This window comes from Zootoca vivipara, chromosome 1, assembly GCF_963506605.1.
Source record: "Zootoca vivipara chromosome 1, rZooViv1.1, whole genome shotgun sequence".
NCBI classification, from domain to species: Eukaryota; Metazoa; Chordata; class Lepidosauria; order Squamata; family Lacertidae; genus Zootoca; species Zootoca vivipara.
This window is the reverse complement of record NC_083276.1, coordinates 13,321,234-13,437,084: the sequence shown is the minus strand read 5'-3', so window position 1 is coordinate 13,437,084 and position 115,851 is coordinate 13,321,234. Positions and strand designations below refer to the sequence as shown.

General features: G+C 44.7%; 2 protein-coding genes across 2 annotated transcripts; one reads left to right on the top strand and one right to left on the bottom strand.

The window, feature by feature from the left end:
• The first annotated feature begins 30,560 nt into the window (after window positions 1–30,560).
• TDRD9 (tudor domain containing 9) lies at window positions 30,561–112,110 on the top strand. Its single transcript, XM_035105043.2, has 36 exons — window positions 30,561–30,761; window positions 49,783–49,883; window positions 54,456–54,556; window positions 56,301–56,522; window positions 57,022–57,144; window positions 58,109–58,189; window positions 60,671–60,838; window positions 67,504–67,607; window positions 73,159–73,229; window positions 74,622–74,676; window positions 76,118–76,202; window positions 77,018–77,075; window positions 81,252–81,356; window positions 81,904–82,001; window positions 83,796–83,927; window positions 85,331–85,490; window positions 86,669–86,732; window positions 87,328–87,391; window positions 88,752–88,796; window positions 89,668–89,721; window positions 93,339–93,455; window positions 94,025–94,132; window positions 94,330–94,430; window positions 95,796–95,969; window positions 97,553–97,664; window positions 98,405–98,617; window positions 99,569–99,658; window positions 100,362–100,622; window positions 101,468–101,623; window positions 102,459–102,529; window positions 105,774–105,883; window positions 106,053–106,149; window positions 107,684–107,822; window positions 108,104–108,222; window positions 109,815–109,887; window positions 110,732–112,110. Exons 1-36 carry the CDS (start codon window positions 30,607–30,609, stop codon window positions 110,831–110,833), a joined length of 4,089 nt encoding a protein of 1,362 aa, XP_034960934.1. The 5' UTR covers window positions 30,561–30,606; the 3' UTR covers window positions 110,834–112,110.
• On the bottom strand, window positions 35,388–37,157 carry RD3L (RD3 like). Its single transcript, XM_035105074.2, has 2 exons — window positions 36,858–37,157; window positions 35,388–35,685 (listed from the first exon to the last, which is right to left on the bottom strand). The coding sequence occupies exons 1-2, from the start codon at window positions 37,154–37,156 to the stop codon at window positions 35,388–35,390; spliced, it is 597 nt and encodes a 198-aa protein (XP_034960965.1). The 5' UTR covers window position 37,157.
• Window positions 112,111–115,851: the final 3,741 nt, after the last annotated feature.

The window sequence follows — 115,851 nt, the reverse complement described above, 5'->3', positions numbered from 1 at the left end:
ATGTAGAGAGACATCTTTCTACTCCCCTCTCTCCCCCAGTTTGTGGATGTTGCAATAAAACGTAGCACATTCGCAAACCTACCGGTAAGCAGGGTCCAGCACAGTTTCACTTGCTTCATATCCTCCTTTTTGCCTGCCTGCAATGGGTCCCTTGAACTCTGCTCATGCCTCTTGCTTGCCTGGAAGGATAGAAGGGCATGCTACATGTGTAGAATTTAGTCCACTGCACAAAGGTAGTGTATACATATATTGTTGCACCCACTTTTGCCTCTGGCCCTGCCTCCCCGCCCCCTGCATGTTACCCAGAAGGGGAAAAGTTTTCCCACCCCTGCCACTCACCTCAGTGCCTCCTGTTTTAGATCAATCATAGCCCCTTGTAAGGATAGTCAAAGCCTGAAATCCGGTAGAGAAAATTTATCCACATACATTTATGATTTGGGATTGCTTCTTCTGTGCTCCCTGCAAATCAGTTGCTTCATAATCAATCTAGAATCCTAAAATGCACACACACACACACAGAAAAAACTCAGTTCAATGGGTCTCGCTCTTGTTTTGACTTCATTTAAGATTCTTGCATGGAAGCAACCCCATTGAGATCTGCAGGGCTTTATTCTGAATAAACATAATTAGAATCAGATACATACTTCCTCTGTAGTTCTTATTTCTCCCAACCCTGATATATCAAAGGCTTGTCTGTGTTTCCGCTGTGGTTTCCTCCTTCCGTTCCATAGCATAATTTGCTTATTTTCATAGACCTTGATTTTGGCAGTGGTTGATAGAAAGCCTAAACTTTAGAAGTAGATTATGTGGTGGTGCAGCGGAAACCGCATATGAGCAGCTGAGTGATAGAGCCCCAGCTGGCTGGGAGTTTGGCAGCATATGAAACCTTTGAGGAGCCCTCATAATGCTCAAGGACATTGTTTAAGATGTTGTTTAGGGAGGGGGATTTCTTGTGTCCCACACTGCAGGTTACACATTTATTCTTTAGGAGAAATAAATCTCAGTTTCTGGTTATAAGTATATAGAATGAACCAGAACACATGCCCCAAAGTAGAAGAGGTCCAGGCGCCAAATCTAGCTCCCGAAAACGCCTCATATTTGCTGCAGAAAAGATCATTATCTGAGGACCCTCTCAGACAATATTATGCATATTGTCAGCTTTCTTCCAAGCTGCAACAAACAAAGGCTTTTTAATGCATCTGCTGTGATGTGAGCAGCAAGAGAGGAGTTGATAGAGAGCCCTTTGGCCCTTCTTATGGTATGGCATGGTTTATTTGCACACCACTTTTGGGCCCAAATACCACTTTGGGTCACTTCAGCTGCTCACTCATAAGCCAAGATTCAGGAAAACTGAACGGTCAGGCCCTCCTGTGGTGGTCTTCTCCCACTGTGTGACATCACAAATACGCACCGGGCCCCCCCAAAGTTGCGCTCACAGGTGTGGCCCAAAGGAAAGCAGACTCCACTCCGGATTTGTGTAGGGTTTACTCCTGAGCCTTTTCTTCTCCCCAAGATGCAGAAACCACCTTTTTGACCCTCTATTGGTTTCATCCTTGGGCTCCTTGATCACTGCAGATGGTGACAGCTGTCACAAAATTAAAAGACACCTGCTTCTTGGGAGAAAAGCAATGACAAACCTAGACAGCATCTTAAAAAGCAGAGACATCACCTTGCCGACAAAGTTCCGTATAGTTAAAGCTATGGTTTTCCCAGTAGTGATGTATGGAAGTGAGAGCTGGACCATAAAGAAGGCTGATCGCCGAAGAATTGATGCTTTTGAATTATGGTGCTGGAGGAGACTCTTGAGAGTCCCATGGACTGCAAGAAGATCAAACCTATCCATTCTTAAGGAAATCAGCCCTGAGTGCTCACTGGAAGGACAGATCCTGAAGCTGAGGCTCCAATACTTTGGCCACCTAATGAGAAGAGAAGAATCCCTGGAAAAGACCCTGATGTTGGGAAAGATGGAGGGCACTAGAAGAAGGGGACGACAGAGGACAAGATGGTTGGACAGTGTTCTCGAAGCTACGAACATGAGTTTGACCAAACTGCGGGAGGCAGTGCAAGACAGGAGTGCCTGGCGTGCTATGGTCCATGGGGTCACGAAGAGTCGGACACGACTAAACGACTAAACAACAACAACATTGGTTTCATCCACTTAATCCACCAGAAGCCTATCTTCACATGCAGGGGAAGTCCCTCACTCTCTGAGGGTTTGCGACCCACTGGCTATCCTCACCTGGTTTAGATGGCAAGTCGAAGCCATTTCCCAGGGTGTGGCATTCTGACAGCTCCTCATTATTACTATTTATAATCGCTAGGCAGTGCTCAAAATATTTTAGCGGGTGGGGAAATATCTTGTGCTAGGTATCTCCTGCTGCTTTTCCTGGTGAAATAGAGCGTGGTTAAAAATATTTTTTTTATTAAAAGCACACACACACATTTTCCTTGTGCTTTCTCTCTCTTCTGCTGCTTTTCCTGGCGAGCTAGAGAATGGTGGTTTAAAAATAGGGTTGCTGGAGCAAAGAAATTCTTCCTTTTCCTCCTCACCCCGCCTTATTCCCTATGGGCAGCAGACAAAAGCCATTTTTTGCAAAGGGCTCTCCCAGCGCTGTCAGGCTCTTGCGCTGACTCGAGGCATGCATGGAATGCTGAGAGCGGAGACCACGCCCCCTTCCCCGGGTTTCCTGTCGCCGCGTTTCCCCGCACTACGAAAAGCAGCAGGGAGGGCCCACAGCCAGCCCTTCCGCCCGGCGCTCCCTGAAGGCGAGGTTATTGGGAGGTGGCGACAGTGCCGTGCAGGCTGCCTGGAGGACAATTAAAAAAAAAAAAGCTTTTATAGGGCTCAAGTACGCGGCGTTTACCTAAGGTCGGTCTTTAACACGGGGGAGGGTGAGAAGTGGTTGCTGGTATCCTTTTTTGCAGAGGGGGTCTTTTGATTCACAAACACTAAATTGCAAATAAATAAAGAAATAAAATAAAGATTTGAAAATAAAACCAGGCTTGTTTAGGGAAGTTTTTAATGTCTGATGTTTTATTGTATGTTTAATATTTTGTTGGAAGCCGCCCACAGTGGCTGGAGAAACCCAGCCACATGGGCAGGATATAAATAAATAAATTATTATTACTATTATTAATTATTATTATTTCATATTTTAAATCATAATAACCAATCTGAAATGTTTTTCTGTGACAATAAACAGACATCCTACACTACAGGGCAACTTTAAATGGATTGATAGCTCAGTCTGTAAGAGCATAGTGCTGATAACACCAAGGTTGCGGGTTCGATCCCCATATGGGACAGCTGCGTATTTCAGGGGGTTGGACTAGATGATCCTCAGGGTCCCTTCCAATTCTACAATTCTGTGGTTCTGTGACACACTTAGGCTGCATACACTTCATACATTTAAAGCAGGTGGCTTCTCTCAAAGAATCCCAGGAACATAGGAGCCAACTCCTAGGGACCCAGTAAAATATCTGAGGAGACCGGTCCCTCCAAAGTTGATGGGCATTGCCATTCAAATGGTGTGCCTTGTGATCAGTCTTGTGGGGTCAAACATACCTGCTGCCCCCATATTTTTTTCAAGTTGGCACCCCTGCACCTCCCGGAGCTACAGTTCCCAAAACAATTAACAAAATGCAATTCCCGGGATTCTTTGGAGGAAAGAATGTGCTTGAAACATATGTTGTACTGTTCTGGCTCCCATTTTCATACTGCATGTATCTTCCAGCAGTTTGAATCCCTTCTTTGCATTGCTGGAGTTTTAAGAGGTAAAGCTTTTCCCAACATAAAATCACAAAATTGCAGAATTGGAAGGCACCCCAAGAGCAATCTAGTCCAGCCCCCCTGCAATGCAGGAATCTCAACTAAATCCATGATGGCCACCCAACCTCTGCTTCAAAACTTCCAATGAAGGAATGTCCACAACCTCCCAAGGGAGTCCATTCCACTGTCAAACAACCCTTACTGTCAGATAGTTCTTCCTCATGTTTCGTCGGGATCTTCTTTCTTGTAACTTGAAGCCTTTGATTTGTGTCCTACCCTCCAGAGGAGCAGAAAACAAGCTTGCTCCATCTTCCATGTGATAGCCCTTGAGATATTTGAACTACCTTAGGTGAGGGGCAACACCTCACCAGGGTCTTCCCACCCCACCCAAGCCCTTTTGATCCCTAAGTCTTCATTCACCCCCAGGGGATCAATATCAACCACTTTTGAAGACCCTGGTGTGGACAGAAGTGAGTTGAAGGACCAATGGACTGACTGTTTTAATGCATATTCCTAACTTCCCCTTGGGACGCGGGTGGCACTGTGGGTTAAACCACTGAGCCTAGGGCTTGCCGATCAGAAGGTCGGCAGTTCAAATCCCCGTGACTGGGTAAGCTCCCGTTGCTCGGTCCAGCTCCTGCCAACCTAGCACTTCGAAAGCATGTCAAAGTGCAAGTAGATAAATAGGTACCACTACAGCGGGAAGGTAAACTGCGTTTCCGTGTGCTGCTCTGGTTCGCCAGAAGTGGCTTCGTCATGCTGGCCACATGACCTGGAAGCTGTATGCTGGCTCCCTCGGCCAATAACGCGAGATGAGCGCCGCAGCCCCAGAGTCGGTCACGACTGGATCTAATGGTAAGGGGTTCCTTTACCTTTACCTAGCTTCCCCTATGGTTTGTTTGTCTGCTGAAAATCCCCCTCACCCTGTAGGCTGCATTCTTCCCCAAACAGGAAACTATATTATGTAATATGTGTTTGAGTATCACCACTCAAATGAAACATGTTTTTTTTTTTAAAAAAAAAAAGCAGCCAGCAGCTAGTCACACCCAAAACCCTGGGCGCACCTAAAAGTCATTATTTGGAACCCATCCAATATGTTATGTGTGCCAACCGAAATGTTATGGTCCTGGTGCACCTAGAATATACGCCTGGGAAATGATAAGATAGGGTGCTAAACAGAAGTTTAGATTTATTGGAAAGTTAAAGTGCCAATGGAATTAAGTGCATTACTGAGTCTTCAGAAAACATACCTTATCTGGTTCCTTCCAGATTTTGGGTCTGCAACTCCCAACAGCAGAAACTGCGGTGTCTTTATGATGTATGGTTTATTTATACATATATTACAACCTGAGCCTGGATGGAGGGAGTTCAGAACATTGTCTTTCCAATAAGGTCTCTGGCTTCTCCTATAGGTGCAGCAGGCTTGGCTCTCAGAACAGAGAAATCAGCCATGCTCTCTGTCTCTTTGTTATAGCCTGTCACATCCAGGCCACATAGTTCTCCTTGCCCCTCTCCTTCTTCCTTCTCACTGCTAACCCTGTGAATTGTCACCCTGGTACTGAATGCCCTGATGCTCGTATTTTATTAGATTAAGGACCAGCCATCATCAGGAAATTGGCCTTTGCTGTTTCCAACCCGAGTCCCTACTGGATATGGGAGATCATTGCTTGCAGTTCAACTCCCCAAACCTTGGTTAATTCTAACTTTTATCAGATCCAGGAATTTAGGGTGCACCGCACCCCACAAACTCATAAAAGGAAGCGTTTTGTTTTCTATTCCATAGCTTTCTAGCAAGAGAACAAAAAAAGACATTAAAGTAAGGCACAGAAGGAGATGACATGTTTCATAGAAGAGATCACCAATGTCTTAAAACAGGCATTGTTTTCAACCATTTTAAATGCCATTATCCTTTAAAAAGTGCAGTCCTGTCCACATAAATTGGCCGATTGGACAAATGGACCATTGTCCTCATCAACCTGTCCACAGAAATGTCCATATGAATGCACATTTAATCAGTGTTCATGCAGTGCCTTAGAAAAAAGGATGAGAAGACTTTTGACATTTCAGCTATTAGTATGTCTGTCATTCGCAATCCAAATACGGGAAGAAACCAGAGATGCCTCAGTTGTGTGTGGGGTGTGTGTGTGTGCAGCCTCAATATGCTGTCCATCCTGGGATAGTGATTGTTGATACACCTGTATTCTTCCTCCTCTCCCCCCCCCGGCCGCCTCGACTCATCCATTGAAGCCAGCAATAGTAAGTTCTGGTTCTTGGGATCTCCCTTAAAAATTGTGTTGCAAAAGCTGTATCTTGAGTAAGCCCAAAGAGATGGGTGGCACCCACAAGTATCATAATAGTTTCTGTGTCACTGCCGTTAGGTCATGCATTCTGACGTAGAAAAGCAACAGGGCACAAAGCCAGACGTCCGATGAAGTGTGGAATGAGTCGGTGGAAGCTGGCCGATTGGACAAATGGACCAGTGTCCTCATCAACCTCCGTTTGCTCTCGCTTGCCTGCCTCGTTTATCTACAACCAGTCCAAGGCCGTCACTTCCTGTCCGCTTCCTCTGCCATGGGTCATTTAAAGTGTATGGCTCCCCCCCCATTTAATCACAAGAACTGTAGTTTGCTTCTCACAATTCCCAGCACCCTTAACAAACCACAGTTCTCAGGGTTCTTTGGAGAGAGCCATTCAAATGTATGGTGTGGGCGTGTTGCCTCTCGGAAAACTCAGCAGGGAGGGCAGAATTATAATTAGTTGGCTTTGCCTGTCATTGGTTCTGGCTGCACCTGCTGATGGTCTCCCTGCTTTCCATCCTACCAGCCCCAATGGGCACCAGCCACCGCTGGCAGGAGTAGGACTCACCATGCCTATAGGGTAGGGAGAAACTGGCCGAAGTTTGTGCTTACTAATCCTCCTTACTAAGTCTTACTTGATGAGTCTCCGTGGGAAGGAAGAATGAAGGAGCCATGTTGTCTAGCAGGGCAGGGAGAAAATAAGAACATAAGTTGAGCCATGCTGGATCAGGCCGAAGGCCCATCTAGTCCAGAGGCCAACCAGATGCCTATGAGAAACTTGCAAGTGGAACCAAAACAAAGGAGCATCCTCGCCTCCTGCAGTTTCCAGCAACTAGTCTTCGGAAGCATTGCTGCCTGTGGAGGCAGAGCATGATGGCTAATAGTTGGTGAGAGAAAAATTGTCTTCAGCTGCTGCTTGTGTTTTGCCAAAAGAGCCCAGGGAGATATATGGGCAATATATGGGGTGGGGCTGGAGTTATTAAGGGTTTGTTCTGTTTTTGTTAATGTTTTTATTAAGTTTTTATTAAGTACTTGTCTGTGGTTTTACTCTGTATTTTTATGCTGCAATGAGAACTTCGGATGAAGCTCAGTATACTACTACCACTACTATATAGTTCATAATGACTCAACATATGCAGGTCTATTGTGTCCTCCTGGAAGAAAGCGTGCAAATATAAAATACTGAAGTGTAGCTGGACAACCGTTTCCCCCCTACCTTACAACATACCGGTATATTTCCGTAGACCAGGCATCCCCAAACTTTGGCCCTCCAGATGTTTTGGACTACAATTCCCATCTTCCCCGACCACTGGTCCTGTTAGCTAGGGATCATGGGAGTTGTAGGCCAAAACATCTGGAGGGCCGCAGTTTGGGGATGCCGGCCGTAGACCAATGCAGCAACCACAACTCTTTCTTATAACTACTGCCCTACTTTAAATATCCTGGATTAATTGGTGATGGGATGTACTGTAGTTCTTATGAATACCATCAATTGTGTGCGTAGGCCTGGGCACACGATGTTGAACAAAGGGAATGCCTATGTTAGATTTGCAGACTCGTAAGATCCTTAGCCTGCAAATGTTCAACATGCGCAGTAGTAGGTGATCTGTGTGCCAAAGAGTTATCAAGGAGTGTTACATAAACACATTTTCCCTTGTTCCTCCCCTTTTATGTGAAATAATGGGAGTGAAAAGGCACACCACAACCCTCAATAGTTAACAAGTGAATGAAGAGAGAGAGCAAACTCTGCAAACTGAATGCAAAATCTTGCCCCTGTTAAGGTTAATTGGCAAACTCTTGCTGATTTTAAAAGGAGGCAAGATTTCAGCCTAGGCTGCAAGCCAAAAACACTGTTGCAATTGAAAAGAATTTTCCAAAACAAGCCTAACTGAGTTAGGAATCTAGAAAAAAAGGTACTCATTCAATATAAATCTCAGCAGGTGCACGGAATACAAATAGGCTAATCCCACTTTAGAACAGATGAATTAATCAGTTAAGCACCACATAAAATAATTGGACTCCATCCAGGGGACTGTGCACTTACGGACAATAAAAGCCAGCCAACCATCCAAGACTATCTTCCACTGCATGGGTGTAGAAGAGAAACAAGCATTATGCACATGTCGTTCTGCAAGGTGGAATTCAGGGCTTGGGAGCCACACAAAATTCTTTAAGGTGCAGCAGGGAACAGAGAAGAGCAGCGGGTCTTGATTTTATATCCTTTCAAATGTCTGTTTTTATTGCTTCCATTTGCCTGGCTACTCTTCAATCCCCTTCCTCCCTTTCTTGGTCTATTCGTTCCTCTGCTGCACTTTTCCATCAAGCCAAATCTGTCTCTTAAGTTGCCCAGCTGCAGCCTTTCCCCTCCCACCCCTGTCTTTTGAAACCTTCACAACATTTGACTCCTTCTGGGCCGAGTTTTCAAGCAAACATTTCAACCAGGGGTGGCTAACCTGTGATCTAGACATTGATGGTTTGCAGCTCCCACCATACCTGCCAAGTTGCTGTTGGAGAAATAAGGGACCGGGCCGGAAGTAGCAGACCGGAAGTAGCGCTGCCGCCATTTTGGAACTGGGCGGAGCATGCTCAGAAGTGACTTTTGATGCTGCTTTGCCCAGTTCCAAAATGGCCGCCGCACCAGAATAAACCGGGAAAAAACAAAAAAAAATCCGTTTTTTTCCAGCTAGGAACAGCTGGAAAAACGAGGATTTCCCGGGGAATACGGGAGACTTGGCAGCTATGGCTCCCACATCCTCCCTAATTATTGACAATGATGGCTGGACTGGTGGAAGTCCCACAACATCTGAAGACCACAGGTGTGCCACTTCTGCACTAGAAGGCAGCTTCCTGTAATTGCCGAAACCAGACAAACAGAGAAAAATATTTAATCAAAATTGGCACATAGGCCCTCTTTCCATAGATGTGTTTATCCTTGTTTTCTATTTTTGTCTTCTGGGCCCTAAATGAACAACTGCTTAAAGTACCAGCTTGTGTTCAAGAAGGATATGACTGGTTAGCCTAAAAGAATATGTAATTTAGAGAGCACCACTTGACTTTAATTTAGATAAACTCCTTCTGCTAGATTATACAGCTGGACTGGACTGATTGGAAGCTTGCTAAAGAGATTGCATACCATTCTGCTTTTCTTTAAATCAGTGGAGTTGGAGTTTTAAAGGAAATAAACACATTTCCATGTTCTACTGCGCAGAAGACAGTGCTTGCATATGGCTGGAATTTAGTTCAACAAAAGGAGCTTGGAGGTGGGGGAAGTACTGGAAATAATTATTTGAAAATGTAACTTCTGTACAGCTGTGAAATACAAATCCTAGAAGATATTTGCAAGGGAAAGGGCTATATAGGGCCCATTATCAGATGATCTGCTTTGCACGCAAAAAGTCCAGGGTTCCCAGGTAGGGCTAGGAAAGACAGCTTATTGAAATCCCGGAAAGCCACTGCTTGTCACTGTAGGCCACAGTTGGGGAACTTTGGGTTCTCCAGACATTGCTAAACTACAACTCCCACCAGCCACAGCAAGTATGGCAATGCCTGGAGATGCTGGGAGCTGTAGTTCAGCATCAGCTGTAAGGCCAAAAATGCCCCACCTCTGCTGTACACAGCGTACAACATATGAAGTTACAAGGTTAGATCATTGGCTTGTCAACCTAGGATAGCCATCCCTATGTGGCAGCAGTTCTCAAAAGCAGAGACCTTTCCTTTCCTAGCTGTATTGGCCATGATCCTTTAATAGGAGGCGCCAAGGATCGTGCTGGGGCTTTTTACGTGCAGAATGTATGCTTTGGAGCTGGTTAAAAGGAAGGTGTGCTGGTGTACTTCCAAAAACCGATTGCCGAATTTTGGGACAACGTCCTCTTGGGTGCTGCTGATGCTTCTTCTCTAGTAGAGGAGCAGGGCTCCTCGTCCATCAAATCTCAGAGAGTGAGAAGGAATGATATTGACACTGTATGAGGTATGCTAATCCTAGTCTGTGAAGAGCTTTAAAGATTAAAACCAACACAAGGTTGTCGATGCTCTTATCCCCCAGCTCTAGGCCTGGACAGGAAATCCTTACGTTTTGAGACATCTTAAAATAGTCATACAGATTACGAGGGGATGAACAACAATGACAAGATCCACACACTACGGTTGCCATGCCCTGTTGTAATTGGAAAATGAAACTTATTACATGCTGATTCAGAGGAAGCCCTGGATTGATCAAGCAATTGCTGACTCGTCATTAACTCGCACCCCAATGGTTAGGGATGGGCGCTGCCTCCTTTGTGTCTAACTTTAGCTTATGCTGACCATCTTGTATCCACTTGATTGTGGCTTCCAGTTCCAAATACTACTAGTCCAGCAGTGAAACAGCAGCTTTTGACAGTTTGGTCACAGAAATCTATCTATAGGTTATCCGAATACAGTCATACCTTGGGTTACAGACACTTCGTGTTGCACGTTTTTGGGTTGCACACCACTCTGAACCTTGAAGTACCGGAACGGGTTACTTCTGGGTTTCAGCACATGCGCAGAAGCGCTAAATTGCAACCTGCGCCTGCGCAGACATGGCGCTGCGGGTTGCGAACGTGCCTCCCGCACGGATCACGTTTGCAACCCGAGCGTCCACTGTACTTGCAATATTCTACAAAGTGCCAGGTCATCTCTTCCTGCAGATTAGATGTTTTTGGGCTGCAAGTTTTATCATTCCTCTTGACCACTGGCCCTTCTGGGTAGGGCAGGCGAAAGCTGGATCCATTTGGAAAGCCACAGGTTCTCCATCCCTGATATTAAACAAATACTATTCAACCATTAATACCAATGACAAAGTGGAACCCCACATAACCCAGCACACCAGCTGCCATGTGGCAGAGTGATTATCCCCAAAGCTATGCGGGGGTTAACAGCACACTGAACAGGAGAGGGGCTTCATCAGTGCTCATTAGACAGCCTTTTCACAATCTGTTTACATAATGGCTTTACATCCTGCAGGAATGAGGAGTTCTTAACAGCCACACAAAATGCTCCCAGAAGCTTAGGAAAGAAAATTAAGACTACCTTATCCACTTGACTTTAGCAGAGAGGGGAACTCAGCAGATTGGAACGCTCCCAGTTAGAACAGTCCAAAGACATTTTAACAAAATGCTGAAAGATCAGGAGTTTTTTTCTTGTATAATTCACCAGGAAAAAAAAAGTGCATTGGCTCAGCGTCTTACACAACCACAGTAGCAGCACTTCAAGGGCTAAATGAAGGGAGGGGGGGAGGGGAACCACATAAGCAAATAAACAATTTAATTTTCTTCCACGCACTATAATTACGCAATGCTTGAACCTGAGGTTTGTTAAATATATTTCTTTCACATGAAGATTTACCTGGTGCCATTAAGTGCCAAACAGCTGAAGGTCAAACCTGTTTGTGAAGCCAAACGTGCATAATAACTTTATTACTCATGGAGACCTTAGGGAATGATTAACAGAATACCAAAGCCATGTTTTCTACCAATCCTCCACTCAGCAACATTTTCCAAGCTGAATATTTTGTTTCAGCGAACAAGGAGCATCTGTTCTGAGACAATATGCTCATGGAACGAGGGCAAACCTTGGGCTTGCTGGGACTCTCAAATGTTGCTAGACATTGTTATGTTACCTTAAGCCAGCAACTCCCAAATAGCAGGTAAAGTCTCCCTGGTGGGTGCGGGGAGCTTTATGAACTTGTTGGCTATGGCTGGATGTCACAATAAAGGACAGTTTATTATTATGGGAATTCCTAGCTTTCCCGGGCTCCTATACTCCCCTCTCTTCCCCTGTCATGACTATGTGATAATAGTGAATCAGAGAATTGTAGTGTTGAATGAGCGCCACAACCCCAGAGTCGTCCGCGACTGGACCTAATGGGCAGGGGTCCCTTTACCTTTTAAGGGACCCTGAGGATCATCTATTGGTCCAACCCCCTGCAGCTGCCCCATACAGGGATCGAACCTGCCGCCCTCACGTTATCAGCACTACGCTCTAACCAACTGAGCTATCCAGGAATAACTTAATATTAAATTAAAAGTGGGGAGCTTCAAGCAAGGTGGCTGACTGTGGCCCTGCAGGCCTATGTGGCCTCCAAGATTCTTACCAGGCCATATTATTATTATTATTATTATTATTATTATTATTATTATTATTATTTCAATTTATATACTGCTCTTTATCAAAAGATCCCAGGGCGGTGTACAATGTTGAAAACACATTACAGAACATCAGTGATAAAAACGTAATAACAAGCATACTGACAGACAGCCTAATAATAAAATAGTCATCATAATAACAGCCCTCTCCTCCACACTTTCCCAGGCCATAGATTATTTAATAGCCATTGGCCTGGGTAAAGAGGAATGCTTTTGCCTGGCACCTAAAGAAATGGAACGATGGTGCCAGGTGAGCCTCTCTGGGGAGAGCATTCCGCAATTGGGGAACCACTACAGAAAAGGCCCATTCTCCTGTTGCCACCTTCTGAACTTATCTGGGATGGAGGGACATAGAGAAAGGCCTCAGATGACGAACTGAGGGTCTGGGTTGGTTCCTCTCACTTCCACACCCCGAGGGTCTTCTAGTCCAACCCCTTGCACCCCACCTTTCACCCAATGTGGGGCTCAAACCCACAGCCCTGAGATTAAAAACCTCATGCTCTACCAACTGAGCTATAAAGTCTAGCCTACACTGCCTACTTTTCCCTCTGTCCCCGCCCACCACTGGAATGTGGTCCCAGAGAGTTGTCTACAAGGCAATGCAAGCCTCAGGGGCTGAAAAAAATTCCTGCTGCTGCTCCAAGTTCTGTTTTATTTTTCTTTCATTGTTAATTCCTACTTTAGCAAGTAGATGCTAAAATACAGGTAAGTCAGAGGAAGTTTGGCTGAGGGTATTCCCAAAATCTGGAAGAAGCCCTGGTCCTAATCTTGAAGTTTCTGCACCTTCTCCACATGAGGATTCTGAACCTAGTGCTTTAAAGCTAAGCTTTGAGGGTGGACTGAACTCCCTCGGGAGGCTGTGGACTCTCCTTCCTTGGAGGTTTTTAAGCAGAGGTTGGATTAAAGCAGTGTTTCTCAACCTTTTTTGGGCCAAGGCACACTTGTTCCATGAAAAAAATCACGAGGCACACCACCATTAAAAAAGTTTAAAAATTTAACTCTGTGCCGCCCTATATTGACTATATAATTATGACTGTAAGAAACACTTGCCAATTGCTGTGTTGGTTGCAATCTCCTGTAATAAGGCTTCACAAGCCGCTGATTTCTCTGCCAGCACAATCCTTTGCTCAGCAAGTTTCAGGTTGAGCTCATCCAGCCAGCTTCTTTAAGTTTGTCTAAAACCACCCTCCCGTGGTGGTGGCTGTTGAGAGCTGCGCTCGCCCTGCGTCGTGACCCGGCTGGCTTCCTTTCCGGCGGGTTAGTGTTGTTTATTGGCGGCCGCCAGGCACGTGACAATGCAAATCGCCCTTCTCGTCGCCGCACGTCGCGGCACACCAGCCAGCGTCTCGCGGCACACTAGTGTGCCGCGGAACAGCGGTTGAGAAACGCTGGATTAAAGCATCCAGCTTGGATGCTTTAGGTGAGATTCCTGCATTGCAGGGGTTAGGGCGAGATGGCTCTTGAGGTCTCTTCCGACTCTACGATTCTATGATTAAAGCTAATGTGGCAGAACAGAAGGTAGTTTGCCATAAATGAGGCAAAGGCACAAAGCAGAATGACCACAACTAGAAATGCTTGACACACAATTTAAGGAAGTTGCTGGCCCAAGATCTGATGGTGGCAGGTGGCTTTCTCTCAAGTGGCCGTACAGTACTACCTCCAGAATCAGAGGCAGCATTCATCTGAATACCAATTTGCTAGGAAACAAGTATGGAAGAGGGCTATTGGCTTCATATTCTGTTTGCCAGGCTTCCCATAGGAATCTGGAGCGCCACTGTTCAAAATAAGATGCTGAATGAGATACACCTTTAGTCTGATCCAGCAAGACCTATGACTTGTGTTCTTAACTTTGCAGATCTTCAAGACTTGGTTCCCCAAAGTGTTTTTATGGTGATTTTTTTATTGTTTTGTTCTCCTTTTTTAGCTGTTATATTGACTATGTTCATCTGGTTTTATGGTATTTTCTAAGCTGCCACTGTCCATAAAATATTTAAATAATTAGATGCAAAGGTTGTAGTGGCATTTTTAAGCTGGGAGTGCTGTTCTTTTTGGCTCTGTTGGAACACAAGGATGCGGCCTCCCTGCAATTAAAATTTCAGATGTATTCAGGGCTACGGGACACACTCAAGTACAGTGGTACCTCGGTTTACAAACACAATTGGTTCCGGAAGTCTGTACTTAACCTGAAGCATACTTAACCTGAAGTGAACTTTCCCATTGAAAGTAATGGAAAGTGGATTAATCCATTCCAGATGGATCCACGGAGTACTTAAACTGAAAATACTCAAACCATGGCGTACTTAAACCAAGGTATGACTGTAGTATAAGTTGTAGCACTTGTAGACACAAATTGAGGAGTAAATCCAATAAAGGTATGAACAGATTTAATAGCCCAACACATGTGAATCCCTCAAGTCACTAGAGTAATGTTGCTATCATTGTGTGGCTCTTTCAGAAATTTATTTGGAACTGCTTACCTCTCTGAATGTGGGTTTGCCTCTCTGAATTATCCTACTTTTACCCAAATCAGGAAACAGCCCTTTCTCTGAGCAGGCAGTAGCTAAAAAGAGTTTAGCAGCAGCAAACTAGAATCTACAGTGAAATAAACAAAGCCCAGTTATGTAACATGGGGCCGAATAATGACTACCTACATGTAGAATTCATTTGTGTCAAAAATGATAGATGGAAAGCAAACAGGGAAGGCCAATCCACTTTAGTGACTAGAAGTTAGAAAGGTCTCAATTTGCCACAATTAGAATTCCTGAATTTCTAGTTCTCAGAAGCTGCTCGTAAAGCCTCACTGCCTTTGTTTTTTTTTTAAACTTCCTGTTAATTGCTAGAGCTTTCTGCTATACGATGAAGAGGTTTCATGAGGATTAACTGCTAATATTTAATTTCTCCCATCTGCCAACTTTGTAATCAGCAAATCAAAGCTCAGGGGAAATCTCCAATCTTGCTAGCTTCCGTTTGAACAGATTTTCAAACTTCCAGGACTACAACAATGCAGCTGTTACAGGCAGGCTTCCTCTTATTTGTTCAATTTCACTTCAGGCACCAGCTGATATGAGATCATACAGAGGTGACATCTGGGTCTGACATTCAATAGTTGTTGCTATGTGACTAAACTAGCACCGCAGAATTCCAGCAAACAGGAATGGAAACAATCCAGAATTCATTGTTATATCCCAGTTTACATGGCACAGAGTCAAACTTGGATTCTGCCAGTATTTAATCAGATCCAAGGAACCACTGATGTTTTGGTTTTCTCCTTTAAATAGCATCCTTCCTCGCATTTCATTGCAAAACACCATTGAAACTAAGGAAAGTCTGCCTCATGAAATGGAATAATAAAAAAAATTCCTTCAGTAGCACCTTAAAGACCAACTAAGTTTTTATTTTGGTATGAGCTTTCGTGTGCATGCACACTTCTTCAGATACAGTGAAATGGAAGTTTCCAGGCACTTATGTAGAGAAGGGGTGGGGAGGGGTGGGGATGGGGAGGGGGGATCACTCAGAAGGGTGGTGGAAATGGGTGATTGACTGACTGATAGCTGTTGATGACCGCAAACGACTGCAAATGGTTTTGCATGAAAAAGCAAGGGTTGAGATGGCTGAAGATCGCTTATCATGTATAATGAGATAAGAATCCGATATCTCTGTTCAAACCAGGTCCCTCCATGGTTTTGAGCTTGGTGATAAGTTGCAATTCAGCAACTTCTCTTTCCAGTCTATTTCTGAAATTCTTTTGTAGTAAGACAGCTACTTTGAGATCTTGTATAGAATGTCCTGGGAGATTGAAGTGTTCTCCTACTGGTTTTTCTGTCTTCTGGTTCCTGATGTCAGATTTATGTCCATTTATCCTTTGGCGTAGGGTTTGGCCTGTTTGTCCAATATAGAGAGCTGAAGGGCACTGTTGGCATTTGATGGCATACACAATGTTAGAGGATGAGCAATTAAATAGTCCTGAGATGGTATGTTGGATGTTGTTGGGGCCAGTAATGGTGTTGTCTGTGTGTATGTGGCAGCAAAGTTGGCATCTGGGTTTATTGCAGGCTCTGGTACCAGTGTCCATGTTAAGTCTGGTGGTTGTATTATTGTGGGTGAGGAGTTGTTTAAGATTGGGTGGCTGTCTGTAGGCAATGAAAGGTCTTCCTCCCAGAGCTTGAGAAAGGGAGCTGTCATTGTCCAGGAGAGGCTGTAGATCTCTGATGATGCGTTGTACTGTTTTAGCTTGGGAGCTGTATGTGATGACTAGTGGTGTTCTGTTATTTTCTTTTTTGGGTCTGTCTTGCAGCAGGTTCTCTCTAGGTATCTGTCTGGCTCTGTTGATCTGTTGTTTAACTTCATCAGGTGGATATTTTAGTTCTAAAAAGGTTTGCTGTAGATCTCTTAGGTGAGATTCTCTGTCTGTAGAGTTGGAACAGATGCGGTTGTAACGTAAGGCCTGGCTGTATACGATGGATTGTTTGGTATGTTTGGGATGGTAGCTAGAAGCATGTAGATATGTTTGTCGGTCAGTTGGTTTTCTGTATAAGGTGGTGTCTATATGTCCATCCTGTATTTTTATAGTAGTGTCCAAAAAATGTATTTCTTGCATAGATTGGTTCATTGTTAGGTTGATGGTGGGGTGAAAGTCATTGAATGTCTGGTGGAAGGTTTCCAGGGTCTGTTGTCCATGTGTCCAGATAATAAAAATATCGTCAATGTATCGCAGGTACAGGAGAGGTTTGAGTGGGTAGGAGTTAAGGAAACGTTGTTCTAAATCTGCCATGAAGATGTTGGCATACTGTGGGGCCATGCGGGTGCCCATGGCTGTGCCGCTGATCTGGAGGAACAGGTCATCACCAAATTTGAAGTGGTTGTGGGTAAGGACAAAGTGGCAGAGTTTGGTAGCAAAGTCCGCTGTGGTTTTATCTGAAATGGTGTTCCTTATGGCTTGTAAACCATCATTGTGTGGGATGTTGGTATATAGAGATTCCACATCCATAGTGGCTAGTATAGTATTGTTAGGAAGATTGTTCAAAGATTGTATTTTCCTCAGAAAATCTGTGGTGTCACGTACGTAGCTGGGAGCACTGATAGCATATGGTTTCAGAACAGAGTCCATATAGCCGGAAACACCCACTGTAATGGTGCCAATACCTGAGATGATGGGGCGTCCTGGGTTTCCTGGTTTGTGTATTTTGGGTAGAAGATAGAAAGTTCCTGGCCGAGGTTCCGCTGGTGTGTTTGTGAGGATCTGTTCTTGGATGTGTAGGGGTAGCTCCTTAATAATCTTGTTCAGTTCTTTTTTGTATGCTTGTGTGGGGTCTGAGTCCAATTTCATGTAAAAGGCAGTATTGGAAAGTTGTCTGTGGGCCTCCTGGATGTAATCAGTTTTGTTCATGATGACGACAGCTCCACCCTTGTCTGCCTCTTTAATTATAATGTCTGGGTTGTTCCTGAGATTTTCTATGGCTCTCCTTTCAGCATGGTTTAGATTTTGTAGTAAGCGATGGTGTTTTCTGGTCACATCCGTTTGGATTCTGTGGCGGAAGCATTCGATGTACAGATCTAGTGTGGTATTGCGTCCATCAGGAGGGGTCCATGTGGAGTCCCTTTTTGTGTAACTTCTTTTCGGTGGTAGTTGGTGGTCAATGTTCTGTTCATTGATGCGTTTGGAGGGTGATGGTTGTTCCCCAGTAAGTTGAGAGGTGTTGTGTTGTGGGGATGTAGTTTGTTCTACTTTGTCTTGTTCTTGTGTGTGATGAAAATACTCCTTCAGGCGTAAACGGCGGAAAAATGCTTCCAGGTCCCCACAGAACTGAATCATGTGTTGGGATTTGGCAGGGCAGAATGATAGTCCCCGTGAAAGGACGGATTCCTCAGCTGGGCTGAGTGTTTGCTGTGAAAGATTGACAATGTTGTTGATCTTGTTTTGATTGGTGGCCTGTAGGTTGGAAAGGTTGCAGAGTTTTTTATTTTTCTGGTTCTTCAGTAACTCCAGTTGAGAGTGGTAAATGGTTTGTTTTTCCTTGTGGAACTTCTGCCAGGCCGGGTGATTCCTGATGGAGTTCTCCAGTGCAGAGAGTTCCTCCTTTATTAACTTCTGTTTGGAATACAGAACGCCGATAAGATGTTTCAGCAGTTTCTTAGATAAAGTGTGGCATAGTTTTCTAGCATATTCTGTGGGATACGTTGATTGAAGAGGGTTCTTAATTCTAAGACCCTTAGGTACAATGTCCAGGTTTTTGCATTTAGATAGAAAGAGGATGTCAGTTTGTACCTGGGCAAGTTTCTTGGTGAGGTTGATGGACTTCCATTTCATGAAATGGAGGAAGAGTCAACTTGAGTACAAGGCCTTGGATTAATCTGAAATGGTCCCTCAGATAATACATACATTTTATGGAAAGTGTTCCAATAACATCTGTTCACCAAGATTTATGGAATTTAGCAGATTCCATAGTGGCAGCAATATTTTGTTTCATGGGACAGCTGAAGCCACGGTTCAATAATAGATCTCCAATTATTCTAGTTGCCTTTTATCATAGATGTATTATGGTAATAGATACCCAAGCACGTGCTACAGTAGCAATAACAAGTTGCAATGAACCCCTGGCTGAGCCAGTTAAAATAAATTATCATTAAAGGCAATAGAGCATGCTTAGTTTTCAAGCATTTAAAAATGCACACAGGTCAGGAGAGCATGAGGTTTCTGCATGCATCCAAGCGCTTAATTAGGCATGGGAGGTCTAAGGGGGAAGTTAAAATAAATTTGACCTTTGTTGCAACCTGATAGGTATGTTGTTTTTTTTCAAATTGAGAATCCCAACTGGCCTCAGCCTCACCTCTGACCTGCAATATTAACAGTGGACTACATTGCAGGGCTGCTGTAAGCTATTCTCTCAGCACGGCCCCTCCACACTGCAAAAGGGATAAAACAAGCTAACTATACGACATGCTTAGAATCATAGTTAGGACAAGGGTCATCTAGTCCAACCCCCTGCAATGAATGAGGTTTGAACCCACAACTCTTGAGATTAAGAGTCCGATGCCCTAACAACTGGTTATCCCAAGCTTGTTGTATACTAATCTCAGCCCAACCTCCAAGTTGGAAATAAAAACAATGCTTAACACTGCAGGGTTGTTGTACACTCTCAGCTTCGGCCCAATTCCCAAGGTGCAATAAGGATTTAATACCACTAACTGAAGACCCTCACCTGCAGTCTTAACCACAGTCTAGGGCTGGCATAAGCCATTCTCTCCCAGCCACAACCCCTATGGGGACAATGAACTACATTTGCTTTGGAATTTGTATTAGCAGGGTGGTGGTTGTTTTTAAATCACAGTACTGTAAATATGCACCAAGTAGTAGTAGCAGCAAACATTTTCTGCTCTCTTTGGCAGATTTGTGAGGTGAGATAAACCCAGTAGTGCCCAATCGCAGTTGCATTAAAATCGTCACTCCAGTCCATTCATGTTCAAATTCAAAATTCTGATGTTTTCCTCAAACAACCAGTCCATGCGCTGTCCTCATTCGGCTGTTTTTGGTGATTTGTTCTCTGCAGATCTCAGGGATCCCTGAGAACACGCTATTTCCGATGCTCTTCTGACCTGGATGTTGGTCCCCGCGGCGAGAAAAAAATTGTGCCACGGGGGGGAAAGCATGGAATCCCCACGCAGGTCCACAGAACGGCTGTGGGCCGGTTCCAGGAAGCTCATGGGCCGGAACTGGCCCATGGGCCTTACGTTGCCGACCTCTGATCAAGAGTATAAAGTAATAGTCTAACGAATGGAACAGAAGAATGTGTGAAACCATTTCAACAAATGGCAAATTCACATTTAGGATAGTACAGATTTGGACCAGCATACCTTAAAAACCACTTGCCACTCTGTACACTAGTAGTAGGGAACCTGTCAGACTCCCAACAGCTCCAGCCAGATGACAGTTCTAGTCCACAGCAGCAGGAGGGCAACAGGTTCTCCACTCACGTCCTAAGACATTCAGAGGCTTTTCTCCAGGTTCCCCTATCTTCTGAGGTATTGCAAAAGCAATGGAACCCTAGTTGTGGAATGCTCTCCCCGGTGAGATTTACCTGGCACCTACACTGACGACATTTCAGCACCAAGCAATTAGTCTTTTATTTTCTCAGACCCTTTAATTTAATTTGTTTTCTCTTGGCTGGCAGTTTCTTATGCCATTTTTACAGATTCTGCTTTTTAAGTGTTTTTGTCGGCTGCCAGCCTTCTTATATTCTGAAATTCTGTAAGCTACCCTGGGAATCTGACTGAAGGCTGTGGTTTAAACCCATATAATAGATGCCAAGTGTATTATTACGGTATGTGTTGTGTCAACATACTAATGCCCTAATCTGCCATTGTGTTGTACTGCAGAGTTGAAATGCAGCATATAATAAGTAGAAATAAATAAAAGTCACACATAATAAGAGATTTTGATCATGTTTGGAAGTGGCACGTGATTAAGGTAATACAAGTTGCACTAATAATAGACAGCACATTTATTCAGCAACACGTTTATTCAGTCCATGGCAGAGTACCACTGTGCTAACGCTGTACACAATTAATTTTCCATGGTGGCAGCTTGCATCATCTACGGTCAGGATGGCGGTTCAATTTCATACTGAAGAACATTTAATGGTGGCCAGAAGAGGATTCTGAAACAACACACACAAACAAACTCAGTTGCGTAGTTATCAGGAAGCCATTTGCATTCAACTTCTACACTGCCCATGTTTAGCCACTTTATAAGGACCGAAAAATATTGCAGATCAACTAGTGGAACACATTCTACCGTCCCTATCAACTTGGTGTGAACACATATGAAACCTGGCAAGACCTTTAGAAAATGTGTTAGTGAGTTTTCTCCAACAACTTCCCCCCTTTGCTAGTTATGTTTATGAGAAACCAGTACTTTTAATGACTATACAGTATTGGTAAAAGGATACACAAGTTCAACTTTTTTAAAAATCAAAACACACAGTACGCTAAAATCTAGGTAGGCAGCAGCACAATCCTATGCATGACTACTGCATACAAGGAGGCTTACATTCTACCAAGTGTCTTTAATATTAGTCTGAGAGCCCCTTTGCTGTGCTGATGCAATCTCCATCCTAGTGACAACAAGCAAACACTAAGTAGAGCAGTTGCAACACTTCTCAGAGAAGAAATGGGACGCTTCAGTTCAGTGGCTTCTAGCAAGGAGACACTGCTGATGCCCACAGCAGTTGGGCAGCTGTTGCACAAGCTGTTGCCCTCTGCACCACTCAAGAGCACAGATATACCTGAGGTTAGTAAGGGCCATCAGTTTTGTTGATCTGGCACAGACTATTTATTTATTTTAATACCAATTAGGTTCTACCGTGTTTCCCCTTTTTTAAGACACCGTCTTATAACTTTTTTTCCTCAAAAAAACACACGGTGTCTTATTTTCAGGGGATGTCTTAATTTTTTAATTATGTTTTTATGGTACCTTAAGGCCTCCTTGGCCGGGCCGGGCCGAGGGCTCGGGGTGCTGCTGGGTGCTCTGCATGGTGCTGCTGGGCGCTCTGCGCAGCAGCAGCAGGTTCCAGGCACCGAGGTGACAGGTCGCTGGCTCTTTGCTCTGCCCAGCGCTGCCGGGCGCTCGGCGCTGCGGAGCGCTCCGCTCTGCAGCCGCCGATTCCGGCGGCGGGGCGGCAGACCTCCTCGGCTGGGGCAGGAAGAGGCCAGGCTGTTGGCTCGGCGCTCCGCCCGCTGCAGGACGCTCCGAGCGCTCGGCGCTGCGGAGCGCTCCGCCCTGCAGCCGCCGATTCCAATGGCGGGGCGGCAGGTCTCCTCAGCCGGGCCAGGAAGAGGCCAGGCCGCTGGCTCGGCGCTCCGCCAGCTGCAGGGCGCTCCGCGCACTCGGCGCTGCGGAGCGCTCCGCTCTGCAGCCGCCGATTCTGACGGCGGGGCGGCAGACCTCCTCGGCTGGGGCAGGAAGAGGCCAGGCTGTTGGCTCGGCGCTCTGCCCGCTGCAGGACGCTCCGAGCGCTCGGCGCTGCGGAGCGCTCCGCCCTGCAGCCGCCGATTCCAATGGCGGGGCGGCAGGTCTCCTCGGCCGGGCCAGGAAGAGGCCAGGCCGCTGGCTCGGCGCTCCGCCAGCTGCAGGGCGCTCCGCGCACTCGGCGCTGCGGAGCGCTCCGCTCTGCAGCCGCCGATTCTGACGGCGGGGCGGCAGACCACCTCGGCTGGGGCAGGAAGAGGCCAGGCTGTTGGCTCGGCACTCCGCCCGCTGCAGGACGCTCCGAGCGCTCGGCGCTGCGGAGCGCTCCGCCCTGCAGCCGCCGATTCCAATGGCGGGGCGGCAGGTCTCGGCCGGGCCAGGAAGAGGCCAGGCCGCTGGCTCGGCACTCCGCCCGCTGCAGGACGCTCCGAGCGCTCGGCGCTGCGGAGCGCTCCGCCCTGCAGCCGCCGATTCCAATGGCGGGGCGGCAGGTCTCGGCCGGGCCAGGAAGAGGCCAGGCCGCTGGCTCGGCGCTCCGCCAGCTGCAGGGCGCTCCGCGCACTCGGCGCTGCGGAGCGCTCCGCTCTGCAGCCGCCGATTCTGACAGCGGGGCAGCAGACCTCCTCGGCTGGGGCAGGAAGAGGCCAGGCTGTTGGCTCGGCGCTCCGCCCGCTGCAAGGCTCTCCGAGCGCTCGGCGCTGCGGAGCGCTCCGCCCTGCAGCCGCCGATTCCGGCGGCGGGGCTGCAGGTCTCCTCAGCTGGGCAAAAAAAAGAGAAAGAGGCTAGGCCGCTGGCTCGGTGCTCCGCTCTGCAGCCGCGGCAGGCCGATCCTATGCGGAGCGAACCTTTATCTGCCCGCGCTTCAGCATGCGGGACCCGGGAGACGCTGCAGCGGGGAGAAACTAACTAAAACAACAACAGGGGGACGAAGAGCGTGCGGGGTGGCAGCAGTAGCGGAGGTGGCGATAGCGAGGCTGGCCACCCTCAGGAGCTCTATCCAGGGCCGTCTTAGGTACTGTAAAGGTAAAGGGACCCCTGACCATTAGGTCCAGTCGTGACCGAATTTGGGGTTGCAGCACTCATCTCGCGTTATTGGCCGAGGGAGCCGGCGTACAGCTTCCAGGTCATGTGGCCAGCATGACAAAGCCACTTTTGGCGAACCAGAGCAGCACATGGAAATGCCATTTACCTTCCCACTTGGAGCGGTACCTATTTATCTACTTGCACTTTGACGTGCTTTCAAACTGCTAGGTTGGCAGGAGCTGAGACCGAGCAACGAGAGCTCACCCCGTCGCGGGGATTCGAACTGCCAACCTTCTGATCGGCAAGCCCTAGGCTCTGTGGTTTAACCCACAGCGCCACTCGCGTCCCGCAATATACAGTAGTTGGTTATAAATGATTCTTATTCAGAACATTTCAGAAGTGGCAGCAGCATTTTCAAGGTTTTGTGCACACCCTCAGCATCAATGATTGGGAACTATTTTACAAACTTTTTGAGCTATTTCAAGCTCTGTCTTGACTAATTAAACTTTTCACAAAAGAAAAGCTGTCAGTACTTACTCTTACTGTCTTCCAGTGACTTTTTTTTACCTAAGGAAAAGAAGAAATTAATTTGAAAACTATTAATTAACAGTTCTTGTCAAATTTAGGCACAATGAAAAAGCCAAATTTAAGCCATGTTTTAAACATGACTACTACATCAAAATTCAAGACTACCCAGTTTACCAGTTTCTAATCATTCTTAAGTGAGGAAAATTCTACACCTGAAGTTTTTATTAAGGCTGAAGTCCTATTCAGTGGCCTGAGAATAAATATCCATGTGTTTGGGATACTCTTCACAGTAAACATGCATAGGATTGAGATGCACAACATTTACACAACTTATTGGAAAGAGATAGTAAGAAAATACTGCTGTGCAAATTGGTAAATATGGACCATACAATAAGGGACTATTCAAACTATTTTGTAATGGCACATGTAGTTGAATAAATAATGAAATTAATACAAGACAGAAGTGTGGGAATCTGTTAATCTTTTACAAGAAGAACCCAAGATTTACCCTGGGCCTATCATAGTGTAAAAAGGGAAAGATACCCCTGACCGTTAGTTTCAGTCGCAGATGACTCTGGGGTTGCGCGCTCATATTGCTCTATAGGCTGGGGGAGCAGGCATTTGTCCGCAGACAGCTTGCGGGTCATGTGGCCAGCATCACTAAGCTGCTTCTGGCGAACTAGAGCAGCGCATGGAAACACCATTTACCTTCCCGCCGGAGCGGTACCCATTTATCTACTTGCACTTTGATGTGCTTTCAAACTGTTAGGTGGGCTCAACAGGAGCTCACCCCATTGTGGGGATTTGAACCACCAACCTTCTGATCGGCAAGCCCTAGGCTCTGTGGTTTAGACCACAGCACCACACGTCATCTCAGTGTACCACAGACCAAATGGAATGGGCACCTTTCATTGAAGTTGTTTTGATTAAATCAAGCTTAAAAAAAGAAATCTCACTGCAAATTTTGGAATAGAATTTCTTATTTGAAGTTAGGCCCTAGTTAAGGATGACACCTCTCAGAATACTGATAATTTTGCTATTAATATGATAGTTTATACAAGTCGTAGCTTGCTGTTTTGCATTCAAATGAATGAAAGCTGCTGCTGTATAAAATTGTTTACATATAACCATAAACCTAATCCATTTTATGTTTTGATTCAGTAGCTCACTATCATTATAGTTCTGTTGGGATAATATCCTCCCCAAGCCAATTTTAGCAGACACCTATAATTGCAACTTTGAAAGAGAAAGGCACAAAACTTACCTCCATAGGAGATTTTGTAATAGACGATGCCGGTTAAGACGATACCAACCCATAGTTCTTGGTAAACTTGAGTGTGGTAAATCTTTTGCAGGTCCCACCATCTTGACAAAGCACTCTTAAACATCTGTAAGTTTGAACAGAATGGTAGTATTATGAAGTTAGCAAATGTCTAACATTAAGGATATAGTTGTTGTTTTTGAAAAAAGGGAGTGGGGAACCTGTGGCCTGTGGCCATCCATATGTTGCTACCAACTCCTGCCATTCCTCACCATTGGTCATGCTGGCTAGGACTAATGGGAGTTAGGCTCCAACAATACCTGGAGGGGCACAGGTTCCCCATCCCTGAGTTACAGGCATAAGTCTCATTACAGGTACAGTGGTACCTTGGGTTACAAACGCTTCGGGTTATAAACTCTGCTAACCCAGAAGTAGGACGTGGGTGGCGCTGTGGTCTAAACCACAGAGTCTAGGGCTTGCCGATCAGAAGGTCGGTGGTTCGAATCCTTGTGACGGGGTTAGCTTCCATTGCTCGGTCCCAGCTCCTGCCCACCTAGCAGTTCAAAAGCATGTCAAAGTGCAAGTAGACAAATAGGTACCACTCCAGCGGGAAGGTAAACGGCATTTCCGTGCGCTGCTCTGGTTCGCCAGAAGCGGCTAAGTCATGCTGTCCCCATGACCCGGGAGCTGTACGCCGGCTCCCTCGGCCAGTAAAGCGAGATGAGCACCACAACCCCAGAGTCATTTGCGACTGGACCTAACGGTCAGGGTTCCCTTTACCTTTACCTAACCTGGAAGTAGTTGCTCCAGGTTGGGAACTTTGCCCCAGGATGAGAACAGAAATCGTGTGCTGGTGGCGTGGCGGCAGCAGGAGGCCCCATTAGCAAAAGCGCACCTTGGATTAAGAACAGTTTCGGGCTAAGAACGGCCCTCCGGAACTAATTAAGTTTGTAACCCGGGGTAACACTGTACTTAAAATCAAGAGAGTGCTTAGCAACATGCCCAACTCCAATCAAGGTTTAATTGCATTTTTTGGTAATGTGTTACTTTCAATATGGTCTTTTTAACTCCAAGGTGTATGGCAGCCTTCCCCAACCTGGCGCTCTCTAGATGTTTTGGACTACAACTTCCCAACCACAGGGTAGCCCCATAGCTGCCAAGTTCTCCCTTTTTTTAAAGGGAAATTCCCTTATGCTGAATAGGCTTCCTCGCGAGAAAAGGGAAAACTTGGCAGCTATGGGTAGCCCCAACCACCACAGGGCAGGCTTAAAAACTTTTCTTAAGAGTTCAGTCACTGCAACTTTTAGAGGTGTGAGATAGCTTTAATCAAAATGTGGAATGATTCTCAATAACAGATTATGCCAGTGAACATGGTCATATGATTTTGACCACAGATGATAATGCAGGATTTCTGCGGCTGTCAAATGCCTCTTCAATGCTGTTTGCTCATCTGACATATTCTGAGGTGTCATCTTTTTAGACAGGAAAAGTCAACATAAAGAAAATGGTCTAATATGTAGATATCATGCACACTTGAAATGTCAAAATAAATCTGCCATGTTGTTAATTGGCTTAGCGGGAATATCTCTCATTGAAAGCTCTTTGCCAGTCCATTTCTAGGCATAATTGCTTTTGTTTACCTTTAAAGCTCTCACACAAATGAAGGAGTGCTGGACGAACTGCCCACTACGATCATTGTTGGACACCCTTCTGTGAGGTCAGAGCACCAAAAGATGAGATAGGTGGCAACTGTTGATGGATGCAATCCTATATGCACCATCATAAGAGTAAGCCCCACTGAGTTGACTTTCTAACTTCTGGGCAGCCAGAACAACTACAGAGCAGGTAAAACTTCTACCATCTCTTCCTGCTCTGCAAATTGCTGATGCTGCCTCTGCAGGAAAAGTGAAATCCTGGGCATCTCTGTAGGAGGACCCACCCTCCACTTCATTTATGGTAGCTGAGCTGACCTTGACGTAGGACTTCTGAGCTGAGTGGGGAGGAGGAGGTTTTCAGATACTTTGGGCCTAAACCACGTTAGGGCTAGGCAGCTTTTTTCAATATCGGGGTCTCACATGTTGGGACTACAACTCCCATCATTCCAAGCCATCATGGCCAGGGATGATGGGAGCTGCAGTTCAATAACATCTGGGGACCCAATGTTGAGAATATATAAAAACACACACACACTCTCTAAAAGAAGCAAGGCCTTTGCCTTATGTTGCCCACCTCCCATAGGAAGAATGCCCCACAGTGGCTCAGACTCCCTCAGGAGGTGGTGGCCTCTCCTTCCTTGGAGGTTTTAATCTGTCATGGCCGATTGAGTTTCCTGCTTTGCAAGGGGGTTGGGCTAGATGACCGTTGGGGGTGCCTTCCAACTCTACAATTATAAGAGCTGTTCAGCAATGGAAGGTGGACTCTCGTTCATAGGATTTTTTTGTTTTTTTACACAGTGGGTTGAATGGCCATCTGTCAGGGATCATTCAGCTGCGATTCCTGCACCGCAGCGGGGGCTGGACTAGATGACCCTCGGGGGTCCCTCCCATCTCCACGATTCCGGGATTGATTCTCAAACCGGCCTCACCCGCCAAGCCAGCTTCTGCGGTTGCCCCCTTGGGCTTGGCTCCTGAGTTTAAGTCTCGGTCTCTCTCTCTCTCTCCCTCCACTCCCCCGTAGCCAAGGCAACCCCGTCCGCCCTTCCGCAGGCCGCCCGGGCGACCACCAAGGCGCGGGTATGAAGGCCCTCGCCGCCGTCGCCGGGAGAACAGGGCAGAGCCTTTCGAAAGCTCGGAGCAAAAGGCCGGGCCTACCTCGAATCTTGTGACGCGACAAAGGAGAACGGCGAAGGCGAAGGTCACAAAGCTGCCGCCACAGCCGCCGCCGATCGTCACAAGGCCTGCCGGGAGAAGAACGAGTGCCTGCCTAGAGCACCTCTTCGCTCGCTTCCTTCCGCTCGCAGCGCCCCCTACCCTGGAGGAGCTCGCACGACAGCCGCCGCTTTCGCCTGCCCTACCCGGTGGTGGACAGCACATTATAATAGGATGATTCGCGTGGCCCAAGCTTTTATTTTATTATCATATTATATTATATCATATTTTCTATTTTATTTTATTATATTATGTCGCTTGACTGTAGGGGGAAAAACCTCGAAGCGGTTGCGCAAGGCAAATTTACAATCATAAATAAAAAACACGATTTCAGAAAGTTTTGCTTTGAAGCTGCCGCTCCAGTCCCACCGATTTCAATCTACTGTACTGCTTCCAGATATGAAAAGCTGCGTTTTTACGCGAGCCGGATATGCGAGCAGAGCCCATTGCACTGAGCAAGACTAGGAGCAGCATTAAAAAAACAATCGCCTGGACAAGAGTTCCTAGGATAGGAATTAATTCCTTCGCCGCTCGAGCTTTCTCCGGTCGCTCAGGATTCAGCTCGAATGGTCTCAAATCGTGTTCGCTTTCAAATTAAGAGCCAGATCCATGTGTATGGTTACTGGGAACTAAGTCCAATGGGGCTTGCTTGCTCCCAAGTAAGACTGCAATCTTACTCGGGGTGAGGATGAAGCCTATTAAATTAAGCGGGATTTTTCTTCTTTTAATGCATAGGATCGGGCTGCAATAAAACCTCTTTAAAACAACAACGCCGCATCTGTTTGAACCATTAAGATCCGCATCTTTGGAGACATCACTGTGCAATATGGGAATAAAATAAGTCCCACTGAATTCAGCAAAACTTCCCTCGGAATAGGGTTGCATGGACTGGGGCAGTTCGACGTGCGATCCACATGCTTCTTAATTTAAGAGTCCTAAACCTGCTTGCCCAGCCTGTCATTTTTTATTTTTCACTGCAAGCGCTTGTCTCCTCCCAATAGCAAAAGCAGCATAGGTTACCGGTGTGGCAGGTTCTCCAAGGAGCTCAAGGTGGCGCACGTAGTTTTAATTTTAATCCCTCACACCAACCTTGCGAGGTAGGTTAGGCTGAGAGGCAGTGTATGGCCCCACGTGATCCAGTGAGCTTGACACGTGTACTGTAAACAGGCACAGCTGCTGAAATTCTACTCTTGCAGCTGCTCAGTAATTATTTTGCTGCGCATCATTGCTGATGTGTGTTTTTTTTTGGGGGGGGTGTCCTTGAACCTGGGTGGGTCTTCCTCATCTGTAGTCCGATGCTGTGTAACCGCTGTACCACATTGCACAGCATGGCGCTGTTTGTGAGCTAAACTGGACTGCCGCCTGCCTGCCGTAGAACAATTGCTAACCTCATTGTAACTAAAAAAGTGCGTACGAAGTGCATGTTTTCCCTCCAGCAGAGTGGCTTATTATGGTATGCACTTTTGTGTTTTTATATTGTACAATGTAAACCGTCCTGTGATCTTTGGAAGAAGGGCAGTATAGAAATTTAATAATAATAATATATCCATCCATACTGGCGCAGCAGCAAAAAAATAAACAATATAAATACAAATATTTGGGTAGAAACTCCTCCGTGCAGCCCAAGCAACCTGATAGAATGCAAATCGTCTCCTCTCGGATGATCAGATTGAAACTGAATGAAACTGATAATTCGAGATCAGCTGTGCGTGCAAGAGTGCAAAGTGGTCGCCGCTGCATTGCTGTGTGCGGCAACCCCCATCCCCCAAAAGACTAGTCTGCCTGCATAAGGTAGATTACATTTTTATTTAAATTGCGAAAGAAGAGAGTAAAAGCGAGCTGACCCCGTCCTCTAGGCACGTTTACTCAGAAGTAAACCCCCGGTGGGTGGGAGAAAAGCGGCGAGATAACTGCATTTTGCGCGATCGACCACAGAAGTATAGGTTTTAGATAAACCATGTACTTTATTGTGGGTTTTATCTGTCAGCCTTTCTCATCAACCTTGCGCCCCCCCCCCCCGAAGTTGTTGGACTACAATTCCCATCATCCCTGACCACTGCTCCTGCTAGCTAGGCATTGATGGGAGTTGTAGTCCAACAAACACAACCTTAGCTCTTTGCAGCAGTTTTTCCAATTTAGGGAGGAAAGAGCGGCCGGCCCGGTAGCAAAACCACGAAAATTCATCGGATGGTTTCAAGCAAGCGTAAGTAAATGATGTAGGTCTTTCTCTCTCTAATATACACACATCCCATTTCACACTGCAAGGCTTACATTCGAGTCAAGGTGCGGAAAGAAGACATAGCTGCCAAGTTATCCCTTATTTTAAGGGATTTTCCCTTATGCTGAATAGGCTTCCTCGCGAGAAAAGGGAAAACTTGGCAGCTATGAAGAAGATTGTACTGCAATGTTGCTTGCAGGCCTAAACGCGCCTGAGTTTAAGTTGGGAACTTCGGATTCAAACCGGCTTGTGCAGTCTGTACGCACGCGCGTGCGTGCGCGCGCGCCTAAGACGGGAGCAAGCCCCGTTTGAACGCGGCAGCAGTTACTTCTGAGTAAATCTGCGTAGGAGAGCGCTGTATCGGAAGCCCCGCCCATTAAAGAGGAGTCGCAGAATTCTGCCTGCGGAGTGTTGGGCACGTGGCTGGGGGCGGCGCCTAGCAATTAACCTGGGTTCTTAGGGGGCGCTGCGTGGCGACGTGGGCGCTGGTGTCCTGGCTTGGGCAGGGGGCAGAGATGTTGCGAAAGCTCACCTTGGAGCAGATCAGCGACTGGTTCACCATTGGCAAGGCCGTCAGCGGAGTAGAGTTCTTGGGGGGCCAGCCCCAGGCTGGTGGACCGGCCCACAGCCCGGGGGGGCCTGCGAAAGAGCAGGCCCCTTCTGCCAATGCGTATGTATTTCTGCGGGACAGGTTGCTGCTCACCGTTGTTTATTTCTATTTTATTTTGTATGCTTTACAGAGAAATGAAAAAAGCACCAAACGACACGTGCACAGAGTAAGATAAGACACAAGAAACAGTACCCATGTAGAAAACAAAAAGGAACAAAAATAATAATAGTATTGAGTACATTACAAAAAGAGGGGGGGGAGCTTGTTATTGTAGTTAACCAGACCTTAATCTAATTTACTGTTATTTATTAGCTTTATTAATATGACCCTTCCAAAAGCTGAATAACTTTATCCAAAGGAGCCCAGGGATATATATATATGTGTGTGTGTGTGTGTGTGTGTGTGTGTGTGTTACTGGTTTGTTTTTTAGTCTTTGTGGTTTTATTCTGTGTTTTTTAGGCTGTGAACTGCCCTGAGGATTTTTGATGAAGGGCGGCATACAAATTTAATAAATAGTAATTATTGGAGTACATTAATCCCTTAGAAGAGTTGGCAGGCTAACCTGCACTATTTTTATAACTTACCGTACCACAGGGCAGTTTACAATACTGTATAAAGACACAAAAATGTGTAACATAGTAAAAATACCCACACACACACACACACAGGTTAAAAAGCCATAGATTATTTAATTTGTCCAAAGGAAAAAAATCTGTTTTTTTCCAACAAAACATTCCAGGCAGCTGATGAAGTGGTCTCTTCAGGACTGCTTTGTAATGATAAATAGGCTGGACCACAATCCTGTATGTGCTTACTCAAGAAGTAAGTGCCGTGGAGTTCACAGGGGCCTTACTCCCAGGTAGGTGTGTGTGTGTGTGGGGAGATTGCTGCTTTTGTTGTTAAGATTATTTATTCCTTATCGCAGGCAGGTGTTTGTAGCTCCAGGAGACTGGAGGAAAGCAAGTGAAGCCCACTGTCCAAGAGAAATAGCCTCTTAGGAATACTATAAAAAGACATTTGAGGCCCCAGAGTGTATGTTACGTGTTTCATTAGAAATAGAAGGGGGAAAGGGGGAGTATTTTAGGGGCATGACCCCCACCTCAGTCACCGGGAAAAGCAGGTGGTTGAGGCTGACTACCTGGCATGGGCATAGCCAGGCCTTTTGTTGGGGGGGAGGCGGGGCAGAACCTCAGTTGGCTATGTATTATTATTTTTTTATTGATGGGGGGGGGAGCTGCCCCACCCACTCCCACTATGCCCATGCTACCTGGTAACATGGCTAATGTGTTAACTACTGTTTGTGAACTTCTTGAAGGCATCTCTTTGGCCCCTGTGAGAAAGGATGCTGGACTAGATGAGTTTTTGATATGATCTCTTAGGTACTGATTTGGTAGATTGTTTGATAGCCAAGCTAATCATGTTACCACCAGGTGACCAACACTTCACTTGCCCACTTTGGCCCTGCAGGCAGTTTTTGAAATGAAAGCAAAAGCTAACCTACAATAATCTAAAAACAGCAGCAACAACATGGGAGTCAATAAAATTAAAATCTAAGCTGTATAAATTAGAATTACAATTCAAAACTTCAAAGTCGGGAATCTTTAATCGGCATACATTTAAAAATATCAGCGGGTAGGGTATCTCTTGGTCAAGTAAAACCTGACAAGGTGTGTGCTCTCTCTCAAAAGTCACAGGACTGATTTATAAAGCCGCTTTGCCTTTATGTATTGATGGTTGACTCCTCTGCGGGAGGGATGAGTTCTTTGGGACAGGACTGGACAGGCACGGCTTTGCAGTAATCAGAATGGCTGCATATCTGTGCAAAATCTAGAACCGTGTTACTCAAACGATGGGCCTTGGGCCACTTACAGGGAGGCCTCAGCGCCACAGGCTCTTCAGTTCCTTCGCTCTTGCCTGCCCAGACCCTTAATTACGGTATGTCATAGCTTTTTTGGATGGCAGCACCACCAACAACTTGCCTTCAGAGTCAAGATGTTCAGGGGCAGAAGGAAGGAAGGAAGGTCTCCTAAGTGGGGAAATAGCTCGAGGAGGAAGTGAAGGAAATTAGAATGTGAGAGAAAAGGTTTAATATTTATTAATAATAACAATAATAGACTGGAAACCAAAAGGAAGGGGATATAGCAGAAATGTAATGGGATCATGGAGGAGGGAGGATGGAATAAATGGGAGTTTTGGGGGCAGGGAATAAGGTACAGGCTGAGTGTGAAAGGAGAAAGGGAGAAGAAATTACAAGAGAGGGGTAAAAAATACTTAGAGACGCATGCGGGAGTGGGAAGGGAAAATGATATACCTACTGTATATGTTTTTGGGTTTCCCCACAGGCAAGCATCTTCTGGCTGGCCACTGTGAGAATAGGATCATAGAACTGTAGTGTTGGAAGGGACCACATGGGTCATCTTGTTCAACCCCCTGAAATGCAGGGTTTCGCCCAAGGTGGGGTTCGTTGGGCCTTTTGCCTGATTCAGCAGGGCATTGCTTACATTCTTCTCTTCCAAGGATTAACAGTACGATAGCAGCCGAGAGAGATTCTCTCCCCACCCTCCATTCAGTCAACAGGTTGGAGTCAGTTGGGTGTAGTGGTTACAGTATTGGACTAGGTCCTAATATCTCTGACCACTGGCAGTGATGACAGGCGCTGAAGTGATTTGTAGTCCGATACCATCCACAGGGCCATCGATTCCCCTGGCCTTCCCAACACCATAAATGCAGGCTGCACATGCTCCTCTGTGTGGGGAGGTCTCTGCATATTCTGCTGTAGAACCATTGGTTGTTGCAGGGTTTTTTTTTGTAGGGGGGGGGTGGCTGAAAGATAAATTTTGGGGAATAAAGCTTCCTTTCTTTGGGAGGGCTTTATTTAAATAAAAATGATAGGTGCATAAAAGGCAGAAAATCAAGATCGTGCTGCAAAGGGGGAAGCGATGGAATTCACAGATCAGCTTCATTGCATGAACAGCAGTTTTTTCCCCTCATGCTAGGAGTGTGTTGGATTCAAAATGCAGCCTTGAACACCTGCACAGTTTTTTTTTATCCTAGGCATTAGGGCAAAAGAAATGTGTGTGTGTGCAATAGAAAACTAAAGTCCCGTTTCTACTTAAAAGTTCTATTGAATTCAGTGGGACTTGTTTTCAGGTGAAGTGGGGTTAGAATTGCAGCTTTTGCCTCTTGTCTCTGCTTTTGCTATCTGGTGGCATAACCCTAAAACTGCAAGCATGTTAGTTGCTGTTCCGTAATGGTGGGAGTTAAATTTAGCTTGGATATGTTTGCGGAAAAGTCAATTCTGGCAACTATTTTCATTGATTTTCTGCTCTACTTATGTCAGTTGTGGCCACAGTTCCCACATGTCAATTTCAAGCTATTGGGCGGCGGGGGGGGGCAGCCGTTCTGCACGCCCCCCCAACAACTAATGCTTGAGGGGGAAAGCATATATTGAAGTGTTTATATATATGTATCCCAAGTTGGTTTGTTTTTATATCTAACCAGGAATTTTCCTGTATAGGGAATCTTTTTTAAAAATTATCTATTAACTCTGTATTAGAAAATACAATCCTGTAAGGTAATGTAAGCCTGTTTAAACCACAGAAAAATAAGTATTACGACCATGGATGAAGCATGCAGGGATTGTATTTATTTATTAAAATTTCAAGTAGAGAAACACTTCAAACTCCACATCAAATGTGTTCAAAGAACCAGTTGCATTTTTTTTAAAAAAAATTGCTAGCTGGTGTCCGTTTTGGGGGGTTTGTAGCCCTAGTTAATGCTTAAGCTCCTTTGGATCAGATACCTGCCCCCCCTTTTCTTTCACAACTATTAACAGTAGTAAATGAGTGCTGTCCTTGGTTTTTTCTTTCCCTCCCTCTCTCCTTGAAAAAGCAGATAGTGGTGTCCATTGTTTTTGTGATTTGCCTTAGACCAGAGTGCTTCCTATCTGCTGAAGACCCAACATTATAAATAAGAGTGCAGGAAAGGCTGTTTAATTTTTTCCCTTTTTTTACTGTTGAGTTTTCATTCCAGAGAGTAAATGACTTACTTTGGGAAGGATTGCATGACTGCCGGCCACAAAACAATCTCCCCTTCTCCCATTGCTATTGCTTTTCATAATAATAATAATAATAATAATAATAATAATATAAATAATTATTTATACCCCGCCCATCTGGCTGGGTTTCCCCAGCCCCTCTGGGCGGCTTCCAACAAAATATTAAAATACAGTAGTCCATCAAACATTAAAAGCATCCCTAAACAGGGCTGCCTTCAGATGTCTTCTAAAAGTATGGTCGTTGTTGTTCTCTAACATAATACTTTATTATTTATATAGTGATTTCATTTTTAAAATATTGCAAACTGAAGTTTGCTACCGTACATGCTTATAGGAACATTATGGTACTTCGGACATCTCATTAAAAAGGTCTACTCTACAGTACACCTTGGGTTAGGAAGGTTCTTTTACACAACATGGTTAGCTAGCAAAACAGTAGAAAGAGGCTGGCATTCTAATTATCCTAAGGACTGTAAATTATATGCAAGTTGTCACAGGTTTAACATTCTGAATTTGCAGCCATGGGGCTGGAGTGGTGTAAAATTTTGTGATTTCTTCAGAGTTGTTGAATCTTGCTGAAAGCTGGTAATGGAGGGACATCGGAGGCAACCTTGGGAGGAGGGGGAAACTTAACTTGATGGGTAGTAATAGGGAAGATTCCAAATTCTGTGGGAGAAAGTTGGAAACATGCCCTGTGTGTTCTTGTCAACGTAACTAGATACAGTCGGGATCTCCTCTTTGTCTGTTTTGCCTGAGTTGTCGCCAGGTGCTGCAAAGTGCATGGAGCAATTTGTATTCCAAACGTCGGCCAGCTGCTCCTGTTGAGCCTCTCTCTCCAGATTGGTTAGGAACTCTTTTAAAACTTGCTTGAATATGTACACAATTTCCCAAGGTAAAACGTCATTTTCTGCCAGAACCTCACGGAATCTAGAAAGAAAAGGGGGGAAAAAACCCAAAAACTGAAATCTAAGGTTGCTTCCAGACAATTTTTTTTTCTTTTCTAAATTGAGCATTCATTCTGATTCCTTTGCTGGGTATTGCATGGAAGGGAATTTCCAGTAGATTTCCCCCATCACTTATTGCAAAAGTCTGATGTTTTGGGGAAGTGGTTTTGTTGCCTGATACCTCCCAATCAACTATTCAGGAGCAACCTGAATTTGCTGGTATGTTCCTATTGCTTCTATCTTTTTTGTTTTTTGTGGCAGCGGAGAAAGATGTTGTGTCATTTTTGTGGTTGCTTTCTAAAGAAACCATCAAGAAACAGGGGAGAATGGCGCTTGTAATACATCTTGATGTCATACAACAGTGGAAACTATTCTGCTCCCCCTTCCCATATTAAGCTGTCTGAGCAAGTTGATTCGAACTGACGTTGCCCTCCAGTCTTTTACTGGGCTCAAAAAGAGAGCATAGGGTTGTTCTGATTTTTTTTTTAATCCCTGTACATTGCCTGTGGGTGAAAAATTGCATGTATAGAATTAGGAATGTTTTAATGGAGAGATTTTAATAGGCTGCTTTTGTGAGTAGAACATGTTAGCTTTACCAGCATGTAGTGTATGAATTTGGATCGCGAGTCACTAGTTTCACAAACCACAATGATAGCAAGCAAATTTTAAGCTATACACACTGGGGGAAAGGGTAGTTCATTTATATGCCGATACATATCGTGTCTAGCAAAAATAGTGCATGCACCTGATTTTTAAATAATAAAGACCTTTTAATAGGCATTGAATTTGCGTAGCAAAACTAAAGTTTTGTTTCTAGAAGGCTTTAGCATTGACTTTTTGTTCATCACATTCAGGGAACGGATAAACCTTGAAAGTTACACCAACCTGCATTTAACTTGTACAATTAAATTTGTCAAAATCACTCCTATGCACACTTAGCTTGAGGTGATCCATTGAACTTGGAGGGACTTTGGAATAAGCTAAGGCTAGAGTCCAGAGCATACTTGCAATGAACCATGTAACCACACTGAGGACTATCTACCTGGGTTTTACTTTCCAGAAGCATTAAGATGAAACTGCAAGGAAAAGTCTTTTATAGGACTTGATTTTTTTGCAGACGTTTATGTGATGCTTGGTCAATAAAAACGGTGTTACCTGCTGAGAATGATTCCAGTTTGGCACGGTTGGATTTGGGAGCAAAGGACTTCGAGCTGCCTTTGTTCAGTAGCTGGGATAGTTATCTGAGGACTTTGCTGGCTCTTCAGCCAGTTGTAATCCACACTAGTTTTCTGAACTTTTTGTTCATTTTCTATCTCCTGTATCAGGCGCTCGCGTTCCTTGAGGTGCCATTTCAGTTCCCTCAGGAGGGTCTTGGTCACAACTTCTGAGCCAGGGTACTGTCCGGTCTTATAGGAATAGTTTTTTGGCCATTTCATCCAGCCAAAGAATGGCATTTTGGCAGCTGATTTAAAAAGATGAGAGAAAAGGTTCTTCAGGTTTGTTCAGTGCAGTTACAACATTCGTAAATCACCACACAGTCTGACACATGGAGGCAGCAATCCTATACACACTTTACCTGGCAGCAAGGCCCTTTGAACTCTGTGGGCCTTGTACCTGAGTAGACATCTTTAGGATCACACTATTTGGTAACAATCTGGACATATAAGCTTGCCCCCCCCTTTAAAACCAATTGGACTCAAACATGTTTGGATCGGGTCAGATTCTGCTCTCTCTGTGTCTTAACGTGTAAGCTTTTTGTACTACATGAAGAGGTAACTAATCAAAGCCCCAAAAACTTCACAAATGTGATCTTTTAAAACACAGAGATAGAAAAGTTTTTCCACTGAATTTAACGGTCCCAGTTATTAAGATATGCATGTACATAACATGAATACATACACACATCTGGATGCCTACAGTTTACTAAACTGTTAGAAATCTGGAAGTCCAGATCACTACTGTACCCTTCCCATGCATGACATTGGTCGTTTCTGAGGCTTCTAAATACCCTTGTTTGTTTCGTTTTTAGTCAATACAATTTCTAAAGTCAACACAACTACTGTGCTTTTTAATTTTCATTTTGAAAGTTTTGAGTGAAATGACTCACCTACTTACTGTACTTATTGAAAGGCGTATCTTTTCCCCGATGTGGCCGTGTATGAGTTTTGCTCGACGTGACGGCTGTTTTATTCCAGCATCGTTCCCCTTTACCGGCAGTTGCACATTCTGTAAAAAAGCAGACAAGCATTCCTCACTCTACCCACTTGAGAAAAGAGCACTGGAGATGGCACATGTATCTTTTTGCATCCTTTTTCCAGCTTCTGCGGGTTGCTAAATTTGCTGCTTCTTACAGGAGAGAGAGAGCCTGTGCACTTGGACGTGGATCCTTCCAAAATTCTCCCAAAGTCCATTCAGGGCTTCTGCCTTTTAGACAGTTTTGTCTTGAGCAGGAGTTGACCTGTTATTTGGGCTTTTGTTTTGTTTTTAAAAAATAAAGGCAAGGACGAGGATTTCAGAAGCTCGTTACTGCTGTGATATGCATCCAAAGTTATTGTCGGTAGCCGGATGAACAACGACGGTCTGAAGTCATGCCAGATGTGCTTCTAGCTAAAGTTAAGACTTGTCGGTCGGATGATGCGATGCTTGGATGTGCATAGCTGTAGGTCACAGTTTGGCGCTCTGTTTCTATGCCTGTAGTGCTCTAAAAATAACCACGTTGCTTTCGTGGTCGAACTAAACTTTCAGGCCATTTTGATGCTGGATTCTCTCCCCCCCCCTTTGTCCCCTCCCGTTTACCTATCCACAGTTAATGCACACATATAAAGCCTTGCGATAGCTCATCTCAACTGGATTTGTGCCAGTTGAGGGCTACTTGCACACAGAGAGATTCCTAGTCTATACTTCCCTCTGATTAAATTAATCTCTTAGTATTTGCGTAGTTCTTATTTATAGTCCGCAGCTGTTAACGGTTTTGTGGGGTTTTTTTTTTAACATGATGAAGGTATTTAAAGAAGCAGCTTGCTTTGCTAGCACCTCCAATAAGCCACGAGAAACTTGGTTTTGAAAAATAAAAATCCTAGCTAGGATTTGGAAGTAAATGCATGTAGCCTGTCCTAGGATAAGGCAGTCTTTAGTGTGTGTGCACCTATCTCAGTGTTGTCTTCTCTGCCTGGCAGTAGTGGCCTTCCAGATCTCAAGCAGAGAGAGCTTTCTTATCCTTGGCTTACCTGTTTTGTTCAAAAGGGGATGCCCGGAAACCTGTGAGCCTTCTGCATCCCAAACATGATCTTAACTATTGAACGATGGCCCCCTCCAAGAAACCTAGATCCCCGGCTCTTTTAAGACCCAGGTTCTTACTGCAGACTTTTCTCCTCCATTATGTGAATATGACTTCTTCCTTAGTCTGCTGACTGGCTGATTGGGGAGGGGAGAAATACCCCCTTTCAGATTCATTATGTGTGTTGTTCGTGCAAAAAGTCTTAAAACGGCCGTTTTGCCAAACCCTTTATTGCATTTCCTACCATAAACCTGAACAGAAAGTGTAGAATACAAGTCTGTTCTGTTTTTCCCTCCTGCTGCTGTAATTTTCAGTGACAATATTCTCTTTTTATAAGTGTTGGTCTCTCCCAGCCGGTCCCCTTCCCCCTCCGTTGTGTTGCATTGAACTGCGTCGTGTGGTAGAACGGCCATGCAGATCTGGCCTGGATGTCATGCAATATAAAGGGTGACGTGTGTGGCTGTTATTAATGCCGATGTTACTTATATGTTGGAAAAATTCAGGTGTCAGTATTAATCATCCTCAATAGGGAGGCTTTCACATTGCATTGTGTTTGGGGCAGTACAAAAAAACACACACACACACACACAAACGAAGAAGAGACTGGACTTGCAATGGCACAGCTGCCTTTGCAAAATTTCAGAGGGAATTAAAATGTTCCCTGCCACCTTTTCTCCAGCGGAGTTGCCGGGTCCCTGCACTCTGTTTTAATTTTAATTTTTGTAAAGAAAAAAAACCCCGTACTGCAACTAGAAATTTTTTAAAAAACAAAAACCCACCCTGTTACACATTCCCTTGGAGAATGCGATTTTTCTGCAAAAGGACCGAGTAAATTCTTTTAACGTGTATGTTCAGTGAGCAATCTGCTGGAGATATTAGGCTTGCTTAAAATGTCTATGGTGTGGGTAGAAATTGTAAATGTCTGGCATTCCTCCCCCCCACCCATGGCTGGATGCAGGAAAGCAAAGCTCAGGTAGGAATTTAGTTTGACAGGCCTGCTGTGTTGGCATAAGTGCTAATGCTTCCATGGAAAAACTGGATTCTCTTCTCCACACACCCCTATGTATTTTTGTTGGTGGGGAGATTATTTAAGAATGTGCTAACTAATAATGAAATAATATAGTTGTGCGAATTCAAGGGGCTTACATTCCCAAAATTGATCCTGTCATACCATGCTGGCTTTTGGGTGATTTAGCACCTTTTTTTGCGGGGTGGGGCGGGTGAAATAGCTGTAATCTCTTTTTGTAATGGCCCTGTTGCCATGCGGTCATAACCAGGAGGACATTACTGAAAGTGACTCTCTGCTGTGCAACAATACTCTGCCGCCTCCAAATGTGTTTCGATACAACTTTTGCTAAGTTTGCTTGTGCTACTTGTTCCTGACACGAACAGACAAAAAGTTCTGAAATCTGGGGAGCAGGCAGATTTAAACCTGCTATGATTTCGGTGTCCCTCCCTTGTTTCAGATAAAGTGATGCTCTCTTGTAGCACGTTATGAAGAAAACAGCTCTGTTTGATCTCAGCTGGCAAATGACTCATGGCCTGAAGTATTAACTTAATATTTCTTTTTTAAAAAATCTGTAGTAGTAAGTAGAGCTGGCCTCCTTACTTACATAAGGCTTCCTCTCTATCTTTGTTGATTTTTAAAGACATATGTGCTATATTAACTGTACTAGATGGAGGCTTTTAATTAGTATTCATTATAGTTGCGGGGGCACCATCACTTGGTGGTAGAATCTATGCCTAGAAAGCCAATGTGGTGTAGTGGTTAGAGCGTTGGACTAGGATCTGGGAGGCTGGGGTTCGAATCTGCATTCAGCAGTGAAGCTGACAGGGTGACCTTGGGCCAGTCACTGCCTCTCAGGCTAACCTACCTCACTGGGTTGTTGTGTGGGAATTATATGAGGGAGGAAGAGGGGGAAGAACCACATTTGCCACCTTGAGCTCTTTGGAGGAGAAATGGGATATAAAAGCAACCATTAAATAATAGTATTCAAAAGTTCCCATATTCAGTTGGCAGCATCAATTGATATTATTATTATTATTATTATTATTATTATTATTTATTATTATTTATATGCCACGGATCTGACTGAATTGCCCCGGCCTCTCTGGGCGCCTCCCAACGGAATAGTAAAAACACAATAAAACATCTAACATTGAAGATCTCCCTTTGCACGGCTGCATTCAGATGTCGTCTAAACGTCAGACAGTTCTTTATTTCCTTGCTGAAAGGAGCAGGCTGCTGAGTCAGACTTTGGCTGCCTAAACAGAGATGGCCAAATTTGGCCCTCCAGCTGTTTTGGGACTACAACTCCCATCATCCCTAGCTAACAGGACCAGTGGTCACGGATGATGGGAATTGTAGTCCCAAAACAGCTGGAGGGCCAAGTTTGGCCACCACTGGCCTAAAACAAGGCCTGCAGTGGTTGCCGGCTTTTGTTCCTCCTCAGGCCAGCGGGCACATTTCAATTTATTTATTTATAGGCAGCGACCGTTTTAGGTGCGTCTGATACGTGTTGTGACCGTGCACACGGGCATCGCTCCGTACCCGAAACATCACAAAAAGTGGGTGGGTGGGTGGAACTGGGTGTTTGCGGGCTTTTTCAATGGTGTTTCGAATATACGCAATTCCACTTAAACACGCGATGCCTTGGAAAATAACCCCGGTGTAAATTGGGAGCTGCCTGTATTAAATTTGTATAGCACCCTTGATTTGTAGAGCTCAGGGTGGCTCGAAACAGGAGCAAAGCAGATAAAAACACAAAAGGCATAAGAACGCAAACCCAACAGATTGCATTGTTAATAAGGGTGTTTCCCGGTGTCCTGTTTATCGGGCTTTTGTGACTATTTGTGATCGTGATGGCGTGATCGTCTGGTGTTGCGTACAACTGCATCAGAGGGGTGAAGTCGTGAAGTTTTTATTTTACAGACACCAGCATTTTTTACTCAAGAGAAATCATCAGCAGTTTCTTCTGTGGTCTTTCTAGGTGCGATCTAAACCACTGGTGGTCCGTGCCTGCGAATTTTAAAACTCACTGGACTAATTATTAGTGGAAACATTAAAACTCTTTAGTACAATTCCTATGTCAGACTGACCCCTAGTAGTCATATTTAGGGCTTATGATTGACGTGTCTTAGCTATGTGCTGGAGCTGCTTTGGGCATCCAGCTGAAAGCGTGGACATGACAGCTGACTGACAAGGTTAAGTTGATGGCCATCTCATTTGTGGGGGGGGGGGTGGGTTACAGACTTTATAATGTACAAATGTGAGCTTGCCCTTCAAGAGAACTCTTTAACTGCCAAGGGGTACTCTTTCTATATATTTTTCACGTTCAGAAGCAAAGCCACTGGTTTGCACCTGAGTTGTGATCAATTTATCTCTTCCCCCTCCCTACTCAAAACAAACCTTCACTTAAATGATGCTGTGGTCCTTTCCAAGGAAAAAATGAGAATGGTAGGCAAGACTCAACAGATAAACTAAGGTCAGAATTTTGTAAAATAAGATGGCTGTGAGATCAGGGAATACGGAAAGTCATTCTGGGCCTAGAAGAAGTGGCGGAGCAGGTTGAATGCAAGGCCTGTGTAGTTAGCACTGAAACACCTCCCCCCCCCTTTTGGGTTAAGAATTTAGATTTTATTCTGCGGTTCTACATAGTCTTCAATATTTATAACTGTTAAGCCCGAAGCTTTGAAATTCTGAAAAGGTACGCGTCACGCTAGTTAATGCAGTGGCGCATTAAGGTTTTTGAATTAATGAGTTTTCCATTCCCCCCCTTCCTTTCCCAAATCAACCTATTTCAGTAGCTGAATTCAAGCGTCTTCTAGTTTTGAATGCCACCTTGTTTACTAAAGGAAAGGCCACAGCCCCTGTGAATGTCACTGCTATTTACAGCTGAAAACACTTTTATTATTGTATTATTATTGTTATTATTATTTATTGTATTATTATTATTATTATTATTAAGATAATACCAGCTCTGCTGGATCACACTAAAGCAGGGGTAGGCAGATGCAGCCCAATCGGCTTCCCCTATCAAGCCCGCGGACGGTCCAGGAATCAGCGTGTTTTTACATGAGTAGAATGTGTCCTTTTATTACAGTGTTACAGGGAATCAGGCAGAGGGCCTTCTCGGTAGTGGCACCCACCCTTGTGGAATGCCCTCCCACTAAAGGTCAAAGAGAACAACAATTACCAGACCTTTAGAAGGCATCTCAAGGCAGCCCTGTTTAGGGAAGCTTTTAATGTTTAATGGATTTCTGTATTTTAATGTTTGATGGATTTCTGTATTTTAGAATTTCTGTTTTGTTGGAAGCCGCCCAGAGTGGCTGGGGGAACCCGGCCAGATGGGCGGGGTATAAATAATAAATTATTATTATTATTATTATTTAAAATGCATCTCTGGGTTATTTGTGGGGCATAGGAATTCGTTTGCTGACCCCTGTACTAATACATACTGTTTCCCACAGTGACCAGCCAGAAGACTTGGGAAGGCAACAAACAGGACATAGTTGAATGGTGGAACTCCCGAAGTATGTAGTGAAGGCCACAGACTTTGATTGCTTTAATGGAGGACTAGATTAATTTCATGGATGATAAGGTTTTAAGTGGCCACTAGCTAAGACAGTTGTGTACTTCCGCCAATTCAAAGGTGGCATTTGTCACTGAATATCAGTTTTTAGGGTAGGTTGTTGGGGAGAATGCTGTTCCTTGCAGGTTGGTCCCTGTGAGGACAGGAGTCTGAGCTAGATGGGACCTTGGCCTGATCCAGCAGGAGTCTTCTTCTTTTAGGAGCACACTCCTGTGTTCTCCAGTGGCAGATGATTCAGAGACCTGCTGAAACTGCCATGTCTGGTACACAGTGCTTTTTTTCTTCTTCTGGCGGAACGTGCCGGAACCCAGTTCCAGCATCTTTTCTTGGCCCCTGCCTTGCGCCGCCGCCACCTTCGCCATCCTCCCTGCCTTGAGCGTTCACGCCCTGGAGCATGGTGGGCAGTGATGGTGATGCCAGCGGCGCAAAGCATGGTGGGAGACCTGACAGTGCTAGGCTGCCCACGCACACGTCAAAAGCAAAGCAAAAGTATCGCTGCTGGAGTAGGCCCGTAGCACCAACAGGTGTTCTTTACCAAAGAAGGCAACAAGACGCAGTTGCGGAATAATCGATGCTGAAAGGATGAACGTTTTACCAATCAGAAACTGCGAGAGGCGGGCGTTTGGGGTGGGCGGGGGCTCCTTCAGGAAGAGCATCAGGAGCCAATCAAGAAAGGAAGCTGTCGGCCAGTAGGCTAAAGTAAGGCAAGTGTGGGCAACACCATATCAGCGTACTGTGTTGCTCATCCTTTTTGTGATGCAACGATTTGAGCGGGGAAACAACCTGAATCTCCCTATAAGATGGTATAGCCCAGCATCTAGTCATGTGATTTTGGTTTCAAGATGGCGCCGGCGTTGGCGACTGTGGCGGTGAGTTCCGGCACTTCTTTTTCTGGAAAACGCTACTAGTACACATTTAAAGTAGTAGTAATAGTAATATTATTATTATTTATTTATGCCCCACCCATCTGGCTGAGTTTCTCCAACTACTCTGGGCGGCTCACAGCACATAAAAAATGGTAAAACATTAGACTTCATAAACCATTATAAAAGTCAGATAGTTGTTTATTTCCTTAACATCTGATGATGGGGGGGGGGTCGTTCCACAGGGCGGGCACCACTGTCGAGAAGGCCCTCAGCCTGTGCACCAGATGGAGCTGGTAGACAGCTGCCCTGGACACAGAATTGACCTGTGCCCCCATGGACAGCTGTGAGTCCAAAATGACTCCAGGCTGCGCATCTGGTCCTTCAGGGGTACAGTTGCCCCATTCAGGACCTCGGAGTCCTCCACACCCGCCCGCCCCCTGTCCCCCCAAAACAGTTCTTCTGTCTTGTCAGGATTCAGCCTCAATCTGTTAGCCACAATCCATCCTCCAACCGCCTCCAGGCACTCACACGGGACCTTCACTGGTTCCGATTTGAAAGAGAGGTAGAGCTGGGTATCATCCGCATACTGATGAACACCCAGCCCAGACCCCCTAATGATCTCTCCCAGCGGCTGCATGTAGATGTTGAAAAGCATGGGGGAGAGGACAGAACCCCGAGGCAAGGACAGAACCCATGGCAGGTAAGTTCACCTCAATGTAAGCTTGGGGAGGGGCAAATTTGACACGGGGCATCCACTTTCAGCAGTGATCTCACACTGCGCATAACATTGTCGTTCGGCCCTTCGCCAGCTAAAACCGAAGCAGCTGTGAGGGATGAGGAAGACACTGGTACTGGAATGGGAGCAGTGTTTGTAAGAGCATCATCTATACAGATGAAAGCACAACCTCTGGGTTGATTGATGCTGGCGTCAGTATTAAGTAAAACCCCTAGTCTCTTGCTAACAAAAACATCGATGTAGGGATGGAGAATTGGGTATTAAAGTGGAAAAATAAGGGCCTCAGAAATATCCAGGCTTGTGGAAGATGGGATGCTGTCACAAGTGCTTGCGTTCAGAGTTACGATTTCCAGTGGCTTTGGTACATCTTACTACTTCCACTTAAATTCCCATTGTTCATGTGCTGCCTTAGCACCCTGTCACTTTCTATTATCGAGAGCATTATAGGTCAAGACCAGCCCATCTTGTACATTGAAAATTCCATGTTAGAATAGCTAGTCCCACGACATGTTTTTATATTTTAAGTTCTGGCAATTAATGGATTTGGTGTAGGTTTTTGTTCAGTCTTCATGGGGGGGGGGACGGGACCTTAAAAAAAGAAGCCATGTTGCAAATCTCCAATAAACTTATGTTTCATTCATTGCGAAGCTGAAATCTGCTACCCTACTCCAGCCTCAGGAACCAGTATCCTGATTGTGTAGCACTCTTGAGAACTGGAACCCCTTGCTTTGGCACTGGAGAAGTGGCACTGATTTGTGCTGCTAGTGGATGCAACTCCAAAGGGGTCTTCTTCGGAGTGCAGCAAGAGTTTGGATGTGTAGCTTGAAAACCTTTGTTTTCCTTTGGGGAGCTTTGCTACCACTATTTACTTTGTTAGTTGCTTTTCTTAAAAGCTAACTCTAAGTGATTTACATTAAAATCTGTTAAAAACAACAATGAAAACTTTTTTAAAAAAAGTCAAATGAAGGACTGAAAACACAGTTAAACCAAAAGGCCTGCCCTGCTAAAAGAGGCCACAATGCCATCGTTCAGATTATTATTATTAATAATAATAATTTATTTATACCCCGCCCATCTGGCTGGGTTTCCCCAGCCACTCTGGGCGGCTTCCAACAGAAAAATAAAACACAATAATCTATTAAACATTAAAAGCCTCCCTGAACAGGGCTGCCTTCAGATGTCTTTTAAAAGTCTGGTAGTTGTTTTCCTCTTTCACATCTGTTGGGAGGGTGTTCCACAGGGCAGGCGCCACCACCAAGAAGGCCCTCTGCCTAGTTCCCTGCAACTTGGCATCTCTCAACGAGGGAACTGCCAGAAGGCTCTCGGTGCTGGACCTCAGTGTCTGGGCAGAATGATGGAGGTGGAGACGCTCCTTCAGGTATACTGGACAGAGGCCATTTAGGGCTTTAAAGGTAAGCACCAACACTTTGAATTGTGCTCGGAAACGTACTGGGAGCCAATGTAGATCTTTCAAGACCGGTGTTATGTGGTCTTGGCGGCCGCTCTCAGTCACCAGTCTAGCTGCCGCATTCTGGATTAGTTGTAGTTTCCGAGTCACCTTCAAAGGTAGCCCCATGTAGAGCGCATTGCAGTAGTCCAAGCAGGAGATAACTAGAGCATGCACCACTCTTGCTAGACAGTCTGCAGGCAGGTAGGGTCTCAGCCTACGTACCAGATGGAGCTGATAGACAGCTGCCCTGGACACAGAATTGACCTGCACCTCCATGGACAGCTGTGAGTCCAAAATGACTCCCAGGCTGCGCACCTGGTCCTTCAGGGGCACAGTTACCCCATTCAGAACCAGGGAATCCTCCACACCTGCCCGCCTCCTGTCCTCCACGAACAGGCACTCACACAGGACCTTCACTGCCTTCACTGGTTCTGATTTGAAAGAGAGGTAGAGCTGGGTATTAAGGGCTAAGAGGCTGGGCGAAAAGAAAAGCCTTTGCCTGGCGCCTGAGACTGGACAAAGATGGCTCCAGGTGTGCCTCCCCGTGGAGAGTTTTCACAAGCAGGGGGCCACCACTGAAAAGTCCACCTTTTTGTGTTGCCATCCTCCAAACCTCCCATGAAGGAGGGACACGAAGAAGGGCCTCTGGTGGTGAATGCAGGGTCTGGGTTGGTTCATGTGGCGAGACACTGTCCTTGCTTCATAAGTCAAAACCAGTGCCAGAATTGGTGTTAATATGTTGCAACCATCCTGCCTCACTCAGTAATTTCTACTGGGTCAGCTGCAGTTTACATACCGTCCTCACAGGCAGCTCAACATGTTAATGCCTTGCAGTAGTCTAGCCTAGAAGTTTCCAGAGCATAGGCAGCAGAGGTTAGGCTGCTGCTGTTCACGTAGGGGCACAGCTGGAACCACTGAAGTCTCTTGGATCTGGATCCTACAAGCTGCGTACCTGCTCCTTCAGGAGGAGTGTCACCCCATCTTGAGCAGGCTGCCTCCCATCCATCTGGTCTAGAGAGCCACCAGTGCCTCGGTCTTGTCTGGATTAAGCTTTCGTTTATTACCGTAGTAGCTCTTCAGCTTCTTCCACAGCAACTTCTTGCAGTGAGGTTGTTCCAGAGTCGCAAAGTCTCCCAGCTTTTGGATGAGAAATTGTTAAAGATAGAAATGCTTCATATATTGGGATGATCCCTGTTTTTTCATTGTGTGCAGTTGTTGCATCTCTTGTTACAGCATAATAAAAATTGTAATACAGATGTTTAAGAAATGTGAGTGTTGTAGCTGTAATATCCCTCTCCTCACTTTTGAAATATGTATGATGTATACATGTGAAATATGTACATGTTTATGTGTCTCTGTGGTTTCCTTTGTATGGGTTCAGTTCTCACCCCCCCCCTTTTGCTGGCATTGGCTCGCAACCTTTTCTGAGGTCATTGCATAGCTTTAAGTCAAGGAAGACCTTTTGAAATCCCCGAATTCATTTAAAGCCTAATGTGTTATTGTGGGAGTATATGTAGTACAAATGTGCCAATTATTTTTAGTGTTAAATGGTGTTTCCCTCCCAGTAATTCCTCTGAAGGGACAAGTTGGCATTCCTTTCGTTAATTTGATGTTATTTTTGTGGTTAGTGCTTAATAGCTATTTCTTGATACCAGCAAGCAAGCAGGCAAGGGGGAAAAAAGCCTTAAGAGTTGCTTGGAAATAGTTTTAAAGCCCTTGGATTTAAAAAAAAAGCCCAGCCCACTCAGGAAAACTCATTGGGTTAAACAAATGCTTGCTTACTATTGTATCATTTACACCAGGGTCGAAAAGAATTGAAAAGATGCTTTTGTCTTCACATAGGGTTGGCCTAAGGCATCTTGCTGTCTGAGGCAGAAAGGCGTAATATGTCCAAGACTGTTCAGGTTATTATACCTGAGGTATCATGGCTTCAAAAATATGATTATGTTTATTATAATAATGATAGGTAAAGGTAAAGGGACCCCTGACCATTAGGTCCAGTCGTGACCGACTCTGGGGTTGCGCGCTCATCTCGCATTATTGGCCAAGGGAGCCGGCGTATAGCTTCCAGGTCATGTGGCCAGCATGACAAAGCCGCTTCTGGCAAACCAGAGCAGCACATGGAAACGCCGTTTACCTTCCCGCTGTAGCGGTTCCTATTTATCTACTTGCATTTTGACGTGCTTTCGAACTGCTAGGTTGGCAGGAGCTGGGACCAAGCAACGGGAGCTCACCCCGTCACAGGGATTCGAACTGCCGACCTTCTGATCAGCAAGCCCTAGGCTCAGTGGTTTAACCCACAGCGCCACCTGGGTCCATAATAATGATAGATCGCATGTAATTTTATCGTCCTTTTATGACATTTGAAAAATCACCTCAGTCTGCCTAATGGTAGGGCCGGCCCTGTGGTGCACCTTGGAACTCAGTGGGTGGCTGAGGGACCAAACATGGTCTAGTGAGCACCCCCAGTTGCCATTTACTTGCTGCATCCTTCTCCATCACTTAACAAGAGTGCCTCGTTTCATTTCACTTCTAATTTGTATACCGCCTTTCTATATTACTATGCACAAGGCAGTTTACAGCAACAAAGTATACCAGGAAAAAAACACACACCTTATAATAATCTGACCCAATACAAAAATTCACCATAAAACATAACTTTAAAATGTAATGACTTATATCAAAGTAATATTTAATAATTGATTAGAATATAATAGTACAAAATAAAATATTGGTAGTCGTTGAACAAATCTGCTCCCGAACGTCGCAAACCCGGAAGTGAGTGTTCTGGTTTGTGAACATTTTTTGGAAGCCGAATGTCCAACGCGGCTTCCGAACTGTTTTGGGAGTCGAACGGACTCCTGGAATGGATTAAATTTGAGAACCAAGGTACAACTGTACACTCAAAGCATCGGCAAATAATAATTAAACAGAAACTCTTTACAATTACTGTAAGTAACTACTAAACTATGATCGATGATCGATAAAAACAACTGCAAATCACAACACATAGAATGCCGCAGTACATACAGAATTGTGTAAAAAGATCAAATTGTGAGACAAAGGCACACAACTTGTAAAACTTTTTAAAAATTAGTTTTATTTGAGTTTATGAAATAAGAGTGAGACTGTATTTTGTCTTCCCTTCCCACCTGACAGAGCTCGACAGAGTGCTGGAGTTGAATATGTTGAAAGATACAGACAACTGGAGTCCGATGAACTCGATGCATCAGACAGCAGTTGGCCTCCCTGTGAACCAGGTAAAAAAAAAAAATTCTCCTCCTTAACTTTAAAGGCATCTTATGCAGCCATGCGTAAATTGTGAGAAGGGACTGTGAAATGCTGCATTTGGCAGAGGCTGCATTAAGATCATGTATGTGAACTTGAAGTGGTGCCTAGTTGGAGTGTGTTTGTGTATATGCGCATCACTTGTGCACAAGAATCAACAGGAGGAACTGAGCGCGTATTTTCCTAGACTGAAAACGCATGATGTTCTCAGAGGTTGCTGGATTGCCTTCTGCATTGTCCCTGCCTATTAACCATGTTAGCTGGGGCTGGTGGAAGTCTGGATAGCTCAGTTAGAGCATGGTGCTGGTAACGCCAAGGTTGCAGGTTCAATCCCTGTATGGGGCAGCTGCATATTCCTGTATTGCAGGGAGTTTGGACTAGATGATCTTTGGTCATCTATGATTCTGTGATAAAGTCTGGTCCCAACAACATCTGGAGCACATCACATTGGCTATCCCTTCCCTACTGTTAAGTGCAGGCACCCCCAGACTTGGCCCTCCAGCTGTTTTGGGAGTACAACTCCCATCATCCCTAGCTAACAAGGATGATGGGAATTGTGGTCCCAAAACATCTGGAGGGCCGAGTTTGGGGGTGCTTGGTTAAGTGTCTTCAACAGTAATTTGGGGGGCGGACAGAGTGCAGTGCTCCTTCATCGTTTGCCACCCAACAGATGAACTATCTTGAATTCTGTCCAAGCATCACGTCTGCAGAAGGTGAGTTTTCTCTGGACCATGCTTTGCCACCAGCTGACCCATCACCATTGAAACTATTTCCTTGGGCCAAAGGAAGGGATGTAGCAACAGTTTTGGAATCGTAGGAGGAATGATTCTCCCCTCAGCCCAAGTCCATTGGAGTTCTCCTGATCCCGCTCCTGAAGCGATCACAGTTGCTTATCTTTGGCATGGAGGAGGAAGTTATATGCTTCCCAAGGTCCACAGAACCCTTGGGACAGTTGGTTCAGTCCACAGAATCTTGGGGGCAGTTGGTTTGGTCTCCCCTTTTGTCTTTCTGCAAAGGCAAGAGGATTCTATGTTAGAAACGCCCCTTCCCTGCTTGAACCCTCAACTTCACCCAGAATAACTTCACCCACAGCTGCAAACTTAGCAAAACTTGACAAGAGGTCTAAGCCCCTACCCTGAGCAAAGGTTTGGGGGCCCCCTGGCTTAACCCCCGCCTTCTTATAATGCTACCCACTTTGCTGTGTCACAGTTTACAAGAGGCTGAGTCTTGCACTTCTGTGTGAAGAAAAAAAATGTGTTCCGTGGCAACCATTTGTGCTGTGGAGAAATTCATATTGGACGCCAATATTAAGCCCATAAAGACCCAGTGCCAACATTTCCCCTATAGATCCTACTTAGAACTTGGAAACAACATGAAATTCAGGATCCTGGGTGTCACCAACAAACTTCTAGGCATCTGGCAATGATTCTCTTGGGATTTTTCCAATGCTGCCAGAACCATTTTCTCCTAGCGGCTTAAAATATCTTCCAGCATTGGTCAAATCATGCAGAGCTGTTGATGTTTCCATACTGACATCTCTGAATTTGCCAGAGGCTGGGTAGCCAGCAAGCATTGTACTGTTGTGACAGAATGCTGTAGTGTACATGAGTTTTCCCAAGGATTATATTTAGAAGAATCCTGGCCAGAAAACCTGATTAAAAGGAGGAGAAGCGTATTACTGCTCATTAGGGACACAATCTAGCTGAAGTTAATCACCTTTAAATGCCATTGACCTCGGTGGAAGGGGGCTGATTTTTAAGACGAGTTGCATTTATATGAAGCTTTAGAATCAGAGAATCATAAAGTTGTAGCATTAGGAGGGACCCTGAGGGTCATTTAGTCCAACCCTCTGCAATGCAGGAATCTCAATTAAAGCCTGCGACCACCCAACCCAGCAACAGCACAGGGACCCAAGTTGCACGCTCATGCCTTGACTTAATAAGCTGAGATATTCATCAGCCTTTTCCCTGTTCATGCATCTGCTTTTTTGCTCCCTTCATGGTGTGCATCAGTGAAGTGTAGGAAGCCTTTAGTTAACCATAATTTCCTGTTAACATCCTGTAACTGTCCGGTGTGTGCCCTCACCTTTCTCATCTCAGCAGAGAAGAGGTTAGGAAGTGGTTTACTTCCGAGTGAGTTGTTGCCAACTCCCAATTTCTCTGTCTGACTTTGAAGCTAGGGAGAATCTCAGACATGGGTCTCTTGACTGGTTGAGGGAGAGATGTTTCTTTTAGTAAGCCTTCAGGTCTTCCCATAAGCAAGGACTTGCTCTGAGCCTCCTTAGAAGCTTAGCTGCACGGACAATAGGTGCATGGCGTGAACATGACCACTCTCTGATTCTATTAAGTTTTCTTCTTACTTTGCTGTGTTTCACAAGAGAGAGGTTACCAGAGCATGGACCAAAAAGTTAGGCTATCCCTGTCCAGATGGGCCACCAGCGGAATCTGATGGAAGTATGGTTCAGGCGTGTAGCAAGGGAAGGGCGTAGGGGACAGGCCACCCCTACCTCCATACTAGCTCCACTCTGGCGGGGACAGCGTGCAGGGGCAGCGCCCCCGGCCCCTGGCCTGCCCCTCGCCTCCTCTGCCCAAGCAGTAAGAAGCAGAGCGCGCTACAGAGCGGGTTGCTGGGCGCCACTGCCGGCAAACCGGTCCGCAACACTCTCTGCTTCAGAGCGCGCCAGCCACCCGGACGGACTGCGCATGTGCAGACATGCACAGTCTGTCCTGGCACATGCATCGTGATGTCACGACGCAGGCACGCTGTGGAGCGACGCCCCGCCCCCAGGGGTGCCGCCCCGGGCAGCCAAGCGGCACCGTTTGCCACTGGTATGGTTGAAGTTTTAAACTGAAGTGTGGTTGTCCAAGCCGGGCTGTTGCACTCTTCTTAGTTAGGGACCAGGCTGCTGCATTCCGGCTGCTTCCAGATAGGTATACTAGTGTGGCTCCTCTGTTGTAAACTGCAAGCGGAATTTCAGTTCAGTTTGTACACAATCAATATTGTATGTCCTCCCATCCACACCAGGGTGTCGTGTAGCTTCTGTGGGTGGGGCTATTTAAGGCTCAGCACATACTCATTATAATACTTGCGGAGGAAAGCCATTTTTAGGACTCAGTTTTTTTAAATATTACTATTGTTGTTGTTTACATTTCTATTCTTGCGCTTCCTCCCAGAGGAGCCCAGGGCAGCAAAGCCAAAACATTAAATCAATAATATTTAAAAATAAAAACATGTTTCAAACATTTAAAAACAATGAAACCACCTAAGAACATGAGAACAAGTAAAAACATTTTAAAGTTATTCACCTACCCTCACAGCTAATAGTTTCTTGCCAAGATTATATATATATATATATATATATATATATATATATATCTGAAAATAAGACACTGTCTTATATTTATTTTTCCTCAAAAAAACACACTATGGCTTATTTTAAGGGGATGTCTTATTTTTTTCCTCCTCCTCCTCCTGCCATGGCCGGCATTGCTGCTGTGCCTATCACTATGTCTTATTTTTGGGGTATGGCTTATATTCCTTGAATGCTTAAAAATCCTGCTATGGCTTATTTTATGACTACGTCTTAAAATATGAGAAACAGGGTATATATATATATATATATAATTTGTATGCTGCCCTTCATCCAAAGATCACAGGGTGGTTCACTATATAAAAATATAAAATAAGAATATTTGGCCATAAAATACCTGGCTAAACAGGTGTTTTTTTTAAGTTCCCCTAAATCAAGTGGGTCTTTTTTTCTCCCCCATGTAATTTTGGGAAATAGGACTGTGAGTGAGAGGTGCTGTAAAAATATAGAAGTCTGCAGCTGATTCAGCTGCCAAATCTTGTTTGTATTGTCCATTAATTTACACATTGTATCAGCAAGGGCAAAGGATTTTGCTTGTGTGCCTGTCTGTGTGCTTTCAAAAAGTCCAGATTTTTGCCAACAGAAAAAAAACTCCAGATCTTTCAAGAAGCCATGAATAATGCAAGCTCTGCAAATATGAGGAAATCCAGTTAATCCTCAATTCAAAGCGTGGATTTTTTTGGGGAAGAATACTCTGTGTGGGGGTGGGGGCAGAGGAAGGGAACTTTTCAAAAGATGTATAGAACAGAAATGGATCCAGATTATTTATAGCCAGCTATAAACAGGAGTAAGCAAAGTGCTTTTTTCAAAAAAGTTGCTTCGGATGCAAGAGCATCTTTTTTAATAAATGCAGAGGCAACATAGTTCATGTAACTAAGCCAGGTCTTGGCATACAAAACAGCATACGAAAATGCATTATTTTAGTAGAATCTGTTTTGCAAAATAATAATAATAATAATTGTATTTTAGGTAAAATTGCATATAAGCCTTGGGAGAAATTTGCTTTTGAAGCTGATAGATTTTCAAAAGGACTTTTATTTATTTATTCCAAACTGATGTGGAGAACTGAATTTAAGATTGGGGGAAAAAGAGAAACTGACAAATTCGCCCATCCGACTTGGTTAACATTTTGGCTTGGCATGCGTTTTCTTAACCTTTTTGACTCTGTCTCCAGCTCCACTCCAGCCGTTCCAGTGTGAATCCAGTCCTGCAACTTGCATACAAGTCAGCAATTACAAATATCCTGATCTGCCCGTATCAAGATATAGAGAAGAGGTAAATGATGTTGCATCTTGGTTTTATAGAGTTACGCTGTGTTGTCTTTCTCCCATCCCCAAGCTACTGTCTGCTTGGTTTTCACTTGTACTAAAACAGGTATTGGAAAGGGCTTTCTTGCCTTCGGTATTTGTAATTCATTAATAGTTTCCTCCCATGTATATCTGTCTCAAGTTTCTCTGTTGATGCATGTGGACTAGATTAATGGACCAGGGAGTTGGGTTTTTTGGCCTATTCTGAATAAGCATCACAATGCTACTTAAGGAACTGTTACGTACTAAGCTTGGATCCTAGAACAATAGGCAAGTAGGATCCTAGAATGCAACAACTGATTGGCTTGCAGGAGAAGACCAATCAGGCTCCAGGAGGGAAGCAGAATCAGCCTATTAGGCTGGAAGGATCGTAGAATGCAACAACTGATTGGGCTGCAGGAAAAGACCAATCAGGTCCCAGGAAGGAAGCAGAATCAGCCAATCAGACGGGACTCATTGTGTAAATAATGTATATAAAAGCCTGAGGTTTGGAGGGCATTTCCACTGTTTTACAAGCTGCAATAAAGAGCATGAAGTCACTACAGGACTCCAAGTATATTTCAGGAACAGGTACACAACTTGAGCACTATTACCCCCCCTTTACTTTGGATGCCCAGATAGTTTCTGCCATTGCATCAAGTCCTTTTCATCCATTAAATCTTAGTGTACCGGCTGCATCCTTTCGTGGGTAAAGAGGATCTCACTGTAGTCATCTATGCTTTGGTAATATTCAGCAAGGACGTGGGGTAGCAGTGTCCCCAGAGCTTTATTTTCATTTCGGACAGCGTCAGGGTTGACGTTATGGCAATTGAAGAGGCTGGGATTGAATCGCAGAACCCTACTGTAGAGTTGGAAGTGTGGAGGGTCGTGTAGTCCAACTCAGCGTTTGAAATTCGCCAGGCGAAATTCGGCCACTTGTGTCCAAGTGAAGAAATATCGGGGGGTGGAATTCTACAGGATGCATTGTTGAGTGTGTGAAAACAGGCGTGCACCTCCATCTCCTGGTGGCGTCTCCACCATCTGGAGATGCACGCCTGTTTTCACACACTCAACAATGCATCCTGTAGAATTCCACCCCCACCCCCCGATATTTTATCTGCACGGTTGGAACCAATTTCAGGAACCAAAAACTGGAATGAAAAAATACAACTTTTCAGCTATCTGACCCCAAAATGGCAGCTGCTAGACATTCCGTTTTGGTGACTGTAACCCTGGTTTAAGGAGCCATTTGGCGCCCAGCTTATATATCTGAGTTTCTAACACTGGTCGAACCCCCTGCAAGAGGTCACGTGCAAGGGAACATGGACTGAAAGAGTAAGGCAAGGCCATGCATAGGATTTGAAGAAGCAGTGGAGAACAGGTGGTTTGCTGGTCTCAGTGTTTGCTGGACTGCAGCTTCCGCCCTCTCTGGCCAGAGGCCATGCTGATGGGGGCTGGAGTCCAACCACATTTGGAGGGCCACAGGTTCTCCACCCCTGCCTTAAAGGAGAGGAGAAGCACTTTGTGTTGAGGATAACGTTTGCAAGTGGGACAGAGGAGAAGCTTCTCTTGACCAACCCTCTGAATCCATCAGCGGGCAACAAAAGGAACCAAAATGTGGCTCCTTCTCTCTTTTTTCGAGTGAAAGAAGGTGATCAAAATCCAGAGAAGGGTCTTAAAGAATGTGGCTTGTCATCCTGCATTATGGTTCTGTGTTGTTGTTTTTTCTATAGATGATCTCCTTGATAGAAAGCAACTCTGTGCTAATTGTGCGTGGATCTACCGGCAGCGGCAAAAGCACTCAGCTTCCACAGTTTGTTTTGGACCACTCCGTGCAGCGCTCCACCTACTGCAACATCGTAGTGACTCAGCCTAGGAAAATTGGTGCCAGCAGTATTGCGAGGTGGATTAGTAAGCAGCGGTCATGGCCCCTGGGGGAACTTGTGGGCTACCAGGTACAGTGGCATGTTAACCCAACATTAAAGCACGTGTTGTGTAAAGCACCCACCTGACTCTCTATCTTCACCTTCTTCACTCTTGGATTGGACAGACCAAATCATCTGATTCTTAGACGGCCTTTGTTGTGCGCTGAAATAGAGGTTTAGTCGAATCCCAGTCTCATGAGCAGAAAAGGCATTTACCGTCCTGCTGCAGGTCTGTGGCTCAAGTTTCCGTAATGAATGACGACCAATTTTAGGTGTTTTCAGAAAGAGCCGCAATTTAATACCTTGTTGCTTGTTCTTCTGAGGACATTTCTGCTCCAGAACAGCTTCTTTTTCATTATGCTCAGGTGACACATGGGACAAACAAGGGTGCATTCCAGAGCGCCTTTTATACCAGCTCTTCCTGTGTGTGGGAACCATATCAACCAAAATCCGTTGCCTGCCACAAATGTTTTCATGATGCATGTTTGAACCAAAATGTGTGGTGCTTATATTTTTCAATGGTTTTTAGGTTGGCTTAGAAAAAGTTGCATCCAAGGACACGAGGCTGATTTATATGACGACGGGAGTTCTCCTTCAGAAAATAGTAGGGTCCAAAAGCCTTTCAGAGTTCACCCACGTCTTCATAGATGAAGTAAGTTGAGGGAAGATAAAAGATTGCACCAAGGCTGCTTTTCGTAGGAAATGTTTCCACCGGGCTCTTAATCTCACACCTTCTGCATGAGAATAGCGCTCGGATGCCTGTAATATCTGCGTTCATCATTGAGAGCTGCCAGGTTGGTGGGTACCAGGGGCCAGGGCCTTCTCTGTGGCGGCACCATATCTTTGGAGTGCACTTCCCATGGAAATGCAAATCATCGTCATCATTTATTACCTGCTCTTCACCAGCAGGTCCCAGGATTGCAACGATTTAAAATTCAAAATGATTCAAACATAGTACAACGACACAAATAGGGTGGGCCCTGAAAACACCCAATGGCCTGGCTAAAGAGGCGCTTCTTCAGCATACACCGAAAGCTGTATAGCGAAGAAGCCAGGCTCACCCCTGTGGAGAGGGAATTTTACAACTTAGGGGCTGCCACAGAAATTGAGCTTTCCTGGGCTGCTGCTGCCGCCACTCTCAACTTCCAAGAGTGGTGGAATGGTACCAAGAGGGCCCAACTGCTATTCTTAACACCTGGGAGGGTCTGTAGGGTCAGGATTTCAGGCCTAAGTTGTTTAGGGCTTTAAACCCTAATGTGAGCACCTTGAATTGGGCCGGGAAATGAAATGGCAGCCAATACAGTTTCTTTAGGGGTGAAGTGGGTCCTAAATCACACCCCAGCCAGTAATCTGGCTGCTGCATTCCCCCCCCCTTTTGTCTTGTTTTATTTTCCTTTCATACTCTGAACCGGTTCACGGTCAAATGATAACTCTGCACCTTTTTAGCAGCAACCAGGAAAGATGGGGTGAGAGAGGAAGAGAAATTTGCATGCCAGGGGTACCCTTCTGATCTCCTGACAATTAGCTAGGGAGAGCGCTGGTCTCTGAGCCCAGTGCAGCCCCAAAATTCACTTCACTCGTGTTAAGCCTTCTGATCTGCTGTGACCCCCCTGTAGGTGCACGAGCGTACCGAAGAGATGGATTTCTTGCTGCTGGTGGTCCGTAAACTGTTGCGCACCAATTCGCGATTTGTGAAGGTAAATTTAAACCACAAGTGAATGCATTCTGAAAATGCGAGATCAGCTTATCGTAATTCTGTGGCATGGAAATGATCTCCTAATACTGCGATGCTGCCTTTTTGGTGTTAGGGGTGTCGTGTAACAGCCTACCAGGCTCTCAAAGTAGTGACAGAGTAGGACTTAGACATCAGCATACAGGGACAAAGGACATCGGTCTTGCATCACAAACAGCCCTATCCTGAGATATCTGGTTGCCTTTTAAAGTCAATTAAGGCACACATTCTCTCTCCACCCCCACCCCCCCAGTTCTGCGCCTCCCAGGTTCCCTCCTTGTTCCTTTCACCAATGCCATCTGCTGCCAACTATCGCTCGTTCTCCAGCTGAAAAGGGCATCACAGCTGAATCCAGCCCATTCGAAGCCAGGAAACGCAGCTGGGAATGCCCCGGAGCAATCCCTGCACATCGGGCTTGGCGTGTTTTCAGCTGGAGCGCATCATGGTTGGGCATGCTGTTTCCCCTGGCATTAATAGTGTTCATCTGGGAGCATCTGCAGTCTTCAGAGTACCCCTCGTGCGTTTGCGATCTTTTCCGGCTCAACCCTCTGTTCATAGAACAGCGATAATGAAAACTGATTCCAACAGTTTCACTGTTGGATGAAAAGGCCGCATAGTGGTGGAAAGCGTTGATGTGCTGCGTAAATAACTATTCAGAAGCATGCCATCTCTTCTGAGAAGTTAACCGGCTTCCAGGGCTGATTCTTCAGGTACCCAACAGTGATGGGTGGCTGGTGCTCTAGGACAGCCTTTCCCTGATTGGTGGGGCCTCTGGAAGTTTTGGACTACAAATACTACAGCTGTGTTGGCTGGGGCTGATAGGAGTTGCAGTGCAAAACATTCAGAGGTTGGGAGAGGCTGTTGTAGTAGACAAGAGGCACAACGAAGGCAGCTATAGGAGGATAAGGCTATATCTTACCTCCACTGTTGGAAACGGTTGCGGTTGCTGTTGCCATCTGTCTGTCTCAACAAACAATGGATTGTGCCTCTGAAGGTGGTCAAACCGCTGTGTTAGCAGCACCGGAGTGACGCCCTAGGTGCCCAGATGACAAGCCCCCTCTCTCAGCCTCGTTCCGACCCCATCAAAGCTGGAAGTCAGGTCCTTCGTTATTCAGATCTAGAAACCCCCCACATTACTTTCTCAGGCATGCACTCTTGGGTTGGGGCAACTGGCTAAAATGTTTTAAACTGTAATATTTTTTGTTCTTCTGATTTGTTTTTTGTTGGGTTGATGTTGGTTAAATGTTTAGTTGTGGTTGGCGGTTATTTTAATTTGGATATAACTGCAACCTGTTTGTTGTTGTTGTTGTTGTTGTTGTTGTTGTTGTTGTTGTTGTTGTTGTTGTTGTTTGTTTCTATTGATTTATTGGTTTGTTTGTTGTTCATATAGGATATTTTGTTATTTAATGTTGGATGCTTTGTTGTGTTTTTATTTATGTTGTAAGCCGCCCAGAGTGGCTGGGGAAACCCAGGCAGATGGGCTGGATATAAATTTAAATATTTTTTTTTGATGTGGTCCAAAGGAAAGCAGGGCAATACATTTGGCACCAGCTTTGCTGCAGGAGTTGCCGGAAAGAGGCATACAAGGCACCATCCAACTGTGGATTTGTGTAGGGTTTACTTCTTAGCCTTTTCTTTTCCTGAAGATATACCCTACCACAAGGCAGCAGGGGTTTAGGACCAGAGTTTCCCTTTTCTTAGATGGGCTACCTTCCCAGGTTGGCGAGCCCCATCTGCCCCTCACTTTTTCTACAGCACATGCAAAAACCTCCTCCTTAACCGGCAGTGAGCCTCTAAATGCTAGTTGCTGGGAATTGCAATTGAGCAGTCCTACTTGGGAGCTTCTCACACTGGCTGACCAGATGCCTCTGGGAACAGGATGCTGGACTAGAGAGGCCACTGGCAGGGCCTGATTTTTGAGGCCTGATCATCTTGGTGACGAACCCTAGAAATGACATTTACACAGAGGGGATCGCATGACACTAGCAGAATGACATTTGGAAGCAGCACACACACCCCCCACTCTGATTTTGTGACACTTCGTATCTATTAACAAGAGGCACACGTTTTGCAGCAATATTGTGCCCCAAGGGTTATTAATTTTCCTATTGTGCACACTGAGTAAACAACGTTGTTGTTTTTCTTGTATGTACGAGATCAAATGTAGTCAACGTTTGAAACTATTGATACCCACGTCTCATCTCAAAAACACACACACACACACAAAGTGTCAAATGCAAACAGCTTTATTATTATTATTTATTAAATTCCCATAGCACCCTTTATCCGAGGAACACGTGGCAGTTTACAAAATAAAAACATAAAAATACATAACATAGTAACAAACAAAAACAATACCACCACCACCCAAAAAAATTCAGTACACAGTAGGAATTCAAGCCGTAAAGCTTCTGAAGCTTGTTTTCATACTTCTCCCTTTCCACAGGTAATTCTGATGTCTGCTACAATCAACTGCCAAGAGTTTGCCGACTATTTTGCTATCCCAGTCCGCAACAGGCTGTATCCGGCATATGTGTTTGAAGTAGAAGGCAAGCCTCATGCTATTGAAGAGTATTACCTCGATGACCTGAGGCCTATTATCAGTCATATCAGGGTATGGAAAACAACTGGCTTTGGTCTCTCTGTCTAGAATAACTTTGGGGGTGTTAAGGGTAAGAAGATGGGCTTAAAACCCCAAGACATTCCCCCTCTTCTTCTGGCATATGCATCAGGAGGTAAGAAAGGAAGAGGTTTAAAGTAGAGATTCCCCACCACCACTCTTAACATAACATCTTTCTTTTAAACCAGGTTTCAGATTCTGCATTGTCAGTGTAATGTGATCTAACGAGTGAATCCCGCTGAAGCATTGATTTAAATGGTTTCAGACTGAATTCAGCAGGGAGGGGAAGGGGCCAGTGGGAGAGGAGAAAATTAATTGGCTGTACACTCCAGGCAGGCGTATCTGTTAACAAGCAAGAGTGGCAATCAAAGGCAAACTGATAGACTCCTGCAGTCATGGAAGTCCCAATACGCAGAACAAAGAGTATCTGTCCTGTTATAACAATGTCCCGTCAGCATTCATGTATTTGACAGCAGTGTGTTGGCAACACCCATGGGACAGAACAGGGAGGGACGCTTATATAATCTTTCTGGATGTTTGTGAAAGATTCCTGGTGATGCGTGGCAAGTAAGAGAGTCAGGAAAGTTGACTAGGAAGTCTCTCCTTATCGGGTCAGATCAAGGTTTCTTTAGTGTGTGGTTGGACACAAAATCTGTGTAGTTGGGGGGAGGAATTTGCAGCTGGGAAGCTGATAATGTGCAGTTTGGAAAAAGAAAAAGAAACACCCGATTGTGGGCGATTAGGCACTTTAGGTGTTACATGTTTATGAATCACTTAAATGACAAGCAATGTCAGGGGCAGGATGCACAAAAATTATGTTAGGGTAGAACACACAGTTTCCATATTTAAAAGAAACAGCCCAAACCGTATTTAAAAGCATTTTGTCTTTCTTTCTTTGGCTGGAACTTCTTCACGTTCACCCTTCAGCACTTTGTCACCTTCTTCTTCATAAAGTTCTCCTCGTTTTGCACCTGATCTAAGCCAGATAGTTGGTGTGTAGTAGACTATACACTGACTATCCTCCCCCCCTTTAAAGTCTGATAGAGAATCTGCTTTTTAAAAACTTCCTGGATTGGATCTGTCAGACGTGTTACTGCTTCTGTCTATTAGGTTTCCTTGCCACTTGATTTCAAGCCCGACACCTTCATGTATGGGAAAGGGGCTGCTTTAGGATCCTGGCTCCCCTACCCCCAACCTTCTGAAAAGATTGTACAGCTTTAATCCTCCCATTATTGCTACTGTATTTTTCCCTCCTCTTCTCACTCCCCCTTCCGCCCTTTCCTGGCTTGCGGCCCTTCTTCTTTGCTTAGTAGGGAGGAACAAATAGGATGGTACAGGCGGTTGTGTTTTGTACCTTTAGGGCAACTCTGGAACAGCTTTGATAATAGCGCTGGAGCCCTTTTGGAGTTTTCCCTAGGAGAAAAGGCACCAAGCTTTGTTTGCTATTTTATGAAGGGTTTTGCATTTTTAAAATACAGTATATATATAAAAGCTGGCAGCAATAGGCGGTATCGAACACTTTAGTTCTGCTGATGCAGGGCACTTGAGCTAGTGTGGCCCCCAGCTCACCCTCAAAATCAGCCCCAGGGGGTTGGGCAACACTCTGGAGAAGCATTTTGGAAAGAGAGCAAGTGCCGCTGTACTAGTGGCACTGCCTTGGATGTAACTCTATGTAATGGGTTGGATGCCAGTTGGAAACTGGTGTTCTGGCCTCACAAGTCAGAGGAGGTGGGTCCAGGGATACTCAGCCTCCAACTGGGGAATCGGATCAGGCTCCTCATGCTGATGTGTTGAGAACCAACAGAGTTCAGCGCTGGTGGTCTGGAGCCTGTACAGATGATTGTCCTCTGAGCCTGACTCATCACATGAATCGGCCACCTGTTCTGGCCAGTGATGCAGAGAACAGAAATGGGGACCGGCGGGTTGGCCGTTTAGGAACCACAGTCTCTCCCTTTTCTTCTGGCCTGTGTCAGAGCAATGGGAGCTATCCATGGTGCTGCAACTACTAGCCTGGCTGGCTGCTGTGGAAATCTGGCACAGATGGCTTAGAACAGCTGCAGTTTCTTCTTTTTGTGTTTTCATAAAGGTACACAAAGGCTTAGAGCAGGCACCCCCAAACTGCGGCCCTCCAGATGTTTTGGCCTACAACTCCCCTGATCCCTAGCTAACAGGACCAGTGGTCAGGGATGATGGAAATTGTAGTCCAAAACATCTGGAGGGCCGAAGTTTGGGGATGCCTGGCTTAGAGCCTGATGCTGCACTGCAGTGCGTAGGCAGGTTCTGATGCTGAGCAGAAAGCACCCGTGCCAAAAAAAGCTTAGAGCAGCCTTTCCCAACCTCGTGCCCTTGGTTTATAAGTCCCACCTACCCCAGGCAGCTGCTATGCTAGTATAACATTTATGAATATGAGAAGGAATAGCATGATTGTTGTTGTTGTTGTTTAGTCGTTTAATCGTGTCCGACTCTTCGTGACCCCATTTTATTATTTGTTAAATTTCTGTATTATGGGAGTTGTAGTTCAGAAGAGGTAAGGTTAGAATGACGCACAAATTTGGAATTCTCGTTTTCAGTGAAAATACTGCACCACACCCTTTGCTTATGTTTACGGGGTGCTGACCTACTTGTCATTGGTTACTCTGTACAAGGCTCCATTTTTAGTTTGTGTCTGCATCCCGGTGCTTGAAACCCCCTTGACTACTTTTGCCAGTAGCAGAATGCTGCCACCACTCAGGAATGCCACTGGTCGGGGGGTGGGGGGTGGAGAATTCCTTTTAAGAAAAGCCCTGCTATTTGTATGCCACCTTTCCATAGTTAGAACCATACCGTGATCAACTCCCCCCCCCCTCCCCGGAAACCAATGTCCCGACTGTGGAAGGACGTGTGGTTCCAAAATTGGCCACCAGTTGAGTTAACAATGAGTTAATGGACTCATTGTTAAAAACATGTTTATGGAAGACAATCTTACGCGGCCACAAGTGATCACCGAAGAAGAAGAAGAAGAAGAAGAAGAAGAAGAAGAAGAAGAAGAAGAAGAAGAAGAAGAAGAAGTTAGAACCATGCTCAAGGTGGCTTGCAACATGAAAAGATTTACGTAGTCACTACGCATTTCAAAAATTTTATTTCTCCTATCTGAGGTGAGCTTTGTCTTTTACTTTTTTTAAAAAAAACACCACTACATTTACTTACTTGTTTGCAAAATGTTCTGTGCTGTCAACATTAAGAAAAAGTGCCGTAGTGATGAGTAGCACAAAAATCAACAATAAAATTTTATCAATGAAATCAAATGCAAAGCACATCACAAATCAGTAGATCGGATTATAATGCATCAACATAACTGGATCAGCCCTCAGGGGGAAAGCCTGGGTGAACAGACTTCCTTGCATGAATTGTTGTTGGATCTCAGCAGCTGCTTTTCCTCGAGAGTAGAGCAACTTGGGAGTACTTTGGTTTTTAAAGGCAAAATAAATTATTTAAAATTATTCTCGTATTATTTTTTTATTTCTCTGCTGGGCTCGTAAGAAGCCTGAATTGTGTTGGGTAAAGCTGTCTCCATCAGATTTGCTTCCAGTTTGAATGGGTCACTTCTGGCAGCCGGGATACCACTTGTGGACTCTTGTATTTGTCAAACTGCGAACTTCCCTGGTAAAACGCCCTGGCAGCTCCTGTCTTCGGAGATCGCAAAAAGAAAAAAGAAAAGCGCGGAAGCTTCAGCAAGGTGAAAACTCGAGCTCTGAAAGCTACTGAAGCAGAGAAACTCAAACTGATGGCTTTTGCATTCTAACAAGTAAGAATGGAACAATCCTTGGAGAAGATAGGAGATGAAATGGCCTGTCGCCTTCATAAAGTGGTTCACCAACCCATCCAGACCATCCAGTCTCACTGCCTTAGGTTAAATATAGGCAACTGTTCAAATGAAACTAACATCTTCACACAAGGCTTTGGGTTAATGGTCGTTGAGCAACAGTGTCAGGGAACCTCTCCAGATGTTGTGGATCTCAATTCTCGCCATCCCTGACCATTGGCTATGCTCACAGGCTGGAGGCAGTTGGGGTCCAACGTCATTGGGAGAGCTGCAGGTTCCCCATCTCTGCTGTGCAACATGGTTTTTTGTTTGTTTGCTAACAGTTTAGCATGCTTTATATTGTGATTCTTTGTTTCCAACATTGCAGGGGATGCTGAATGGCCCTTGGGGGGTCTCTTCCAACTCTGTGATTCTGTGTTCACATCTCTGCAGGACACCATGCATAGCGTGTGTTAACGTGTGCCCCCAAAAAATTGTTCGCAGCTTTGCTATCTCAGGATGGCCGAGTTTAGTACAGTGGTATCTTGGTTGTCAAACTTTGACTCCTGGAACCGTTTGAAAACCAAGGCGTAGCTTTTGATTGGCTGCAGGACCTTCCTGCACTCAATTGGAAGCCACATCAGACATTCAACTTCCAAAGATCGTTCGAAAAACGGAACACTCACTTCTGGGTTTTCGGTGTTCAGGAGCCAAAATGTACAAGTACCAAGGTGTTCGGGAACTGTACATAAATGGAACTTGTAAAAACCAGCAAGCTCTCTTTAAAAAGCATTGTTTAAGACAGCATTGATTGTATATACATTCAACAATAAAAGAAAGAAAAAAGGTATGCTGATGGAGATAACAGGAAGTCCAAAGATAAAATATTCTTTCTTTTTTCTTTTTGTAATCTGTAAGTTTTCTGTTGTTGTTGTTGTTGTTGTTGTTGTTGTTGTTGTTGTTGTTGTTTGTGCTTTTTGTATTTATATATACTTTTCTTCCTTCCCTTTCTCCATTTTGTTGAGAAAGGAGGGCCTGAGAGATTGTATGGGAAGTGTAAAAAAAATGTATATGTCTGGTGAAGGAAAAATAAATATCATTTGAATTTTTTTTTAAAAAAGCATTGTTTCACTATCTGTCTACTTCTATTACACACAATTTTTAAATATGTTGATTAGCCAGGTTTCTCTGACCTTAGAAAATAATTCATTCTTTAGCCAAGGGTAACAAAGGCTGTTCACTCAGGTGGAATTGCATCTCCTTTTAGAAGACTTTCGGTTAATTAACATTGTGAATTAGGCTTTTAAAAATGTACTGATGGAAGATTTGTGTTGGCTGGGAATTGGAAGTTTCCTTTCTCACAAATAGATTACATCTTACCAAAGATTGAAGGAAGCAGTTTCTTTATGTTCCGCAATCCGGAGCAGAATGTGCCCTTTTGTACTTCCTGCCTGTCAACTTTGGCACAATTGGGAAGAGAATAAAATCATACTAGAAGTCCTTCCAGAGGAAAAGCAGCTGTGCTTGAAATGTATCTGGAATTCAGTTGATCATAAAATAATCTCTGTATCTGTTGGTTGCCTGCCTTCAGTATCTTCTTGGGGTAGGGGTGGGGGAACCCACTGCCACCAAGGCTGTGTACACACTGTGTAAGCACATTCCCCCCCCCCCGCTCCAGAATTTTGGGCAACGTAGTTTACCCATCACCAAATTATACGGTAATTTCCCAACAACAATTAAACTATATCAGCCTCGTTTGGAGACAGACCTTCTGGTCTATCTAGCTCTGCACTGCTTACACAGACTGGCAGCAGCTCTCCAGGATTCTCTAACATGGGGGTGCCCCCCCCACCAAGGAATGCTGGGAATTGAACCTGTGACCTTTTGCATGCAATGCAGATGCTCTACCACTGAGCTCCCATCCTGTGAACCGTTCTGCCTCACCTTGCTTTTCTGTCCTACATCTCCTCTGATTTCCTTCACTCATCCCTGCTATTCACAACCCATCCCTGACCTCTTTTTTTAAAATACAATTTTACTTGTAAGTTTCAGTTATATCCATTTCAGTAGTTTTACAGTCATTTTAACATTTCAAAACTCTACTTCCTTCCTCCTCTTTCTCCGGTTCCTTAAATTTATATTTATCATTTCCTGCATATGCTGAATTAACTTATTCTTTTATTCATCTACTTTAAGTATTTATGAAACTGCAAGTTCTTACAATAATCCTGCCATTGTCCTTATCTGTTTACAATTTATTTGTACATATTCAATAAACCATTTCTATTCTTTTATAGAAAGTTTGTTTTCTTGATTTCTTATTTTTCCGGTAGGTTTCGCCATTTCTGCATAGTCCACGAGTTTTTGTATTCAGTCTTCTTTCGTTAGGACTTCTTTCGAATTTTGGGGCCAATAACATTCTTGCTGCTGTAGTCGCATACATAAATAAATTTCTATACTGTTTAGGTATAATTCCTAGAAGGAAAGATTCAGGTTTTTCCCCAAATGTTATTTTAGACATCTTTTTTCAATTCATTATATATCATTTCCCAGTAAGCTTTAAATTTTCTGCAAGACCACCACATATGATAGAAAGTACCTTCTTTCTCTTTGCATTCCCAACACTTACTCAATTTTGATTTATACATTTTTGCCAGTTTACTCCCTGTTAGACACCATCTATATAGCATTTTCATATAGTTTTATCTTAACATCTCTGACCTCTTCTTTCTGCATCGCCTGTCCATTCACCATTGTTTGCAAGACCAGGCAGGGAAGGTGTCATAATTCCTTTGGTGCCACCCCACCCCCGTATGCCAGCAATGTTTTATAAATAGCAAGAGTAATAGTAACCCCCCCCTTTTGCTCTACTCTCTAGATTCCTATGCAAGTTACTGAGGACCCGGTCATACCTGACGAGATGTACAGAGCTGCAGTTTCTCTGATCCAGTGGTTTGACCAGTTGGAAATGAAAGAGAGCAGGTGAGATTCTGTTCTTCCTGCTCCCTGTGCAGAGTTGCACAGGTGGGCTCTGCGCCTCCGAAGAAGAGACCTTGGAACATTCCGACCAGGAAATTGATGCTTGTCAGTGGTGTCTGGTAGGGCAGAAGGCAGGGAAATCAACAGTAGGTGGCGCCCAGAGATGATTATCTTATTATATGCCGCCCAGCTGACTGGGTTGCCCCTGCCGCTCCAGGTAGCTTCAGCTTTGTCCTCATCTTCCTTCCTGGTGAGTTCTACAAGGGCAATACTGAGGCAGAGGAGGAAGCAGCTGACAGGCAGTGCCACCCCCAGACTTGTTATGAGTAAGAAATCAGGCACGTGTTGCCCGGCTGAGGGCAGACTGAGGTTGGGGGCTCAGTGCCCCATTCAGCCTAAAGGACTGCCGTATTTTTCACTCCATAAGACGCCATAGTTTTTAGAGGAGGAAAGGGGGAAAGCCCCATTTTTTGGGAATCAGCTCACAGTTGTGCAGCTTCTTTTGCAAAAGGGAAAAGCCCCGTTTTTTTGAGGATCAGCTCAAAGTTGTGCAGCTTCTTTTGGAAAGGGGAAAAGCCCTGTCTTTTTGAGGATCAGCTCAAAGTTGTTGAGCTTACTATGCAAAAGGAAAAAAAATCCTGTTTTTATAGGGTTCAACTCACAGTTCTGCAGCTTCTTTAGGAAAGGAAAGGGAGCCGTTTCTACAGTTTCCAAGCAGATAATCTAATCTGCCAGTCACATGTCGCAACAAAAAGCCTCCGTCTGCAGAACAATCAACAATGGAGGCCAGGGCAAGGGGCCGGGGTGGGAGCCAGCGATCGACCATTTGCTCCATAAGACACACAGACATATCTTCTTAATGTTTAGGAGGAAAAAAAGCGAAAAATACAGTAGCCTCTACTGGGCTTGCCCCCCTTCTCCTTAAAGGGTGCCTTCAATGCACTGTAGAGGTGGGGACTTGAATGTTCCCCCATAACGAAACCAGCATTCCCTGCAGATGTTGTGGTTGGAGTCGGTCAGTTCGGGAGGAACACACTCGAGTTGACATTGATTGAGCCCCTTTAATGCAGAATTCCTAAATGAATTCCTGTGCTCAAGATGAAAACGACACCGCCAGAACATCCCCGGGGCCATGTTTTCCGCAACTCCCCTGCTGCGTGTCCTGCCCCCTAGTTTTTTGGGTGCTTCTCAAGAGTCTGTCCCTCTCTGGGAAGGTCTTTGGTCCCTTGTCTCTTGGCAAGAGTTGCGATGTGCTGCAGACCGTCTTAACCTCTTCCTGTAGAAGTGTCTGGGCCCAGGCCACTGCCAGGTTGTCGCTGGGCTGATGGAGGTGTGTGTGTCTGTCTTGTGTGCTGTGGCCTTGCTGTGTGTGTTCTGATGCAGTGGTGTGCACTGGGTTGTGTGTGTGCCTGACTGACCAGCATAGGTTCTTTGCCTCCATCTATATATGAGCTGAGATGGGCATCATCACTAGCACAGCCTATGTACGGTTGGACTTCGCGGTGCTTTTAAGGCTATCGGGGACATGTCTGTTCTTGGTTTTCTTGGTGCTGTTTTCCAGTTGTATGTTTCGTACCTCCTACATTGAGTGGGTATAAAATATGCCAACCATTTCGCCGGTGCAGTGGTGCCGTATTCCCCCCCCCCAATCTGATTTTTTTTCTGCCCAGATCTAGATTAGGGTTGTAAACATGGATTAGAAAATCGAACATCTTGGCACCACATTCCAAGATATGTCCCGATACTTGCTGCTTTTTCTTGCCTGTTTTTGTGCACTGATGCAAATTCTACATAGACCAATACGTGTTTGGGCTTTGCAGATTTTGTTTATTGCTTTGTTTGCATTTAAAAAGACAGCTGTGTTTGAGTGTCTCTCTAAACCAGGCTTCCCCAAACTGCGGCCCTACAGATGTTTTTGGCCTACAACTCCCATGATCCCTAGCTAGCAGGGTCCAGTGGTCAGGGAAGATGGGAATTGTAGTCTCAAAACATCTGGAGGGCCAAGGTTGAGGAAGCCTGGATTAAGGTATGTCAAATGGAAGAGTTTGTTTTGATAGCTGCAGGGCAAGATTGAATCTCTCTCTCTCTCTCTCTCTCTCTCTGTGTGGTTTATGGATGAAATCATTTCAGAGATAGAAAATTGCAATGAGAACTTCTTATATGGATGGGGGAACCCCAATGCGCTTTCTCCTCAGCGCTTTCTCCCTCCCTCCCTCCCTCCCCCCCCTCTCTCTTTCTCTCTCTCTCTCTCTCTCTTTTCATCTTATCTTATTTTGATACTTAATGTCCATGTTAGTTCAGAGTGCAGAACGGATTAAGGCAATGTAATCTGCTGTGCTCTGCAGCCTTTTGAGTAGCCTGGCATGCAGTGACTGCAAAAATCTGAAAGCCTCATAAGGCCGGCTCCTAACTTAAAATTGGATTCTATTGAGATTTTTAGGACCCGTCTTGTTGATAAGAGGTATTATAAAAGAACAGAGTCCTCTATCATCACCTCTTTTTTACAGTCTAGTAATTTTAACAATTTGGAGAGAGCTTGTTCTTGCAAGACTTCCAGGGTTGCCTTGTATTTATCAGAGTGCAGTTTCATAATAAGAAAATAAACAGCGGGGAAAACATTCACGGACAGATAATTGCTTTGTTTCGTGGTAATGTATGACCTTTTTTTTTTTTTTGAGAAATATGGCTTCTCTGCACTGCCCTCTCCATTGGATATCTGACCTAGTTTTAAGTCAGAACAAGATACTGTTTTTAAAATAGCTGCTGTTAACCTCAATCCTAATGCTTTTTTTACTGTCATAATCTCATCGAGATAAGGAAAATTACACTAGAACAAGTAGATTTTAGATTGCAGCTGCGAAGATGGGAAATTGCCTTACGCAGGGTTGGGAAGATAGTTCCACCTAGCTTAGTACTGTCGACTGTGATTGGCCTTCCATTATTTCAGGTGTGTGTGTTTCTTTCTCAGCCCTAGCTGGTGATGCTAAAAATTGGACCTGGCAGCTTCTGCATTAGAAACAGAGAAGGGGCACCCTTCTCAAACAGGGGGCCACATTCCCTTCCGGGGAACCTTTAGGAGGCTGCAGGCCAATCATTGGGAACCCCAGAGGCCAAAGTGGGCAAAGCAACAATTCAGATTTCACCTTCATACAGTAGCTTCCGCACACACTGATACCGTAACTCCCTCTGTTTCCTTTATCAAGGCAGCCTACAGACATTCCAGCTGTGCAAAACATTTGAACAGAGGGTATCAAATAGGACTTATGTAATATGTTGCATTCTATCCTCTGGATGCTGTTAGTGAAGTGAATATCTGCAGCATTTTATATTGAGGTCTCATTATTCCTATGAAGCAGAAGAGATTTGCAAAACTGACTTTTTTTGTATTCCCTTATAAAGAGGCTAGCAGTACCGTCCCCCCCCCCCGATTGATCAGAAAAGCTCATAATTGGGGTGGCGGGGGGTTAGCTTCATAGTTTTTTGCAGGGTGCCGTTTTGAGTTCTATTAAAATTATTGTTAAAGGGGGCCAGGTGGCAAATGATTTTTTTTGGGGGGGGGATCTGCCTCAGAACTCCTAGACCTGCGGCCAGTCACATTTCAGATTTTGAGAGTGCTGGAGATGGCAGCAAAAAAATGAGCTTGTGGTGCATACACACTAGTCAATGGTTAGCTGATAGGTAACATTAAAGTCTGTATCACTTTGCAGAGCACCCATTTCCCTAATCTGGTGTCCTTGAAATGTTGTTGTTCTACAACACGGGTGTCAAACACAAGGCCCGGGGGCCAAATCCGGCCCGCCAGACCTTGTCATGTGGCCCGCCGAGCGCCCCAGCCAGCGGGACCCAGCAGTGGGACCTTGCTGCTGAAGCGCCGATCCAACAAAGCGCCGACAAACAGCTGGGGCCGGGGAAATGCTTTTTGCCCCTGGGTCCCTTCGCGCTCTTTTCTGGCGCTGAATCAAGGCGGCGACCCCCCCTTCCCTTTCTTTCTTCCTCTCTCTCGTTCTTATTCTTTCTTTCCCTCTCCTTCCTTCCTTCTTTATCTCTGTCTTCTCTCCCTCTTTCTTTTTCTTTCCTTCTTTATTCCTTCTTTCCTACTCTTCTATCTCTCACCTCTTTCCTTCCTCTCTCCCTCCTGCTCCCTCTTTTCTTTCTTTCTTTCTTCCTTACTTCCTTCCTTCCTTCCTTCCGTCCTTCCCAACTTTCTTCCTCTCCCTCATTCTTATTCTTTCTTTCCCTCTACTTCCTTCCTTCTTTCTCCCTTTCCGTCTTCTCTCCCTCTTTCTTTTTCTTTCCTTCTTTATTCTCTTCCTTATTTCCTACTCTTCTTTCTCTCCCCTCTTTCCTTCCTTCCTTCCTCTCTCCCTCCCACTCCCTCTTTTCTTCCTTCCTTCCTTCCTTCCTTCCTTCCTTCCTTCCTTCCTTCCTTCCTTCCTTCCTCCCTCCCTCCCTCCCTCCCTCCCTCCCTCCCTCCCTCCCTCCCTCCCTCTCTCCCTCTCCCTCTCCCTCTCCCTCTCCCTCTCCCTCTCCCTCTCCCTCTCCTCAGAAACAAGGGATGCTGCTTTATACTTCTGGCCCATAAACCCTGGAACCAGAGCAGCTCCAGTGAGTCAACCTCAGCCAGTCCCTTTGGTGAAGGGTGGTGGCTCACTGGCAGAACATCTGTCCTGCATGCAGAAGGACCCCAGCATCTCCAGGTACTAGTAGCTCTGCAAAGGTCCTGCATGAAACCCTAGCGAGCCTCCACCACCCAGTGCAGTTACCAAAAATCATTTTTCAATAAATTGTACAAGAATTGTACATTTGAATATCTACTTGCCATTATTCTGACTATGTTTCTGCTTTCAGAGCTAGTTATTACTTACATTATTACAAAAAACAGTAATAATTGAATGCAGTGACAATAATTTATGATAATAAAGAGTGGACACATATTCCTACAGATACAACCGGCCCTTTGAGGGTGACCAAACTGCTGATGCGGCCCCCGATGAATTTGAGTTTGACACCCCTGTTCTACAACGTCCATTATCCCTGACCGTGGGCCATGCTGGCTGAGGTGGTTGGCTAGAAAATGGGGAAGGCCACTCAGATTCCTATTGTGAATAAAACATAGATACACAGTTCAAAAGCATATGTTTTTCAGCTGCTAGAATTACTCCAAAATATCTATTCTATTTGTTACATTGCCATTTTTAGGAGATGCATTCCAGTGTCAGCTGCTGTGATGTAAAGAGAGCGCTTGTAAAAGCTTGTTACACAACACGTTTTTGAAATATAATAGGGAATAAGAACGCATCCCTTTCTGTTAAGGCTGTTGTAGGCTTCTTGCTCTTAGCTTCTTCATGCATGTATTTTACAGAAATTGTAGCTCCAGGTAACACTTTGTAAACACATCTGTTCAATTAGCCGAATAACTTTAAACACAAAGGGAAGCTTCCCTCGTTGGCATTGTGAGCGAATCTGTTCCTTAGGCCTTTTTTTTTTTTGAAAAGTAGATCATTGTTGCTTTTAACGTGAAACTAATGCATACTGTCTCTTTTCCTAAAACCAGAAAAACACATGCAGACATCCAGAGTTTGGACTTCATGTCTGAGCGTGGCAGTGTGCTGGCATTTTTACCTGGTGAGGTTTGTTTTTATTTTCTTGGGATGGAGGAGAAACTGTTTGTTAACATGTGAGGAAATGTTACCAAATCTTTGTCGTTTGGGCTGCGGTTTCTTTGTGTAGAGTTAGGCAGATAACCTTACACAGGGCCAGACTATTTGTTCTTTATAGCCTAGTTGCCTGGCAGTGGTTTTCCAAGGACTTGGGCAGAGGTATTTCAAATTTCCTGCTACCTGATTCCCCCCCCCCAAGTTTAATAATGCTGAGAATTATTAAACTTGGGACCTTATCTATGCACTCTTATGTATGGGTTCTCTCTTTGAACTCCCAGTTTTGAATGGGCCTAGCCCGTGGGTAGGCAAACTAAGGCCCGGGGGCTGGATCTGGCCCAATCGTCTTCTAAATCCGGCCCACGGACGATCCAGGAATCAGCGTGTTTTTACATGAGTAGAATGTGCCCTTTTATTTAAAACGCATCTCTGGGTTATTTGTGGGGCACAGGAATTCATTCCCCCCCCAATATAGTCCAGCCCACCACAAGGTCTAAGGGACAGTGGACCGGCCCCCTGCTGAAGATGTTTGCTGCCCCCTGGCCTAGCCGGATGAGCTGAAGTGGATTATGTGTGCTCATTCTTTGGCTCCCTCATCAGGAATAAAAGGGAACAGCTTCATCAAGATTGGCCTTTGCCATTGGCCAGGAGTATGAACTTAGCTGCCAAGTATCCCGTTTTTCACGGGAAACCACCGGATTTTAATCCGTTTCCCGCTGTTCTCCCGAATGGAGAAAAATCCTGGAAATCCCCCAGATTTCCTACCTGCCAGGGAGCCTCCATTTTGGGTGCTGCTCTGCCCATGTGTTGGCACCAGAAATAGGGCAGAGCGGCACCGGAAATCGCTTCTATGCAACTTCCTGTGCCGCGCCGCTGCTGATCCCGCTTTTTTCAGTGGGAGACTTGGCAGCTATGAGTATGAAGCCTGTGAATTGGTCAGGCCTGATGCAAATACTAGCTTTTGGCTGTTACCTGGTCAACTGAGACCATCTTCCTGCTTAATTTGAGGCTCTAGAAACCGAACACCACCCTCCAAGATATGGCAACCAACACTCAGCCTCTCAACCGAGTCTGGAACATCCTGGGCCGTAAATGTTGACAACTTGGGTGAAGGTCATAGGGAATGCCACAGACACAGCACAATAGCAGGGGTGTGAAATGCGAATATAAGCCGCAATCTGAGCACTTGGCTGGAGAATCAAAAAGTGTGAACGCAAACCAGATAGGAGACGTTTGTTCGGGGTGAAAGCCGCTTGCAGTTGAATAAACAATCTTCCAGATGACTATGAATAATTTTTTACTTCTTTAGCTCCGAGTCAACATGCAGCGTGCTATTTATCGGTTATTTTTCACCCTCCAGGTTTGGCAGAAATAAATCGCATGCATGAGCTTCTCACGATCATGGCTCACAAGAGGTGAGTTGTAATCTGTTTATGGTGAGAGGCGCTGTGGTGCTAGTCCTGTAGAATAAGGTCATTCTCTCTCCCCGCCCCCGCCCCCAAATATATTTTCCTTTAGCTGCAGTAAGCTACATGGATAGGACAAAATTAAACAAAGGCCGCATGCACTCCCTACATTTAACACATTTTTAAAGTATGTGACTCCTCCAAGGAGTGCTGGAAACTGTAGTTTACCCCTCACAGAAATAGAATTCCCAGCACCATTAACAAATTACAGTTCCCAATTCCGTGGGGGGGGGGGAGGTGGATGTGGTTTAAGTGCATGGTATGTGCACAGTCACATTTCATGAAGATAAAGCGTTTGGTGTAATAGCACAGAAAGCTTGAGAGATCCTATTTGGGGCAGCAGAAGGGTGAAAGAGAAACTATTATCCTACAAGTTCCCTTTTACAACTGTGGGCTGATTGTTTGTTTATTCACAGTAGGCGCGCAAATTGCACTCACTTTACTTGTGTGAACGCAGCTTTATGTGCTTGGTGGCCAGCCGATAACACACAAATTAAATGCATATAAGGCAGCGAGCTTAAAAGCTCTTTCTGCACCTGCTCTCCACCTGCCTTACTTTGCGTGGCCATCCAAGATCTTGCAAAGGCCTCCGGAGCCTGTGGGAGAGTTTCCCAGAGCCCAGTAAGACCTTGTAAACTCTGGAGAGGTCTTGCATGGCTCTGGAGACCCTTGTGAAATCTCAGACGGCCCCATGAGATCTTGCATGGGCTCTGGAAGGTAAGATTGCTTGTGCATATGCGATTTCGGCTTTACACGCTACCCTCCCCCTCCGGAAAATAACCCCTGCACAAGATCCAGTCTTATTTACTGCCCTCTTGCAAAACATCAGGGTGATGTGCAGCAACATAAAAAACTGCAAAAGCAACACAGAGCCATCATTAAACCAATTTAAGAAAAAAATAAACAACTGCTTGGGCACTTTTATGGGAATAAAAAGTCTTTGAGAGATGCCTGGAAGTCAAAAGCAAGGATGCCCGCCAGATCTCTGCCGGATGTTTGTTCCATACCAGGGGACCAGCAGTGCCAATGCCTGGTTGTGTCCTTCCATTGCTACTGGGGCCACTTCCAGAATGTTGCTATTTTGCCAGTGGGTTTCGGTTGTATGCGGTCAAATTTAGCTTGCACAGTTAAAGTGGGGTTGGTGTTGTTGGGTGACAAACTTGTCTCCGCCCCGCAGGACTTTCTGCACTAAGGCAGGGGGCAGCAAAGTGCGCTGGGATAATGGTTCTTGAGGCGGTATAATACCAGTGCAAACAGATCACAGCGATAGCTCGGTAAACAGCGGGCATGGGATTACCTCCCGGAAAACTTTGAGAAAATAAATAGAGATGAATGCTCAATAAGCAGGTGGTTTGGAAGAGCTGCAAGTTTCTCAAATGCGTTTCCTTAGGTTGCAAGTATATCCGCTGCATTCCAGCGTCACCTTAGAAGAACAGAATAATGTGTTCTTGGCTCCAGTTGCTGGTTACCGAAAGGTGAGATTTTTGAACAATGGCTTCAGTAGTATTTGTTAATTTATAAATCTCTTTTTACATGCATCTCAAGGCTTATTTACAAACATGCTAAGATGCCCAGTTTTTATAAAAAAAAATTAAAGTAGCTATCGCAGACCATCCACATGCACCCCATATAGTCTTCTAATCTAAATAGCTTGGGGCTAGGATACCTGAAACATTATCTATTCCCATAGGTAAAGGTAAAAAGGTAAAGGACCATACCTACCTGGACAGGTCAGTTTCTGAGCCCCTTCTCCAGGTGCCTTATCCAAATGAGAGGCACCGGATAGCTGCTGGGGACGAGGACTTGCTGGTGGTGGCTCCTGGTTAGAAAATGTGCTTGCCTGGTGCTCACATTATTATGGTTCTTTGTGTGCCTAGTGAACACATTTTGTATTTTCTCCCAGGGTTTGAAATTAATCTTTTGGTGCTGTTTATGATTTTGCTATTGCTGGTGGTGTCTTTGTCGCTCTTATATCTGTCATGGATGCTTTAGCTGAGATTCTTGTATTGAAAGGGGGTTGGACTAGTTGACCCTTGAGATCCCTTCCAGCTCTAAAGTTCTATGATTCTACTTGGTCATATATGCTGCATATAAATAATAGCAATAATTTTTGCTGTGATTATTTGCTTTCTTGTGGGTTTTTTTAGGCTTGCTTTTTTATATTACGGCTAGTAAATTGTATTATTGTTGGGCAGCCTTTAAATGCCGTTAATTAAATAAATCATGTAAATCATTAAATGAACAATTTCTTGTTTCCTCTTATTTCTTCTTTTTTAAAATCCTCATGTAGATCATTCTGTCTACAAACATTGCAGAGAGCTCTGTAACAGTTCCAGATGTCAAATACGGTAAGCATGTTTTGATGCATTATGGTCATAGGAATAAAAATAAGTATTTGTATGTTCTGCTTTTCTTTTCTTCTAGCCTTATTGATAAATCAACATTTAAAACCCTTTGAGCTGTTTGCTTCAGAACATAAGGTCCCTGGGTCCCTGTTTTACTATGCAAGGCAGAATTGCTAAAGTCTTTATCTCCCTGTCTTGGAGCTCTCTCTCAAAGGCACATTTAAAATTAGGATGCAGTGTTCTTTGTGCCAAAAATTCAAATTCTGCCCCAAGGAAAAGTTGTATTTTGTTCTGGGAGGAAAGTCAGGAAGAGGGAGTTTTATGGCTTTTGGCAATAACTACTCACATTAAATTAGGTATATTATTTTAATTTACTGTGATTCATTCAATTTGCATAAAATCAAGTGCAGTTGCTTGGGGTGCTAGTTTGGTAAGCACCAGAAAGGTAAAGAAAAGGGGGGGGGGAGGTTGTAGGACAGAGAAGTGGGAGTAGCATTTATTGTATTCATACTGTGGTTAGCATGTGTTGAGTAGATGTAAGGAAGCTCCTCACGTATACAGAAGCCTGGCTTTTTGAGTCTTTTGCAGACAAGTTGCTTGCATTTTTTTTTTTACCATAGGGGCTAGAAACTTGCACGTTTAAAAGTAGAGATTGAAAGCTCTTGGCAAGCCAGATATTATAATGTCACATGGAGTATAATGGTCACAAGGCAGAGGCCATTAGCCATACCAAACTTGTGCAGAAACCAGCGACACTTTACAACACTATTTTTAAAGTATCAGAGTTCAGCAGCACTTAGATTGTTCCATCTTCTGGGTTGTACACAAATTGCTCACACCAAAGAATGCTAAGCATGCAAATTGGTGGCCCAAGTTGGGTTCTTAAGTGCTTTTTTATTTCTGTGAGATTAAAGTGTTGGTTGTTGTTTTTTTTTTTACTTTGCTAGCTTCAACACGAACTGTTTAGTCTGGAACTGCCATCCTTGGTTCGCTCACATTTCTTTAAATAGGGAATTCAGGCAATATTGTTGGCAACCCGGTACATTCTAGTGTGTTCTATATTGTACCTGTGTTTCTCTTTCACATCTGATTTGCGGAGATTTTGTCCACTTCAAATGGAACTGTCGCTCCAGCCTGCCAAAAGAAGACTGCCGAAATTTTGCAGCACTACTGTACTGTTCAGTTGAAGGTTCCTCCATTTGTCATCTTCCCATGTCATTGCTTCCTGCCTAGTGGAGATATGGCATCATTGACTCTCGTTTTATTGACTATGAGTATGCATGCCTTACTTACAGCTTTACTTGAATTACATTTTCTTTCTTTTTTTTAAGGAAAGCGAAGAAAACTTAACCAGGAATTGAAGAGCACACAGTCTGCTCAGAAAAGAGCAAACTAAGTTTAGTGCTTTAGTACCCTTAGAAAAGAAAGCAAGGGGAAGAAGCTTTGAAGAGGAACCTTCAAACTAAATTTGAAGGGGATCTTATGTTGAATAAGACGCATCATGAGTAAACATTATAGCAAGCATCTTCACCATGGGGAAGCTGTTGCCTGATGACATAGCGCTATATGAAGTGTTGTATGATCTTTTAAAAGTCTGCTTTCAGCCAATTGCACAAAAATATGATCACACCATTGGGATGCGGGTGGCGCTGTGGGTTAAACCACTGAGCCTAGGGCTTGCCGACCAGAAGATCGGCGGTTCGAATCCCCGCGACGGGGTGAGCTCTGTGGCTCGGTCCCAGCTCCTGTCAACCTAGCAGTTCGAAAGCACGTCAAAGTGCAAGTAGATAAATAGGTACCGCTCCAAGCGGGAAGGTAAACGGCGTTTCTGTGTGCTGCTCTGGTTCACCAGAAGCGGCTTAGTCATGCTGGCCACATGACCTGGAAGCTGTACACCGACTCCCTCAGCCAATAACGCGAGATAAGCGCCACAACCCTAGAGTTGGTCACGACTGGACCTAATGGTCAGGGGTCCCTTTACCTTTTACGATCACACCAGCATGAAAGGACTCTTAACGCAGGAGAAGCCTTTGTGCTCAAGATGTGCGCCCTTGCTCAAGCGCCGTAGGCATCAACTGGCCTAATATGATAGGAGCATTGCTTTTTAAAAACCAACTCTTTTGAATGCTGTATTGCAGTGATGAATTTGTGTGTGTGTGTGTGTTTCGCTAGAGAGGAAACCTGCTTTGAGGCCTATAAAGTGTGAGCTGGCTGTTGGCAGCAACATGAAGCATCTAAACAATTATGCGGAGAGACACAAATGCAAGATCAAGACCTTCCGATTGGCACTAGCAGCTTCTCAACAAAAGGGAGCTCCCTGTCCCTCCTAGGAGAGAAGGAGGCTTGTTTTCACATCCCACTCCCCCACCTCCTCGCAGGCTCTTCCTTGATTTTGCCTGGTGGTTTAGTATTGCTGTTTTTGACCTTTGCGGTGGCAGCAGCCCCAAGCTTAGCTGACAATATTCTCATGACCTCTGGTGGTAGCAGCAGCACCAGCCATGAGGTAAGGAGGAGAATGTCTGTGCCCTTGTCTTAATCCATTCACAGTTGCTTGTTTTTTTTTAAAAGGAGGACAGGCTTTTTCAGTGGGTAGTCAGAATCTTCTGCATGCTGAAAAGCGTATCTTTTAGAAAATCCATTTTAAATCTGGTCTTCAGTTTAGCAGCTAAAAAAGGCATACCTTCTGCAAAGGAGATCACCTCTTTAAAATGCAAGCAAGAGCAAACACAGATATCTTTTCTTTCTTTAGTGTGTGTGTGTGTGTGTGTGTGTGTGTGTAAAGTTTGCAGCAGATTCAGACTGCTGATACTTATTTAAATTAATCACGTGTTTATCCCACTCTTACGATTCTTCAAGAGGGATGTAAGAGGTCATCATTTTCTGTTCTGCCCTGTATTTATTCCATGCAACACTGCTTCAGTTCCGCTTCAGTTAATTTTCTGCAAAAAAAGCGCATTACTGATTCTACGCTGTGGCGAAATTACGTTGTCATAATGTTGTTCCACTTCGTTCACTTGAGTGCAAAAGAAGCACAATGCAAATAGGGGGGAAATCTAATTAATTAAATATTGTTTGCAGACTGAAAGCAACAGCAGTGAATGCAGATTGTATTCAGTAGAGTGGTTTTCATTCTGGACACAGGACGAATAATCGAACATTGGCAATTTCTGCTCCCGTTTCTGTTGGAATTCTCCATCTTTACTCTTCAGGAAGGCATATGTATTTCTTACCCTCTGTCTCCTCTCACAGCAGCCCCATGAGATGAATTATAGAGTTACACACATCTTTTTACTTGTTCATTCTAAGTCATAGTTTGGCATAGCATTGCTTGCATTCTGGGCTACCGACTGGCGTGAGCTTCATGTCTGTGTGGGATTTGAACCTGGGTCCCCCCCCCAGTTGCCACCAAACTTTCTAACCCAGGGATTAGGTACCTGTGGACCTCCAGAAGTTGTTGGACTCTGACTCCCATCACCCCCAGACAGTCTGGCCCAATGATCAGGGATGTTGGGGGCTGCAGACTCCTAGAACCATAGAATTTTAGAATTCTAGAGTTGGAAGGGACTCCGAGGGTCATCTAGTCCAACCCCCTGCAATGCAGGAATCTCAGCTAGATCATACATGTCAGGTGATCACCCAACCTCTGCTTAAAAACCTCCAAAGAAGGAGAGTCCACCACATCTGGTGGGAGTCTGTTCCACTGCTGAACAGCTCTTGCCTTCATAAAGTTCTTTCTGATGCTTAGTCGGAATCTCCTTTCATGTAACCTGAATCACTTTTGTTTGGGTCTTATCCTCCGGAATCTCCTTTCATGTAACCTGAATCACTTTTGTTTGGGTCTTATCCTCCGGAGCAGGGGGAAACGAGCTTGCTCTGTCTTCCTTGTGACAGCCCTTGAGATATTTGAAGATGCTTATCATACCATATTGGCCAGAATATAAGCCACACTTTCCCCCCAAAAAAATTCCGACCGTGAAAAGTTATGACTGCCTCCAGTTGAGCCAAGTTGAACACAGTTTCTTGTAATGCAACATGCCATTTAAGATCACCGCTCTTCTGTTTTGCATAGTCTCTTCCTCTCTTTTGTATGTCTTATCTTCCATTAAACCAACAAACATTTGCATTGCAGAAGCACAATTTCATTCCCTAAACTTTGTTCATTCTTATTTATTTTTGTAGTCATTGATTTCTGTTTGACCAGAAATCTTGTTTGTGATGAAGAGACCAACTATCAAAGCTTGAGGCTGTGCTGGGCTTCTAAAACCAGCAGTAATCAGAGGAGAGGTAAGTTGTTTTCCGGGTATAAAGTGCTGCAGCAAGGATGGTGCTGATATAAAGTTATTATTATAATATATTTTTTTGTTATTCATTTTGTTTCTATATTGCTTTATATTTGAAAGACAAAATCTGAAAGTGGTTTGCAACACATTAAACCACCAAATAAAACAATCTAGAATAAAACAAATCCAAACTTCAAGGGTCCAGAACTACAGACCAGGATACAGTATAAGGAAATTTGCAGGAGTGGTAGAAATGTTGGTCATGGGTCAGATTTGTCTGATGGGTTTGGAGTGGCTCTGTTTCTTTCCTTTTTGCCCTTTCAAAGGTTGCAAAATTCAGGAAAGATCCGAAAGGCCGCTAGGCCCCCAGTGTCTCCCTATTGCCTGTGGATGATTGCTTCTTTAGTCCATTTTTAAGCATAAGGCTTAAATGAAAGCAAGCAGGCAGCGTTTGTGGGATACGTCGAGCCCTCCTCTCAGGATTAGCCACTGTCAAGGAAGTTTAAACGCAAACGTAACCAGTCAAAGCAGCTTATGTCTTTCCTGTGAAGGTCGGGCAGGACGTGTTTCTAAAGGATACTGCTACAGGCTAGTGTACAAGGACTTCTGGGAAAACTATATACCCGAGACCACCATGCCTGAGATGATGGTAAGAATCACACACAATATTTGCATGCCTGCCAATTTCGGTTTCTCTCAGTTCCTCGTTTTTCCAAATTTCCGTGGCAATCTGCAAATTTCTTCCGATGAGAATTTGGCAGCAATTTACTGCAGATCTTTCCCAGTAAACACGTTTTTTGCATGCAGTTTTGACTAATATAAACACATTTTTGCAAACCCCTAATATAGTGCATTTTGGTATTTGCTTCTTTATACACACTTTACTCAAATATTATAATGCACTTTTGTGTGTGTGTTTTGGGAGGAGTGCAAATTTTGAGGGAAGGCTGTGTTTTGGTATGCATATTGGGTTGAGAAGTGTGAACTGGGTGCTGTCCAATTAAAATGCAAGCAAAATCAATTTTCTAGACGTGCCCCTTTGAGTATGTGGGCTGGGGCTCACGGGTGGGCTTCCTGACAAAACAATTCCTCAATTAGCTTGAGAAGGTTTCAATCTTTTGAGGAGGCACCGAACCCCAATTTGAGACAGTGCAGATGTCCAAGGAGCCACAGTTGCAGGTGAGCAACCTGCCTGTCCTGCTTGCTATGTCTGTCTGGAGATTGATGGCTTGGTTAGTACATCACTTCAAACTGTAGTTAAGCTTAAAGGTAAAGGTAAAGGAGCCCCTGACCATTAGGTCCAGTGGCGAATGACTCTGGGGTTGCAGCGCTCATCTCACTTTACTGGCCGAGGGAGTTGGCGTACAGCTTCCAGGTCATGTGGCCAGCATGACAAAGCCGCTTCTGGCGAACCAGAGCAGCACACAGAAACTCCGTTTACCTTCCTGCTGGAGTGGTACCTATTTATCTACTTGCACTTTGACATGCTTTCGAACTTCTCGGTAGTGGCGCCCGCCCTGTGGAACGCCCTCCCATCGGAGGTCAAGGAGATAAACAACTACCTGGCATTTAGAAAACACCTAAAGGCAGCCCTGTTTAGGGAAGTTTTTAATCTGTGATATTTTAATGTATTTCGGTATTTGTTGGAAGCCGCCCAGAGTGGCGGGGAAACCCAGCCAGATGGGCGGGGTATAAATAATAAAATAATAATAATAATAACTACTAGGTGGGCAGGAGCTGGGACCAAACAACGGGAGCTCACCCCGTCACGGGGATTTGAACCGCCGACCTTCTGATCAGCAAGCCCTAGGCTCTGTGGTTTAACCCACAGCGCCACCCGTGTGCCTTAGTTAAGCTAAACTATGGTTCAAATCTAGATCTGACATCATGGGCGCTTCGGTTTTTCTCTGCTGCTGCTTCTTCCAGGAAACAAGTCATGGTCTGGCTTAATGTATTGTCCAAGCCGGAACTCACATATGTTTTCTCTCCAAGCAAACCACTGGCAAGTAGCCAATGTTTGTTCTTGTTTTTATTATGTATTTTGTGAAGGGCCGGTATACAAATTTAATAAATATATACAAAACTTTCATGCTTTCATGGCTTACTGTTTATGGGTTGCCTGGAGAAAACGAACCACCAGCCCGGGTTTCTGCCGTAACGCTAAGCCAGGCCACGACTTATTCCTGGCAGCGTGACAGGAGCGGAAGAGGAGCAAAGCACCCACGACCTCAGCGTGCGCTTGCATGCCGCACATTCACATTTAGTCACAGCTTAAAGTGGTGTGTGAACACGGCCACTGTCAGATTATTTCTGTGCCTCCCCCCCGCCCCATATGATTTGCTCAGCCCAGAAAGTGAAAGCCAACATCCTTCTAGTCGCTCACGAAGAGATTTTCAACACAGAATCACGTTTGTCGTCACTGTGCTCTTATTCTTCCTTTCAGCGGCGCCCACTGGAAAGTACCGTGCTGAAGGTGAAGCTGCTCGACATGGGCGAACCAAGGGCTTTGCTAGCAACTGCGCTGTCTCCTCCCAGTATAAGCGATATTGAGCGCACCGTTCTGCATCTAAAGGAGGTTGGGCCCATCTATTTTGATGTATTAAACCTCAGAAATGGGGAACGCTTCCCCAGGCTGCATCCACTATCCCTCAGCCATGCCCTTCACTGGTCCCAAGTGTTTTCGCCTGGCTTCAGTGGGCAAGATTCACCTAATGTGCCCCTCCAGCAGAAGCTCTCTGCAAGGAGTTCCCTTGCGCAACAGGGCATCCTCTCCTCTCTCCCCACATGCCTCCTGGAATTGGCTCCAGGGTGGGGGTTGGAATAACCTCCGGAGCAGCATGGGGGGGGGAGGATTGTTCCGGTGGAAACGTCATAACACCCTGATGTTGAATGGCACCCCATGTCTCCATGAACTGAGCGCTTCTTGCTCGTTTGGATTTAGGATAAAGGGTGTCAGTATGTAGAATGTAGTCTGCTGTACAAAGGTGAAATTTATATTAGCTGCTGTGCCCACTTTTGCCTCTGGCATGTGGCCCCCAGAAGGCAATGTGGCCCTCAATCTGAGAACACTTCCCCACCCGTGTGCTAATCGGTTGAAATGACTCTTTTTTTTTTTGGTTGTACATGCTCAAATAGTACAGTGGTACCTCGGTTTAAGAACAGCCCTGTTTACGAACTCCGCAAAACCAGAAGTAGTGTCCTGGCTTGCGAACTTTACCTCGGTCTAAGAACGGAATCTGAATGGTGGAAGGGCACCGGCCCGGGCAGGAGGCCTCATTAGGGAAAGCACGCCTCGGTTTAAGAACGGTTTTGGTTTAAGAACAGACTTCCAGAATGGATTAAGTTCGTAAACCGAGGTACCCCTGTATTGATTTTAGCATTGACAACTGCAAAAGCAGGCATAAGGAAGAAGAACATGGTGAGCAGAGCACTTTTATTTTCTTCTGACTGAAAACTTTTGTTTCTGACTGTTACTGAATTTTACAGTATTGTTTCATTATCTTTTCTTTTAGTTTTTTAAAACTAATTATTATTATTATTATTATTATTATTATTATTATTATTATTGAATTTATATACCGCCCCATACCCAGAGGTCTCAGGGTGGTTCACATAAAATGTTCACAGTAATGGTGGTTTGTTTAAAAAAAGTATGCCGTGTGCCACTCTGAGACCTCGGGGAGAAAGGAGGAACACAACCAACATGCACCACATCATTGTAAAATGGATGAAGCACTCAATAAGTATTGAAGTTATCAGAATACAAGACCAACATGCCCTGGAAGAGTTCGTGTTCCTTCTTAATTCATCAGTTGTATGTGGGTTTGGACAGATACAAGAGCGCAGTCCTGACATTAATAAATATTTGCAGGTTTGGAATATATATATTAGGGGATTCTTAATTTTAACCTTGAGCTTCGTGATTGTTGGCAAATCAGTTTCCCATTAACAACTATCTTTGCTTGCGTCTTGGTATAGATAGGAGCACTTGCTGTCCATTCAGAAGCAAAGAACCCTTACGATGGTGAGCTGACCTTCCTAGGCAGGGTGTTGGCACAGCTACCCGTGAACCAGCACCTTGGCAAACTAATGGTTCTTGGCCATGTCTTTGGGTGCCTGGAAGAATGCATTATAATAGGTAAGTTGGACAACAGATTAAGTATACTTATTGCCTTAAGCTGCACCTTGCATACCTAGGTTACTAAATGTTTTTCATGGTAACCTCAATATTCATGGTGCTTTAAAAGTCATGGTGTCTTCATGGTACTTTAAAAATAATGGGTTTCTTTTCTTTTCTTTTTAGTAAGGTTGTTGTCCAAAGGAGCTTACAGAAGGGTTTCCCAAACTTGGGCCACCAGCTGGTTTTGGAATACAACTCCCATAATCTTTCCACAGGGCCTGCAAGATGGAGTTGTTCCGCCAGGCTTTTGGTTACGGCTCAGCCTGACTCCTCTTCTTGTTTTGTATAAGAACTAGTATAACAAAGGCCTCCCAGCATTCTCACAGGCCCAGATAAGAACAGTGTAAACAGTTGGGCCTGATGAGCATTTACTGTTCCCAACCCTAATCCTGCAGAAAGCCATCTAATTAGATTTTAATTTGATCCTGACTTGTTTTTAGGAGGTAATTTAATTATTATCTGATATTATCTGACCAATGTTATATATTTGATGTTAGCCGCCCTGAGCCCGGTTTTGGCCGGGGAGGGCGGGATACAAATAAAAGTTGTTGTTGTTTGTGAGGGACAAGGGATATAGAGAGGTCCCTCCCCTCTTAAGGTCCAGCCCATCCCCGAGCACTGGGGAAAGCAGGGAGAGTTCCGACTCAAGTGGGGAAGCAGGAAGTGGTGTCCAAGGCTCAGGCAAGGTAGCAGAGCCATCGTCCAAGGTGGGACAGGAAGGGGGAAGTAAGGGGGGTAGACCGATCCCCCAACTCCGGAATTGCGCAGGAGGCGTCGGGGGAAGAGGCTGGGTCTCCCCAAGTTGTTATGTTGGAGAAAGACGCGCCAAACGCCATTCGGAGGTTCTGACTCAAGCGGTTAAGATGTTCCTCTGTAAATAGCACTGCCTTTAGCACTGTAAATACGCAGCACCAAATAAAAGATAAAATGCAGAGCTGTGTGGAGTCGTTACTCTGAAGTAGCCCTTCAGACCCCTGTGACATTGTTCTTGTTACATTATCATCATCATCCCTAGCTAGCAGGATCAGTGGTCAGGGGTGACATGGAAGTAAAAGTAGGATCCTAGAGCTCTTTTTGTGAAGGAGAGGTGGGGTACAATTCTTAGAACCAAACCCGTTTCTTTCTCTTTGTTTCAGCTGCTGCCCTCTCTTTGAACAACTTCTTTGTAATACCTTTTAGGCAGCATCTTGATGGATACAGGTATTTTCCTATGGGCTGTCATTCGATTTCAGTGGGTCAGTTAGCCGGTTAAATCTGCATAAGCTTTGCATATAGATACAAAATAGTTTGGAAGAAACCCGCACACTTGCTTTGTTTTCAGATGATGTATGTTAGTATTGCCTGAGCTGGATGAATCCCTGCTGTGTTTGAGGGTTGGTGGGCAGGGGAGGATAATTATCTATTATATGAACTAGGGGGGAGCACTAGGAAATTGATGTGCTTGGACCTGTTACGCAAAAAAAAAACAGATGAAGTCATGTTTCGATCCACCATCTTGTGTGTCTTCACCTATTTTCCATTTTGGCTGAAGAAAAGCATTTTAAACTTGCCATTCGAGGCTGCAATCCTGAACATAATTTCCTGGCAGCTGAATCTGGTTGCAGAGGATCTCATTTCTGAACGGACGTTACTTAAATCTACTGTTTTATTTAATCAGAAACAGCTGCTTGCGTACTGGTGTTCCTTTGATGTTTCAGAGGCAGTAGCCAAAAGCATATTTTAAAAAGTTGTAAAGCTTTAAAATGTGACGACTGCTCTTTAACTTTATAACAGTTTGCTGTGAATTGTTTGACAGGAATAAAAGGCATTTTTCTGGGAATAGCAAGAGTGACTGTATTGCGCTTCTGGATGCCTTTAAGGTAACTGTCTCCCCCCACTACTTGCAAATTATGTCCCCATTTGCTACTAATAACTGGTGTCGCCATTAAGGGGGGAAAGCAAACATTTTGGTACCATCTACACCAGGGGTCAGCAGTCTTTTTCAGCCGTGGGCTGGTCCACCATCCCTCAGACCATGTGGTGGGCCGGACTATATATTTTTTTTTGGGGGGGGGGGAAATGAACAAATTCCTATGCCCCGCAAATAACCCAGAGATGCATTTTAAATAAAAGCACACATTCTACTCATGTAAAAACACACTGATTCCCGGACCGTCCGCGGGCCAGATTGAGAAGGCGATTGGGCCGCATCTGGCCCCCAGGCCTTAGGTTGCCTACCCCTGATCTACACTCTGCAGCGGGACCACCACTTAGTTGGGGGGCTTGCTTCCAGGGGTCCACACACAAAGGCGAAATCTTGCAAAGTCAGGGACCTCTGGAACTGCTTCCCGCCCCGCCCCCCAATAAAGCAGAGGGTTGCTTACTAGAATCTGGGACGGCCCTGATGGCTTCCCAAAGCCAGTTGTGTGACCTTCCCAGACCTAGTAGGTGAGTAGGCGCCTTCCTTATTGGCCTCTGGGATGTTCCCAGAGCCCTCTCGCCTCCTTCCCAGATGCTGGGGTAAGGAAGGCAACACCTTCCTTCTAAGGCTTTGGGAAGGTACCGCAAGGGCTCTGGGATGGTCTTGGAGCTCTCCTCTCCCCTTCTCAAAGCTCAGTAAGTGAGGAAAACATGCTGGGTGGGAAAGAAAATGGAGAGTGGTGGGTTTAATGTGCATTTCAAATAGTCATGGCTCCCCCCAAAGAATCGTGGAGACTGTAAATCGATCCAGATGTTGAGAGTGGTTAGGAGACACCCCCCCATTCCCCTCGCAGAACTACAATTCTGAGAGCAGGTTAACATTCAGTCCCTCTTCCTATGGAATTCCCAGCACCCAGGATTCCTTCGGGGAAGTCAGGCGCTTAATGTGTGTGGTATATACAAAGCCTGGGTCTCGCTCTTGATGCATGTGGAGTATTTTGTGTCCAGGCTGTGTTGAAGTGCATAGAAACATAGAGTTGGAAGAGACCACAAGGGCCATCCAGTCCAACCCCCTGCCAAGCAGGAAACACCATCAAAGCATTCCTGACAGTTGGCTGTCAAGCCTCTGCTTAAAGACCTCCAAAGAAGGAGACTCCACCATAATCCTTGGCAGCAAATTCCACTGTTGAACAGCTCTTACTGTCAGGAAGTTCTTCCTAATGTTCTTGTAGTTTGAATCCATTGCAAATTTGAATCACTTGCAAATTAGCAAGTTGTTATTGTTTTAAAAAAACCTATTCTCTTTTTTCTCTTGTTTAGGAATGGCAGGAAAGCAAGAAGAAAGGAACACTGAGACACCCTAAGGTTAGTTTCACTTGTCAGTCGGATGCTTAGGCACCAATCTGGACTGTTTAATTGCTGGGCACCTAAACTTAGCTTTATCTCCATCCTTTCCTTTTGAGTAGTACCAGGTATGACTGTACACTGCTTGATTGTGGGGGGGAAACCCCATGAACCTCAAAGTGGTTCACAAAAAGATAAATCAATAAAGTTAATAAAAATTCACAACCTTACAACTGTTAAAATACTGCAACAGATTCAAATTGCCTCAACTTTCTAAGCATCTGGGTAGGTTTGTCGAAGCAAGAATGTGCTCAGCAGATGCCAAAAACGTACGGTGAAAGTGCCTGCTTGATCTCATTAGGCAGGGACACATTGACATATCCACCCATCTCTATCAGCAACATCCTGGAAGTTTGGGTGCTGACATGAGCTCATAGACTCATGGAATAGTAGAGTTGGAATGGACCCTGGGGGTCATCTAGTCCCAACGCCCTGCAAGGAAGGAATCTCTTTTGCCCAATGTGGGGCTTGAACCCACAACCTAAAGATGAAGAGTCTCATGCTCTACCAACTGAGCCATCCCAGATTACCTCCTTGGGATGCTTTATGAGCAGAGATGGGTGTAAGGGGTTGAAGAAATTTTCCATGGGCCCCTTGGACTGGAATGAACCTGTTGCAAATGCCTCCTTTTTGCTGAAGGTGGTGGAGAGCGATGAGCAGGCATAGGCAACCTCGGCCTTCCAGATGTTTTGGAACTACAACTCCCATGATCCCTAGCTAACAGGACCAGTGGTCAGGGATGATTGGGAATTGTAGTCCCGAAACATCTGGAGGGCTGAGGTTGCCTATGCCTGGCGAAGAGGTTTTGCAGCTTCCTGGCTTTCTCCCGCAGGATGAGCTCGACTGGGGTCGTTCCAACTACATTCACATCAAGAGAATTAGAGAGGTGAGTTGAATGTGCGTCTTTGTTTTCTTTCCCCCAATAATACAAAGTACCTGGGCAATAAGAGCCCTGCTGGATCAGACCAAAGGCCCATCTAGCCCAACGATCTGCAGGAAGCCTGCAAGCAAGGCATGAGCCCCCCCCCCACACACGTGTAAGTTCCTTCGTACATAATCCACATGAAAACTATACAAGCACCCCTATTGTTTGTGGGATGTTGTTCGCTTACTCATTTCAATGCCAGGAGCTCTTAAGCAGCTCCCCTCAGACAACAACAAAACAACAACAACAACAATTTATTCTTTATACCCCGCCCATCTGGCTGGGTTTCCCCAGCCACTCTGGGCGGCTTCCAACAGAAAAATGAAATCAAATAATCTATTAAACATTAAAAGCCTCCCTAAACAGGGCTGCCTTCAGGTGTCTTCTAAAAATATGGTAGCTGTTTTTCTCTTTGACATCTGATGGGAGGGCATTCCACAGGGTGGGCGCCACCACCGAGAAGGCCCTCTGCCTGGTTCCCTGCAACTTGGCTTCTTGCAATGAGGGAACCGCCAGAAGGCCCTCGGTTCTGGACCTCAGTGTCCGGGCAGAGACGCTCCTTCAGGTATAATGGACCAAGTATATTTTACAATTCCAAAGTGAGACCCGACTATGGGGTTCCCATGATAACCTTCTGATCAGCTTCTTTGCTTCATTTATTTGTCTCACCATTACATTTATACCTTGGCTTTCCTCCAGAGGGAGCTAAAGGTTTTACACACAGCTACCCCCCCTTTTCTCATTTTATCTTCCCAGCAACCCTTTAAGGTAGGTTGTGCTGAGAGAGCCATCACTTGGGCCCAAGGGTCTCCCCGGTCCTAGCCCAACACACACTCTATATTTTTTTGTTTGTTCTAACTGTTTGTGCTTTCATGTTGCATTTTTATCTTGTGAACTGCCCTGAGATCTTTGGATGAAGGGTGGTATATAATTTTATTGGTGGTGGTTGTTGCATTTCAAGACCCCGAGACTTCCCCCTTATGTTGAATAATAACACCAGGACACAGTATTTTAGGTTAAATGGGCAAATTAGGGCCACAACTTCATTGGTTACAGAATGTGAGTGGTATTGGCTTAGGCCAGTGATGGCCAAATGTGGCCCTCCAGCTGTTTTTGGACTACAACTCCCATCATCCCTAGCTAACAAGACCAGGTATGATGGGAATTGTAGTCCAAAAACAGCTGGAGGGCCAAGTTTGGCCATCACTGGCTTAGGCATTAGGATTGAACCGACTATATCTGACTCCTGCCTGCAATGCAAGGAGTCTAGTAAGGGTCAACCACCAATAGGGGGAGCCCTGCTGATGTACATCAACTAGAGCTCCCCCAGGGTCCCCGATGGGGTCGTGGCATGGCCCTAGCCCTACCTGGGCTTCGGACAAAGATCCACACCCCCAGATCCCTTTAATGCATAGCTGCCAAGTTTTCCCTTTTCTCGCGAGGAAGCCTATTCAGCATAAGGGAAAATCCCTTTAAAAAGGGATAACTTGGCAGCTATGCTTTAATGGAATACCTTTTAACATGGAGGGGCAGGTGATGGCCACACCTCCCCTCCCCCAAACCAGGTTTTACCAATGTTTAACCACCAAATCTTACAAAAGTTGTGACGATTGCTACGAGGTAGGCGAAAACCAAATGGCCAGTGCCAATTTGCCAAATGGAAAAATTCCTGCCTCCTCCTTTGGCGATCACTCTTATCCAAGTAAGATTGTCTTCCATAAACACGGTTTGTGTTTATGTTTATACCAGGCCCCCTCAACAGGCGAGGGCATTTTCAGTAAGGAAGGTAATGTAATGGAAAGTTTAATTTGCTAGAGCCCAGTGCTATTTTTCCTGGAAGTACTCAAGGGTACAGACCACTGGCACCTTTCCCACCCCCAAATGTTAAAAGTATGGCACTTCATGGTAAGTACCTTGACCTTTCTTTCTTAAAATAAAATAAAACAAAAACTAAGCCAATTATAACATTTCCTGCCCTGCCATTCCCTGCTCCCCACAGTGTTCTGCTTTTTAAAAAGTGTGATCGGATGCAGTTCGTTTCATGTAGGCCCACAGAAGCCAATGCGTAACTTAGCAAAAACTGTTCAGATTTCCTGCTGCAAACAACGGACAAAGGCTGCTAATGAGTTTGCTTGAATCGTGGTGCTCAGTTACTAAGGTTACCCCAGCAGTTAACAGAAATGGTTTATCCCCGCTTGAACGTAAGGGGTTGCACCCTGAAAGAGGAAATAATGGGGGACCCTCACTGGCAGAGACATGCCTTTCCTCCGCTCCGAGTTTAATTGGGAACATTGCTCCAAGCAAACAAGCCCTTTGATCCAACACACAGGAACGCAGTGGAACTTCTCTGTGCAGCTTGCAGAGAAAAGCCGCAGCGTTTAATGTGGGACTCAGAGCATACCCTCTCATGATGAACTGTTCTTGTGGCTGTTCCTGGCAAAGGGCTCCTCCCTCCTTCAACTTCTAGGATTCCCTCATTCATAGATGTACAGCAAACTCAAATGGTGAATGCCAGTAAAAACTGTGCCAGAATAATAAGGCCACTGAGAAGTGAAAGAGGTATTGGCATGTTTGGGGAAATCCTAAGGCTTGTAGAAGCACAAAAACAATATTTCAGAAAAACCTTTAAGGTCCACTGAGCATGCTTGGAAGCCACATAGAACCAGTTGGAAAAGAAAAAATGGCAAACTGGTCCTTTATTTTTTTTAAAAAAAAAATCTTTATTGATTTTAAAACAGAAACTAAAATAAAACAGAATAAGTATACAGATAATCAATCATATAGATTCAAACACTTTTTACCCTATCTTCTACAATGTTGTTTCAACCTATCTTTGCATTTTCATGTTCACATATTCACATCTTCTTATACAATTCGACTTCCCCTTCTCTTCCTCCGTGGCTTCAGATTCATTTCCCTTCCCACTGCTTCCATTTATTTTCCTCCTGGGAGCTTTACAAGATATTTGTTTCAAACCCAAATTCTTTTATATATATTCCAAATTTCCCCCAATTTTCCTTATATTTTTTTATTCGAACCACCCCTTATCGAATTTGTCAATTTGGCCAAATCAATGTAGCTAATTACTTTCTCTTGCCACTCTCTTATGGTTGGGGCTTCCTGGCTTCTCCATAATTTAGCGATTTTACTATTTTCCAGGGTGATCCACTCTTTTATACAAAGAAAAATGGCAAACTGGTCAAGGTGGTGGGAATGGCCTTTAAATTGTGTTGTGGCTGACTGGAACCCTGTTTTTAGGATGTGGGGATAAACCACAATGTTTTTCTCCTACCAATATTAATTGAGCTTTCGGCCTAGGCCCTTGGTGCCTGTGACATAAATAGATAAATCCTCTTCTAGTGTTGTGCTGTTACATTAATTGTATTACGTTTGCCGTATATTTTATACTTGCATTTTCTGTGAGCTGTTTATAAGTCTTGTAAAAATAAAATAGTGAGGTGTGGGTTTGTTTGTTTTTGCATTGTGCAGAAGAGAGGGAGATGTTTTGCCTTAATGAAGTTTCCTTTTGGTGGTCTTGGAATGTATTGTGCTTAATATCAAGATGTAATTTTTTTTAGGTGGCTGAGTTGTATGAGGAGCTGAAAAAGAGAATGGGCGCGTTCAACATGCAGGTCAATCCTCACCCCCCTGCTATGGATCAAGACCATGTGTATAAGCAGCGATTCATTTTGCAGGTGAGATGTCTGGTTGCACGAGAGATGTTTTTCCAGATATACATATGTAAAATAAAACTTTTTTTTAAAAAACACACACAACAAAACTCAACAATTTCCACATAAATCACAACAAAATCGAATATATATATAAAAAACCCACCAGCTACAACCCTCCGCCAAGAAACCCTTCCAAAGCACCCCAGCCCAAGATTCTGTTCAGCAGCCTCAGCTTTTGTAGCTGGAGTCAATCAGGCCAATTGGAAAAATGCCTGCAAGGCAGGGAGCAGGTCTTCCAGGACTCTTCAGCAGCTTCAGCTTTTGTAGATGGAGTCAGTCAAGACCCCCCCACACACCTGAGTCCCAGTGAAAATCTGTGAGACTTAAAAAAATAAATGCTTGGTTTCAAAGTGCCGTTATTGCAAATTGCATTTACGCAACTACAAACACATTTGCAAGCCCCACGAAACCTGAGAGTTTGGCTCATGTGATTAAGTAATCACGCACATGTCATTTGCAGTGTGACGAATGGCTTTCTGCAGGAGAACTGCCACCTCTCCTGAGGCAGTTAACTTTCCCTTCTTTCTTAGGTTGTAATGGCTGGAGCTTTCTATCCAAATTATTTTACTTTGGCGGAACATGATGAAGAAATCGCCGTCCGGGAGCTGTCTGGCAAAGATCCCAAAACAACTGTAATGGTACAGCTTAACTAAGTTTTGACTCTGCCTTGTGAAGCCATGTTGAAGTGTCCTTTCCTCTTCCCCAATACTGTTGTTTTAATAATCACATTTCTCTCTCATATACCGTGTGTGTGTGTGTGTGTGTGTAACACACCACTGTTGTTTTTTTAATGCATAAATTTGACCTGTCTGAAGGCATACATTTTTCTTAACAGTTGAAGAACATTCCCCCGTACGGCTTCCTCTACCATAAGCAACTGCAGTCCCTGTTCAGACAGTGTGGCCAAGTGAAATCCATTTCCTATCATGGGACCAAGTAGGTGAACTTCCATTTTTAACATGGGCATAATTCATTCTGGTTTTGCTAATCATGGGCAGGGCAGAACGTTTTCTGCATTTTTAATATTGCTATTACAGGTGTCCCCCTACTTACTTTGGGGGTTATGTTCTGGGGCCTCATGCACGTAAGTGAATTGCGTAAAGTAGGGAGCACCCTCTAAACACCCTCTAAATGCCCTCTCTGTTTTGCTCTCTTCAATCCATACCAAAAATACTGCTTCCAAATACAGTGGTACCTCTACCTACAAATTTAATGCGTTCCAAACGCACATTTGTAAGTCGAAAAAAAAAGTAAGTCGAATCCCATAGGAATGCATTGGGAGAAAAAATTCGTAAGTAGAAGCAACCCTATCTAAAAATTCGTAAGTAGAAAAAATCCTATCTAAACCGCATCCAAGATGGCGGACAGAGCTCCATTCGTAAGTAGATACATTCGTAAGTAGAGATACCATTGTATATCCACATTTAGAATTGAAGCTCTGGGGCTGGCAGGAGGATATGTGGGAAAGCGGCTGCAGCTGTGCTACCCCACACATCACCTCTTAGGTGGGGAGGCTGAGCAGCCTAAACAAAGCCCAGCTGGATCTCTGGTCTCTTTGGGGCTTCCTCCACCCTCACTGACATATATTTGATCAGTGGAGTGCACACAAAACCATCCTGTTCCACCCCATCCCCCCTTTTAGTGATGCATTTAGCGATGTTTTCAAGTCGCTTCTTGGTTCAGCACCATGTGCGCATGCGCCACTGTGTGTCATTCGAATGCACATTAATTGGCTGTTGCCTTTATTGGGAGGATGTATTATTTTTGAATGGCTGGAATTTAATTTGCTACTTCACTGTCTTAATAGCTATTTTAATTTGTGTATTGTCCTCATTATATTTTCTTACTTTTAATTGTTTTATTGTGTCTATTATTATTATTATTACTAATTTCACTTTGCATAGTCAACTACCCCGGAATAAATATTTTAAAAGGGCTATATATAAATACCTAGCGTAAAAAGATTGCCTACATGTTTTCAAAGGTATCTTCACAGTCATAAGGGTTTGAAATGTTCTGGGTTTGTGTGCCCGTCATATATAACTGCAAGTACTTGGCAATCATTTTGAATGATTTCTCTGAGATTTTACACACATTCTGTGTGATTTTACTGGCCAAGCAAAATTATATTAATTTAACCAAAATATCTTTTGAATCTGTAAGTCACATTACAACTTTCTGGCAACCCTCATTTTTGTAATTTGAACATTGAAAAATTCAACACACCCTACCGCCTTAGCATTTTCTTCGTTCTAATCCACAGAACATACTTTATTTTTACTTTGCATTTTCTCCCTGTAGAGCCTTTGTAGAATTTTCCCGGAATCCAACCGAACGCTTTAAAACACTTTCTGCTGTATATATGGCCCTTAAGATGTCACAGCTGCGGACTCCAATGGAGCTTAATATACATTCCCCGGAGGAGATTGAAGGGAAAATGGAAGGAGGACCAAGCATGCTTGCGCGGGGTTCACAGTATGATACAGATTCATTAGTTTTCAAATTAATGCAAAATCTCCTGCGCCTCTTTTGCATAAATTTATTCTGTTGGCAAATAAACAGGGATGGGAGCAGTGAGTTAAAGCGGGGTGTGAATTCTGCTCAGCTCATTCTTTGGGTTCAGAAACTTTGTGAGACAAAACAAACATAATCCCGAAATCTGAACAATAAAGAAAAGAGCAAGTTGTTATGGGTGCCTAAAGTGTCAAGGAAATAGGGAAGAGTGGTTTACATTTTATAGAACTTGCTCTATTTCTTTTTTAAAAATGTATTTGCTTTTTAAAACTTAGATTTACAAAATATTGAAGAGAAACCTCTGAAAATGAAAGATGCGTAATCATTCATGTCTATGTAAACACAGAACTTGCAAATTTTCGTCAGTTGTGATTGCAGCTGGTAATGCTTTCCGAGCCAGGCTTTGCAAAACAGCTGTTTCTAACTTGGTTTCAAGCTCTGCTTTAGAACTAACCATGGTTGACATTTAAAATCAGCCTAGATGCAACACTGCATCATGGTTAGCTCTGAAAATGGAACAGAGGCATTATTATTATTATTATTATTATTATTATTATTATTACTAGCTGACCCTGCCACACGTTGTTGTGGCTTAGTCTGTTAAATGGGACCTCAGAGTCCCCCTTCCAACTCCCCTGTAGGCCCCACTGTGGTTTCGTCTCTTAAATGGGCCCTCAAGAGTCCCCCTTTTGACTCCTCCCCCCACCCTACCCAGGGCTCATCCCCGTGATCGGCCCCACCCTGTCCCGACCCATGACCTTTCCTGCCCGCTCCTCCCCCCATCCCCTACTCAGGGGAGTCCCCACCTCTATTCGGCCTAGTCTCCAAACCTCTACTCGGCCTAGTCTGCAAAGGTGTCACTTTCCTACCTGTAGTACCAGTGTAGCCGCCACTAGAGGCCGCTGTTGTGCAAAGTCTCCTGATTCTATTTCCCAGCATGCACTTTAGGGTGAGTTGTGTGTTTTTGAACACGGGGTTTGAGGGGTTTTACGTGGCCCAGGTGTGACGTTTGTCTTTGAAAACGGTCTGAGCTTGCTATTTGACTTTGTGTTAAAATTTGAACGCAATCGGTCCAGCGGTTTTGTTGAACATTGGAGAGGAACACACATGCCCAGTTTACATTTATATATATATAGATTATTATTAGGTGATTGGCCAAGTGTGTGAACAACATTTTCAATGTATTTAAAAAGCATCAGCTTTGTTCAACTCCAGTAGATGCTCCAGCCTTAAAAAGCCAAATATTTTGCTCGAGGGGAGCGTGTGCTCTTGTTACGTTGAGGGCTAATCTGGAGAAGAGATTGTTTGAGGTTTCCTGGTTACTTAAACCAGTGATGGGGAACTTGTGGCTCTGCAGATGTTGTTGGACTACAACTCCCATCAGCCCAGCCAGCATAACCTGTGGAGAGGGATGATGGGAGTTGTAGTCTTCTGTTCTGGCTAGGCCAGTTGCTATAAACATTTTAATTGAGGGAGCAGTCTTCAGAAGGGAGCAGTGAGTTGATTTCTGTGCTGTTTGCTTTGTTCTTCACATTTCTTTTTAGAGTGAATGTGGACTTCCAGAAGCACACAGTGTCTCCCATGGAGAAGTTCAGTAGTCCTTTGGAAAAACTGCAGACCATCAGCAGCCTTGATTTATCTATCAATGTCACAGAGGTACAGATGTCATAAAACTATGCACATTTAGAGTCTAGACCATTCGGGGTCTAGGTCATATTATTGCTGCCAGAACCACTCCTTTCCCAGCATATGTCCTCTTTGCACTTCTCATTCACCCCAATCATTGGTTGAGGTCTCCTAATTTCTGCATCAGCTGGCGACTGTAAGTGCTCATGAAAGCATTTCAGTGTGCAGCTGTCCTACTATACACATATTTTCCCGAGCTGTTTTGTGCTCCTCGTTATGGAATGGGCAAGGCAGCAGGGAGCTCAGTGCACGCTTAGCATCATGAGCATGGGATTAGCTCTGCCCGCGCTGTGCCAAGCTACCCATTGCCTTGCCAGCCATGTGCAGTTGCTGGAAAGCCAGGCAAGGAACACTGCCCTGTCAGCTGCTGCTGCTGCTGCTGGGCAGGTTTACATTAAAAAGCGGACTCAGCCAAATTTCTTCACCCATCCCTAACCTTTAAAATGGTGGCTTCCCATTTCTCACGTAATGAGAAGCTGCAGTTAACTGTTGCCTCTTTGCTGGCTTTCCTGTTTCTGCAAAGGGAGTAGCAAAGCAGCTGGCTGCATATCCTGGATGATTAAGTATGAATTTGACCACACAGTGTCTCTCTCTCTCTCTCTCTCTCTCTCTCTCTCTCTCTCTCTCTCTCTCTCTCCATTTATTTATTTATTTATTTATTTATTTATTTATTTATTTATTTATCTATCTATTCCCTTCCCTCTCTTCAGGTGGTAGAAGTTGGGCACTTCTGGGGTTACAGAATTGACGAGAAAAATATGGCTGTGCTCAACAACGTCTCTGCTGAGATCAACCAGCTAGAGCTGACCCCTCTGCTAGTCCGTCCCTATCCAGATTTGGTGTGCTTGGCACCCTTTACGGAGTGGGAAGACGAGAGATACTACAGAGCCCAAGTCCTATATGTATCTGGAGAGAATGCAGAGGTACATTTTTTAAAAGCACGCTTGTGTTTGCAGCTTAAATTCAAACCCGAGGAAGCGCACAAAGCCCTGAATAAACTCTGAGGGCTCTAGAAAGCAGGGGAAGGGCAGGATTAGAGTGATTGGAGGGGTTGGAGAAGGCTAAAATATATTAAATAGTTGGGCAGACCTTTCCATGTTGGCAAATTGGGCTGACTTTGCATGACCATTTTAAGAAATTGCATCCTGGAAATCTAGTAAGCTTCCTGAAGCTGCAGTAGTCAACGTGCGGCTGTCCAGTTGTTGTTGGACTCCAACTCCCATTAGCCCCAGCCATCACGGCCCCAGGGATCAAGGATTGTGGGAGCTGTAGTCCAGCAACATCTGGAGGGCACCGTGTTGACTGCCCTTGTCATATGGAGTTGGACCATTGTTCTGTCTTCAGTTTCAGACATGAGTGCTTCCCATGTCTGCCTAGAGAAGTTAGGGATTGAACCCGGAATCTTTTGCCTGCGAAGGTTGCGTTGTCTCACCAAGTTGTTCTCCACGGTCCTTTGCCCTGGTGACAGCTGCACTTGTTCAGCGACCCACTGGTGTGCTGGATGCGCACAATATGCAGATTGGCTCCTCACTTCTGCTCTGTGCTCCCTGACCAGTTCAAAACATTCCTGCCGTTGTTTCATAGTGGGGGGAAACGGTGCCCAGCCTCGTTGTTGCACACAAATCACTTTGCCCTTGGACCAGCTGCTGCTGCTGCAGCTGCATGGGAAGCTATTCAAGGCAGCTCCCCCACGGTCATTTTAAGCAAAGGGGCACTGGCTGAAATGGCTGCCTTGGGCATAAAATTTCCCGTGATGCAGTAATGGGCCTAATTTTTGCACAAGGAGCCTACTCTGAAATTGTAAGCCAATTTTCTTCAGTGCTTTGGAAATAAGTGCCAGTCCTTCTATTCATTACTGTTATTTTACCGTCCAGGTTTTCTACGTAGATTATGGCAATAGATCAAAAGTGGCTTTGGGACACTTGCGAGAGATTCCAAGCCATCTCCGAGAGCTTCCTTTCCAGGTAACGTTCCTTTTTGTTCTAAGAATCATGGAATGTGTTTTGGAGGGAGGAGTGTGTGTGTTAAATAACTATTATTATTGCTATTCTTACTCTTATTGTTATTACAGTGGTACCTCGCAAGACAAAAGAGTTTTGCGTTGCACGAGGGACTCGCAAGATGGCGAGGTTTTCTATGGCCGCCGCTTTGTCTTGCGAAGCACGGCCATAGAATGTAGCGCCGGAAGGCGGCAAAGGAAGATCAGCTGACAGCTGATCTCCCTTTTCCAGGGGGGGACGGAGCTGAAGCACGGTGGTGCGGTGGCTGCCCCCGCCTGTCTTCCCCGAGCCAAGGGGAAGATAGGCGGGGGCAGCCACTGCACCGCCGGCATGGGACGGTGCGGGGGGGGGAGAGAAGCGCTTCTCTCCCCTGCCGCCTCGCACACAGCCGGCATGGGACAGGGCTTCAGAGAAGTGCTGCGCCTTCTCTGAAGCCCCGTCCCATGCCACCGCCAGTCCCCCGGAGCCCATAGGAACGCATTGATTAAGTTTCAATGCATTCCTATGGGAAACCGCGACTCGCAAGACGAAGTTTTCGTAGGACGAATTGAGTCCTGGATCTGGAACGAATTAAATTCGTCTTGCAAGGCACCCCTGTATTCAGTTCAAACTTTTCCAGGGCAAAAAGTGCATATATTCATGTTTGGTGGTTTTTGTTTCGATGTAGGCGCTGGAATTCAAGCTGCGCAGAATGCGGCCTTCTGCCCAGTCCCTTGTATGTGGAGAGCAGTGGAGTCACGCTGCAAGCCAGAGCTTTGCTTCCTTGGTCAGCGGCTGTGCTCTGCTGGTGAAGGTCTTCTCGATCGTGCACAGCATCCTGCTTGTCGATGTGCTCCGGTACTCTGGGCTTTTGGACATTGTGAATGTCCGCGATATACTCATTCAGGAAGGCCACGCCGAACTGGCGGAAGACTCCTATGAATCCAAAGTGTGTTCTCTTGTTCCTTCTCGAGTACAGGAAGTCTTGGCATTTTAGGGTTTTTTGAAGCTGTGAGAGCGGGGTGGGGGGTGGGGAGAGGAGGATTGAAGGCAAGGCATTGCAGGCTTAACCTCTGTCGTGCTGCGAGTTCTGATGTCGGCGGAGCCGCAGGGGAATGGTTTCCCCAGACAGCTCTGCACAGGGCTCAGGCTGGAGAGCAGAATTCAGATATCGCTTCAGCACCAGCAGCCCCTCAGACCAAGCCTTAAATACAACTTGCACCTCCTGCGTCACAGGGGGTTGAAGCAGATAGATGATGACCATGGCGGCCCCTTGCAACTCTGATTTTGTTATTCTGTCCTAGCAACTGGCTCCACCTTCACTGTAAGGAGCTCCGCCCTACTTTTAGCACTTATTGACTCCAATGCAGCAGGGGATATTATGCTTGCGTTAGGGCTTCTGAACTGGAGTCCACTGCCTCAGGCCACGGGTTGACACTACAGACACAGCTTGTGGTGCTTTGGGGGCTGGCTCTGAGGGCTGTCCACTCTCCCACTCAGCGTTACACCCTGAAGAAGGGGAGTCTGGCCCCAAGGCTCACCTCCCAACAAAGCAAAGCATCCCAAACCTGCGGCCCTCCAGATGTTTTGGCCTACAACTCCCATGATCTCAACTAACAGAACCAGTGGTCAGGGATGATGGGAATTGTAGTCCAAAACATCCGGAGGGCCGAAGGTTGGGGGTGCCTGGCTTAAGTATAGTTCTCATGCCCTTTGTAGTATAACTTAAGTCTCTTTCCTCCCTCTGCCCCCGGCCAATAACTCTCAAAATGTTTTCCTTTGAATTTCCCTTAGCTCAGCCACGAAAATCTTAGAGAGCTGTTTTCAAAGCCAGAAGAAAGGAAGAGGGATGCTTCTCTCCAGAGGAGCTCAAGTGTAGAGGAGAGCCGCTTGATTGAAATGCTCTTGGAGAACGCCTCTGCCAATAGGTACAGTGCGCCAAACTGCAAGGTAAGCTTAAGAGGCACGGTCATTACTTTCCCCTGCTTTCAGAGTGGTGTGCTGTGGGTGCCCTGAAGGACGTAATGCTGCTTTTCCATCCAAGTGTCTATTAATACCAGGTTTCTTCATCACTGAAACCACCTGGCTGGTGAAGGTTACTTTGGGGGTGGGAGATTGCTCCATCTCTACAGAAACGTGTGAGAGCAGCTGAGCGAAATAACAAAACGCATAATGTTCATGTAAACTTGCCGTTTTGTGCAAACCGTTTTTATGCTTTGGGTTTTCTGGAGCTGTAAGAGGCTGCATTGACAGTACTGCCAAACCATGGTTTAGTGTGTTATGAGAAGGAACTGGAGCAAGTTTCACGCTCCCCGCAAAGAAGATTTTGTTTCAGCAACATCTTGTATGCCATCCAACCTTGACAAAGTGTGGTTAAACTTCACTGTTTGCTTGTTGAAACCAAGCTAACTTCAAGTCGTAGTTTTAAGAAGCTGGATTGACTCAATAAACCTTAGTTAAATTTAACTACATTTATAGAATGGATGGCACGCTTAACTGTGGTTAATCTCAAGCAGAGTCTTTCAGTCTTTTGGTGGCTGTGCTGAAAGAAGGGCGTGTGCGTTTGCCCCAGACTCACAGTGGCTCATCCTTGCACCGCTAAACTGTGGTTTCATGTTACTCATGAACTGATTTTAAGGGGTTGGGGTGAGGGGGTTATTTTGATGCCTCCATATTTACCCTTCCTACCCCAAAACATGAGCCACACTTTACTACCATAAGAAGAAAATCCGAAATGGACTTATTTGGGTGTTTTATGTTCTGCTTTAATTTTTTTCCTCCTAAGGCAAGGCTTATTGGCCCATACAACCCCTACTGCATGAAATTCAGCAGCATGACCAGAATTTCCAGATTTAGGTAGGACGGCATGTTCCTGTGCTTTGTTCAAGGTCACTCCGTGAATTCTGGCTGAACTAGACTTCTTATTTATGTCCTTCCAGGTCATGTACAAAATTGTGTCCCCTGGCTCTCATAATTTTCATTAGGGCTGCCTCCAAATTTGAATAATGCATAATCAATTGAAATTAATTTCAATGGATTAATTTGCCAAATCTGCGTAAACCTGACCTTCATTGAAGTAGTATTTCTGGAGAAAAAAAGCATGCTTGCTTTGATATTTAGGTTATTTAATTCTGCATTTCTGCCCTAATAAGCCCCACCCCAGCAGTTTTACAAAAAGAATCAAACCAAAAATGATTATCAAGTAACAAAATAAAGTTAAACCTTAAAATCCAACGAAGCAGAGTTAAAAGTTTAAATAATACATTAAAATCCATGCATAAGAAGAACATTTTCAGTGCTCACCTAAAACAGCATCGGGGGGTGGGACTAGTCTCGCCTTCCTTTGGGAGAAAATTCCAAAAGCAATGTCCATTCTGACATGTATTCGTCATAACCAGAGCCAATTCAGTTTTTCTGCAGTTTGGCTTCTGCCAGCTGTGACATTATTATCTCACCTTTCACTTACAGCCAGAATTTTACACATTTTTTCTGATCGTACTATTCCCATGTTCCATTATGTGATTTCACACCAGTTATTTCATGTGTTCCGTATTTGCATTTCCTGATTTAGTTCTTTGTTGCGGTTAATTGAGACCCAGAGCCCAATTGTACCTGATTTCACAATATTTAAGTATTTAAATGTTAACAGTGGACAGCCATTCTCTGGATCTCACTGACCCCCCCCCCAAACACCCCTTCTCACTCAAACACCTAATCTCATTTGGCCAACTGCAGTGCATTAAGGGCTCATAAGATTAAATTATTATTTACTTGGTCCCAACCTGAGTAGCAGTTTACAGGCCTGAGTTTGTATTTTACATGCATTTTTTCAAGGTGTGCAGGTATTTTGTGCTTCTGGATTTTTGCTTCTTCACAGGGTGGGTAAGTTTGTGTGTAAGTGAATAAACTCCGGTCTGAGAACACACTCCCTGTATTTTTCTAAGTAAACCAACTAAGAAGGATGTGCAAAGGTTTTCCTGAGGGTTTTCTCACATCTTGACACTTCCCTCTTCCAAAGCAAATAATTACCTGCCCCCTGCAAGGTTCTGGACCAGGGACAGGCAACCTTGGCTCTCCAGATGTTTTGGAACTACAACTCCCATGATCCCTAGCTAACAGGGCCAGTGGTCAGGGATCACGGGAGTTGTAGTTCCAAAACATCTGGAGAGCCAGGGTTGCCTATGCCTGTTCTAGACCTCTTTGAGCTTCATGACAACAGCCAGAAAATGTTAAACCAAGCACAAAGCAACATGTCAGAAAATCCGACATTAAGCACGTATAATCTGCTAACTTTTTTTAAAAAAAAACTACAGCAGCAACACGCTGTTCTGAACACATGGGCAGAAGGAATTACCATATCTGTTTAGTGTGAAATTCTCTTAACATTGTAGGTGCGGAGAAGCCTTTGTCACATATTTCTACCAGCTAAAGTTACTTTGATAGGGCATACAAAGATGATCTCTTCTGTCCAGGCAGATTCATACGGTGGTCTTTCAGACAATGCAGTGGAACCTCGGTTTACGCCTACCTCCGTTTACGAAAACCTCCGTTTACGAACACCGCGGACCCGGAAGTGTTTACATCCGGGTTCCGCGGCGTCGGATGCGCAGACGCAATCTGCGCAGCTCGCGCATGTGCAGAAGCGTGCCTTTGGCGAGCGAACACCTTCGCGGAACGGATTGCGTTCGCAAACCGAGGTACCACTGTACTTACTATTATTTATTAAACTTCTATTCCATCCATCTTCGCAAGGATGCTCAGGGCATAGCAAACACCAACATGTTTAAAAAATACAATTAAAACGGACATAAAACATGTTTAAAATAACAAAATATTTTTAAAACCATCTCATCCAGCCTATTTCAAGGTTGGCATGACCAGTATCTTTCTGCCATCAAATGCCTGGGAAACAGGCATGCTTTACAGTTTCCCCTAAAAGTGAACAATGAAGGAAACAGGTGCATCTCACAAGGGAGGGTATCCCACAAATGGAGAAATGCCACTTAGAAGGAGCTGTTATGGGGAAACACCAGCTGGGCAGCCTTAAGTGATGGCAACACCATATTGCAGCCCTAAGCTGTTAGGATACTAGCGTGACATTAAATAGCCCTAGCATTTTGCCACCAGCTGGAGGTTCCAAACACTCCTGTAGCGTAGCTGCAGGTAGAACACATCGTGGTAATCTAATCATAGGTCACTAGGGTTGCCAGACTCAATAGAGGACAGGACTTTCTGTGCCCTTAATTGCCCTGCTCTCTTTTGAGTCTGGAAACCTTAAAGAGAAACCAGCAGACTCTTTGTTTAATTTCCAAGCAAAGGGTCTGCTGGTTTCTCTTTAAGGTTTTCAGACTCAAAAGAGAGCAGGGCAATTAAAGGCACAGAAGTCCTGTTCTCTAGTGAGTCTGGCAACCCTATAGGTCACCCAGGCACACAAAACTGTGCTGAGATGTGCGCTTTCTAGCAAGGGATTGTGCACAGATGCCACAGTAGGAACTGTCTTGAAGAGAAGCCCTTTCCTCCATAGGGAAGACTGAAGAATGATGCCCCCTGAAAGCAGTAGTTCTATGTAAATGCTTGTACATAAAAGATGATGATGATGATGATTTACAACACATACCAAAGTGGCTTTAAAGCCGGCAAACTTGGCCCTCCAGATGTTTTGGGACTACAACTCCCATCATCCCTAGCTAACAGGACCAGTGGTCAGGGATGATGGGAATTGTAGTCTCAAAGGAGGGCTGAGTTTGCCTATGCCTGCTTCAAGAGAGAGAGAGGAGAGAGAGAGAAACGAAAGCAATAAAACCCCAAAGGATATAGTACATCGCCATAACAATCATTATCAATTGACGATTGCAATTTTCGACCTACTATATTTTGTATAAACGAGTTTCAAATTGCATTATACTCATCCATGCAAAAGGAAAAAGAAAAGATGTTTGATAGAACCTTATTAGTAGAAAAGGTGTTTAAGAGAATAATTTCGCTAATTAGTCAGTGACAATTTCACAGCATTGGATTTCTTCTGCTCCACATTAGGAATTCTGTGCAAGGCTGGTATTTAAACGAACTGAATTGCTTTTCTCTCTCCCCCCCCCCCCAGAGCAGTCTTCGTGGAGAAGGAGAGTGTGAACTCGGTGGTGGTGGTTGATGCCCCTGAAGACTCGTTTCAACAGATGCTGGTTGCTGCCTCTGTGACAGTAAATGCGACAGGTAAATGGCGTACTATTCCTGGGTAAATAGAGCGTTGACAAAGAGCTGGTTGATCACTTGTGCCTGCACTGCGGTTCTGTTACCATCGGATCTTACCTTTGCAAAATGGTTGCATTCTTTAAAATGGCCAGATAGCATTGCCATTACTACTATTGTTTTCTGACAACAGGATCCACAATGTTGCTCAGGGAGACATCTCTGATGCCTCATGTTCCAGGACTTCCAGCACTGCTTGCCATGCTGTTTGCTCCTGTGATAGATCTCAGGTATGTGCACATTTCTAAGCAAGAGCATCACAGTCAACTTAACAAATGCTTGTGCGGCTTCCTTTATAGTTCCCCGACAGAATGTATAACGCTCTTTCCAAAGGCTTCATGTTGTGTGACATAAATTCATCCCCCCACACTGATAGTAAACATTGATCTTTTTTTTCAAATCCAGGGCTATGCTTACTCCCAGGCCTGTGCATATTTAAAGTAATTACTTCGCAGATGTTGCTGAATTTAGAATGTTTGTAACCTGCCATATTTAAAATTCAGAAGGTGATACTGAAAATTTTGCTATTCTGAGAATCATATTTGTCTAAAGAAAGATGTGAAAAGTCTGTGGGTAGGGTTTGCCCAAATCACAGAAGTTCAGGTGTAAAGGGATCAGGAGGGACAGGATTTCAAGAAATCTGATCGCAGTAATCCCCAGAGCAGGCATCCCTCCAGATGTTTTGGCCTACAACTCCCATGATCCCTAGCTAACAGGACCAGTGGTCAGGGAAGATGGGAATTGTCGTCCAAAACATCTGGAGGGCTAAAGTTCGGGGGTGCCTGCCCTAGAGCATTGCTTACTGTGAAGGAACATGCTGCTGAATCGTTCTTGCCTAGGTCCTCCTTTCCTTGAGTTTGGGGCAATAAACCACAAATGTGCTTACTTTGAGGTGTGAACCAGCACTCGTGGTTTGTCTCTCTCCAGACAAACCATAGTGGTAAGCCAAGGTTTGCTCCTGGTCTATGGATCATGGGTCATTCGGGGGAAAACAACCAAGCTTGTTGCTCTCAGAGTGAAATGGGAGCAATTCAGCATGCCTAGAACACTGCTCCTTCATGTTTTATGGTTTACAGTTACATACAAACAGGGCCATTGTGTGCAAGTGAGCAGTATTTGGTTATGATGTCATATAAAGTTCCTTTTTTAAAAAAAAAGATTTTTATTGAAGTATGAGAATTTTTACATACATTATATTCTCTCCTTCCAATTTTTAATTTCCCGTACCATTTTTCCTTTCCCTCCCCCCCCCCATATCCATTGGAAGGCTTCAAACAGTTGTCCTCAGCCACGGGCACAATGTCTTTAATTTCCACTGAATGTCTTCTGGTCCAGTAGTTGTTATCCATTGAAGATAGGAGTTCCATCTGGTCCTTATCATAATAGACTTGGCCTTCCATGTTATTTCCTGTGACGTTACTGCCACGATGTCTGACTGAATAAATTCAAACCAATAATTAGTCCAGACCTCTACTGTCCATTTTTCTCTATCTTTCCAACCTAAAGCTATTGTTGCCTTTCCTGCTAGTATCATTGCTTTGAAGGTGTGCTGGTCACCTTTCTCTATGGCCGTGTTTCCTAGTATACCCATTGTCATAAGATTGAAGTCTATAGGTAGCTTCACTTTAAAAACTTCATTAATAACCTTAAGGTCATATAAAGTTCCTACACTTGTTTATTTTATATACCGCCCCTCATCTGAGGATCACTGGCCAGTTTACTGTATAAATGACTTGGTCATTAAAAGCTTGTTGCTCTCATTAGGGTTGATGAAAGCAGGAACAGATACATTGGTGTCCTTTGTGGCTTGGGATGGAACCACTCGCTAGGAGTCCCCATCCTCTCCGACCACGACATGGAGTTTATGTTTGATGTGAAGATTGATGCAGATGATATAACCCAGGTAAATTCCGCACCAGTTCATCCCATTCATGCTGCCCTCTCAGGTTTCTTGTAAGCGAACCAACTGCCTTGGCTAGTTTCTGTGCAACAAGATTGATTCACATCTTGGAAAGTAATCCTGTATTTAGGTAGACGATTAAGCTAACGAATTCTTTTAACGGATCTGGTTTAAAAGTGTTTCAGTCTGGATAAGAAAAGTAGTAGTTTCATCAAAAACTCAACTATTCAACCAGTCGCCGTCTCTGCTGCTTCTAAAAAAAAATGGCTGTCTTTTATTCACAGATAAACATCATAAGGATCGCTATTAACAAGCTGGTCTCGGATGGTCCAAACGGCCTGATGCATTTTGGTCAAGAGAGAATTGCCCAGTTGCAGGATGCCGCACGCCAGAAGCTTTTAGGGTAAATTACCTCCTTTCCCCCCCTTGCCATAAGAAGTTGCATTCATTTTTATAGCACACAACAGGAGAGAGAGTGCATTACAAAGATAAAGAAGCGCTAACTCAGCTTTCCCTAGCCTGGTGCCTTCCAGATGTTTAGAACTAGAACTTCCACCAGCCCCACCCGGCATGGCCATGGATCAGGGATGATGGGAGCTGTGGTTTCAAAACATCTGGTGGGCACCAGGTTGGAGAAGGCCAGGCACAAATGTAACAATCCTGGAGAAGCGAAAGGACCTAAATGTATCATTATGTATTCGGGGCACTCGTGCATCTGCAGTTTTAAGTTAATTGTATTTACCATATGTCATCACTACTTAACGGGAAACTCTGCATTTGAAAAACATGTCTAGACAGAATGAATTAAAACACAGCTCAGGGAGACAGGAGATGGCAGGCGGGGAGTCTGTAGTAATCGAGTTGTCACACACGCCAAAACATACCCAAAATAGCTAGGATTATATCTGCATAGACAAATTCGGGCACATGCCCGTGTATGCACTCGGCTGATGCAAACATTGGCACTGGGAGATCAGCTTAAATTATGATGTTTTAAATGCTTGCCTTGTCAAAATACTCTTAATAAATTAGCTCAGTCAGGGCTCGAATTAGAAAGGGGCAGGGGGAGCTGCTGGGCCCTCTTAGCTTGTCCTCCTAATCAAGGTTAGGAGAGGGGCAGGATTTGGCTATAGTTGGGGAATGTTGGAAGTGAGCTTTCTGGCTTTCATTAAGGACCCCTTCCGATAATTAGGGCACCAGATTCTGTGTGACGCTGATCATTTTTCCTGAGCTGCTTCCCAACAAAGTAAGGTTGGCAACTGGTGGGCCCTGGAATCTCCATCCAGCCCTCCATGTAGCCTCTGCCTGCCCCCCTGCTGGGGACCTCAGCTACTCCCCCTCCCCTTGCAAGGCAAAGACACCATTAGAGGCCTGTTGGGCTTCATTCACACCATACATATAAAGCAGTCTTACACCCCTTTAGTAGTTTTGACTTTCCCTGCAAAGAATCCTGGGAGCAGTAGTTTCGCACTGTAAAACTACAGTTCCCAGGATTCTGTTGGTGTACTGCGCTGGGCTTCATAACCAACTTGGGAAAACGCCAGGCAGCTGTGTTCTTCCCCCTCAAGCGCCCCTCGAGATGATCCATCGCTCCTCTGTCCCGATGTGCTTCTGCGACACATATCTGAAGATGTGTGCACACAGTACTGGAGTCCAAGCAGAAACTAGGCATAGAGGTGTGGAATCTAAGCTCATTTATTATGTACAAGTTCAGGTGTTATAGAACAAAGGAAACATGGCTCCTCTCTCCTCCTCCGAGAGAGAACAGCAAATGCAAAAGTACAACAATAACAGGACAGTGTAACTGAACTTCCAATAGTATGGAATGTCAGCACAGACATGTGATGAAAACAATCGCACATCAGCAGTGGAGAGAATGAAATCCCAACAGATTCTCCATTACTGTTCAAGTGGTATAAGAGTGCTTTAAATGTCTGTCCTACTAATAGGATTTTTCTTTACTCACAATGAGTTTCCTTCTCCCCGCTCTCTCAGCCTGATTTGCAAATCAAAACCCCGCGAAGTTGTTCTTCCTAAATTCTATCCAAAGCCATATGAATGGAGCAAGGTAAGATTTGCTTCCCAAATTTTGACCTCAATAACACCAGTCCCAAGCCTTCTAGCCTCAGGTATGGTGACTCTCCATGGTCTTTAGCAGATCACATACTACCTGACTTTTTTTACTGAAGATGCCAGGGATTGAATCTGGGGTGTTCTGGTTGGGGATACTTGACGAATTTGTTTCAGTGAATTTCAGTACGACCTGCCCTGATCCACAGCACTTGGACTACGGAGTGGATTGGAGCACATTCATCCTTTGCATTCCACTCCTCTGAATTTTGAGACGTAGTGACCAGCTTAAAAATGTCCCCCAAAATGAAACTAAACACTTTCTGAAAAAAATATGTAAACTGAACTGCAGCCATCATTCAAAATTCACACACTTCCCCAGATTTTGCGATGCAGTTCTCTAGTCAAGAAATGCTTATGTTCAAAAATGAACATACTAATAAAAATAATATACAGAAATGCCCATCCCTACCCCCATGTTATTGTGTTAGTTTGTAGTTGTGCCTGTATCATCCTGCCAAGGGCTAGAGATAATTTTAACTTTCTATATCCATATCTCTATCTATCTATCTATCTATCTATCTATCTATCTATCTATCTATCTATCTATCTATCTATCTATCTATCTATCCCCCTCTGTGAGTTATAAGCTCTGCCCAGGAGAAAATGTTACTGGAACGGATACCCCTCCCCCCACCTCAACCTCACCAGAAAACCTTCCCTTCCATTCAAAGCATTAAACCTTCACTTTAAAAGAACAAACAATAAAATCTTCATTACTTGCATGTACTAAGTTACACGATTGTTTAGACATTTTCCCCGTGTTTTTCTTTCTCATTTAGCCACACTCAAATATTGTCATTGACCAGTCTGAACCACAAGATGCACGAGCAAGGACCGATTCCTTGTACCAGCTGCATAAGTTGATTTTGTTAAATCCTTAAGGCTTCAGCACTCATCGTCCTTCGCTGGAAGAAAGTCCCATTAGACCTGGTGCAATCTGCTTCCAAATAAGTGTGTTTAGGATCAGAATAATAATAATGTTGTTGTTGTTGTTGTTGTTAAAAAAAACCTATTGTTCTGTTATGGAAAAATATAAAAGATGTGTTTAAAAAATGTGACTTACCAGTTTAACTGTTTATCTTGTTTTCCTAATTCAAACAAACAAACAAACAAACAAGAAGCCCCCAGAAAATCACAAGTATATGCAGTACAGTTTTTGAAATTGGAAGAACTTTAGTGCTGCTCACTTATTAGCCACATGAGGCACTAAGAGCTGCTTATCCGTAACATTAGACTACCTGGCCTCACCCCTCCAACCTATATGCATTCAGTAAAGTTCTGAATGCCAGGGTTGGTGGGGGGACTGTACATGCTTTGGTTTTTCCATACACCTGAAAGCCCTGATCACACTCGGCTCCTGACATTGGGGGAGGCAAGGGTTCGGTGTCAGGAACGGCTTTCTAGGCAGGGTGTGAAGCTGCTGCGCCAGCTTCCTGGCAGGTGGATCAATGTTGCTTACTGTGAGAGGGGCAAGATGCCAAGGGGTCTGGTGCAGTGCAGACGCACGGGCAGAGCCAATCTGGTGCTCCTGCTTGCATGTTTGCACCGTGCCAACCTCCCTTGCCACTTTCCCTCCCAGTAAGCAGCAGTGACCCACCTGTCACTGGGGAACTAATGTAATGACTCTCTGCCCCACAAAGCAAGCTGTTTCTGCCCGAAGGACAGAAGTTGAAGAGATGGTGCCAGGCAGCTGTAGGAAGACTGTTGCTGTGATGGGCAGTGCCAGGAGGAGGATTCCTCCGCTACCGTCTCAATTTAACCCTGTGCATGATGTTTCTCTTCTTGAGTTCAAAGCAGGGCTGGGGAACTTTTGGCCTCCCAGATGTTGTTGATCTACAGCTCCCATCAGCCATGACTTCCTGGTTCTGGAGGGACAAAAGTTCCCTATCCCTGCTTTAAAGATGCATACAAGTTGCTATGGCTAAGATTCTTGGAACTGATAGTTTTGACAGCAGGGCTTAGCTGCGACAGATTCTTTAAAAAATGTGAAGTGCATATAATTAAGCCGCTTCAGTTTAGCTCATAATTAGCATTCACAGCGGCCAAATAGGAAGATAACGTTTTGGTTTTGCCTTTGGATTAAAGTACATTTCAAGTTTTAAGTGTTCCATTTGATATTTGCTTTCTCTTATTATCTGCAATGGCTAGTTTGCTTTGAAAAAAAATAAAGCCAATAAGTTTTAATACACTGTGATTTTTGTATCTTTTAAAATACATATTGGGCAAATGGAACAGCGTAGATTAAATCAAATCTGTTGTTCCTTTTTCCATTCACGCAGCATGATGGAAATTGCAATTTGTTTCTTCCTAGTTCAAAGGGGGGGGGGAGAAGCCATGCCTTTATAGAAGTTTGCAGTGGAAATATAACTAAAACAAATAGCAACAATAAAGCAAGAAACACAAAGGGCAATTTTATAGAATTGGTTAGAACTGATTAACAAGATCATAATCTTAGTACAGACCACAGAATGTGGTTTGGCAACCAAAGGAAAATTACTTCAATCGATCTTAGGAGGGATTCTGGTCAGTTCTCTCCCATCAGTGCAAGAAAGACCACTTAACTTTTAAGGTGGCCGACGGTTGCAGCCACGGAGGGTGACAGGATAGGTTGCCTAAATTTTAAATCTAAATCGGCCAATGAAGGCCTACCTGTGGGGCAGGGGTTTAGTGGACTGGAGGAACAGCATCAGCATGGCATCATTGGCATCCGAATGCCAGGCTGTAACTCTCACCCCCTCCCCGCCCCAAAATCTGGACTTGCCTTTTCTGAGGCAATAAGTAACAAGGAAGAAACCCCAAACTTGTGGCCAGCTACTTGTTTTTGCAATATTTCAGTGACCCATTTGTCAATTAATCCCGATGTTCCAGAAATTCTACTCTGGAGCAATAAAGTGGAACCTCGGTTTACGAACACCTCAGTTTACGAATTTTCGGTTTACGAACGACTGTAACCCGGAAGTACAGTAAGTAACCCGAGGTGTCCGAGGCCTACAGAGGCCTCCGCAAAGGCCTGCAGCTGCAGAGGTGCTCCCATGGCTCCCCGAAGGCCCGGAGCGAAGGTATCGGTGTGTCCGTGACTGGGCCGCAGCCACGGAAGCGCTCCGATGTGGAAGAGGACCCTGAGCCCTCATCCAAACAATGACTATCATCAGCCCAGGTAAGAAAAAAAATCACATTTTCATTTTGTGCTGTTTTATTCATTTCATTTTATGGCCTCATTAGAAATTGCTGTTTTAGGGGGTGTTTTTCTTCATCTGGAACGGATTAATCCACTTTCCATTACTTTTCAGTGGGAAAGTTTATTTCAGGTTACGTACGCTTCAGTTTAAGTACAGACTTCCGGAACCAACTGTGGTTGTACACCGAGGTACCACTGTATATCCTCCTTGCCTTGCACAAGATAAGAGACCTGGATTACGTTGATGTGCTGCCCTTGACTCAATGCATTGCACATAAAGTCTGGGAAAAGTCTTATAGTAGGAGGACACCTCTAGATCCAAGATACTTTTTGATCTATTAAAACACAAATATCCTATCAGTTTCCTGTTTGTTGAAGACCAGCTGCCTGATGTAATAGAACCTTGTTTCCAAAAGAAACAAGAGGTACATTGTTACTGCTGGGAAATAACTGGGAACACCAGTTAATCCTGCAAGCCCCACGTGTGTGGGACTACAGAATTCAAGAAAGTACACGCGGTGGCTTGACTCTTACGCCAAAACAGCCCCCAACAGAGTTTAAAACACAGGTCTGTGCAGCGTTTGCAAAGCCTCTACCCCTCTTGGATTGAATAGACCACAAACTTTGGTATGTTTAAGTGCTTTACTTACAGTAATCAGAGGTTTCACTCATGCATTGTTCAGTGCAACAGCAGAAATCATATGTTAGTCTCCAACATGCTGTCTGAGTCTGGAGTCCCAGCCTCTGACATGTGCTCAGCTACATGGTTGGAACAAAGAAGGGAAAGAGAGGAACAAGAAACAGGCAATACTTCCTTGCAGAAGGTGAGGAGGGCGTGACCTAGCCATGCCTCCTTAGTGTTTATTTCTACTGAACTTAACAAGCCTCTCAGTGCTATCTAGCAGCCCTTCTCAAGAGCAAGTCTTCTGCCAAAAGTTTTTCCCCAATTTGGACACCAGGAAGGGCACAGATGGGGTTGAGGGGGAACATGCAACCCCCAAACTAGGGAGAAAGGTGAAGGAAGCCTGCCCAGGATCTGGATACTGCTCTTGTATATCGGGAATGTCTTCCAGCAGCATTTTGCAGATATGGAAATTTGTCTTACTCTTGATTTTCTTTTTGAAGATGGTCCTGTGGAACATTCTGCTCACCTCTCCTTTCTCTGCTGACAATATCTGGGTGCGTGGGTAATGAATTCTGCTGCCACCTCACATACTGTTATTTCTTTCCCTGTCTTAAGCAGATGTTCCTTAACTGGAGGCTTCCACCTTTTCTTGCAGGGGAAGTTACCTTGTCTTCTTTGTTCCCTCCCTGTTTTTCCTTCATGTTTTCTGTAGAATTGTAACAGGTAGGTTCCAGTCCCTGATACAGTTCCAGTTGGATGATATTTTAGTAGTTGAGGAGTTATCCGCCTTACCAGTCCGTCTGGAGAGATTGATGACCTTGCCTGTATGGGGGGGAAATGAAATTTATGAAATATGTGTTTGTGTGTGAACAACAAAAAGAAATGGCTGAGTGTCTGGATTCAAAACGCGGGGGCTAACACAGAGAGAGCCCCAGTAGCCCCAGTTAAAATCACAAAATAAGCAGCCCATTAAAGTTTTAGAAATACAGGTTGTTAAACCTCTCATTCAGCTGCATACAGCAGCTGACCTCTTTCTACCCCTCTTGCAATGAGCAGATCACACACAGTTAAGTAAGTTTAAAATATTTTACTTACAGATTCAAGGTGTCGGTTATGCATTGTTCCATGCTGCAGCAATGATAATAAGGCAACATACTATTGAGTAGAAAATGCAGAATATAGTTCCAAACACTTGCTGTAAACTCAGGAGCAAGCTTACACACATCCTTCTTCAGTGGTTACATGATGCACAGAGGGGGGGGGTAGAAAGGCTTGGAAATAACCCGAGTCTCTCTACAACTCTGTGGTCCTTAACCCCTTCATGCAATAACTAGCAGTCGTGCATAGTTAGGGTTGACTGCAATCTCCCGCAGCCTGATCCTCCCAGCAGCATCACCAAACAGAAATTCATGGTAAGTATAATTTTCTGTTCTGCTGGGAATCTGCTGCCACCCAGTGGACAGTATGGGTTTACTTTGTATTTGAAATTTGCAGCTTTGCAGCTCCTTCCAAAACATGGAATACATATTCAGTTCATCAACTGCCAACAGGAAGGATGACCAGAATGCAAGAGTTAGGCCCCATCTGCACTATGCTTTGAAAGCAATATCGTATCACTCTGGCTCCCACCAAAGAATCCTGGGAACTGAAGTTAGTTAAGGGTACTGAGAATCACAGAGCTAAAGGTTTAAGAGCGCATTCTAGTAATTGTAGCACTTTGAGGGGAAGAGGGGGATAAAATGGGCACATAGAATGAGTTGCTGCACTTGAGTTAAAGTCTAAATAAAAGCTATCCATTTGACCAGATCATCAAGTATAGTTCCAGATTTGCCAGGCTTGTGATGAGTGTTGTCTTAAAAATGATGGCTCTGCTGTATATTTCGTAAAAGGAAAACCAAGTCATATTAAAAGTGTTTGGAGGTTCCAGTCCTTGTCAAAATTGCAAATTATGAACAACTTTCTCCATTATAGCTCTATTCCAGAGTGAGGGGTACCAAGCATCCAATGTAAGATTTGGGGTTATTTTCCACTGAGTTGCAATTACTGTACTATTCCTGCTGCTTAGACCATATATAGGTAAAGGTAAAGGGACCCCT

What these genes read in the sequence shown, in the direction of transcription:
- TDRD9 (XM_035105043.2), top strand. Translation starts at nt 30,607, where the DNA reads ATGTTGCGAAAGCTCACCTTGGAGCAGATCAGCGACTGGTTCACCATT. An exon ending in TTGGCCTCCCTGTGAACCAG is followed by an intron (nt 49,884 to 54,455) that starts GTAAAAAAAAAA and finishes CTCTGTCTCCAG; the next exon opens with CTCCACTCCAGCCGTTCCAG. An exon ending in GGAAGAATGCATTATAATAG is followed by an intron (nt 85,491 to 86,668) that starts GTAAGTTGGACA and finishes TCTTTGTTTCAG; the next exon opens with CTGCTGCCCTCTCTTTGAAC.
- RD3L (XM_035105074.2), bottom strand. Translation starts at nt 37,156, where the DNA reads ATGCCATTCTTTGGCTGGATGAAATGGCCAAAAAACTATTCCTATAAG. An exon ending in ACTGGAATCATTCTCAGCAG is followed by an intron (nt 35,686 to 36,857) that starts GTAACACCGTTT and finishes TTTTCTTTCTAG; the next exon opens with ATTCCGTGAGGTTCTGGCAG.